At 36.6% G+C, this 105,904-nt stretch overlaps 1 protein-coding gene across 1 annotated transcript; it reads right to left on the reverse strand.

Moving 5' to 3' along the window:
* Positions 1–35,749: 35,749 nt before the first annotated feature.
* Positions 35,750–104,523, reverse strand: LOC145994171 (uncharacterized). The gene is made up of 6 exons (XM_083130267.1): positions 104,511–104,523; positions 79,388–79,517; positions 77,518–77,656; positions 41,412–41,564; positions 38,764–38,924; positions 35,750–35,909 (listed from the first exon to the last, which is right to left on the reverse strand). Exons 1-6 carry the CDS (start codon positions 104,521–104,523, stop codon positions 35,750–35,752), a joined length of 756 nt encoding a protein of 251 aa, XP_082986393.1.
* Positions 104,524–105,904: the final 1,381 nt, after the last annotated feature.

Below are 105,904 nucleotides of genomic sequence, written 5' to 3' on the forward strand. Positions count from 1 at the left end.
CAAGTAAATAGATAACGGTATTCAAGTTCAGAAGATTCAACAAATGCCTGTCTGCTGCTTGAAACGTTCCTTTGATTAGATAGCACACACCACACTACACCGCTCCAGAACGTGGTGCAAACGGTGCAGACAGCAAATGCACTACTTGACACCAAATCAACGAAGTAGACGAGTCGATGTTGCACCGTGTAACCAAGTAGACGCGTGAGTGCAGAGAGAGGCAAAAAGTGAAGCGAACTGGACGGAGCTACTACGAGTGCCACGTTCTTCGTGACAATCATATTGTGGTACAGTGCGATCCTTGAGTATTACCGTGCAAATTGTCCATGACTATTTTCATTAATTTTTCTTTTACATCCTATGTGTTTTTAAGCGATGGATATTTATGTATGCTCATGCAGAAGTTGTCAACAGTTTGTTTTGAGCTTTCTTTTAATTCGTGAAGATCTTATTGGGTGAAAGAAAGTAGACGAACATGGTGATGGACAATTTGCACGGTAATACTCATAGATCCAACTGTACCACCGTTTAACTTTGAGATAAAATACAGTTGCCATGACTTATGCCCAGTGATGTGCGTCTACGCGTAAACAACGATAGTCTACATTCTACACGTAGACTATTTTATACACGTAGATTACGTAGTCTATGTAAACAACATGGCGAAAGGTTATAACTTAGCAAAGGGCGCCGTGGAATTAAAACAAAATTATACTGCGTATCAGTTGCTGATGTGTGAGGAGAACTTTCATACTCTTTCTTCCAAATTCGAACAATTTCTCACCTAGGAAGAAACCTAATTTAGGAAATATTCTAGTGTTTCATGGGAAAAAGACCACTCTTGCCTCACGACTGCCATCTGTTGTTGTTTTTTGCATACTATTTATCTTCTTCCATAGTTGATGATAGAAGAGAAGAGAAATTTTGTTGTAAGCAGGATTCTTTTCATTTCGTTAGGAACCAATATAGTTGAAAATGTCACTTTCCTTTCATGAAACCCTTGAAAATTAATTTTAATGCACTTTTGATTGTCTACGTAGTCTATGTAAACTACAACCCAATGTAATCTACACGTAGATTACGTGTAGACAACGCATGTAGACGTAAACTTATAGTCTACCGACCCGGTGGAGGCACAAGTGGTTCGGATCCCACTTTAAACTGTAGGTCCAGTCCCGATTAGCCTTACTGTGCATAAAGTGGACTTAAAACATCAAATCAAACAATTATAGTCTACCGCACATCACTGCTTATGCCTCAACCTCGTACTTACGCATCCTACTGTACAGACTTGGATGTATCCGAAGATTTCGTTGCAAGTGCTTCTTGGATAAATCAAAAGGTGGATGTAGAATTCGTTTCGGAAGGACTAGGAGGCAATCCTACAGTTTGCAATGCCAAGCCCGCGTAATAACCAATGTCCAATATAACAGCGTAGTTTGCGTTAAGAAATTCGATGGCTCTGCTCAAAAGATAATCCTCCAAGTCTGGTTGGCTCTCGTCCGCCCACGTGACGTTACCACTGACGAGCCTGAAACGTTTTAACATGAATAGGCATTACTTTTCCAAGTACTTGAATTTTAAAAAGCAACTTACATTAACTTGCTTAGTAGTTTTAATTCAGGTAACTAATGTTACTTTCTCTGCTCATTAATATTCTTATCTAATAACAAAGAATCTGAACTACGTAGTTAAGTTTACAAAGTAATAATTGTGTCTATAGTCTTGTATGGAAGTGAAACATGACAAGAAATGAAGAGTTTTGAAAAACAATATCTTAGAGAGTGGGAATGTCTGGACGCCTTTTAATTTGTCCTCGAAAAATAAAAAAAATAGAACTACCTTAAAATAATGAATATAACACCCATGTTAAATAGTGATATTTTTTGCTTCAATCAGTAATCACGTAATAAAGAAGATGTTTTTCATTTTATAAATAGCACAGAGCACCTCCATACATCATTCTTCATGATAATGCACATCCTCATACGAGAAACAGTTGTTTCTTTGCGAAGGCTTCACTGGGAAACAGACTTACAGTCTGGATTTGGCACCGACTGATTTCCACATTTTCTTTTCTCTAAAGAGACATATGTCTACACACTAATTTCAGAGCATTCAACGTGTGAAAACATCTGCCTGCAGATGGTACCTTAATCTTGACGTAAAATTTTGATCGACCGGCATGAATAACTTCATGTCACGCTGTGATGAGTGCTTGAACAGGAATGATGATTACGTGGAGCAGTAGTGCCATAGACCCACTTTCACGCCCCACACACTCGTTTTCATATTATAAATCTGTTCTTTTACAGATTTTGTGTTCTATTTTCTGATCACCCCTCGTATAAGGTTTATGGAAGCATTTGCGTAGTGGAATTATCAAAGCAGTTCCGTTTAAAGCGGGTGTAGGACAGTTGAGAAAAGGACAAGGTCTGGCAAAATTTTATAGATGACAATTGTGACACGGGCCTCCTCAATTTATACGCGGAAGGGCGATGGGACCAAAATAAGTGGAGGAACGGCTATTTCTTAAAAACGCGGCAAGCGCTGCCCTGCAAACAGTGTTGGCGGGAGAACACTGCTTATCCCTTCCTGATTTCTGTCCCGCGCTTGGCAGAAGCAGTGTTGCTACATGAATGGAAATTCCCTAGGTGAATTCAGGTCCGATTTTAGGTAAATTTTATGAAAAGTATAGAAATGAGCGGAATATTTGTTAGACTTCTATTTTTTTTTACTTGCATGTCTGCATTGGTGTTTTATTTGTATCATATCTAATGAATCTAGATGTGGTTGAACATAATAAATAAGAATTATTACGTTAAACCAGGTCAAATTTTCAAGATACGCCACTGTTCATTACAAGGAAAACTTAGTTTATTTTAACGACGTAAAGCTTTAGCCAACTCTCAGTGAAATATCAGAATGTACCGTGGGATCCGTGAGTATTACCGTGCAAATTGTCCATCACCATGTTCGTGCATTTTATTTGACCCAATAAGAGCTTCAAGAATTCAAATAAAACTCAAAACAAGCTGTTGACAACTTCTGCACGGACATACATAAAAATCCATCGCTTAAAGACACTTAGGATGTAAGAGAAAAATTAATGAAAATAGTCATGGACAATTTGCTCATGGATCCCACTGTACGTTGGCGACACTGCACAATCTCTGATTACCAACATAAAAGCAGATATAGAAAAGTTTATGAGAGAGTACATATACGTTTTCATACTCACTTGAAAGCTATTAAGCTAGTTCCCCACGCAAACAAGCCTTGATTGTCGTAATCGATGTACAAGCTCATATTTGTGCCTTCGTTTGTCACAGTCATGTTGATGGTTCCTTCGGAAAACACCTCGTTGTCTACCGTGATGTTGAATTCGAAGTTGGCCTGAAATATGAACAGTTACCTTATTTATTTAAATACGCCTGTATGGTGACTGGTTAGATTTTCTCAGAGTATATCGTCACAGAGTGGACGAAACGGTTTCCCGGAGGAAGCAAATTGAACTTCCGTCTGGTATAAATAAGCTGGCAAAAGTCACAAGCCAATAAAAATTCGCGTCGCCAATTAGCCGGTCTAGTTCGCTGCACTTTTTGACTCTGCACTCATGCGTCTAGTTGGTTATGCCAGTGGGTGCTAACTCGGGAGAATTTCTGTCGCCAGGCAGACGGAGCTTACGTTGGCATGGTTGCCGCTGCGTCTGACGCTTATGTTTGCCGCGGTCACAAGAGAAGCAAGAAAATCTACTCCCGTGTTGCTCCAACAATGCTTGACGGAAGGTGTAACAAAACGGGTTTCATTTTAAATGTGTGAACTAACTATTGAGTTCACAAACGATGTGGTTTAATGTTGGATATTACTTCAATTAGAAGCAGCGAAGTTAGAGATAAAAGAGGAATGTCTGGCAACCCTAGATCCGACATCACTCGCAAAGCTGGGCGCGTGCATCCCAGTTGCCTGTAATGTTAAAGCATACGCGTAATACTTTGCGTTGTGATTTACAGAATTTTTTGGACTTTTTCTACGTGTGTGGTAGTTTCATATTCCCGTATTTCGTTTTCTGGCAGGCAATTCTTAATTTTTCATTACAATTTTCTGCCTTTAAATATAATTGTGTATGAATGCTTGCTGATTTTAACAGCTTTTGCAGATACTGGTACTTGCCCCCCCCCCTCCCCAGGGGCTCCGCTGGGAGAGCAAGAAAGGGTAAATTTTCCCCGTGGAATTCAAAATTTACACCAATAAGTCGGTCTGAATTATCAATTTTAATCTAGAATTTGGTAATTTGCTTTTGCTCGCTACGCTCGTGCCTTTTATGTTTTTAGGAATCACTAGAAAATGAAAAATATATATAGTTACAATTTTGTAGCTCATTTTGACCACAACAGAATTTCTACATATTACAATGAAAATATTTGTCCTCATTGAAATAATGATGTTTACCATTTTCCAAAAACAGATTAAAAAATGTGCTTACTTGCTCCGCTCGCAAAGCATGTTTTTGTGAACTAATTTTTCCTAAATAATGGTAATAAAACACAAATAACAATGTTAATAATAATAAAAGAATGTACGTGCATATAGCATCATGACGTGAAGGCACGTTTAGGGGACTTGGGGACAGGGTCTCACACATTCTCGATCTCGGCCATTTTGGAGGTGATGTCATCAGCACCAATCTCCGGCCGCCTATCCCCCCCTCCCCATGGTTGCCCCCAGGTACACATTGATTTGAGGCTGGGTGAGCCTCGGGGCCGCTTAGTGGGGGTAAAAGGCAGGGGAAATTCCGACATTAGATCACTCACCCCGGGAATCGAACCCGGGTCTCGCACGTGGCAGTCAGACACCCTACGGACTGCAATAATAATGTACATAATTTACATAATGTGCATTACTTAAATTAGTACTGACGAGCGATTATGGCCTCAAATTTATCATGGGATTAAAAAAATAATGAGGATTTTTCAAATGTACTCGTAAATAATACAAGTCTATAAAACAATTCTATGCTCATTGTCAAATATGAGATCTATATTGTGAAATAACACTATATTCATACAAATAATTACAATTCTGTAACAATAGAGTTTTACAATCACCTGAAATGGACATGTTATGGATATATAATCTTGAATATTTTTTTACGAAAATTTATTCTCGTGTCAAGTTGTAAACTAGGCGTTTCACATCATCACAGACAATAAATCACACCACGGCAACTGTTTGATAGATCTCGTTTTGTCGATTTGTGAAATATAAAATATCAATGTAGACTTCTGTATGTGATATTTATTAATTTCTTGACGGCATTATAATATGACAGTGATAAACAAGTAAGGGAAAATGATTTAAAAAACACCCCAGTGCACGGATCTTTATAATGTTAAAAGCACAGTTTTATGTTTATTGACGATCAAAAAAATTAAGCGCTGTGCGACTTTCAAAACATTCTGTTCTGTGTAAGAATATATGAAGGAAACTTTTCTTTCTGGGTCTTTTGGAAAGCGGAAGAAAATTATATATTTTCCTTGTTCATCTTGTAACGACGTCTACCTTATTTAATGTGCCTGACGACGTTCTGGCTGTACATTACATGGGTAATGCAAACCAACAAGAAACAATTAAACAAATAAACAAAAGGCAATCATTAATAACATATTTACCTTTTGTGCCAGGGTAAGTGCCATCAGTTGGAGCCCAAGAGATTGTATAGGGTAGAACAAATTACACACCTCAGGTGTGTTAACAGTTAGTTAACTATACATGATGTAATTGCTATATAAGAGCACATGCATAAAACACTTACATTAATGCCCCTTTCATTCTTACATTCACTCTCGCACTCATATCTCGGTATTGCAAAAGACATGGTTAATTAATACAAAAGTAGTTCGGCGTGATGTTTAAAGATAGCAACAATGATTAAAACTTTTCTTAATTTTACATTTACTTTTCCCTTTCCGGGAAACCTAAGTTCCGGTAGGAGCTTAAACCTGTACGAAAAACACTACTCCTTTTATGCTGTTGTAATTGAATGTTAATCTTTATATTGTTACTTTTAAGGTTAACTTGGATCACTGTTATATAATTATATTGACAATTTATAGCGTCGTACAATCTGAATGTTAAGTACTTTGGATAAATGTATAACTGAAAGATGTACGGTTTTACTTGATAAAATTATCGTTGGTACGATTTAATCACCGTAATAAGCAATGTCACTTGGTAATTTTTACGTAATATGCGAGTTCATTGGATGTTACGACGGGGCGAACGAAGCTTATCCATTTTCACGTTCCATTCACGGCTTACCTTTGTCGGCTCTGATTGTAGTAATCGTGCTGGAGATGTAGATGCTTGGCGGCGTGATGATTTAGATAGCTTCCGGGCGATAAGATTGGATCTCAGCATCTTCAAGGGAGGCAAGGGTCAGTCGAACGCCCCCCAGCAGGGCTTTCGCTGTCTCTACTCCATCGTGTTAGTAAACAATGCCGGGCGAACAACACTGATCGGTCAAACACACGAGGCGGGTACTTTCACGCGGGTGGTTCCCGAGAGGTTGTCAACAATAACTGTCAAAGAAAAAAAACTGTGTCTTCCGCTTCTCCGGTTGTCTATTTATCTGGTATTCAAAATGTTCGTTAAGGTACCCTCTCCAGCGGCTCCTCGAACGGAGGCTACCCTTCTACCGGACCCATTGTATCCTGCACGGTCGCTCCGAAGAGAGCGCCAGGGAGTCTGTAGTTATTGTTATCCACCCTCGTTGTTTAACCTTTAATATCTCCCTTAATTCACCTCCTATCATATTGTGCTTTTGGGATTTTGTCGATTAGAATCTAATACTGGGCAGTCTTAAATTTCAATCGAATCCGATCATTGGTTCCAAAGTTGTAATTTTAGGTTTTTATTACCCGAGGATCGGCCTCTTCGATCGGGGAAACCGGCTTCTCCTCCGTACTCCGCAGTCCAAATCTCGGTGAACAGCCACCATCCAATGCTTGTTATTGCTTATTACGGCGATTAATCTATTTAACTGGCAGTTAGCAAGATTTGATCGTTATAATCTTTACTTCTCCCATTGTTCTTGCAATTTATTGCAGAACAACAAGTCCACCCTCTTCTCGGCATCAGCTTCAAACAACACTTTTACCTTAGCCACTTTCAACAGTGAACGCGCCCGACATTGGGGAAACCTGAATCTGCTAGGCGCTGTCACTCAAAAGTCCCAATACGTTGCTCGGCGCGCGAGGGACACGAAGATCAAAGGAACGGACGCTTCCGTATCACTCTCTATAATCCTCTCTGGTTATGCGGTGCAACACCCACTCGTCTACTTCGTTGATTTGGTGTTTGCATTACCTTCTGGAGCGGTGTATTGTGTGGTGTATGATCACGTGGTGCGTGCTAACTAATAAAATTAATGTTTAAAGCTGCAGACAGGCATTTGTTGAATCTTCTGAACACCGCTATCCGTGTACTTGGTCGAACGTCATTTCCTTGTACAGTGGGATAATTTGTATTGCTCCGCAAATTGTCCACGACTATTTTCATGAATTTTTCTCTTGCATCTTGTGTGTTTTTAAGCGATGAATTTTATGTATGCTCGTGCAGAAGTTAGTTTTGAGTTTTATTTTAATTCTTGAAGCTCTTATTGGGTCAAATAAAGTGCACGAACATGGTGATGGACAATTTGCACGGTAATACTCATGGATCCCACTGTACCAACCTGACACCGGGATACACCTGCACTACACCTAGTGAAACCAATAAGTTGCTGACCAAGGCAGTTTATTAAGGTAAAAACACTTAACACGTAACGTTTCGACCCTGATACAGGGTCGAAACGTTACGTGTTAAGTGTTTTTACCTTAATAAACTGCCTTGGTCAGCAACTTATTGGTTTCAATATGGAAACAAGGCTTAATTATATTACACCTAGTGTCAAAAAGTGCAGCGAACTAGACGGGGCTACTGGAAGTTCAGTGTATAGAATGAACAATTGACCCTTACCTCAGCACTTGCTATCACCCCCAGGAAGTCATAATGGTACACGTTGAAGACAGAGAATTGCGAGTAAGTGACGTCACTTCCCCTGGCGATAGCAGAAGCTCCAAGAAGAACCCCATTGCTCAGTTGATACTCAACCACGAGAGGCGTATCTTCACCCTACAAAGAAAAGTCGTGTATTTATGTTAAAGAGACAAACCTGCCATCTGCTGGTGAAGTTGAAATAAAATCTTGCATCTGTAGTTCAATCAATACACTATACATGTTTTGGTTTCATATATTATAATTTCCTGAGAAGTTTCATCATTATTGTAACGATATTAGATCCTGAAAATTATATCTCTAATTTTTGTACTTGTGGACACCAACTGCGCTAAGTTTGCTTTCCAAAGTTTTAGTATTTGAATTTCTAGTTCTTGAAACGCGTTGACTAACTATTATGGACATGTGCTCGCCAAATGTATTTGTAAGCGTTCAGACCCTTGACGTAAAACAATATTATAAATGACAATCACATTCAAATAATACTTATTCCAAATTACATTATATACTGCTGGACAAAAAAACCGGACACTTGCATTTTTTGTGATAACGCAATGGGTCGATAAAAGCTCTGGTACAAGGGCTAACTAAATGTTGCAGAAACTGAATTAAGTACGAATGCATAAACAAAGTCCGAGCCTATGAATGGTGCATATGGTACTACATGATCTGCCGAACATTCTGTAATATACCTGCGAGCTGTTATTGCAATTCAGATGTCAAATATTAAAGTGTCCGGTTTTCATTGTCCAGCAGTATATAATGTACTATTTTATTCCTAATTTATAATAATACTTATTATTCGCACAGCTAATATCCTGAAATACATAGTTACAGGTATTATATTTTATTATGAATAATATATGCCCGAACCTGTGGCCGAGTGGTTAGCACATCGCGCTGCGACGCCAAGGGTCCCGGGTTCGAATCCCGGTCGGGCTTGGTTGTTTGTGAATGTCCATTGATCAATTTCATCATTTCATCACTCATCCCCATCTTCGCAAATTAGCCAAGAGGCACAAAACGCGAAGTAAAATAAACTAAATCAATCAATCAATCAATTATTATGAATATTTACATCACCTCGATCAAGAAAAAGTTTGGAATTCAGGGGGAAATTTTATCCAAAGTTTGCACATAAAAATCATTTTTGGAATTCTGAATTCTCTTGGAACCACATTCTTTGGATCACGGTGTAGAATATGAAATGAAAATCTGAAGTTTCTGTTCTGTATCATGCATTTACTTTGAGCTAACTCTTTTTTCTCCGTTTCCCGGATGGAGTTGTAACGTCGGCGCCTTGTAATCAAGAGACCCTGGGTTAGATACCAGTAGAATGACAGCATTTTGTTCCTACGCGTCAGCAAAAATTTGATGCGGCAGGTGTTATGTTACATCCGGTCGTAGCGGGCCACGAGCGGTTTTATTGTTGAGTCAGCAGAACGTGTCTGATCACATTGAAGACATCGGAAGCGGTGGGGGGAGGGGGTCAATAGATTTGTCACGTTGTTTCTTGATGTATGCTAACCTAACACGTGCGTATGTTTTTGTGTGTGTGTGTGTGTGTGTGTGTGTGTGTGTGTGTGTGTGGAGGAAATGCGCGCGCAACCATTGCGTATGATTCAAAGACATGAAGAAATGATTTAAAGATGGCGCCGAAGGTGCTTTACCCCGAAAGCTTAGCGGCTAAGGTTATTGCTCTGTAAAACAAGAGGCGTCGAGGGTTCGATTCCTGGTAGAGTCAATATTGGTTGATTGATAGATTGAGTTAGTTTTTTTAAGTCCGTTTTATGCACGGCAAAACTAATCAGGATTGGAGCTACAGTTGAAAAGTGGTAATTCGGACCACTATGTGCCTCCACCGAGTATCGAACATGGGACCCCTTGATTACAAGGCGACGATGTCAATATTGAATGGTCTCGATTAGCCTGTGTGTAAATAAAGGCAACAAAATGGTTGAGTTCGAAAATCGAGTTGGGTTAGTGGTTAAAGTTGTCACCTGGCAATGAAGAGGTCGCGGGTTCGATTCTCTAGGTAGTTAAATTAGGCCAATTGTTTAGTCCCGCCATTATAGGTCCCCGATTAGCCCATCTGTGCATAATAGTGTTTGAATAAAATCAATATGGCGGCCTTTTGTTAGTGGTTATTGTTGTCGCCTGGTAATGAAGAAGTCGCGGGGTTCGATTTTCTAGGTAGTTAAATGAGGCCAATTGTTTTGTCCCGCCATTATAGGTTCCGATTAGTCCATCTGTGCATAAATAGTATTTGAATAAAATCAATGTGGCGGCCGCGTTTTGTGTTTAGCAGCGGCGGCGGCGGCGACCGAGCGCGGCGCGGGGCGGAGCGGCGCGGGGCGGGGCGGGGGCGGCGCGGCGCGGGTGGTGTTTTTTATTCCGCGAGATGTTTTAACCAAGTGGTTGAGGGTTCGATTCCCAATGTTGGTGAAAATTGTATATTCAATTGTATTTATTTAAAAGTTCCGATTAGCTTTTTGTGCACAAAGAGAAAATGAACTAATTGGAAATAGGATGTTTATGCTGTAATGAAAAGGTCCCCGGGTTCGATTCACAATGTCAAATTGGCTGATAATGATGTTGTTTTTAAAATAAAATAAAAAAGAAGTGTGTTGAGTCCCTATTAGTATTTATGCAGGAACAGATATTAAAAATCAAAACAAAATGGCTGTGACTGGTGTTTAGTATTCGAAAGGTTCCAGGTTCGAGTTCCTAGTTATAATTTTTTTTTTAGTTTACAGAATTAGTCCCCATTTATTGCGTTTTGGCGAACACGTACTCCCCCTTTGTGGCATTTGGACATGCTGGAGATATACATAGAAATTGTTGTCAAAGTGCCTAATAATGATTTTCTGTTTAAATAAAAAAGAAGTGTGTTATCAGTCCCGATTAGCACGAACAGATATTCAAAATGCAAAACAAAATAGCTGATATTGTTGTTTAGTATTCAAAAGGTTTTGGGTTCCAATGCTGGCAAATTTGCAGAATAACATTGATTTGTTTAAAAAGTGAGTTACTATCCCCGATTATTTTTGATACACAAATAGAAAATGGGGTGATTTTGGAGTTTTGCAACCAAGGGGCTAATGTTGGCGTTTTTTTTAACGCAGTCCCGATTAACCGTAATGCATAAAGCTGTTTCAACGAATATCGAACCTGGAACCTTTTGATTACAATGCAAAGACTTTACCACTAATGTATGCTATGTTTTAAAACCAAAAATAAATAATAGTATCGAATTTTTTAAAAAAATGCGTTACCAGTCTCGATTAGCCATTATGCACAAACAGATGTGTTTTGAAACCAAAGGGGGGTCGAGGGTTCGATTACAACTGGGTATGTGTGTTGAGGAAACTAAAGGTCAACAGGCATGGAAAGTTTTTATTCGCCATCTCAAAATAAGTTTTTGGGCTTGGTACAGGTAGCTTTTTGTAGAAAGCCCCACAACGACATCAACGTGGCTACCATCTGTGGGGGCCTCTTTTTTTTTTAAGTTGGAGAGTTGCACAAAGCCGTTTGTACCATACAACGTTGCACCGAAGAACCAACTTGTCAACTAGTCACTCACTCCATCATTAAAGTGCACAACATAATATCAGATTTGCACTGATAATAAGCAAAAAATTATAGCGGCTGCATAATTATATTTCAATGACAGCAAATGGTTTCAAATGAATGGTTTTCAATTTTATTTTTTACTAAGTAACAGATTTGGTAATGACAAGCTTTAACATTTGCATATAATATGAGATTTGTTTTGGTATCCAGTTTGTATGTTGACCAAATCACAGATATACTATTACTAAGGATAGCATTAACTTAATCTAATAAAAATATATTCCACTGCATTACAAAATTAACTCATTCTGTTTTCTGTTGTTTGAATCCATATGGTAAAGTCTCGAAACTTGATGCACATCTTTTTCTTTTGGTATATACCACCTGAAAAAACCTTATTTCCGGCTTACTAACAACGGAATGTGTTTTTGTGCGTACGATTTTGTTCGAGTTGAGTAAAGTTAAAGAGGAGGTGTTGTTGAGAATAGCATTGGTGAGTGATTCGAAATTGATTGTGGTGCTGTTTTTGTGGTTTAGACATATGCCTTTCACCTTGCAAACAGTAGTAACATTAGTATTGTCTGGATTTACTACCTCAAATGCATAACTTTTCGGCCCACTGGATGAAAATGCTCTGATATAAGCATTTTTCCCATAGAGTTCTAGTTCATTTGTTAGAAAAGGCGCATTTAAGAATTCCCCGAGTCACAGGTAGTAAAGTCCAACTTTTGCCCCCATCCAGCAGAAAGTGATTATTCAGTATTTTTAAGTTCAAAAATAGTTTCAAAAACTCAGTTTGCTGTGCTCTGTAGTGAGAAAAAGTTAAGCCGATTGTTTCGCTGCTATACTTTTTTATTTCTGCTGCAACCCCACAATGCAACTGGAGGTAAGTGCGTGATATAAGTTTGTTTTTCTAGTTAACTGTTATTTCAAACTGCTTACCCTACTTCCCTAATGGTTACTAATTTTAATCTCTAGTGCGTGTGTGTCTGGTGTGTAGTTTGACCAATGTAGCTCAACCAACAGTAGAATTCACCAACGATAAGATGTGAACCAAATTGAAATGGAATAAAATTAACACTGCAATAAAAAATTCTAGGGTTCGAATCAAAGCGGTGTTATATGTATCTATATAAATTTGTTTTTAAAAACTGTGTCACCAGCACCAATCAACCGCTGTGCGCAAACAGCGAAATTGTTTAGATGCCCGCTTTATGCACAGATGGGGTAATCGGGGCTGGACCTACAGTTTGAAGCGGAGCCTTATGTATGTATTTAAATTAGTTTTTAAAACTGTGTTTGGTTTGAGTTGCTGTTTTAAGTCCACTTTATGCACAGTAAGGCTAATCGGGACTGGACCTACAGTTTAAAGTGGAATCCGAACCACTTGTGCCTCCACCGGGTATCGAACCCGGGACCCCTTGATTACAAGGCAATGACGCTACCACTGCGCCATGGGGGAGGCCCTTTTAAAACTGTGTCACTAATCCAAATCAACCGCTGTGCGCAAAATGAGAAATTGTTTAGAAGGCCGCTTTATGCACAGATGGGGTAATCGGGGCTGGATCTACAGTTTGAAGCGGTACTATATGTAACTATATAAAATCACACTTTTAAAACTGTTACCAGTCCCAATCAGCCGCAGTGCGCAAAAAAAGAAATTGTTTAGATGGCCGCTTTATGCACAGATGGGGGTAATCGGGGCTGGACCTACAGTTTGAAGCGGAGCCTTATGTATGTATTTAAATTAGTTTTTAAAACTGTGTCACTAATCCGAATCAACCGCTGTGCGCAAAATGAGAAATTGTTTAGAAGGCCGCTTTATGCACAGATGGGGTAATTGGGACTGGATCTACAGTTTGAAGCGGTGTTATATGTATGTATTTAAATTAGTTTTTAAAAACTGGCACTAGTTCCAATCAGCCGCTGTGCGCAAAATGAGAAATTGTTTAGAAGGCAGCTTTATACACAGATGGGGGGTAATCGGGGCTGGACCTACAGTTTGAAGCGGAGTGATATCTATCTATTTAAATTAGTTTTTAAAACTGTGTCACCAGTCCCAATCAGTTGCAGTGCGCAAAGAAAAAAATGTTTAGAAGGCCGCTTTATGCACAGATGGGGTAATTGGGACTGGATCTACAGTTTGAAGCGGTGTTATATGTATGAATTTAAATTAGTTTTTAAAAACTGGCACTAGTTCCAATCAGCCGCAGTGCGCAAACAGAGAAATTGTTTAGAAGCCTTTTATTCATAGATGGGGTAATCGGACCTGGACCTACAGTTTGAAGCGGTACCATATGTGTGTATATAAAATCACTCTTTTAAAACTGTTACCAATCCCAATCAGCCGTTGTGCGCAAAAATAGAAATTGTTTGGAAACCCCGTTTTATGCATAGATGGGGTAATCGGGACTCTACATATAGTTTGAAGCGGAGTCATATGTATCTATTTACATTTTTTTTTTTTGAAAACTGTGTCACCAGTCCCAATCAGCAGCTGTGCGTAAAAAAAAGAAATTGTTTAGAAAGCCAGTCCCAATCAGCTATTGTGCGCAAAAAGATGAACTGTTTAGTAGACCGTTTTATGCACAAAAAGGGGGGGGGGTAATCGGGACTGGACCCCACAGTTTGAAGCAGAGCTATATGTATCTATATAATTTTTTTAAATTGTCACCAGTTCCAATCAGCCGCTGTATGCAGAAAAAAAAAATTGTTTAGAAGGCCGCTTTATGCACAGATGGGGTAATCGGGACTGGGTCTACAGTTTGAAGCGGTGTTATATGTATGTATTTAAATTAGTTTTTAAAAACTGGCACTAGTTCCAATCAGCCGCAGTGCGCAAACAGAGAAATTGTTTAGAAGCCCGGTTTATGAATAGATGGGGGCTGGAGACAATTTTACAAACACAGTTTTATATAGATTGATGATGGAGTGAGTGACTAGTTGACAAGTTGTTAGGTAATTTTGAACTTTATAATTTTCAGATATCTTCGAAAAATGGAAACTGGAAGTACTACTAATTTTGAGAAGGTTATTGAAATAAGCACCCAAGAGGTGTTGAATAAAATCAGAAATGAAATCGGAGAATTTAGTCAAAGTAGCTGTATATCCACCCAGGGTGTGCTCAATGATTTGGATTTGGCCTTGGGTACAACTGGGGGAAATAATTCGATTGACAACATAGACAAAACCGTAAACATTGATACTCAGGATATTTTTGTTGCTGTTGCCAATGAATTGGGGGAAGACATTGCTAATAAATCAACTGGGGTTGATTATTCACAACAGCATAATAAGCACAAACAAAATGTCTCTTCTACTGTTCATAGTTATGGTAGTTATAGTGACTACATCCAATCTACGCCCTCCATCTCAATGGAAAATGCAGGCACTGCTAATTTTGAGAGGGGTATTGAAATAAGCACCCAAAAAGTTTTGAATACAATCAGAAATGAAATTGGTGAATATAGTCAGAGTAGCTGTATATCCACTCAGGGTATGCTCAATGATCTGGATTTGACCTTGGGTACAGATGGAGCAAATAAATAGATTGACAACATAGACAAATCTGTAAACATTGATACTCAGGATATTTTTGTTGCTATTGCCAATGAATTGGGGGAAATTAATGCTAATAAAACAACTGGGGTTGATTTTTCACAACAGCATAATAAGCACAAACAAAATGTTTCTACTACTGTTCATAGTTATGGTAGTTATAGTGACTACATCCAATCTACGCCCTCCATCTCAATGGAAAATGCAGGCCCTGCTAATTTTGAGAGGGGTATTGAAATAAGCACCCAACAGGTTTTGAATACAATCAGAAATGAAATTGGTGAATATAGTCAGAGTAGCTGTATATCCACTCAGGGTATGCTCAGTGATCTGGATTTGGCCTTGGGTACAGATGGAGCAAATATATCGATTGACAACATAGACAAATCTGTAAACAATGATACTCAGGATATTTTTGTTGCTATTGCCAATGAATTGGTGGAAAATAATGCTAATAAATCAACGGGGGGTGATTATTCACAACAGCATAATAAGCACAAACAAAATGTCTCTCCTACTGTTCATAGTACTGTTCATGACCTCAACCAATCTACCCCCTCTACCTCTACTGCTATTAACAGCAATCAATCCAGACCCTCTGTCTCTATTTCTAGTGAGACCAACCAACATGTTGAAATGTTTCTTAACAACTATAACAACCAGAATACAGAGATATTTGGGTGTATTGGAACAATCGATGAAAAATGTGGAGATATTTTCCATTTAGAATCTGTTTTAGACACTAGAGAATTGGAGCAATGTACAAATCATATTTCGCCAGCGTTATACCAAATGGTGCTTAGGGATTGTATTCAGGAAGCGGAAGTGTGCAGACAGGTAGGCGGTGGCGATGATGCAGTGTTACATCATGTTGAAGTTATAGAAGAGACAAAAAGGCGTTACCAAAGATTCAATATGGAAGGACGAATGGTGCGTGCTCGGTTGCGGGGGGCACCACACAATGAGAATCCGGTGATATGGGTTCAGGAGGGATTGCAAGAACTGGTCCAATATGTTCTACGTGATGTGGCCGAGCATGACCAAGTTGGTATTACTATCAGAAATGAAGATCACCCTGATCGCCCTTTTTGGTTATCTTTTCGGGAAGCACAGGCGGTAAATATGGAGATATTGTGGGCAGCATTGGAAAAAGTATTGCAGAGCAATACAACATTTCTTTCTGACAACAATTTCTATGTATATCTCCATCATGTCCAAATGCCACGAGGGGGAGGACGTGTTCGCCAAAATGCAATGAATGGGGAACAATTCTGTAAACTAAAAAAAGGAATTATAACTATTAAAAATTCCGATAGCAGGTGTTTGGCTTATGCGTTGGTTGTGGCAAGAGGTATTAATGTTTACAAAAATGAACCTAAAAAACGTTATCAATATGTTAGACAACATAAATGTGTTATGGAAGAAGAAGTGGATAAACTGTGCAGAGAAGCTGGGGAAAATTTGAATGGTGGTGGAGGAACTACCGAAATTCAAAAATTTCAGGACTATTTATCTGATTTCAAGATTACCGTATATAATGGATTTTCCGGGAGTGATGTGATATATGAAGGTCCTTTATTACCTAGGCGCGAAACTTTAAATTTGGTGTACATAAACAACCATTTTAATGTTATAACATCTCTTACAGCTGCATTCTCCGCTAATTTCTATTGTGAAACTTGCCATAAAAAATATGATCATGTTTCTAGACATCTAGGATCCTGTACAGCTGTTTGTTCACAATGCCAAGAAAAGCCCAAATGTACTGTTTCAGAAACCAAAATAAAGTGCACTGATTGTAACAGATTTTTCTATGGTCAAAAATGTTACAATAATCATAAAACATGTTACAATAGAAAAAACTATCTTTGTCAGACAGTAAAATGTTGTGAAAAATGCCTGAAAGCGTATGCTATCCGTACAAACAGAAATCCTCATATATGTGGAGAGAAATTCTGTGTCAGCTGTAAAAATATGGTACCATCTGAACATCTATGTCACATCCAAAAAATTTATAGCAAACAAATATCTTCTCTTATATCAAAAAAAGCAATGCTTGTTTTCTACGATATTGAATCGAGGCAGGACACAAAACTAGAAGGCACTGAAAACAAATTTCTGCATATTCCAAATCTTTTGGTGTGCCAAAATGTATGCTATAATTGCATTGAGAACAAATATATGTCTCAATGGTGCAGTGTATGTGGAAAAAGACAGCACATTTTTGATAGTACAGAACCTGTTTACAATTTTCTGCAATTTGTTTCAGCTCACCGCACCAAAATTAACAATATTGTGTGTATTGCACACAATAGTAGAGGGTATGATTCGCACTTTGTACTGCAAACTATGATCGAAAAAATGAAATGGACACCGTCTGTGATCATGAATGGAGCCAAAATATTATCTTTTAAGATGCACAATATCCATTTCATAGATTCTCTCAACTTTATTCCAATGGCGCTCAACAAATTACCGAAAGCATTTGATCTTCCAATGTCCAAAGGGTATTTTCCTCATTTTTTTAATACTTTGAAAAATAAAGAATATGTCGGATGTATCCCTGGTACTGAATTTCACGCTGTTGATTCTATGATGGAGAATCAGAGAACCAGTTTTTTGGAATGGCATAGTGAACAACAGAAAACAGGGGTAGTTTTCGATATGCAGAAGGAGTTGAGAAAATACTGTGTAGAAGATGTTAATGTACTACGTGCTGCCTGTTTGAAATTCATGACCACTTTTGAAAAAGAAACAACAGTGAACCCATTATTGGAAGCCATCACCATCGCTTCAGCTTGTAATAAAGTATTCCGTAAAAGATTTTTGAAAGCAGAACATATAGGAATTATTCCTAAAAACGGTTACAGATGGTGTGATATTCAGTCTATAGAGGCTATTCAATGGTTGGTATGGGAGGAAAAAAAACATAAAATCGAAATCCAACATGCAGCCAGAGGACCAGAAGTAAAAGTTGGAGGAAATTTGAAAGTAGATGGATATTTTAAAGATAAAAAGGGGCAAGAGCATGTATTTGAATATCAAGGATGCAGAACACATGGTTGTGTCAAATGTTTCCCTACTTCACGTACAGAACCTCTTCATGATGACCCATATGATACTTTGTCTTTTCGGTATGAAAGAACAGAAAATAAAATTACCAGATTAAAAGCACTTAACTACATTGTCCATGAGATGTGGGGGTGCGAATTTCACCAGCAGTTGAGAAATAACAAAACCATGAAACATTATGTTGAAAAACATCCGTTATCAATTAAAGCCCCCATAATTCCCCGGGAGGCGTTTTATGGTGGTAGAACTAATGCTACCAAACTACATTACACTGTGAAAGAAAATGAAACAATTCAATATAAGGATGTATGTAGCCTGTACCCTTATTGTTGCAAAGTTAAAAAGTTTCCAGTTGGCCATCCGGTGAAAATTTATGTGGGGGAAGAATGCCCCGATATTTATTCTTTTGAAGGACTTGTCAAAGCAACAATACTTCCACCGAGAGATCTGTACCATCCTGTGTTACCATATCGAACCAATTCAAAATTAACTTTCCCTCTATGTAGAACTTGTGCCGATGAAATAAACCAGGCGGAATGTAACCATACTGCTAGGGAAAGAGCTATAACTGGAACCTGGGTTGTGGATGAAGTTCAGAAGGCAGTTCAAAAGAAATACAAAATTTTAGAATTACATGAGGTATGGGAATATAATGTTGAACAATATGATCCTGCAAAAAAATCAGGTGGTGTTTTTGCAGAGTATATCAATACATTTCTCAAAGCAAAAGTTGAAGCAAGCGGCTGGCCATTGTGGTGTATTGATGAAGAATCCAAAAAAAAATACATAGCTGACTATTTTGAAAAGGAGGGTGTGTTGTTGGATGAAAACAGAATATGTGCTAATCCTGGATTACGAAGCTTAGCAAAACTTATGCTGAATTCATTTTGGGGTAAATTTGGACAGAGAGAAAACCCTGGTCAAGTTAGTATTATCAACAATCCTAAGGATTTTTTCGATAAACTAGAAAATCCCAATGTTGAAGTACATCAAGTTATACCTATAAATGAAGATATGTTGATTGTTCACTGGCAATATCTCGAAGAATCTGCACTTCCATTATCGACTGTAAATGTAGTTATTGCAGCATACACTACAACACATGCACGATTAGAGCTTTATGAATATTTGGATACATTAGGCGAAAATGTATTGTACTATGATACCGATAGTGTTATTTATATTCAAAGGCCAGGTGATGTTGATCTGCCTGTTGGAGACTACCTAGGGGAATTAACAAATGAACTAGAACACTATGGGAAAAATGCTTATATCAGAGCATTTTCATCCAGTGGGCCGAAAAGTTATGCATTTGAGGTAGTAAATCCAGACAATACTAATGTTACTACTGTTTGCAAGGTGAAAGGCATATGTCTAAACCACAAAAACAGCACCACAATCAATTTCGAATCACTCACCAATGCTATTCTCAACAACACCTCCTCTTTAACTTTACTCAACTCGAACAAAATCGTACGCACAAAAACACATTCCGTTGTTAGTAAGCCGGAAATAAGGTTTTTTCAGGTGGTATATACCAAAAGAAAAAGATGTGCATCAAGTTTCGAGACTTTACCATATGGATTCAAACAACAGAAAACAGAATGAGTTCATTTTGTAATGCAGTGGAATATATTTTTATTAGATTAAGTTAATGCTATCCTTAGTAATAGTATATCTGTGATTTGGTCAACATACAAACTGGATACCAAAACAAATCTCATATTATATGCAAATGTTAAAGCTTTTCATTACCAAATCTGTTACTTAGTAAAAAATAAAATTGAAAACCATTCATTTGAAACCATTTGCTGTCATTGAAATATAATTATGAAGCCGCTATAATTTTTTGCTTATTATCAGTGCAAATCTGATATTATGTTGTGCACTTTAATGATGGAGTGAGTGACTAGTTGACAAGTTGGTTCTTCGGTGCAACGTTGTATGGTACAAACGGCTTTGTGCCCCTCTCCAACTTAAAAAAAAAAGAGGCCCCCACAGATGGTAGCCACGTTGATGTCGTTGTGGGGCTTTCTACAAAAAGCTACCTGTACCAAGCCCAATGGCGAATAAAAACTTTCCATGCCTGTTGACCTTTAGTTTCCTCAACACACATACCCAGTTGTAATCGAACCCTCGACCCCCCTTTGGTTTCAAAACACATCTGTTTGTGCATAATGGCTAATCGAGACTGGTAACGCATTTTTTAAAAAATTCGATACTATTATTTATTTTTGGTTTTAAAACATAGCATACATTAGTGGTAAAGTCTTTGCATTGTAATCAAAAGGTTCCAGGTTCGATATTCGTTGAAACAGCTTTATGCATTACGGTTAATCGGGACTGCGTTAAAAAAAACGCCAACATTAGCCCCTTGGTTGCAAAACTCCAAAATCACCCCATTTTCTATTTGTGTATCAAAAATAATCGGGGATAGTAACTCACTTTTTAAACAAATCAATGTTATTCTGCAAATTTGCCAGCATTGGAACCCAAAACCTTTTGAATACTAAACAACAATATCAGCTATTTTGTTTTGCATTTTGAATATCTGTTCGTGCTAATCGGGACTGATAACACACTTCTTTTTTATTTAAACAGAAAATCATTATTAGGCACTTTGACAACAATTTCTATGTATATCTCCAACATGTCCAAATGCCACAAAGGGGGAGTACATGTTCGCCAAAACGCAATAAATGGGGACTAATTCTGTAAACTAAAAAAAAAAATTATAACTAGGAACTCGAACCTGGAACCTTTCGAATACTAAACACCAGTCACAGCCATTTTGTTTTGATTTTTAATATCTGTTCCTGCATAAATACTAATAGGGACTCAACACACTTCTTTTTTATTTTATTTTAAAAACAACATCATTATCAGCCAATTTGACATTGTGAATCGAACCCGGGGACCTTTTCATTACAGCATAAACATCCTATTTCCAATTAGTTCATTTTCTCTTTGTGCACAAAAAGCTAATCGGAACTTTTAAATAAATACAATTGAATATACAATTTTCACCAACATTGGGAATCGAACCCTCAACCACTTGGTTAAAACATCTCGCGGAATAAAAAACACCACCGCGCCGCCCCCGCCCCGCCCCGCGCCGCTCCGCCCCGCGCCGCGCTCGGTCGCCGCCGCCGCCGCTGCTAAACACAAAACGCGGCCGCCACATTGATTTTATTCAAATACTATTTATGCACAGATGGACTAATCGGAACCTATAAGGCGGGACAAAACAATTGGCCTCATTTAACTACCTAGAAAATCGAACCCGCGACCTCTTCATTGCCAGGTGACAACTTTAACCACTAACCCAACTCGATTTTCGAACTCAACCATTTTGTTGCCTTTATTTACACACAGGCTAATCGAGACCATTCAATATTGACATCGTCGCCTTGTAATCAAGGGGTCCCAGGTTCGATACTCGGTGGAGGCACATAGTGGTCCGAATTACCACTTTTCAACTGTAGCTCCAATCCTGATTAGTTTTGCCGTGCATAAAACGGACTTAAAAAAACTAACTCAATCTATCAATCAACCAATATTGACTCTACCAGGAATCGAACCCTCGACGCCTCTTGTTTTACAGAGCAATAACCTTAGCCGCTAAGCTTTCGGGGTAAAGCACCTTCGGCGCCATCTTTAAATCATTTCTTCATGTCTTTGAATCATACGCAATGGTTGCGCGCGCATTTCCTCCACACACACACACACACACACACACAAAAACATACGCACGTGTTAGGTTAGCATACATCAAGAAACAACGTGACAAATTCATTGACCCCCTCCCCCCACCGCTTCCGATGTCTTCAATGTGATCAGACACGTTCTGCTGACTCAACAATAAAACCGCTCGTGGCCCGCTACGACCGGATGTAACATAACACCTGCCGCATCAAATTTTTGCTGACGCGTAGGAACAAAATGCTGTCATTCTACTATACCCGGTGTAAGCACATGGCACAGTGATTCGGATCCCATTTAAATCTGTACGTCCAGTCCCGATTAGCCTTTCTGTGCAAAAAGTGGGCTTAAAACAACAATTCAAACAAACAAGTTGTTGTATCTTTGAAGGAGATAAATCGTTCAGTGTATTTCTATCTGTAATATTCACTTTCGGTTTTAGTACACAATATTCTCATAAGTGGATGAGAAAATAACCGTATTGCCAATCCTTTGTTAGCAAATTTACGTTCTGAATTTTGTACTTTCCGAACAGAAGTTTGAAAAAGAATCTTACAACATAAATAATTATATTATTATTAAATTGACAATAAGTATATCACCGTTGCGTTAAAGGTACCCGTGTAGTTGCCAAGGCTAATTTCATCTCCCACTGCTGTAAGTTCCTGAGAAAGTGCGTTCAGAAAGTCATCCATGTAAGAATCGTAGTCAAAATCATCTTTCTCTTCTACTGAAATCCACCTGAAATGGATTGTAAGCATTGTAAGTAAGTGTTGTTCGTTGTAACCACATAAATAATTAGTCAGAAATGGTTTAATGTATCATCGCATAGTTTAGCCTGGCCAAGCATTAAATGGGTACATTGTGCTTTTGATGAAAAAGTTTGCTGCATAACGGTGATGTGTTTCATACCGTAATGAAGCTGTAAGCCTGTACATTTTCAAGAAGCTTCAACTTGACCAAGGGTCATTCACTTGTTCTACCAGCCGCTTGCTCTTCTTAGGTATTTCAAATATGCTAAGTGGTAAACAGACTTCCTGAAGTATTGGTGTAACAAACAAGCTAACAGGTAAACAGTGAGTAATTTGCTAATAGGAAGCGATGAATTTGACGAATCGGCACAGCCTTCCCGGAATGTCCGTGAGTATCCAAGAATCGAACTCACTCACCCGGACAAACTTTATCTGCCGGAATGAAGAGATTTAGTATTACTATATTTTTTGTTAGAGTAAGTGGTAAGTGGGAAAAACTGAAAGTTTAAAGCAGAGTTGTTAAAGGTTCAGGAATTTCAAATAAATTCAATTCCGGTTCCAGCAAAGAAAATCAGAAAGCGTAAATGGCTTCTGGACAGTACAGATCCTTTGAATTATTTCAGGAACCTTTTTTTTTTAGGATGAATTTAAAAACTGTCCAGGAGCTTTTTCCGGCTGAATTATAATTCGGTCCAGGAACCTTTTTTCCGGATCAATTTAAATTCGGTCCAGGAACAGATTTTCCGGATCAATTTCAATACGGTGCAGGAACCTTTTTCACGATCAAATTAAATACTGTCCAATAACCTTTTTCCGGGTCATTTTAAATACGGTCGAGGAATCTTTCTTCAATGAAACAATACGCAACTTTGAGCGAATTTAAATTGTGCGAGAGAAAGGTTCCAATCCAGGCTTAAAGACATCTTTAGACTTATTTTTTTCCGTTTCACCCAGCTTTGCTTCATTATATACATTTATTTCGTAGCATGTTACTACCACAGAAAATGCGCAACTTCTCTCGCGCATAGCCCAAGTGCTAGAAATATGGCGGAGATGTGCATTTCAACTTCTTGCTGTTTTTTTGTTTATGAAGATACTAGCTGATTGCCCGGCGTTGCCCGGGTATTTATTTATTGTATCTTGTATTAGACCGGAAAATAATGAATTCTAACTATAGTGTAAAATGTGACTAACTTTAAATGTGATCGTAAATGTCACCAATTAGCTAAGCGACTCCCAAAACTATGGATTCGACACTAATCTAGGTCATTTGTGGCATTTTATTTTTCACACCCTCTCACCCCCCCCCCCCATTATGCCGATAGGTGATGAACTTGGAGTTGAACCGTTGGGAGTGTCACGAAAACTATGGATTCCATTGGCAACACAGCCTGAATGTTAGACAACCCGAGAAACACTATCGTTTTGCGGGATTGCATAGAGTCACGGATGTCTGTTTGCGCGGAATTTAATATCTGTTGTTCTCGATTATTTTTACGTCACCTCTTCCCACCCCACCCCTAGGGGTGCCAGGGGTGTCTTACCCCAAAATATAATTTCCAGATTGCAAGTGATACATGTACAAGTTTTGTTGAAATTGCTCCAGGCGTTCTAGAGTTATGCCGTAACAAACAAATATATACACCCACCCACACACCTACATCCATTTTATATAGATAGATAGATAGATTACTTGTACTCACCTCTAGAGAGAAAATTTCGTAAGTTTAAAACTGAATCTTTTGTATTGTAATCTTCAGAATATTTGTTACAAGTGGAAATGCGAAGGAATGCTCGACGACATGTTAGTTTCCCCCTGTATTCGCCTTTTTTTCGCTTCAAGTTGATCCATGTTACAAGGCTCACGTTTCCGGTCTGGTACCTAGAGGTCTGTGGTTACTACAGTGGGATTAAGTGCGTTTCAGTGATCGTGTTGTTTTCATGCCCAGTTTGGAGTCGCGTTAAATGAAATTATTAAGTTACTGCACGTGAAAGACGAGTGGAAAAGTTTTTTGAATTGTTTCCAGAAGTAGAGTGAGTTTGAAGCTGAATGTAGAGAATGCATAAATAACTTTATAAGGGGTTCCGGGTTCGATACTTGGTGGAGGCTCGTGGTACAGTGGTTCCTATCCCACTTTAAACTGTAGGTCCAGTCCCAATTAGCCTATATGTGCATAAAGTGGACTTTAAGCAACAATTCAAACAAACAAGTTGTTCATTTTCGTTAGTTTTATACTAAGACGACATTACTACATTTGAAACGTCACCTGTTATAGGTCTTGTCTACTATAACGAAGGCCGATTCTCATGGTGGCAAGGGTGGTGGGGCAGGTAAGCGACCAATCCAGCGCGATAAGAAAAGCAACAGCCTGTAGAACGAGGTTGGCGTAGTATTTCTTCCCTCCACGTCATAACTCTCGGCGCCACCGCTGTTGTCTGGTTCGTCTGCGGCGTAATTTACGGCTTCTATCTGCTTTCCACTTGCAGCCTTCTCCCCCATCTCGCCACTTAGACTCTCCCACTTAGCGCATGCGCAGTTACATCTATGGTCTGGACTAATGACGCTGTGAGGGACTGTGACACATTTGAAAACATTTGTAAAGATAAGTTGCATCCTCTAGTTTAGTAATACTTTGTCCTCCTCCGTTAAATGCAGTATCTTCTAACTTAACCTCACCTCACTTACCTTTCGTCATTCACGTTTATGTCCTTAATGTCTTCCTCCAAACTTGAAGCAGAGCTAACTAAAATTACCAGCAGAACAACATCCTTAAATCTCATCCTTGCAAACTTTCTTCAACCTGGAAATACAATTAAAGTGAAATACATGAATAGTGTCTATTTGGAAAGGTAAACTGCAATAAAAATATGACGTGCAAGGGCGTCCGCAGGATTTTTCTCGGGGGGGGGGGGGGGTTGAGCCATAGAAACGTTTATTATTATTATTATTATTATTGCTATTGTTATAATAATAATAATAATAATAGTAATTAGTTACTACTACTTTATAAATCATATATTTCAAATTGCATTGAAAATACTTCCTCATTTTATTAAAATTGAACCCCTGACGGAAAAAAGGGTGGTTTTAAACCTTTTCATTTTTGTACATTTACAGCCCAAACACCTGAAAATTAAAACACGAGAATACTTATATTATAAACAAAAGTTCTTAACAGATGGTGCTGTGTGTATTGTTCATCTTGATATAATTGTGTGTAAGAGAGTTCTACATAAGCGGATTAATGAACAAACATGTTATTCTTATGAATGGTAATTTCCAATACCAAGTGATATTGAAGTAAACTAATGCTTAGTAACTACTGTATTAATATGAGTGCTAATTTCTAATGCATGCTGATATTGTACTAATCTAGTTCTTCATAATTACGTGGTGTTTATTGAGCTATAAAGCGTATCTAGTTGATCTTCAAAATTAAGATGAAAATCTAATAGGCTTACCAATGGTGTATGAGTATGAAATAGTATTTGCACCAGAGTGCTGTGTCAATTTCTGTCATAGATATTAATTTCGCCCCTCAACTTTTATCGTACTTGATAAAATTGTGATAAGCCAGTGTGCGCTGCTTTTGATTGGAATGGGTGATAAACATTCGTTGAACATTATCTTTATGTGTATAAGTGTTGCTCGCACCCAACCTACAAGCCAAGTCTCGGGGACTGGAGACTTGAATTTACAGGTGCCTTCCTTACAGGCAGAGTTTCGCCCGTCCAGTTGGAGGGGGGGGGGCTAACTAGGGCTAAGATTATTCATGCTTTTATCCATTACGAAAAGCAACACGGACATTCTTCTCGGAAAAAAAGATGATCCCACATCATCACATCCAAAATAAACTGCATTGCGTTGATGTCGAGTACCACTTTCATAAAAGAAATATGTTCACAATTTCAGATAGTAGCAAAATTTATTAAACAGCACATCTTGTTTAGAATATAAATTTATAATTTCAATATGTTGTCATAGGGTAATCTTGAGTAATGAACAAATTATAATGCTGCAAGGCATTTAAAAGCACCCTCTACATAGTTAATGGAATAGCAAAGATTTAAATTTTCTAAATATCTCTACAACGACACTTTGCATTTTCCTAATTTTATTACAACTTAGAACCATTTACAATTAGATCCGTGACTAATTCATTACACCAATTTCGTAATTGACTACGCCTTGCAATCAAGGGGTTGCGGGTTCGATACCTGGCGTAGGTATATGGCACAGTGGTTCGGATCCCACTTTAAACTCTAGGTTCAGTTCCGATTTGCCTTTCCATGCATAAAATGGACTTAAAAACGACAATTCGAACAAAACGTAATTGTCTACCTTAAACTTCAATAGATGTGCTATTTGTTGCAGTTCTGTAGAGATTCTGAAGAGGGGTTTGTCGATCCACTACAATTTCCCTATGTTCAATACTGCTAAGGAAGACAATCTGTCTTGTCCTATGGTCTACCTTATAGCCATGTTTCAATACGTCTTATTATATTGCAGAAAAAGACCATTCAGTTGTGTCCGAAGACATGCACATTCTTATTAGATGAAAATATAGTTTCCCGCCACCAACATTTCATCTCTTAGAATACCCATCCTGATGTTGAAAATTTCTTAGAATACCCCACTTAATGCTGAAAATTTCTTAGAATACCCTTCTTGATGCTGAAAAGTTCTTAGAATACCCTTCTTGATGCTGAAAAGTTCTTAGAATACCCTTGTTGATGCTGAAAATTTCTTAGAATACCCTTTTTGATGCTGACAAGTTCTTAGAATACCCTTGTTCATGTTGAAAATTTCTTAGAATACCCTTCTTGATGCTGAAAAGTTCTTAGAATACCCTTCTTGATGCTGAAAAGTTCTTAGAATACCCTTGTTGATGCTGAAAATTTCTTAGAATACCCTTTTTGATGCTGACAAGTTCTTAGAATACCCTTGTTGATGTTGAAAATTTCTTAGAATACCCTTCTTGATGCTGAAAAGTTCTTAGAATACCCTTGTTGATGCTGAAAATTTCTTAGAATACCCTTTTTGATGCTGACAAGTTCTTAGAATACCCTTGTTGATGCTGAAAATTTCTTAGAATACCCTTTTTGATGCTGACAAGTTCTTAGAATACCCTTGTTGATGTTGAAAATTTCTTAGAATACCCTTCTTGATGCTGAAAAGTTCTTAGAATACCCTTGTTGATGCTGAAAATTTCTTAGAATACCCTTTTTGATGCTGACAAGTTCTTAGAATACCCTTGTTGATGTTGAAAATTTCTTAGAATACCCTTCTTGATGCTGAAAAGTTCTTAGAATACCCTTCTTGATGCTGAAAAGTTCTTAGAATACCCTTGTTGATGCTGAAAATTTCTTAGAATACCCTTTTTGATGCTGACAAGTTCTTAGAATACCCTTGTTGATGTTGAAAATTTCTTAGAATACCCTTTTTGATGCTGAAAAGTTCTTAGAATACCCTTCTTGATGCTGAAAATTTCTTAGAATACCCTTTTTGATGCTGACAAGTTCTTAGAATACCCTTGTTGATGTTGAAAATTTCTTAGAATACCCTTGTTGATGCTGAAAAGTTCTTAGAATACCCTTCTTGATGCTGAAAAGTTCTTAGAATACCCTTGTTGATGCTGAAAATTTCTTAGAATACCCTTTTTGATGCTGACAAGTTCTTAGAATACCCTTGTTGATGTTGAAAATTTCTTAGAATACCCTTCTTGATGCTGAAAAGTTCTTATACCCTTCTTGATGCTGAAAAGTTTTTAGAATATCCATCTTTATGTTGAAAAGTTTCGACTATGTCTGGATGAAATCTGTTGAACTATCGTTATCAAATTTTATGGAATGATCGACTAATTTATTTATTTATTTATTTATTTATTTGCCTTCTACAGAGAAAGGATATCTCCAATTACAGAGGCATTAATATAACATAAATAATGTGAACATGAATATAAATGAGATTAAATAACATGCATACATACTACATAGTTATTAACTATAACATAAGTACACTTATATAACGTAGAGTAATGACGTGCTCGCACACACACACACACACACACACACACACACACACACACACACACACACACACACACACACACACACATATATATATATATATATATATATATATATATATACATATATACATACACATCTACATATACACAACACACAAATTATTCATATATCCACAACCAATATTATCACCTTTCTCATGAGGTGTACAGAATAAATATGACCATAATAGGATAGAAACAACAATGAAATAAATACATACACATATTAATGGGCACATATGCTTAAGCTTATCTACATACATATATTTACATTATATATATACACACACACACATTTATGTGGATATAGGGATACATATAGAACATATTCTGCAATAATTAATAAATACAATAAATAATCAACCATTTGTGAAAGTATCTGTGTTAAGTGTGGCTTTTATAGCATTTTTATATTCCAAAATGTTAAGATTAAAGTCAATATTTGGATTTGTGGATGTTATTCTATTATACATACTACTCATTCTAATTAATGGTGATTGTTTGTACTTTTCAGTTTTAGGGATATTATATAGCAATAAATTTCTTTTTCTTAAATTACATGTGCTAGCATTGAAACATATTTGGTGAAGAAACTCTCTATTATCCAACAATCCAGTTATAATTTTATAAAGAAATATCTGTTGTCCTAATTCTCTTCTATTGCTGAGTGTCATAAATGAGAATTCCTTCAGTAAAAGGACATATGAAACTCCGTTTGCGTATGCAGACATGTTGTACCTCTTGTAATATAGGTATCTCAAAAACTTTTTTTGCACTTGTTCTATTTGTTTTATGTGGGTTTTGTAAAGTGGCGACCAAACAATAGATGTATATTCTAGTTTGCTTCTAACTAATGTGCAAGCTGTCTTCTGAAAATTACGTTCCCAGGTGATTGGTGACGGCATCTAGAAGTCTGTAATACACGGTGCATTGACAATACCCTAACACCGTCTCTTAATTTGTCTATTGAAACTCTGTTGTTAAGACAGGAAACTAATTGAATCTGGATGAGTCTTCTGATTTTTGTAGTTTCTTTATCAGCTCATAAACCGTTTAGTGGGAGGGAGGGGTAATGTCTGGTTCTGTGGTCTCATACTCTTTAGCCCCTTCCAAACTACGTTCATGGTCTTCCTCTAATGACCCAGTAAGAAGGGATTTTTCAAAATTCACGTCGTTCGCGAAGAAAATAACCCGAACGCCAAAATCGAGAAACGCTAGGTAGGCTCGGATCACAGCTAGAAAAATGTATTTTTAGAAGAGTGATTTTCAAAATCATTTAAATTGAACTGGTTCAAAACTAAAAAGTTGCTTGGTAGGATCGAAACCACAGCTACAGATATACAATTCTTCAGAACCAACAGTCGGAAAAGCATAACAAATTGTGGTAAAATCAGAAGTAAAAGAAGGAAAAAAGGACTGATTATTCAAGGTTCCTCCTTATCACTAATACAATGGAATGCCCCATATACACAATTCAGTCACTCATTACACACACGACCTGCCTCTAAATTAATTTCGCGCAGCAAGGAATGAAATTTTCTTCAAAATTCCACGACGCGATTTCCACTCGAAAAGAAACCACGCGAAACCAAACATCCAACTCTGCCCAAAGTTAAAAACAAAAGCTCTTCGTCACCATTATAACGCGTGTATTATGTTTGGCCAACGATCTCTCTCGTCCTCATGTATTCAGTGGGTCAGTGTTGTTCTTGGCCCAGATGTCAATTTTCATGCCACATGCCACCCTTGTCCTCTTTTCTGTAATAGTTTGGTTTCAAAATTTCCCGTTCGTGGGAAAATTCCACGCTGGTTAGCGAGTTTTGCAATACAATTGTTGGCAGCGCTGTGAGGTTCTTTTTCTGGGAAGACAGAAGGCAGGAGTCATCCAGCAAAGTTGTGCTAAATCTGTTGTTTGGTGGTTTAAACTATCGAGCAAGAGATAAATAAACAATCAAGTGTTAATGTAGTTTTCTAAATTTTTACTTCAAGGTTACATAAAGTGGGCCTTCCGGATGGCGCAGTGGAAGCGTCGTTGCCGATACCCGGTGGAGGAACATAGTGCTCAGATCGTACTTTAAACAGTAAGTCCAGTCCTGATTAGCCTTACTGTGCATCCTTTATGAGTGGACCTTGTACGATACAGTAGTCAGTGAGTATCTGAACATAGCCCGACCCTGTGGCCGAGCGGTTAGCACATCGCGCTGCGACGCCAAGGGTCCCGGGTTCGAATCCCGGTCGGGCTTGGTTGTTTGTGAATGTCCATTCATCAATTTCATCCTTTCATCACTCATCCTCATCTTCGCAAATTAGACAAGAGGCACAAAACGCGAAGTAAAATAAACTAATTCAATCAATCAAGTATCTGAACATAGTACATTTCTTTCCGTCTGTATCAGATTATATTTTGTAAAATACTGTTACTAATTTTACATTAAAACCACAGATGAAATCATCAATAGTGACCAACAAGGGAAACTCAAAGTAGGCTCCACCCAAAGTATTTTAAGTTTGCTGGATGAACAGTATTTACCACAATTATTTCCACAAAATCCATTGCAAAAGGTTTCAGTTGAAAATAATATTTTGCTTTTGCATTGAACATGTTTACGATTAATGGCGTACTTGCTAAACAGGACCATGTTAGAGAATTTAAATATGTAAGTTATGCTAGCAAATGCATTTAAAATTCATGCAACAATTTGGAAGGAGAAAGTAGAAACTTCAAAAATGGTGCAAAATGCAATAAAAACTACAAATCACAGAAAAATGACCCAAAACCCAAAAGGTTTAACATTGTCTTCAATGTTACCAATTACATCACGCGTTGGAAGCCCCGTCTTCTCGGACGGTGCTTGGTAAAGAATCTTCAAGCGGAAGTCTAAAGATAGTTTAAAGCAAGGTGGAGTGATTTAAATCAAGATTAAATTAGGTGATTTTTTAAAAGAAATCACTGACTTAAATCACATTCAATAAATAATTTGTAGAATAATTGTACATAAGGATTTTGTAGACACCATAATCACTTTTTGTGAAAGTACATTAATCTCATAATCATTGAATGGTGTTTATTAGGCTCTAAGAAAGAAAGCAAAATATATGTACTTATGGGGTGAAGCTTATGCGAAAGGAAACATAAACACATTTAAATTATCTTGATTTAAAATTCAATAATTTTTATAGGCAAAATATCAAACATTTTGTGTAGTAAAACATACAAAATACTAATGATGTTAAACTGAAAACAGTGTCATTATCATTAAACTATAAATATACATGGTAGCTGATATTTTGCATACTATCATTAAAAAATTGCCAAAATTAAGCTACAAAGACTTTAATAACTATTTTAAGTTACTGTTATAGAGTACATCCAGAACGTTTTATTTTCACTGGAAAAAGTTACTAAAATTATGTATTATAGTTTCATTAACACACTCAACAAACATTTCCATAGTAGGTTCATATGCGTAGTATCAGAAACAGAAAAATGTATATTTACATAAAGAATGTATTTGCTTTAATCAAACTGTTCAAATTTTTACAGAGGTTTTTACTAGAAAAAGCCTTTCTATAAGAAAGACAAACCTATATGTATGGTGCCAAAAACCACACGAGCAATTTTAAGGTTGTTTAAAAATAAATCGATTTAAATAAAAAAAAATCATATCTAAATAAAGAAAACTGAACAAATATGATTTTTTGAATAAAATCACGTTTATCCACCCTGGTTTAAAGTATAGGTGACCAGAAACTATCGTTTTTATCCTGCGGAATGAGGCATCAGTCATATTCGTTAGTCGATTATTTCCTGGATTTTAGTTTAGTCTTCGGAGGTAGCCTATAAGCTAGCCTAGAATATGCGTGAAGAAAAAAAGTAATATGCTTTTGCAGATTGATTTAATTTATTTCTGAATCAATGTCTACAATTGTAGTATCAATACAATAAAATAACAAGTACAATTATATTATGACTAAAAAATTTACAGGAGCACCGACGAACACCAGAGCAACTGACATTAGAAAATTAGAATTTCTGTTTGAGATTTTGTACGTTCACCTGTGACATTTTTTTAATGTCAGCATACTGCAACACTGGTGTATAGATTTCAATTTAATGTTGTGTGTTGAGTTGGTACGCACTGAATGAAAAATACATTAATTCAGGGTTGATGCACTTTCGGTGAATCAGTTGACACCCGAAATGTGTTCAAGATGAGAGAAAAACATTGCAGAAGTGGTGAGGTTTTTTCTGAAAATTGGATGCAAAAAGACTCGACATTTGATCGAAATCGGATCAAAACAAGAGCAAGAATTGCAGAGAAGGTGACATTGTTGCCCAAAAATGAACGATAGACCTATCTTGACAGTGATAGAACCAATACTAGTGTATGAAAGTGAAAGCTGGTCAACGAAAGGAGAACTACTTCTTAAGATAACAACAGTGGAACTGAAGTGGTACCGAAAGGTAGTAGGAATAACAAGAGACAGAATAAGGAATGAAAGGATAAGGGAAGAGTTGGAGTAAACATCAATTGTAAACCAACTCATGAAAAGACAATGAAATGGTTTGGCCACTTAACCAGAATGGAGGAGGAGAGGAGATCTAAGCAGTTCTTGGAGGCAAGGCCAGAAGGAAGAAGGCTCAGGAGCAGAGCAAAAGTCATACGAGGACATGGTTGAAGAAATGGGAAGGAAAAGACATTCCAAGAAATGGCCAAGAACAGAGGAGAATGGAAACAGTGGGTCGAGGCATCCACGACACTGTAAAAGCATAAGGGATAGAGGAAAGAGGATAAGAAGAACATGCATTCCATGCACCAAAAATGCATCATTATCAATTTATGCACTTGCAATTGTTACTGAAGTAAAGCAATTAGGCATTTGTGTCAATTGTTACATTTTTTGTCCGTGTGTAGGTTTATGTGTTCTTCAAGAACACGTATATGTTCTGTCTGTCGTAAATATTTTCGGTATCACCAATGAAAACTTCACTAACATTACCATCGGTAAAGTCACCTAAGCGCACTGTAAAATGAAATGGTATTGAAGCGTCACAGATACTGGTCCTAGTAGATCCAAAACAATTTATTCAGTGTTTACCCTCAGTGGTGTTACATTAACACCGATTAACGGTTGTAGAGGAAAGTAGGTCCGAAAATGTAAAAAAAAAAAAAAAAAAAAAAAAAAAAAAAAATCCGAAATACTGTTGGAGTATTAAATTACCACCAATTCTGTGTTAGTATGGCAGCTACAGCTGAACCTACACTTGTTAGAGTTTCAATATTATGGTCCAAAGTAATGGAAAAACTTCAACTTAGCTATGTGCTTACTGACTACATTCATTGTCCGAAGCGTTCCAATTGTATTCCGCAAATTTACAATGTTTTCAGATTTTCTTCTACCACCACCATTGAACAACCACGATAATTCTACTATGTTTAGAAAATAACATTCATAAATTATACGTATAGTTTGGTTCTCAAACTGTTGTACTTGTACCCCCAGGGGTACATAAACGACTTGAAAGGATCAGCTCGGAAGAGAGATGTCGGGAACACCCACACAACGTTTTTTCAGCAGGTGTGTAGACCAGACTTCATATCTTTAACACTCAAGAGGAAAATAAGGCTGAGTTTGTCACTGACACTTTTATCTTTGTCTCATATATTTTGAAATAAAATACTCGTTCGAAATATAAAATAGACTATATTTTGAGCAGAATCTCCTCTTGAAAGTTTCAAGTGAACAACCAAACATCACGAAACTGATTCAGGCAATGCAGGCACATCCCTCTCACTAGAAACTCAGGATTGACAATAAGAACTCCAAAATTGTGCTTGACAGTTGGTTTATGAACTTTTTTTTGTCATTTATTTATTTTCAAAAACTCTGGAAAAAAATATATGAAAATTGAAGTCTTTTATATACTTCTTAGCATGTATGTGTTTAACTTTTTGTTGTAATTAATCATAAATATTGTAAGCGTAGGAACACCAAATAAAATAATAAAAGTAGTTTTCTAATGTATATTTATTTACTATTTTTCCATATACAGCCCGAATGCCATTTAGATCCATTGCAGATACACGCCTCCAACGTTGGAAAAATACCCCACTAACCAGGCAGCCAAGAAGTCTTTAAAACCCACTTTTCGGAGAAAACTTATGGTGAGGGTACATAGACGTTTCGTTACGACTAAAGGGTGCAATGAGAAAACAATTTGAGAACCACTGATTTAGACCTTATACGTATTGGTAATGATTCTTCTAATGAAGACCATGCATGAGTCTGCTCCCATGGCGGAGTGGTTAGGAAAACGGGCTACGACGCCAGCGGTCGCGGGTTCGAATCCCAGCCTGGGCATGGATATTTGTGAGTGTCCATTCATCAATTTCATCATATCATCACTCATCCCCATCTTCGCAAAATTAGCCAAAAGTGGTACAAAAAGTTAAGTAAAATAAAGCAAATCAATTAATCAAACAAGACCATGCCTGACTATGAGTTAACAAAAAAAAGGGACATTTTCACATCGTGACTCCAGTTCGAAAATAAGTCTGGAATTGGATTTAAAAATGTACATCAAAGCTTACAAAACTGAAATTACCAAATTTTGCAGACTGCAGAGTTCTGGTGCCTGCCTCTCTTCATAAACAATCCATTCATTTATGGAAGGACGGAAATCGAAAAAATCGTCAATGTTATTTTCGTAGGTTTGTATAAAAGAATCATAGTTTGAGGGGACAATAACCCCTTTACGTCCCCTTGATTATTTTGCTGACACACTTGCAAAACCTCCGAGGCTAAACTTTGATCTAAATGTTCTGTAAGCCAGTCTCTGTGTCGCTTTTACACCAGTGTTTTCCTATTCAGTTCAGGAGAACAGTTCTCTGTTGAGGGATTATGTTCCTGTTCTTTTAGCTACTCTTTTCTTTTTTTCTTTTCAATTTCAGTCGTCCGTTGTCATGGATGAGGTGGAAATCCTATCTGATCAAAAACTTCCAGGTCACTAGTAGCAGCAAATATACTGTCTCCATCCAACATCAACGCATGTTCAACTGCGTAGTCGACCCATTTGTCTTCTCCTTCTTGATACGACCACGTCACGTTACTTTCGGTAACCCTGCAAAGACATTTTCAAAAATCTTATTAATTAATATTTGTAGGCGCCAAAACAGAACTGCTACAGATTGATACTTATCAGTAGGTACCTTACGTTTTCGGTGTTGTAATTGTTTCCCCCAAAATTGATGTATTTTTCCTACTTACATTTCTCGTGCGACAAATACCGATGCTACGGCTCCCGAGTGACGGCAAGTGCCTGCTCTTACTCCGGCAGTACTGCGCCACTTTGTTCGGTGATGCAAAATGTTCCGATAGAAGGTGAAAGAACGTGAAAAACATCTATTTACACGTGGTTTCACGTGGATGTCGTGATTGTTCCACGTGTAACATGCACCATATATTATTTTCTGCAACTGTCTTTTGTGGCTGGAAAGGTTATATTAGAAATAAGGGGTGTTTAGGTTCGAATCTGGTCTTACGTTAATTAAGCATAGATGTTCACTTACGTAAAACAGATAAATGTACCAAAAGAATTAAGACACGGGATTATTCATTGTGTCGACGGTCCAAGAGTTCGGCCAATGAATAAGGATGCACAGGTTCCTTATACATTGGTCTTCATTTACGAGCCAAGTTCATGCCAAAATTATTATTGCAAGAAGAAATCAGAACACTGAAACATGTTATGACATAGTATTTAATGCACTGCAGTCGACATACTTACAACACCTCGCCACCCTTCTACGCACGCACCATGCAAACAAGACACTATCGTTTACCCGTAAGCCTTTGGGTAAAAACAATTTAGCAGCGGTGACCGCTGATGGTCAGCGTTGCACTCAAACACTAGTCTTTACTCGAGCACCATTTCCTAACAAGTTTAAAAAGTTAAAGTTGAAATTTCAAAGCTAAGAGTCTAGACTTTGTCAAGAGAGGAGAAAATATTTTCCTCTCCGACATGTTAAGGTGCTGAAACGAGAGTCTCGATGTGAACGTTGAACTGTGTCTCTCAAGTCCTTTCTTTCTCCTTTTTCCTCGAGCTTCCTTCGTTCCCGGAAGAATTATCGCTTACTCTATTGGTCGTCGAACTTTTAACTCCTCCCACACGTGGTCATGTTTACACTGAAGGGGTGAGAATCACATACACTGAAGGGCGTGAAGGGCGATAATCGCGTAGCACAAAAACACAATAACACCTTGTTTGAGAGCTGATCTCGAGAACGAAAAGTACCTAGTTCTAATTAATTTTTATTGCTCACAACTCGGACACTTCGTTAAAGTTATGCCTTCTGTGGCTGTCTAAACTTCACTGAGGCGAAGAGATACGAAGAGATATTTTCGGGCAGGGTTGTAGTTCAAGATTCCATATTATTACCCTTGTCACTTCACTGTCACTGTGACTGGCGGGCGCGCGCTCGTAGGAATTATGTCCATCTGCGAGGCTGTTATGTGAATTATGTCCATCTGCGAGACTGTTATGTGTGAGACTATTGTCTTGATTCGAGGCCTGGCAGGCTGCGAACTCCCTTGAGAACAGAGGGTCCTTGTTCAGGACGAGGGTGAGAGTCTTCGTCGGGGGTTCTAAATTTTAAAGTGCCTGAAGTTCCGTGATTAGCTCCATCTCTAAATTTCAACCATCAGGCTGAACTTGAATTTATGGTGACGTGAGCCGAATGTGGACTGGATGGATATGAGAGTTTATTACGGGACACACTGGCTTCTTTATCTCGAAGTAGGGGCGGTGATATATGAAAGGCTTCATGGGAAAGAATGCTGGTTTCTTGAGACAGCTGTCCTTTTCTCAGAGAGCAGAAAAATGTGATCTTGGGGACAAATGCGTAGAAAAACCGATGTTAGTGGTAATTGGTACATCGGTTATAAGTTGACTTACTCATTGATTTCCTGGGATGCGGAGCAACAATCAATGCTGATGTCTATCTGTCTATATGTCTTTATCTGTCAAACGCTACAAAGGCTCCGTCGTGCCATACATAACAAACGGCGCGGTTAAATACATTGGCGGAAACCGAGAACAATGACGGTATAAACAAACTGGTTTCACGCTATGGTAAGTGCTTGAATATATATGGCAAAGATGTGGAAAAGTAGATTAAGGCATGCAGTTTCTCTCCCATAATTTTTTGCACACACCATTTGTCGTTTGTGTTTTACAAGTAAACGTTCATTATTTTCTTGATGACCCTCGTATATATGTAAAAGTTTGCATATTGGTCACAGCGAATCCTCTGTCTTCCTTTTCCGCTAGCACTTTAGTTTGGTACCCAGCGCATTGGCTGAACTCATGTTCCTTCTAAAGGCGTATAGAGTATAGTTCTATCTGAGGATCATGATGGAATTTGCACAAAGGGAAACATAGTCAAGAGAATGACTGGACTGTCCCACCGGAGAATGTCCAAAGGCCCAGTGGCGTAGTTGTGCTAGTGAGCCGCTCTGGTATTTTTTATGTAACCACAGCCGGCCCTTCCTTACAAAATGACATTATAAATACCTTAGTTTATATTTTAAAACGCATGGTTATGTTATTTGGTTATTAACCTTTATGCACTTCGTTCAAAGGAAACCTTTGGAAGTTAGGTTGAAATGTTATTAAGTTCACGTTTTGCGGCCTGTCACATAAAAATCTCATTTTTGAACTTTTCAAAACTCACATAACGATTTAATCTTTGGATTAATAGGCAAACATGAAAACTGGGAGTTTTGATCCTGGCTCTGCATATTACATTCAATTCTACGAATTATATCATGTGTTTTGAATATTCAGCTAGAATCCTAATTATCAATTTAAAGAGTTTTATTGTTTTTGTGTAATTTAAAACTTACAATAAACAATTCCAGGAGGATGTCGACCGACCATTTCAATCCCCTTCCCGACGCCCATGATAGTTGCTTACCTGAATGAAGATTGCATAGCGTTACCCATTCCGTAACTTGGGATGGCATAGGCAACTTCGTACCACAGGTCGAACGTGTTGTCGCCTACCAAGGCTGATGTGGTTCCTTCCCATATGTCGTCAATGCCATCATTTTGACGCATGAAGAAGTTGGATGTAGCCTGAAAACGAGACAGGTTAACATCATATCATTCTTATAATAATTTACTCTGTGCCAGTGTTTGGAAGTAACATTCCCCCCCACAAAGTTCTTTAATAAAGGCAGCATTTAGATGTTACTGTAATGTACTAAATTATGTACAGGGTGTTTCAGCTGATTTGCCCTGATTTCAATCTTGATTTTAAAAAGTACTACAACAGATACAAACTTACACAAGGTACCATTGGGAAGAGGAAGGTTGAAATATATTTTTGTATGTTTTCAATCTGGCCACCATGCAGTTCGGTGACACAACAAAGACGAACAGATATGTTGCCGAATACACGTTTCAATGTCTCCTTCGAAATGGTTGCAGTTGTCCTGATTTCATCTAGCACTTCATGAATATTCCTCCGGCCAGATTAAATAAAAATCTTGATTCAGGCATCCCCAGAAGTAAAACTCCCCTGGCTTTAAGTCCGGACTTGTGGGAGGCCACGACATGCCACAGTTTGACATTTCAGGATATTGATTCGAAATAACACGATGTCAGAAATGCTTGTTTAGGAATTCAAGAACTTCTTATGTGGTGTGCGGTCTGGCCCCATCTTGTTGAAACTGCTGCTTCATATTGGAATAAGTTTGCATCACAGTTCTGGGATGTAAAAGGTATTGAGCATTTCCAGGTAATTTCCAGATGTGATGTACTCCTCGAAAAAAAAAAAGTGGGGCAGTGAGAGCATTTCGCGAAATTGCACACTAGACAAGAATTTTCTCTGGATTGTCCGACGACTCTTGAAACTCGTGTGGCTTCTCTGCAGCTCAAATATGAATGTTTTATTTATTCACTTCCCTGGCGAGATGAAAATAAATCTCGTCAGTTGCCCATAACTTTTCCAGGACAATCATCGTCGTCCACAAGATCCGATTGAATTGCTTTATTTTACTTCGCCCTTTGTGCCACTTTTGGCTAATTAGCGAAGATGAGGATGAGTAATGACATGATGAAATTGATGAATGGACACTCGCAGACATTCATGCCCAGGCCGGAATTCAAACCCGGGACCCCTGGCGTCGTAGCGCGATGTGCTAACCACTCCGCCGCGGGGGCCGGCGTCTACAAGATCCGAGAATTCATGTGCAAAATCCACGAGTAATTTCGACAATATGTGTTTTTGCCTTCACTGCGTTGCCAAACTGCATGGCGGCCATATTGAAAACATATAAAAATAAATTTGAACCTTCCTCCTCCCAATGGTTCCTGCGTAAGTTTGTATCTGTTGTAGTAATATTTTTTTAATGAATCTTGAAATCAGGGCAAAAACGCTGAAACACCATGTACATTAAAAGCAACTGAATTTGACTATTTGAGTTTTTGTATCTGGAGAATGGTTAGAATACAAAAATAAAATATTGTTTAGTTTCCCCTCGGACTGTTCACTTGAATATATTGATTGTACAATACAGGATTAGCTTTTATTACTTTTTTGTAGGACTTGGATGACAATATCATTTTTTGTTGTAATTGACAAATTTTCTACAGTTTGGTATGAATCAAATTCGGTACGATCGGCGGCCAACAGTAGGAAGATTTGTTCATAGCTCTTTTCAATATGTTCTGATTCTACACTCTGTGTTCTTTAATAAATAGAATTGTGGTGAGTCTCACTCAGAGAAACCTAAATGTCACCTTGGAAACAGGCTGGAGCTAGTAACAGCAAAACTATTGCCAGATTCATGACACAGGTAAGCTGATTTCCACTTGAATCACGTTGATTGGATTAATTCAAAAAATCTGCTTGTCAATTACCAATAGACAAAGAGCACACGGCATAAAACTATTGCAAGCTTTTGACAACTATGACAAAGACATTTCTGGAAACCTATAAAAATTCTGATAATTTTTTTACGGGTCGTTACGAACATTGCTTTCGAGGTGAAAAAAACAAAAACATTTCTACATCAGAGATCCTTGTTTTGTTTTTGTTCGTATTCAAAGTTAATCCTCGATTTTGTTGCTAATGCCTGAGAGAGTGTTCTAATACAAATACCCAGGGGTCCCGGGTTCGAATCCATGCCTGGGCATGGATGTTAGCAAATGTGCATTCATCAATTTCATCATATCATCACTCATCCCCATCTTGGCAAATAGCCAAAAGTGGCACAAGAAGGAAGTAAAATATACTAAATCAATCAATAATACAAACTCTAAGTAAATGTACCTAGTTTTCACATCAAAATGGAAATTATTTATCAATTTATACATTACATACGTTGTTAATTGGACATTGCACATTATCTAAATACAACGTTTCGAGAGGGCATTTTTTTCTCGTTTCAAAATGAGCAATTTGTTGGTTAGTGCATCAGGTGTATAGTAAAATTGCAGGTTTCTTTCGAAAAAAGTGTTAGAATATGTAGAATCACCACACGATTGATATGTCCAATTAACATTGCATGCTAACATAGAAACATTGTGAGTAACATTCAAAGAACAATTTGTACATACCTTAGCGTCAGGGAATTGGACCGAAAACCGGAAAAAATACATATCATACTCGTCGCCGAGGGATTCCACGCTTACGTTGGTTATTCTCTGGATGCTGGAAATGTTGTGCAATACCGTGCTCGTCATCATAAAATCCACATAGTAAGTTCCCTCCTGTGAAGAAATCATATCGTTCTGAAAAGTTAATTCATAAACCGTGGTTCTCATTAATCTATAAGTAAGGTGTTTGATGCAATATCTTAAATCATGCTAACTCATTTACAATCATTCACGATTTTCTTCTGTCTTTTTTATCAACAGTCATCCTTATACTGAACGCCACCTAGGAAGGCAGTTGAGATTTCTGCCATGAGATTCGTGAACGAGCGCGCTGTTGCCAAGCCGAATGTCACTGCAACATTCTGCGTAGTTTATTGGCCATGAACACTCACATCACTTAATAATGCGGCAATTTTCTTTCTTGTACAGCTCATTTGCAGATAATGGAATTATATCTATATTATTCAGTTACTTTTAAGCCGATTTCTCTTTTCTTTTACCCAGTGTGTCTTTATATATTTCATTGTGAAAGTGAAATATATATATATATATATATATATATATATATATATATATATATATATATATATATATATATATTCAGTTCACTAAGAGAAAAAATGAGCGCACCAATAGCGCATTATATCAATGGTAATGCACTACTAAATTTGTTGGCCCTGTACGGGCTGTCAGGCTGCAGCCTGGTCAAGCTGCAAACTGGCTCAGGAACTGTGGAGGTCTTCCTCCTTCCCCTCCTACCTTGTTTAAAATAAGCAAGGACTTGACCTCGTTGGATTTTTGCGCTTTGCCAGAACTTCCTACTAACTGTTTTCATAGTTGGAGTTCCTCAAAGACTGTGGACCGAACAAGACATCTCGATTGTCTAATATACCAGTAAACATTTGACACCAGCCACTCAAAGAATGACGATAACGAGAGAGAGAGAGCGATAAAAGAGGGGACTATAGAGAGATAGAGAGAATAAAGACAGTGAGAGATCATAGATGATGAACAGGAGAAAAAGAGAAGTGGAGAGTGAGAGATCATAGGTGAGGAACAGGAAAAGAGAATGAGAAATGAGAAAGAGAGAGAGAGAGAGAGAGAGAGAGAGAGAGAGAGAGTGTGTGTGTGTGTGTGTGTGTGTGAGAGAGAGAGAGAGAGAGAGAGAGCGAGTTGAATAAGTGCTAGTTGATAGGAGAATATTCACACGACACAGAGAGAGAGAGATAATAAGAAAAAGGGATAGAGAGAAAGAAAGAGAAAAATGAGAAAGAGGGAGAGAGAGGGAGAGTTGAGTAAATGGTAATTGATGGAAGAATACTCACACAAAACATGTTTTTTTGGGAGTCGAGCCCGGTGGTCAGTTTGAAGGCGAGAACGAAACCAAAGATGATTATTGAGAATATAGGAAGAATCAGCAAGAAAGTTGATCCCCCGTGGAACTGTTGTTGTGTCCTGAATTTTTCCAAACAAGGAAATGCCCGATGTTTTCAAAATGCTAGAATAGGACTGTGACACCCTTTCTCCAGTACATTAACTGGTTTCTAACAGGAAGGTTTTTCAAAGATACCGTAATGGCACACTTTCTTGGATCTATGACCGTTCATTGACAAGAAGTGTATTTTCTATTTTGATGTTGATTGTCTGTTAATATCCTTAAGTGTTAACGGGAGACGCACTATTTCGGAAGATTGATTTCCCCAAATTTGGTGTCGTCTGATTAATAATGGGGACAAACAAGGACAATGTGTTTGCGGAAAATTTTGTGCACTGATGACGTTGAAGTAGCCACTGTATCGACAACAGTATAAAATTAGATGATTGTTACCAGCTTTCACATTTCCGAAAGAAGCTCGAGAAGACGCAAGCTGTATTTGCCGACTTGTATCTCTAAATTAATAACAGTTAAGACTGCAGTAAATTGTTACAATGTTTACTGATTAATATTGAATTGTGTATTTGAGATAAAAGTTTAATGCGAATTTTGTGCATTTTGTTAACTTTTTATTAGACTAATCGCGATGATGATGATGATGATTATGACAATTTTAATTTTAAAAATAATTTTATGTTCGGATAGCTTAATCAGGACTGTGTCTATATTTTAAATTAAGATCCGAACCAGTGCTGTTTCTAGACCGATATTTTAATATAAGACATCGGTCGCAGTGAGGGTCCACGAGTGGGAAACGCCACAAAGATGCGAACTTGGAACTTTTTGGCACTGTATTATGTTAACCAACCGCTACGATTCGGAGAATGGTAGCAAGACATCTGAATGTCTTTCAAAATAAAATTTGTTGTGATTTTATTGATTGATTGATTGATTTGTTGTTTTAAGTCCACTTTATGTACAGGAAGGCTAATCGGGATTGGACCTACAGTTTAAAGTGGGATCCGAACCACTGTGCCATGTGCCTCCACATCGAACCCGGGACCCCTTGATTACAAGGCGACGACGTTACCACTACGCCATCGGGGAGGCCTGTTGTGATTTTAGTTTAGAGCAAAGATGAATTGAAAAATTTACCGAAAACACTAATATTATTTTTTTCTTTTCAGATTAGCACTGCAGAATCGCCCTTCTATTTTGTGTGAAGCATATTTGAAAATAAAAAATCGGTAAGTAAATTTTAAAAGAACACTATTTTATTTTAATTAATGATTCAGTGAACATTGCAATGAATATATTTATATTATTTCTATGCATTCATTACTGCTAAGTTGAAAAAACGAGTCAGTATGCAATATTTTTCTACACAGAGAATTCCTTGAATACATCGCGACGATGAGGCTGAATGTTGACAAGATTAAAACTGTTTTATTAAGTTTATTTTATGCTCGCATAGGATAATTGTGACTGGATCTATATATATATTAAATGTAGATTGTATATAGTGTGTGCAATGTTTCTACACCAAGACACACAGCACAACTATCACTGTATCATCGAGTATCAAGAGTCAAACATAGAATAGGATTTAAACTTAGATTCTTTTGGCATTGTAGCACACAAACTATTTTTAACGATTTTCATTTTCATTGGTTGATTGATTTGCTTTATTTTACTTTGTGTTTTGTGCTTTTTGGCTAATTTATGATGATGGGGATGAGTGATGATGGGATGAAAAATTGATGAATGGACATTCACAAACATTTATGCCCGAGCGGGACTCCTAGCGTCGGAGCGCGATGTGTTAACCACTCGACCACGGGGTCCGACATTTTTAACGATCTTGAATTCTATGCTTTGTAGCTAACTTCCCCGCCTGGAAGAATGTTGGCAATGCATGTAAATAATTTTCAAATACAATTTGTTGCATACGATAATCTGTTTAAATTTATTAGAGTTTTGATTAATTGAACAATGTGCCGAAAACACTAATATTATTTTTTCTTTTCAGATTACTCGTGCGGATCCTGTTTTCTATTTTGTTTGAGGTGCATTTGATAATACGAAGCGGTAAGTAATTTTTAAACAAGAACAATATTTTTTGTTTTATTTTTAATAGTTTCAGTTACAGCGTAGTGCGTATAATTATTTTATTACTATGAAAACTAGTGATGTTGCTTCGGAGGTTACTGCTGAGCGTATTGAGGGGCGGTGGAAAATGAAATGTGTTAATTACATTCACAATAGAACAGTTTGTATTACAGTGAGGATTTTTTCTTTACTACCCAAGAAGCTAGCGTTATTTGAAAGATATAGATATTTGTAATTAGCAAAACAGAGAAATTTGAAGAAAATTGCACATTTACGATTCGAACCTAAGATTATTTATTTTGATGTGTACCAAGATTTTTTTTTTAATTTCATGTTAGTTTTCTGCCACCTTTGGCTAAACGCGACGATGAGTGATGATGTGATGAAGGGACATTTACAATTATTATTTTTACCCAATTCGGGATTCGAACAAGGGACCCCTTTTGCGCGCCAGCGTTGTTAAAAAATAACTTTTGTAATCTAATGTCGTTTCTTTCTACCGTTGGGTAACCGCGACGGTGAGGATAAGTGATGATATGATGCAATTGATGAAAGAACAAAAATACAAAAACCGGGAATTGAACCCAGGATCCCTGTGCTAATCATTTCACCAAACGGCAAGATATTTGGGAATCTTGTCTTCTGGCACAAGGTTATGTGCATCGGAATATAATATTGTGTCAACCATGTAAATGTATGTACCTTCACGGAAATTTCGAAGAGGGCGCCCCCTTGCGGAAATTTTCGTGAGTATTTCTAAGCGTGTGTGGCGCTGTGGTTTCAATTTGCTTGCAAATTGAAACCATATCACCACACACGCATCGGGCACGGATTTAATATTGCGTGGATAAATATTTTTTTTGGGGGGGAGGGGGTAGTTGACTAAATGCAAATTACAGTGGGGGAAAAATATTGATAGCAATTCTATTATATATAGTAAATTTATAAAATAAGAAAAAAAATTACTTTGAGACTTATCCAGATTTCATTTTTCAGGGAAATGACCACCAATGCAAACAATGTAATTGAGAATCCCGAGCAGGCAAGCGAGAGGCAACTTTTGGAAGCTCTGTTTCTTCGATCCAGGGCCGTGCGCGAAGAGGAGCGTGTGGGGGTCTCCCAGGAAGCGGTGAGTAACTTTTTGAAATTTATTGCCCGGAAATTCCATTCAAGACCACGTCAAGTTTTAGATCATTGTAGTTCGTCCTTGTTTATTTTAGATTTGTATATGGCTGGAATGTTTCGTGATGAGAAATATCACTTTGAAGCATTCTGGAAATATATGGAACTAAATATTGAACGTGATGAAACTAGAGACCGCCGCCGCGAAGAGGATATAGAGAAATTTAGGAACATCGGACACAATGATGATGATGATGAAAGGAATGGAAATGGTAACAACATGGCAGCAGCAGAGTTGTTTAACTTGGATCGCGAGTTCCCAAATTTACCACCCCCACGCTCTGCTGTTGGTGCTGTGGAAAATCGAACACCAGATGCATCAGGATTTGAACTCAGGTCACCAATCTATGACATACCCTCTGACGATGAAATGTTAGAGTGGTTAAAACAAGCTGTTGTGCCACCATCTCCCATTCTGTCCGATGAAGACGATGTTTTAATCGAAGCGATGGAACTGTACGAAGGTCAATCCAACCAACGGTCGGATGCTAGATCACCTTCTCCACAGCCTGGCCCCTCCAATGTCTGTTTCAAAGTCCCGCAACACGGTTCTGGTGCCCAAACCGAGGGTGGCGAAACAGACAGTGGTAGCTTTGAAATTGTAGGTGAAGAGGCGCACTACTTTCCAAAGTTTTCTACGGAAGGTAGGATAGTAGTGGTAAAGCCGAGGAACTATCGTTTTGATGATCCTCTGGAATATGTCAATTCCCTTTTCCAATTTGTGCTCGGGGAGGTCTTAAGTGGCGTAGTCCCTGAGTCACATGTCGGTCTGCAAATTGAGTCGTCCGCCAGCATAATTCAAAGACCTCTTTTCATTCCTATGCGGAGGCTCAAGAATCTCAACACCGAGATTATGTTCAGGCACATTGAAAAAGTTCTCAATTCTAACGAGAACTTTCTTGTAGCCGACAGGGTCACCTTTAATATTTGTATTGTTGATCCTCAGTTAGGAAAAGGGAGAGCCCGTGCCTTAATAAAGTATGCGCCTTTGAATCAAATATTCTATGGTATGAAACACCAAAAGTGCTTGTTTAAGATTAAAGAGGAAGATGTATACTGTCTTCCAAGAGCTCTGGTCATAGCAAAGGCGCAGGCAGATAAAGATTTGAATTTACTTAAAAACCTTAAAAACCCAGGCAGAAAAACACAAAAGAACAGGGCCATCGAATTAAGCAGGCTTGCAGGTGTAGAGGTTGATGCGCAAAACGGTTGTACTCTGGAGGATGTGGCGAAATTTCAGACTTACTTTGCTCCAGAGTACCAAATTGTAGTGTACAAACAAAGCGAACACACAAGAAATTTTGAGATTATTTTTCAGGGAAACTATGCTCCAAAACAGTTGTTTATTCTTTTCGAGAGTAAACATTATTCTCCGATCCTGGCTATAAAGTCATTTTTAAATTTTAGATATTATTGTCCAATGTGCTTGGATGGTTACAATTCCAAAGAATCGCACAAGTGTAAGTATAATTGTACTTATTGCGAACAAATTCACGAACCATCCGTCGAAACCACAGAAAACCACTGTAGCGAGTGCAATAGAAATTTTCCTTTGTTGAAATGTTACAATCAACATAAGACTGCTTCTTCGCGTGGGAAATCTGTATGTGAGCAACTGAAACTTTGCACCGATTGTTTTGTTCTGGTAGACAAAAGAAAACGCAAGAATGTTCAACACCGATGTGATGAGCATTTTTGCAAAATGTGTTGTGTGCATGTTGGTCCAGAGCACGAATGTTTTGTCCAAAAGGGAAACTTAAAACACATTGAGAGATATCTTTATATTGTATATGATGTGGAGACAATGCTTCAACCTCCCAATGAAAAAGGAGAACGTGAGCATGTTGTCAACATGGTCATAGCGATGCAAAGATGTCATGCTTGTAAGGATTCCGATGACATTACATTCTGTACAGAATGCAAGCAACGTACCCATGAATTTAATAGTATGGAGGGATTTATTGAATATGTTTTACAGCCGAGAGGGGTTTCAGGAAATTATTGTTCTCTCTCACAACGGGTCGAAATTCGACAATATATTTGCGGCTAGGGCGTTGCTCGAGAAACAAAAAATAATTCCCTCAGTTATAACACAGGGACATCAGATTGTTGAGATGAAAGCTACACCAAAAATTACTTTTAGAGATACTTATTTATTTTTAGGGGTCAAATTATCCAAACTCCCAAAAACTCTAGGCCTGAAAAACTGCATGAAGAAGGGCGAGTTTCCGTATCTCTTTAATACGCCCGACCATAAAGACTATGTAGGTGCGTTCCCGGATCTTGAATATTTTGATCCTGACAGTCGAAACCCCGTTGATCGGGAAGAGCTTATTAAATGGCACCAAGAGTGTGTCTCACAAAACAAAGAGTTCGATTTTCAAAAAGAACTGAGGGAATATTGCAAAAACGATGTGGAAATTTTGACAGCCGCAGTTATTAAGTTTTCCAATTTGATTGAAGAGGAAACTAGCGGATTGCAACCTTTCATTGTAGCCCCCACAATTGCAAGTCTTGCAATTAGAGTTTACAGAACTCATTATTTACAGGAAAACAAAATCGCCATCATACCTCCATATGGCTACAGGGAACGTGACAATCAAAGTATTAAAGCTCTTCGTTGGCTTAGCTATATGGAAAAAGTGTGTGGGCGCAATGTTTCTCATAGTGCTAATGGTGGTGAAAAATGGGTCGGGCGTAAGAAGGTTGACGGGTTTGAAAAAGGTACACAAAATTTGTTATCGTTTAATGGCTGCTACTTTCACGGTTGTCCGAAATGTTACAGAGAGCAACGCCATCGTTCCTTGGATGATAGTGGTGATTCCATGGAACGAAGATATGAGTGTACCATGGCCCGCAAAAAGTACTTGGAATTACGCGGGTATACCGTCAACGAGAAATGGGAATGTGATTGGGACAGAGAAGTAAAAGAGAATAAACAAATTCAGCAATTCATCAGAGACCACTGTCTAAATTTAAAAACACCTCTGATCCCAAAAGATTGTTATCGAGGTGGCAGAACTGAAGTTTTCAAATCCCTCCAAGAATGTGACAGCCATGACACTTTTATATCTTATTTGGATGTAACAAGCTTGTACCCATATGTTATGAGTACCAAACCGCTGCCTGTCAAAACCCCCAAGATACATATGGGTCCATTTCCTGATGTGGAAAACACACATGGAATTGTCAAATGCAAAGTTTTGCCTCCAACCAATCTGCATATTCCCATTCTACCACACTCAAGTAATGGGCGGCTTATGTTCGGTTTATGTCGAACCTGCATGGATGAACTGAGTGAAAACGATTGCTCGCATTCTGAGGACCAACGCGCATTGCACGGAACATTCTGCACCCCAGAGCTACATTTGGCATTGCAATTTGGGTATAAAATTATAAAAATTGAGGAATTTTGGGAATTTGAAATTCTAAAACCTGAACCTGGAGTCTGAGGGTCTTTTTGAAAAATATGTTAGAAATTTTCTTAGAATAAAACAAGAGAATTCAGGTTTTCCGTCTTCGTGTCAAACTGATGCGGAACGCCTAAATCACATTGCGGAACATAAGCGTCATGAACTTATCGAGCTGAGAGAAGACAAAATTCAACATAACCCTGGTTTAAGATTTATTGCAAAATTATTCTTGAATTCTTTGTATGGAAAATTTGGGCAGAGAACAGACTTAGCAAAAAGTGTTATTGTTAAAGACAGTAAAACATTTTTCAGTTACCTTTACTCTACTCAGTTCGAAGTTCAAACGGTTATACCTATCGGGCAGAGTGCACTTTTACTCACATACAAAGATATTCAAAACGAAAACACCCCAAACCAGTTTTCAAACATAATTCTAGCAGCATTTATAACATCCTGGGCTCGTGTAAAATTATGGACGCTGCTAAAGAAAATAGAGCCCGACCGCTTACTGTACACCGACACTGACAGTTTGCTTATGACGGTGGACAGAAATAGGGAGCCCCCTTTGCAATGTGGTCCCTTCCTTGGCGATCTAACCGACGAAGTTGATGCGGGTGGGAAATTGTAAGTTTTATAGGACTAGGTCCCAAGAACTATGCCTACAAATTGCGGAATCTTACCAGCGGGGAATTGCGATATGTTTACAAAATTAGGGGGGTCTCACTAAATCACAGAGCAAGATTAATTGTCAATTATGAGCATTTTTATAATTTAGTAAAAGGCACATTGTCTAAGGAAGTCTTGGAGGAACCAAGGAAGATAGCATGACTCGATGGGTTCCGCATAGTAAGTCGCGCCGAGAAAAAAACACATCAAGTTGTGAAAAGTAAGCGGCGAAAAATGGACCCGATCGCGGAGAAGGAGTCTTGGATGACCGTGCCCTATGGATATGTGAAACAGTGAGAGAACATACAGAGGGCGTTTGTGTGTGTGTGTGTGTGTGTGTGTGTGTGTGTGTGTGTGTGTGTGTGTGTGTGTGTGTGTGTGAGATATATATATATATATATATATATATATAGAGAGAGAGAGAGAGAGAGAGAGAGGTATTTGATTGGCTTGCATGAACAATTTTTGGTCGTCAGTTGTATAAAAAGGCAATGATTTTTGTTGTATTTGCTCAGTGGTTAATAATGCTTCCGTTCAATCACCCGTGTACCATTATTATCAGTGGTCCGTCCAGAGCCGGAAAAACACAATTCACACATAAGTTGTTATCAAATTGTAATTCAATGTTCACCCAAAAATTTAACGAAATTATATGGTGCTATGGTGCTGTGATTCCGATATTAACAAACAGTCAAAATATACGGTTCCATCCAGGAATTCCCAATATGGATAGCTTTGAAATTCAAAACAATAGTCTAATTATTGTTGACGACCTCATGGGTGAAACGAACGATGATGTGGCTAATCTCTTCACAAAATACGCTCATCATAAAAGTTTAACTGTTATTTTTATTTTGCAAAATTTGTTCCCAAAAAGTAAGCGAGCAAGAGATATTAGTCTAAATGCACATTATGTTATTTGCTTCAAAAATCCCATTGATAAATTACAAATTCAATATCTTGCCCGTCAGATTATGCCACATCTTAGCAAATCTGTGGTTCAAGCATTTGAAGATGCTACGCGTGATCCTCACACATATTTACTATTCGATATGACGCAATCTACCCCTGATGCCTTGCGAATACGCAAAAATATTTTCCCGGGAGAAACTATGCATGTATATGCCCAACAAAAAGACATGTTCAAAGCCTTTAATATTCAGTTCTAGTAAAAATGCAGAAGTTGAAACATCACTTCCATGTGCTTCGCGCACTTTGTAAATGTAAACCCAAAAAACGTAAAGTTATGCTACAACAGGCATCTGGAGATGTCATACGTACTATCTCTCAAGTTGCTAACAACACTATAAAAGGAAATGTTAAATTATCGGATCGTCAGAAACATAGATTGCGAAGACATAAAAACATCTTGCGTGCTTTAGCCCAAAAACGTGTGTCTCTGAAAAAGAAACGTAATCTATTACTGCGTAAAGGTGCTGGTTTTTTACCTTTCTTGCTTGGACCTATTATTAGCGCTATTGCAAGTGCCGTCGCCGGTGGTGGTGGTGGATCATGAGTTCGCAATTAAGGAAACTTATACTTGTACCAGAAGATGTAGTCGGTCAAGTTCAAGCTTCTGTCCAATCAGTACAAAATTTTCAATCACTTCTCGATTCTGAAATGCACCATGTATTATCTAGAAACGATATAAATATTCATGAAAAATGGAAATTGTACCAACAAGCACTGGACAAATATTTAATATCTGTACCTCATGCACAAAAACCTTTAGAAATACCTATTGTTGAACACGAAGCGGTTGAAACAAAGGAATACCAACCTATAAAAAGCAATCCCGGTACATTACCAATTTCTGAAATTATTGAAACAGTTCCAATAATGCTTCGAAAAAATACAGAGCTATTGCTAAAAAAAGTTTTAAGTTCACACAATATATCTTGGGATACAACGGGCACCGTAACTATGTACGGTAAAATATATCCCAATTCCAATATTGTAGATTTAGTGAATGATGTGGTTAGGCAACGAAGAAAAAGTCAAAAGCCTGTTGGACTTGATCAGTTTGTCAGAATCCTTCGTTCAATGAACATTCCACACCAGTTTCTTGGACCTGCAGCACTATCGAAACTATCACCAAAAAGAAGGGAAGCTTTGTCACCATTATCTTTTTTTGAAAAGTGGAAAGAATATAAATATTAGTAGTAAACATGAAATTACATCAACTCTATTATGTGTATACAAATCCAGCTTCATTATCAAATGCGTCTAAATTGTATAAAGCAGCCAAAGAAAAAATTTCCAAAGCTAAAATAAAACATTGGTTACAATCTCAAGATGCTTATACCTTGCATGCTCCTGCATATAAAAAGTTTCCCAGAAAACAATATTATGCTAGTGGTCCTTTCGAAACTGTGCAAATGGATTTAGCCGATATGCAGAATGTTGCAAAATTCAATCGTGGTTATAGATATATTTTGTGTGCTATAGACATATTTTCCAGACTAGCATTTTGCATTCCGGTAAAGAACAAAACTGGTCCCGTTATAGCAAAAGCAGTGGAGAAAGCTTTGCACATGTACAAAAATGTTCCGTTAAATTGTCAGACAGATTTCGGCAAAGAGTTTTACAATAAACATGTTAAAACTATATTTAAAAAATACAATGTAAATCACTACAGTGTTTATTCGGAAATGAAAGCTGCGATATGCGAACGGTTTATTCGTACAATAAAAGAAAAAATTTATAAGTATTTTACAGCAAGTCATAGTTACAAATATATTCATATTTTGCAAGATTTAGTTCAAAGTTACAATAATTCTAAACATTCAACTATCAAAGTTGCACCAGCACAAGTTAGCGATGAAAATATGAATCAAGTATGGTATACATTATACGGATCAAAGAAAAACTTTCGAAAAAGTAGCAAATTTAAGCCGGGCGATTATGTGCGAATATCAAAAACAAAAATGAAATTTGAGAAGGTTATTTAGCAAAATGGTCTCGGGAAATTTTTATTGTAGACAAATGCATAAAATCAAATCCGGTAACATATCACATTAAAGATTGGAACGGTGAAATGGTGAAAGGTATTTTTTACGAACAAGAGTTACAGAAAATTAACGTAAATAAAAATACTGTCCATAGAATCGAGAAAATTTTACGTAGAAAAGGTAATTGGCTCTATGTAAAATGGTTCGGTTACTCAAATATCTTCAATTCTTGGGTTAAAAAGAGTGACACATTGTGTTTGTAGTTCATTAGCTTTGTGATGGAGCGTGTGAATGAATTTTATCTCTCGCTCCCGTCTAATGCAAGCTCCGATATTTTCCAAAATAACACCACGACCTGTTATACAACAAAATTAGCTCACCCTATTGATCTCACTGATTCTAAATGGGTGGTCGGTCTTGCCGAATGTAGTTGTACATGGAGTTTTTATAATGTGCCAACAGATCAACAGATTATTATCAAAGCGGTGCGCACAGACAACTTGGAAGTTATTCAAGAAAGAGTTGAAATTCCTGCTGGTTTTTATGCATCTATTCAACATATTCTGAATTGTGTTCCAGAAAAAATGAAACAATTCATACATTATGACGAGTACATAAACCGTGTATTTGTTAAAACTGACACGTCCATTCAGCAAATCATGATAGGTGTAACACCTGCTTTAATGTGTATTTTCGGATATGCTCAAAATATACCAAAAACAGAAGAACCTGTGGTGGTTGCGGTGAATCACGAACCCTTATTTTACAAAGAAGCACCTTATGTTTGTAATTTGAATTATTTTCTCCCCCAAGAGATTAATGTTTGCGTAGACATTGTAAAACCTCAACTGCATGGTCATATATTACGAAAAATCGGAATCAATCATTATACCTATGGTCGAAATAAGAACTTTGCATTCGATATACCACGATATATCAAAGTCGAAAAACACTACTTTGACACAATCGAGATAGACTTAAAGGGACATACATGGGAAAATCTACCATTTCGGTTCGGTTCATCGTACATTAAGCTACATTTCAAGCAAACAGGAAAATGATCAGTGAAGGCACAGAAAATGATTTTTACATTACTCTTACTTCGAATGGCTCGCACAAACATTTCTCTCACAACACAACATCACATTTCGTGAATATGGTGGAAAGCGAAGTTCGTCTCAAACAGTCTGATTGGAAAATTGCATTAGCCGAAATTCAAATACCCAATACATGTTATAATATTACCGAAGATCAAAATATCATCTGGTATAATTTGCGTCTCGAAGAAAATCTCTATGAGGCCCACAAATTCAAAATTCCGTCTGGGTATTATCACACTGTAGATAGTGTGCTGGAACAAATCAATAAAAAAAACAGATCTTTTTCGATTCACATATCGCAAATTATCAAACAATATACACTGTAGTCACGATTTCCGTGTAGAATCAATTAAATTTTCACCAGTTTTGAGTCTACAGTTGGGATATGAACCGTACACTAACATCACAAAATACATCAATGGATCGCGGAGTCCATACTTGAATATTGGATATCCTCAGCAGGTGTTTGTGTACACCGATATTATACAGTATCAACTGGTTGGAGACAGTAAAGTTCCATTATTGCGTATAACCAGCATAGAAAATGTTAACTATGGTCGAACATACTCTGTTTGTTTCAATCCTATGCATTATTTACCATTGTCAAAATTTTGTTTCAATACAATAGAAATCCTTTTAAAGGACCATGCAGGTCGATATTTATCATTTCAATCTGGTACAGTGAACATAACACTTCATTTTCAACGGTCATGAAACATCGACAAACAGGTCGTGGAATACCCTATTTTGCTGGTCCTGTGTACCAACAGGGTCATGGTCTTGGGGGATTTTTTCGCGGTCTTTTTAGATATGCTCTACCTATATTAAAACCTGTTGCTAAAACTGTGGGACGTCAGGTATTGCGTACCGGAATGCAAGTTGCTGGTGACATGTTGGAAAATAAACCTATCAAGGAATCAGTTCGTGTAAGAATAAAACAGGCCAAAGAAAATTTACGTGACAAAGCAGAACAAAAAATTAACCAGTTGTTATCAGGTAATGGAAAAACAAAAAAAAAAAAAAAAACAGTCAAAAGAAAAGCTATAAAAATAGGGCCTCCTTCGCTACAGTCACACTCGGCTAAACGTCGTAGACATAGAAAGGACATATTTGATTGAGCGACCATGTCCAACATTCATCCTTGCAGTCAACCATGTTGCACAAGCGATTTTGATTTGTTTTCAGTTCCTATGACACAAACCATAATTGAGCATACATATAATGTAGAGTATCGACCTATATCTACTTTAACTTCAGGGGGACCTATAGAATTTCATATTCTAGGTGAAACTGGTGAATTTATTCATCCTGGATACCTTTATCTTTACGTAAAGTGTAAAATTACAAAATCTGATGGTGAGGATCTTGACGATTCAGACAATGTTGCACCTGTCAATAATTTTTTGCATTCTCTTTTCAATCAAGTTGATATTTCACTTAATGACAAACTGATCACATCGTCTTCAGGTTCATACCCCTACAGAGCATATTTTGAAACTTTATTGAATTTTTCTAATGACGCCAAAAAAACACATTTAACATCTTCGCTCTGGTTCAAAGATACACCTGGACAGTTTAACACTCTGGGAAATGGAAATACCGGATATACATCTCGTGCCCAGTTCGCTAAAAACAGTGCTACTTTTGACATGTATGGAAGAATACATGCAGATATTGTAGGACTGCACCGTGTTTTGCCCAATAAAGTGGGAATGCGCGTGAAACTTCATAGAAGTAAAGATTCCTTTTGTTTAATGAATGCTGAAAATTCGTCTTATCTTGTGCATTTAGAAGATGTGACTTTATGGGTTCGGAGAATAACTGTTTCTCCCGATATTGGAATGCAACTCAGTACTAGAATGGAGCGTGAAACAGCTAAATTACCTATCACAAGAGTAGAAACTCTTACTCCCACCATTCCTCAAAATATAACTTCTTGTAACATAGATAATCTATTTTTGGGTAATGTTCCAAAAGCTCTTGTTGTTGGCTTTGTTTCGAATGCTGCATACAATGGAAAAAACAACTTGAATCCATTTCATTTTGAACATTTCAACATTAACCGGCTACAGCTACAAGTCGGCTCCAAATTTTATCCCTCCACCCCTCTAACACCAAATTTTTCAAAAAATAACTACATTCAAAGCTACTATACATTGTTTTCTGGAACTGGAATGTATTATTGTAATAGTGGAAATTGTATTGCTAGAAAAGATTATCCTCTAGGCTATACCCTCTTCGCGTTTATTCTTTCGCCTACAAACTCTTTGAATGACAATACATGGGACATGGTACGTGACTCGCCTGTTACTCTCAAAATACAATTTGCAAATTCTTTGACGTCATCTGTCACATGTGTTATTTACGCACAATTTGATTCGCTATTTCAGGTGGACAAAAACAGAAATATATATCCCGACTTTACAAAATAGATTTTAGTATCTTTGTGAGTGTTTGCCGGGATGAGATTTGTTATTCATTTCACTGCCTTCCAGGGCAATCAAAGTGAAATTATAGTCAAGGAGCTTGCACTTGTCAATATTGATAACTTTAGTTCGGACTCCTGGATATTTTTACCACCATTTCCGTACGGTGAATTAGAATCGACCTCTACCCAGTTAAACAATTATGCATCTCAAAATTCACATGGTCTTGAATGGAATCATGGGTATATAAAATACAATCAAATAGCCAACATACTGACATCCTACACAGAACATGCTACGGCGTTGTATGCTCATGGCATCGAGCGCTGTACCTTCCTGGGAGACCTTCTACATCGCACCATCATCAATTTAGAAGACTTGCTTTGTCCGAAGGCTTGCCTGCTTGGATTTCCAGCTGAAAATTGTTGTCATCCATCGCATAGATTCGTCGAATTTCGCTGTGCAGCAAAAGAGTGCAAAGTGTATGCCAAGTACATTCGTTGCTACGAACTAAGAGGGTACCAGTCAGGTGTCATTTCACCATATATACCAACGCCTAGTTTGAATAATATTTATTCAGATATACATACAGTTTGTTCCAGCGAAAAAACGCGAGAGCAAAAATATGTGGACTGACGACATAATTTATATTATACTTCAAGATTGTAAAACTGCTGTTCAATTCGTTGGTGTGTATGCTGATAACCAGTTACCGGTATCAGTAAAATTTCCAGCAGGTTTAATTATTAATACAAGCACAAGTGAAAATATTGATGGTCATTGGGTTGCTGTGTACATTAACAAAAATGGAATTGGTATATATTTCGACTCCTTTGGAGAAGCACCCTCCGAAAATGTAAAACGTTTTCTCAACAGAAATACTTACCTTTGGATTTGGAACAATCAACAGATTCAACATTCAGAATCAGTGTTTTGTGGTGTATTTTGTATAATGTTTCTTTACTACTCTACCAATAATTACACAATATTGGATTTTGTCAATTTGTTCAGTAAAACAAACTTTGTAATCAACGACAACATTGTTTTAAATCAACTGAAAATATTGTTATCTTAAAATATCTACATTTTTGTATATATTATTTTGGTGTTGTATGTACAATTGTAAATATATATATATATATATATATATATATATAGTAGAATAATAAAAATTATACTTTATATTTTGTCTTTGTTTTCATTTCCATATGGTGCAAATATATATACAAAAATAATAAAAATTATATTTCACATATTTGTTTTTGATTTTATACTTTAAAATATTCTTGGAATGAAACAACAAAATTCACAATTAAACTTTATTTTGCATTCATTAATATATACATAAAATTCATTTGCATAAAATCTCAACATATCTGATATTTGTTATTTCATATTGAACCAAGTAACAAGTCTTTGAACATTTCTAAAAGCACAGCCTGATTGAGAAAATGGTTTGTTTGATGTATGGTAACTACAACATCCACCCTGATACATAACAAGATTTTTTAATGATGGACAGCGCCTTGTATCGAGATCGACAATATTGTCAATATTAAATACATTTTGAATCAACTTTGATTTTTCCAACCCTTTACAGTAAAATATTGTATTTTCCCTCTTTAGCTCACTAAAAAACACCTTCACATGTTTGATGTCATAACCTTTCGGTTCTGCAAATAACAAACCATGGTGGTTATATGTTAACCACTTACATTGTTTGTAATCTAAGTCAAACTTTCCAATATCAACAAAAGCATGATATACAATTGTTAAATCTGTTGAGCAAACACAAATTCCACGAATTAGAAAACTATTGTCTTTACTTCTAAAACCTTGCACATCAATTATAAAAGCCATTTTTTTTTCTTTAATGCAACTACTCACAGCAGAAATTGTCCCCGTGATGTATCTCGTTTTGATGTATACACCGAACTAAATTGTGCATCAAATCTCTCTCATCACTTAAAGTCCAAAGCAGCAAATAAGCGTCCGACTCTGTTTCAAGATCGTATTCAATCTCAGGGTGAGTATCCATAAAATGGTAGAAAATGTGATAAAAATTATCCGGCTCCCTAAGATACGTTTTTAGGTTGGAAATCTTCCATGTAAAACAGCGTTCGCATTCGTCAGCACTTTCAGCACTATCACACTCCAAATAATGCTTACTCAAGCACTGGTGAGCCAGTTGATTTGGTGCATTCGTAAAACAACCATCACAAATAACAGCATACTTAGGTACATAAGTATGTAGTCTTTTTAACAGACAATACTTGTCAATGAAGCCAGAAAAGCATCCACAACTTTCGAAAATAATATGTTCGATATCTTCTGTGTCAGCCAGAGCTGAAGTGTTCTGTATATTCTGACTTGCCATAGTGATATAGTGGACATCTCACATCTTTTATATATATATACACACTAGGAACTTTCCACATAACTGTCTGTCACAAATAACTTTCCAAGAAGAGAAAATTTTCAGGTCAATAAGCTCCCAACACCGTTACAAGTTGTCACAAATAACCTCCCAACACCATTACAACCTGAACTTTACCAAAAGTTCTCATCACTTGCTCAGTTTAGAAGTGATAACCTCCACACATACATCGCGAAAAAATAGTCCCAACTCACATTTCACTCTTTCACTTAAAAATTCAACACAATTATCAAATATCGGCAGTTCATGTCGCTCTACTTGATCTTTTATATTGGTAATATCCTGACAATTATGATCATTTGAATTATTAGTACAACCATAACAAGTATCTTTAATTGATCCAACACATAATGAAATATAAGACTCGTAATATTCACGTATTTGGGTCTGATATTCACAATACATTTTAGTTATCTTAGATATGCAATCAGACAATCGTAAAAGCTCTGTCCAGGTAGTTAACATCATTGTCATTGGTATTTCCGAATCAAAAATATCCACAAACTGAATAACTTTCTTATTGTACAATTTGCCAAAAGAAAGCATGTATTTTTCACCTAGCAACGCAGGCGACAAAACCAACTCTTCTTCACTAGATAAATAATTAGATATATTTCCCCCCAACTCCATCAGTGTACACCATTCTTCCATACACAACACAATTCCTTGGCTGTTGTGGCGAGCAATACGCACACACACAGAAAAATCGTTCTCCACATCAAATCCAACAGTCGCACTCTTGAATGCAGTTTTACTCAAAGGGTAACATACCTCCAACAGGTATTGCTTCCGTGGTTTCCATGTGGAAGAGGACTGGGCACCATTTTCCTCCATGCTGGTTCCAGAGAGCTGTTTTAGCATATTTAACTGCTGCTGCACATAACTATTCCCTTGAAAATTAAGTTTTCTTTTCGCATTCCAAACCTTTCCTCCCTGTAGAGATGCATGTGCTACAGCTGACGTTGCAGTAACTCCTCCTGAACGTGTTGTTGCAGATTTGGACACTACAGATACTTCGGCACCACCAGATCTTTGCACTCTTCTTGACTTGGCAGAACCGCTTTTCTCCATCTTGCTCTTCTCTTTCCTGCTACTTCACGATGAACACACTAACTGTACAGAACATGTGGTACTTTATATACACCAACCCACATAACTCCCATCAACGTCATAGATTTTTAAATAGCACATAACGGAACATCTTGAGCAGAAAATCTCTCTCGCTCTCTCTCTCTCTCGCTCTCTCTCTCTCTCTCTCTGTTCTCTCTTTCGTATGTCCTCTTTCTCCCTCTCTCTCTCTCTTCCTATCTCTGTCTATCTCCGTCTGTTTCTCTCTCTCTTTGCCTCTCCCTCTTCCTCTTTCTCTCTCTCTCTCTCTCTCTCTCTGTGTGTGTGTGTGTTCTCTCTTTCTCATATCCTCTTTCTCTCTCTCTCTCTCTCTTCCCATCTCTATCTCCGTCTATTTCCCTCTCTTCCTCTTTCTCATTTTTCTCTTTCTCTCTCTCTCTCTCTTCTCTTTCTTTGAGTGGCTGGTGTCAAATATCTACTTATACCATTTATCAAAACGTATAACATGTGCAGTGCTTCCAACTCTGCTCATGCGCGAGACTACTTCCAATCAGTACGCGGAAGGATGGTTCTGATTGCCTCCAACGTACGTTTGTTGTTCTTCAAATCTGTTTCGAAACAGTTCGAAATAAATGTCTTACAATAACAGAACTTCGAGCGGGAGGATAACTTATTTGAACCTAATTTTGCATTTATCAGGAATTTTAGATATAATCGAACTATTACGTTACATGATTAAGCCATACTTGATTTATTAATATTTATCAATTTATTTCAAGTTGTGGTGTGTTTGGATGGAATGAGGAACGAGAAAGTGTAAGCGTCAGAATGAACTGGAATGCAGAGTGGTGCGGGGGTAAGATGTGGTATGGGTGTAGATGTTGAGTGAATGGTCAAAGTTTTCAAGGAAATGAGAGACCAGAGTGAAGGAGTTCGATTAGAGACAGGAATGAGAGAGCATCGAGGAGATGAGAAGGTCCTCTCGAAACCCAGGTAAATCCTAGCCAACCTATCACCTAAGGCCGCGTCTGTCTGTGCTTGTAGTACGTTATTATTATTATGGGAATCAAGAGGTGTTTTATAATTTATTTGCATGAATTCATCGGAGTTTATTCATTCCCTTTGCCAAGGATGAAAGGCTGCCGAACACATTCCCATTGAGTTAACGTAAATTAATGCGGATTTTTCCTTTAATCTTTCCCTGAATTGTATCAGAAATGCAGAAGCATGAATATTTTTTACACCACTAGTTACTTATTAGGTAGAAGAAATGAAGAATAATGATCCAACTTATTTGGTTTATAATTAAATGAATGGTTGTACCTGGAAGTACCCCCAGGACATTGTGCAATTTTTATTCGTCGTAATTTGATTCCCATACATTTTTCTATTGGTGTTAGCTTAAGTATTACAATTTTATGTCATCTAATGGCAGTGATGAACTGGATTGATTCCTAAATGTAATAAGAAACTTTGTAGAAAGGGTTGTTCCACAGGAAGAGGCTATACCTTTCCATGTAGCTACTCCCATCACCGTGCACAGGGTGGTAACGCGCGGCCAGGATAGATTAGCCCAGACTCGATAACAGGACGACTCAGCTGATTCGCAAACAATGGCACAGCTACGTTTTATATATCCGTCATTGCTTTACACAATTCAGTTCGTCAATAATATAAGGGGCAATAGTCATAGCATAAGAGCTAATTTCAGGTCATTTTCCAGAGGAAATAGGTACGGTGGAAATGGCAGCATTTACCGCGGAGGCTATGCTAACAGTTCGTGTGTGGGAAGGGGGTGCCTCACGCTCTGGACATTTTAATCGTAGTCAACAAAATTATGCTCCACGATATGTTCAGAATTGTACTAGTAATCAGCACACGGATAATTCACAGACGCAACTTTCAAGTAATAATAGTTGGAACTGAGGTAAAGTGATCGTTCTACGGTTTTCCAAACCACACAGACGAGCGCTATTCTGAGCGACAGAAACTTTTAATCTGACAATAGCTAGGAGTAAAAGCACGCTTTGGAGTCATTCTAAGTTTTTGCCATGAGACCATGCTGGGAAACGATTTCTTGAAGTCTCAGCGAGCACAATCAGACTACAAAAAAGCCGACTAGTAATTCATAGATTTGCAGCGCCTCCCAGAAACAAGATTGAAGAACAATCCAAATAAGCCTTTGATGTTTCCATTAGATTAGCAATTCTTATACAGGGTGTCCGGCATAGACCTTTAACATTACAAAACATTATAACTTTAGTTATATTCAATTTCAAATGAAACTTATTGTTTGTATCGGACTGGTAACTGTGTGTATTTGCTAGAATCGCCAGTACTTCGATTTGACGTGACGCGCATGCGCGTGTAACGCATAAATTCCAAGATGGCGTAGTTTAAGGTTTAGCAGAAAGTATACTGCGTTCTTTCACTAGCAGAAAACAAATCTGTGAAGCGTGTTTAACGTGCTTTTCGGCGTGAATTCAATCTTCAACGTATCGACGATGCTCCTTCCTATGTGAGTATTGTTAAGTGGGATAAACAACTAAGAGAAACTGGAAGTGTTGTGTCGGTGCGCGAGAAGTCCGCGAAGTGGAAGGTATCAGAGGAAAACATTGACGTGATTCGCACTACATCCACAAGAAGTTCAAGAAAATCAATAACATGTGCAAGGTTTGTACTCAACATTCCTCAGTCTACTATCCATGACGTTGTGCACGTTCCATCCAACGAATTTATCCTGATGATAAACCTAAGACAGACATTTTCGGCAAAATGTTAACAGAAATTGACAACAACAATGCTTTTCTGGAGAAGTTGCATTCCACACGTGTGGCAAAGTTAGCAAGCATATTTGCCGTTTTGGGGAAGTGACAATCCTCATGGGTTTTGTGAAATTATGAGAGACTCGCCAAAAGTTAATGTGTGGTGTGGGTTAATGAAAGATAGATAATAGTCCCGTTCCTCTTTGCTGAAGAAACAGTGAGAGGAACAAATTATTTAGACATGCTTTAGCATTACCCTGTGCCTCAAATGCTTCCAGAAACCATTTTCCAAAAAGACGGAGCCCCGGCACATTTTGCTATCATTGTACGAGAACTTCTCGATGAGCATTTTCCTAAGAGATGGATAGGAAGGGGATCTAAACCATTTGCTTGGCCTCTGCGCTCTCGGGATCTTTCCCCCTAGACTTTATCTTTTGGAAGTTCATCAAGGACCAAGTCTACAGTATGCCTGTCGAGAACTTGGAAGATCTGCGTAAAATAAATCGTCAGGCGATTAACAATGTGACCCCTCAAATGCTAGTGAATACCTGGACGGAATTAGAATATCGGTTCGAGATCTGCCTTGAGTAGTGTAAACTGGTTGTTTCTAAGTCACACTTGGTACGAACCCTATTTTTTTTTTATGGATTTAACCTCAGTGGTAGCATATTTTGACGATTTTTTTGTTGATTTTATAGCGTTTGACGACTTTTCAGTGCAATTTTCACCGCATCTAATTTTTTTCCCACTCACACTTGGTACGAATGCCACGATCTTACGTGATATAACTTAACCTATCTTAAGATTTTTTTTAACGATCTTCAGTGACCTATCATTTTTTTTTATTTACGCACCGAACTAACTTACATTGGACTCCGCGTTTGTTTTAATATTTCAGTATTTTAAAGTTTTCTCTTATTTTATATAACCCAAAAAATGTGTTGATTTTTTTTTTAGTATGTGGCAATTTTTTTATTTTTTTTATGAATTTTAAAACTGTTCCGTCACCCTCTCGTTCTTCACGTCGTACCCGAAGGACTTCTCTGCGACCAGGATGACGCTGCACACGGTATCCCCGGGCAGCGCGTCGTGGAACTCGCAAACGATCTTGATGTTGGTTCGATCGTTGACTACCACCTGCTTCCTTTTTGTGGTATTGATGACGAACATGGGTCTTTGTGCTTTGAATTCGCTGGGCGTGTAGTACATGTCGACGTTTCCCTCGGTCACGCGCCTGTAAGCTGTGTAAGCTTCGTAAAGTTTGAGGTAATCATCTTTGGTCATGTCGATGTTGTAATTCTCGCGCGGGAACACTTCGTTCTTGATCTTGCAGTCGTCGAACTTGCTGGAATCTTTTTCCTGATTGTTATCGCGTCCGGTCTGAAAGAGTACAATGACGAAATCTGGCATGTCGAACTGTATGTTGTTGAACTGCGTCGTGACGTCGAATTCCATGTGACTTCCTGACGCTATTTTTTACACGCACTGGTAACCGTGAAAGTGAATGGGCACCTGTGGACTTTTCAAGATCTCCGCTTTGTACTTGAGGGCGTAGTTCGTTTCGTATTCCACGATCGGCATTCTCAACTCCATGCTCCGGATGACGTATTTGGCTGCTTCTGATAAAGTGTTGGGCAGCGGCGTGATACCGTCTGCGTTCAAGTTGTTGTATCGCATCAGTGCGTCGTTTTCGTTGGCCGCTCTTCGAAATGTGATTCTCAGTCTTAGGGTGAGTTGTTGTATTTTATTGCCCGAAATGTAGCTCGGTGGCCCCCAAACAGATTTTTCCTAAGTCTTACCGTTTCCAAGATAATCCCACTTCCGGTCGCCATTTTGGATTTCCGAACATAGGTTCTATTCATACTTTTTCTCACGTATAGGCGTACGTGATGAATCCGCAAACAGATTTTTCCTAAGTCTTACCGTTTCCAAGATAACCCCACTTCCGGTCGCCATTTTGGATTTCCGAACATAGGTTCTATTCATACTTTTTCTCACGTATAGGCGTACGTGATGAATCAGCAAACAGATTTTTCCTAAGTCTTACCGTTTCCAAGATAACCCCACTTCCGGTCGCCATTTTGGATTTCCGAGCATAGGTTCTTTTCATATTTTTTCTCACGTATAGGTGTACGTGATGAATCAGCAAACAGATGTTTTGTTAAGTCATGAATTGGAGGGTTCTATGACAACCTATATTAATTCTCGTAAGAGAACAGAAAACACCAAAAAAAAAAAAAAACAATACTGTGGTCACTACAACAAATAGTCTTCTTCAACCCCAATCGAACAACCCAAAAATCATCATCCTAACTAGAACCATGTAACTATCTACCATCTGTTAGATGTTTTGTGAACTAAGTGGTGCTTTGTTTGTGTGTAAAAAAAATACAATGCTTTTTGCACTTGGTTATCATCACCTAACATGTTATTAATTGTTTTTTAAAATTAATTACAATTGAAAACTAATAATTAATATTATCTAAAGTTACTAATTAATATTATACAAGTAATTGATATAATTTTTTTGTTCTTGTTGCTAGTGTTGGGTAATTATAGTTGTTGAAAAATATAAGCTCTCGCGTATGACAGTTTCTGAGTTTTGTTGGAATAAAAGAACAATTATTACACGACCTCTCTCGGTCCTCCTCCGTAGCCGTGCGTGTTAAGGCGTTCACTCGTTCTTGACATCATGCGCGTGCTATATGTTCGAACCTGGTTACGGTCGGTAGATTTTCAGTGTGAATAATTGCCCCTTACTTTAGCTCGTGTTCCTGGTCTGCAGGCTGAGATTCAAGGAAACTCATGAGTCCTGAGTGAGCGAGTTTGACGGGTTTGTTGTTTCACTGTCTAAATATCGATCATCGCTACGGAGGAGTGACCCCCTGTCCCTGGACCCCTGTGCCCGGGCTCGTGTTCCCGGGAGTCCTACCCCTGTCCCCGGGGTCCTATCCCTGTCCCCGGGCTCGTGTTCCCGGGAGTCCTACCCCTGTCCCTGGACCCCTGTCCCCGGGGTCCTATCCCTGTTCCAGGTTAAGTTAGGTTACCATGGTCCTATCCCTGTCCCCGGGCTCGTGTTCCCGGTTAAGTTAGGTTAAGTTGTCTAATGTCTATGTGTAATGTCTATGTATATGTCCATGTCTCTGTCTTTGTAGGTTTTTTTTTGTCCTAGGGACACCTCTGTTTGTCAAAAATTCGAGATATTTGCAATTTAAGATTTTTTTAACGCTGTGGACTTAGAAAATTTTCGATTGATGAAAAAAAAAATTGGTTCCATGACGACCTATGTTTATTTTGGTATGGGAGGACAGAGGACACCGAGACTCGACCAACGCACTAAACCCGACCTTTCTACGACTATTCGTTCAAAAGTTACGAGTGATCAAAGTTTTGGGGGGTGGGTTAACTTCTTACCCCTTGACCCCAGGACCACCAAAACTTAGTATACGTATTCTACACCTCAAAAATCTACAGGGGGTATCTAACGATACCGGATGAGGGTGTTTTTCGATATATTTTTTCGATAACTCTTAAAATTTTCGAGATATTTGCAATTTAAGATTTTTTTTAACGCTGGACTTAGAAAATTTTCGATTCATGAAAAATTTGGTTCCATAACAACCTATGTCTATTTTGGTATGGGAGGACAGAGGACACCGAGACTCGACCGACACACTAAACCCGACCTCTCTACGCCTACTCTACGTCACCAAAAAAAAATCGACAAGGGGAGATTTTTCGATAACTCTCACTGTTTCCAAGGTACTTAGGTTTTTTTTGATAGACGACAACAACGGAGTCATCAATGAGTAAACATCTGAACTCGGTGAACAAGTCAACTTTTTTCAGTACGTCAATATTTTTTTCTTATTTCTTAGTGAATGGGTTAGGAGACTTGCAACGACGAAGGCCTTCTAGCAACACGTATTTAGCTTATGCCGGCGTAATTCGCTAAAATATGTATTTAACTATTGTCATTTAGGAACCGCCTCAGTCCTGTTGTTAATTTGGAAAAGGTAATTGATCCAAAAATAACAAGGGGGGGGGCAATTAAAGGTTCCAACATTGCATCAATAATACTGTCTCGGGAATGTTATGCTCTTCCTTTTCCTCTATAAAAAAGAGAAATTTGTGTTGATTGTTTGGTTAAAAAGAATTTCCTAATTATTTGTTTTGTCACAAGAATTGTTTGTATTCCAAACATTCCTAAGTGTTTGCGTAAAGATTGATACACTTACAGCTATATATGTGCATTAACTTGTTAAGAATGTCACATCAATAATACCGGCTCGGAAATGTCATGTCCTCTCCCTCTATAGAAGGTCATATAAATGTGCTAATTGGTTGGCTAAGGGGGATTTCCTGATTAGTAAATTGAGGTTATAAATACTACGTATAAAGGTTTTGCTAATATGGAATGCTAAAGCTCAGTACTTGGCTCTCTCTGGGATTCGAATTCTATTAGGTTAAACAGCATAGAAATTTCACAGCAAGAATTCTCATATTTACTGACGATATTCTTAACAACCTAAATAATAAGTTATAACCTGTGTTGTGATTCTACTATAAACTGTATACAAAATATGCAGTCCCTAGAATGAGATGGACGAGGCTTATGAGCCTCGACCTATACAGTTGTACAATCTGGCAATGAATGAATGTTTTCTTTTTATTAAGCATAGCAGAGTGTTTCCGCTAATTTTAATATCAGGCAACAATGTTAGAAAGTTGCCCCCAAGAATACAATTTAAAATCACTAATGCGATATGAATCTTTTTACTTGAGTGTATTTGAATATGAAAGTGAGGTACTTTGAATAATTGAGGAGAACAATCACAAATAAGCTTGCAACGGTATTGGGAGGGGTTACGAGTTCAAACTTCAGACGATTTCTGTTAATCTGCTAAGGCGATATCAGTACAAAAATTTGTAAAAAAAGAAGAGGCAATTTTGGCTAATGGCAACGATGAGGATGAATAATTATAATTATGATGAAATTGATAAGTGGCACTTAGAAAACAAAACTTCAAAGTGTATTGCACCAACAGCTACCCCCTCCCCAAATACAAGGCAGTTAAGAGAGGTGTATATTTGTTGGTTTACGACTCTGAGGGCTTAAGTTAGTATGTTCACTATAGCTATACATATTAAAAAATGAAATGTCCTGAGCAATAAAATATAACAATACCGATTCTGGCTTTTTGTCGGATGACGTAGTGGTAACGTTGTTGCAATCCCACTTCTGATGGTGTATAAACTTAAATGTTTTGCATAACATGAAATATTGTTAATGGGAATGTGTTGTTTCTAATGTTAAATATAGAAAGCAGATAACAAGAAAAAGAAGAAAAGAAATGTTGCAGGTAGATACGGAGCCTCAGCCCAAACACATATATGATCAGACAGGATGTCAACAATGCATTCATAACTAACATGTGATTATTCAAAAATTGAAATAGTGCAGTGGGAAACAACCAACTAACTAACTCTCTAGGCTTTTTTTAAACCCGAAGAGAGCAAATACAAGCACAAGCGTAAATAATTAAATAAGTTACAAGGGGTTCGAATTTTTTGATCTAGGTATGGATGCAGACAGGTACTAAGTTTTGTGTGTGGACACAATTGATAACGGAAAAATCCCCTTCAACATAATAACATAGTGGTAATGTTGGTTTTGCCTTGTTCCCATCGATAACATAGTGGTTACACGAAAGAAAAAAAGAAAAAAAATTAAAACACTGTCCCCTATTTGGAAATACTTCTCGAAATTATTCAACCACTTTTTTGCTCTTCCTATCTTCGTAACTAAAAAAAATGTTTTGTCAAACGTTTGGATGACTATGAAAATATTGAAATATATGACGTAATAATAAAATGTTGTTGCATTGTAATCAAATGAATTCGTTGAATATGTAGAATATGGTAGGATATATCTTAAAATGTTAGAAGCTATTTGTTATGGTATTCTTTCTCTTTCTCTCTCTCTCTATACTCTTTCTTAAATTTTCATCATCATAGTTAAAATTAATCCAAGAGAAAATATATATTTTGTGTTGACATGGGAAACATGCAATAAAAATGCATGATCAATAGTTAAGGTCAAGAGCTGAATAAACAGTGAGGGTGATACACGCAAGCTTCCAGCTGTGTGATTAGTACAAAATTGAGAGATGGAAAGGCTTTTGTTGCTAAACCTTCGGGTTTAAGAAGGCAAAAGAATTAGTTGGTTAATACGGAGCTAATTAGGAACTGGCATCCTCGAAGCTTCATGCTGCAAGCCTCGCTCTTTACAAGTTTATTTCCGACATGATCCTCATGCTTTTTTTTTGTTACAGATAACATCAAATGCCGTGACATGCAATTTGTGACGTTTTTCCTACGCTTTTGTATTTTCGCGTGGAAAAGCATCACAATTCCTCATTTCTTCGTACGCCTTGCGTCTTGTTTGTTTTGGTTAATTATAATAGTCTCCGCTAGAGGTCTCCACTGACCTCTCGCCCCGTGCTCGCTTCTCCAGCGGAAGGCGATATCAGTTCCGATTCTTCAAGCTTCGCGATAACAACGACGTGACTTCGGTCACGGGTGAGAGAGAGCCTTCCAGTGTGTTGCATGGTTAAGCGTGCAAGTTTGCCTCGCGAGCGAGACTTAACCTCCTTTCTGACTTCATTTTTAGCACACACTTTTACGATATATTCTCTCTCCGATTTTGCACGATTCAACGCGAGGCAGAACTCGTTTTTTCCTGATTAACTTTATACGTGTAAATGGAAGGTTGCATTTGACGAATGTGTGAACTTTACCGTCGTCCAGTTTGATTTGGGAGTTTTTCCCGCAACTTGTAATAGGATCCAGATTTGTGACTGAGGATGGATCTATGGACTTTTCTAGACGCGAAGCCAATGTTCTGATGACGGAACGTGAAGGAAGGCAGGACTTCTTTTGACCAGTTGCTCTTAGCAGTGTTGAAATTGACGTCTGGTACTTCATGTGCTACTGATGGAGGTATGTACAGTGTCGTCTTTTCCCTCCTCTATATTTCTGCAAAAGATCCAAAGATCGTGAACTGTGAAAGAGTGGCGTATCTTTAACTTAATTGAGTCACTGGTTTAAACGAGTATAAAAGGACAAAAAAAAGAGGAACCGTCGAAAACACTAGTTGTTCTAAATTGCTATTAACGTACCTTATCTAATTAAGAATCAACGATTAGGCTTATTGATTGTGTATCTACAATAACGCGAATGAACTTGCGGCATTTTGCCTGAACTATTAACGTTTACCAAGGCGTGCGCGAGATACTTGACATGCACCATTGCGACTCCTTAAAATGTTGTAATATCAAATACACGAGGTTGGCACAAGTTAAATTGGGATACTGCGAGCATCAAATAGGAGTAGGGAGTATAGTATTACTTATTGTCAAAAGTGACGATATGTGGCAAAACTAGTCTGTTTATTGATAAATGGTAAATGTTTGAATTTCTTGGCATGTTAAGTTTTAAAATGGGCAATAAATGGGGTTCACTTGGAACTCGTGAGTGTTCTAGTAGTTGTTAGAATTTTGTAATATCCATAAATGTTTGTATGTGTCCCGTCATGTCAAAAGGCAAATGAAAGAACGACAGTAACAATTGTTAGTATTGCAAGTGAGATAAGTTCTCAAAGGATACGTAGAACTAGATTGATACACGATAAGATTATTCTTCATGTTGTTGTTATTTGAGAAGTTAATTGTTCTTGTTCAAGATTGAGTATAATAAATTTGTAACTCAAAGGGATCTTCGATATTTGTATACTATTTTGTGCCTCACCCTTTTTGTTTATAAAATTTCGCGTGAAGGAAAAAAGACAAAGAACAAAATTTATTGTTGGTAAGATAAAACTAGCGACAAAGGTATTGAGTGACGTAGATTACGTACATGTGTTTATATTAAATTATTGTGTATATTTTTTCTGAAATTGAAAGATCTTTTAACAACTGGTCAAGCCTGAGCGAAATTTTCCACGATGTTTTGTGATCTCTCTTTTTTTTTATGTAATTTCTTGATCGTGTGAATAATGGACGATAACTATTTTCCTTCTCTTTGAGTTCGCACAATAGCAATTATTGGTTCTCTTTTGAGACTGAGGGGACAGCGCTAAACGCAGGCCGTAATCCTCAACAATTCGAATTTGTAACTGTTGGTTGTAGCTTAATTTTTAAGCGCGTACTTTAAATTGATCCCGGACCTTTTCACGCTTTCCACGAGTCCGTTTTGCCCCCCTTTTTCCATGTACTCAACCAGCAGGTCACAAATTTTCTGGCTTTTCTATTCACAACACAAATACTTATGTTTTTTTTTTTTATATCGCAACGATGAAGATAAGTACTATATGGGGGTTCGGTGAATTTCAGACTTCCAAGAAAAATAAAATTCCTGTAGGATTTTCCGTGTAGCAGCGAGACACACTAACTAACTAACTAACTAACTCCCTAGCCTTCTTAAACCCGAAGGTTCATGGCTGCAGCAGCACAGGCATTCCATCTGTCCCTCTCTTGAGCAAGTTCTATATACTCTTTTCCATCCCTACCGATTTTCTTTAGGTCCATCTCAACGTTGTCCCTCCATCTTCGTCTTGGTCTTCCTACAGGTCTCTTAAGTAGGATTAATTCAGGAAATGCATGTTACTTCTCTCTTCATAAACTTTTGTCTTCTCGTTTAATATCTAAGAAACTAAAAGTTAAAATATACAAAACAGTAATTTTGCCTCTAGTATTATATGGGTGTGAAACTTGGTCTCTTATATTGAAAGAGGATCATAAATTGAGAGTATTTGAAAATAAGATCCTTAGGAAAATATTTCAGCCTAAAAGGGATAAAGAAACAAGTGAATGGTGAAGTTTACATAATTTAGAAGTACATAATTTATGTTAGTTTCCAAGTATTATTAGATTGATGATTAAATCACGAATACTTAAGTAGGCACGAATGAGAAAGGAATAAAGGAGATTTTACAGGAGTCTTGTTGGGAAAACCTGATGGTAAGAGACCAAAACGAAGATGGAGGCGAACCTAAAAAGAAATCGGTAAAGATGGAATGGAATATATAAATCTTGCTCAGGATAAGGACAAATGGAAAAACTATATTGCTGCAGCCATGAATTTTCGGATTCAAGAAGGCTAGAGAGTTAGTTAGTTAATTGATATTCAATGTAATATAATTTAACATATTTCAGAAACCAAAAGGCAGCAACATGGTATTCATATTGACAAGGGAATTCCTACAAAACTTTTTTTTTTTTTTTTTTTTGCAGTATTCGTCCAGAATTGCGTCTATCTCTCTCGTTCCTATATAAACGTTTTAACGTTCTATTGGATGCATCAACATCGTTTACCGAAACGTTTCAACGTTGAATAGATAGTTACATGGTTCTAGTTAGGATGATGATTTTTGGGTTGTTGGATTGGGGTTGAAGAAGACTATTTGTTGTAGTGACCACAGTATTGTTTTTTTTTTTTTTTGGTGTTTTCTGTTCTCTTACGAGAATTAATATAGGTTGTCATAGAACCCTCCAATTCATGACTTAACAAAAAATCTGTTTGCTGATACATCACGTACACCTATACGTGAGAAAAAATATGAATAGAACCTATGCTCGGAAATCCAAAATGGCGACCGGAAGTGGGATTATCTTGGAAACGGTAAGACTTAGGAAAAATCTGTTTGCTGATTCATCACGTACGCCTATACGTGAGAAAAAGTATGAATAGAACCTATGTTCGGAAATCCAAAATGGCGACCGGAAGTGAGGTTATCTTGGAAACGGTAAGACTTAGGAAAAATCTGTTTGCGGATTCATCACGTACGCCTATACGTGAGAAAAAGTATGAATAGAACCTATGTTCGGAAATCCAAAATGGCGACCGGAAGTGGGGTTATCTTGGAAACGGTAAGACTTAGGAAAAATCTGTTTGGGGGGCCACCGAGCTATATTTCGGGCAATAAAACACAACAACTCACCCTAAGACTGAGAATCACATTTCGAAGAGCGGCCAACGAAAACGACGCACTGATGCGATACAACAACTTGAACGCAGACGGTATCACGCCGCTGTCCAACACTTTATCAGAAGCAGCCAAATACGTCATCCGGAGCATGGAGTTGAGAATGCCGATCTTGGAATACGAAACGAACTACGCCCTCAAGTACAAAGCGGAGATCTTGTAAACTCCACAGGTGCCCATTCACTTTCACGGTTACCAGTGCGTGTAAAAATAGCGTCAGGAAGTCACATGGAATTCGACGTTACGACGCAGTTCAACAACATACAGTTCGACATGCCAGATTTCGTCATTGTACTCTTTCAGACCGGACGCGATAACAATCAGGAAAAAGATTCCAGCAAGTTCGACGACTGGAAGATCAAGAATGTTTATCTGAAGAACGGCAGGAACGAAGTGTCCCCGCGCGAGAATTACAACCTCGACATGACCAAAGATGATTACCTCAAACTTTACGAAGCTTACACCGCTTACAAGCGCGTGACCGAGGGAACGTCGACATGTACTACACGCCCAGCGAATTCAAAGCACAAAGACCCATGTTCGTCAGCAATACCACAAAAAGGAAGCAGGTGGTAGTCAACGATCGAACCAACATCAAGATCGTTTGCGAGCTCCACGACGCGCTGCCCGAGGATACCGTGTGCAGCGTCATCCTAGTCGCAGAGAAGTCCTTCGCGTACGACGTGAAGAACGAGAGGGTGACGGAACAGTTTTAAAATTCGTAAAAAAAAATAAAAAAAATTGCCACATACTAAAAAAAAATCAACACATTTTTTTAGGTTATATAAAATATGAGAAAACTTTAAAATACTGAAATATTAAAAGAAACGCGGAGTCCAATGTAAGTTAGTTCGGTGCGTAAATAAAAAAATGATAGGTCACTGAAGATCGTTAAAAAAAATCGTAAGATAGGTTAAGTTATATCACGTAAGATCGTGGCATTCGTACCAAGTGTGAGTGGGAAAAAAATTAGATGCGGTGAAAATTGCACTGAAAAGTCGTCAAACGCTATAAAATCAACAAAAAATCGTCAAAATATGCTACCACTGAGGTTAAATCCATAAAAAAAGGGCTCGTACCAAGTGTGACTTAGAAACAACCAGTTTACACTACTGCCGTGCCACAGGAAGGGGCTCATATCGATGTTGTGTGAGGTTGTGTGAACTGCTGGTGCTGGGACAAAAATGCGAGTTTTCTACCAAAATGCAAATTTTGGAAATGAAATTGTGCTTCTCTACAAAATTATGCTCTTTTGTAATGTTAAAGATCTAAGCCGGACATCCTGTACAGTGTTCAGCAAGTGCAGGATTTGTTGCAGCAAGAAACGTAAGGTTAAATAAAATCTATGACGAATGTATGTGTACCGTTAAAAGTTAATTTACAACCTTACAATTTGTTAGAACCAGATAGCTAATTCCAGCAGGAAACCAGTCTGTTAGTATCCAGAACTCCAGTCAATACAGAAACGGACTTGGTATGGATCTCGAATCTATTTAAATACCGAATTGCTATTCCCAGTATACAAAAATAGGTTCAGGTAAAACTTATGAAATTTTAGAAAATAACAACAAAACCAAGTGTAGAGTTTAATGTTGCAAAGGAAATGTTCAAAGAAGTGAAGAGAAAGTTGATATGTCACAATTTACCATCAATCCTGAACTAGATCCTAACGAAAAAAAAATCAGCTCGTATATCTGCTATATAGATTCAGGCATGTTATCGTTTGGTCGGCAAAGTATTCAAGTAGAGCAACAAATAACGAACATCAAATTAAGCTATCTGAAGATACACCTTTCCACAGACCTCAATTTCTGATCACCGTTCATCTTAAACCAGATGTTGAGACACAAACCTCAAACTTTATTAATTATATGCGAGTATAAGAGGCCATACAATTCTCCCATAATCCTGATTAGGAAAAAAAGATCAGAGTTGGAGAATGGTGCTTGATAGCCGGACTCTGAACTCGTTAGGCGTGTTCGACGCTTCTTCTATGAATAATATAAATGATATATTGCATACTATGGGCGGTAGAAAGTATTACTCAGTAGCTGATTTAAAGCATTTTTTTTTTCAAATTCCGCTGAGGACAGTAAGCCATACAGAGCACATTCTATTCCTGGCATCGGCTCATATGAGTATAATGTTTTACCACAGCGACACGTAACTTCTATGAATAGTATCATTAAGCTAGCGTGTGCAGGACTAGATAATCAAAATCTTTCTTACTACATCGACGATTTGTTCTAGAGCGCCTAATAAATTTTGGCGTTAGGGCACTGTGTTTATCGTTTTGGTGGCAAATTAGCGATCGTATAGTTTCCTCAATTCAGGATTATAAGCTTCCAAAAATCACTAAGCAAGTAAAGAGGTTCTTAGGATTACTTCCTGCTTTAATCCTTCAAATCTCTTCTTTCACCTCACCCTGGGTGCCAAGCGAGCAGATTATATTTGTGCCGGAGTTAAGAAAGGGGCGTTTCACATAACAATTTATATTTTTTAGTCCCTGGTTCCTTACACATGTACAGCAACTGAATAAACAACTGGTTTAAAATGGACAGTACCGTAATTCTTGGAATCATAACATTTCTAGTAGGATTATATTGGTTTATTATACGTTGTTATATATATACATATTTACATAGCGTTTCCATGTCTGTCTTGCATAGACCAAATTAACAAATCTCTAAATCAACATAATTGCGCACCTATGGCTTACACCACCGGCACTTTTTTTTTAGCGCTGAGTTAGCATAACTATCTCTGCGAGCCTACCCTCAGCTTAAATGATATTCCGTTCATTACAAATGCGTTTCCTTGCGCCTTAACTCTTTCTTTTGGGCATCAATTATTCAATACGAAAATATCCAAATATTCAAAGCTTCTCTAAAAGGGGACTTGGGGACAGCTTACACGAAATGCTACATTCTTATATCAGTCTAGCCACCAAAAGTGGATTAACTCGAGGAGACGTTCCTCGTCGTCGAAAAGATGGAGAAACACTGTTTTTTGCTAAAGTCCACTGGCCTTTTTTATAGTCGGGGTAAACGTCCGTGGACGTGGACCCCGTAGCGTTGGAAAAATTCCACGGTCTTTGGTAAGACAGCTAGCTCCCCCAACCGGGGAGATAAAAAACAGGGGAATCTAATATCCAGTAAAGCATAATCAAATAAGCACATACTTACATACAGTAATGACATAAAAGTACACTCATGGAAACATATTACTTAACCCTACAACTTGTAGCTGGCCAGCAATTTATTAATACAATATACCAAAACCAGTAATGGTCAATCCGACCATTACAGCTTGATGGGATTTTGTACAATACCCAAAAACTGGCATTCGGCGTTATGAAATTACTATGTATCCCCAAGTCGCTAAGAGAACTGGTACTTGAAAACCTTTATAGTCATCCAATAGGTGGTGGTCATTTGGGCTTTACCAAAATTGACTACCGGTCTTGAAACGTATTTGCTATCCCCACATGAAGAACTTTCTTAGAAATAGGTGTAAGTAATGTCTCTCATGTCAATGAAATAAAGGACCTACAGGTCTCCCTCCTCGAGTTTTCCAAACTTTCCTGGATATCGTTCCTCCCAGAGGATAAACATTGATTTTAGTGGACCATATGCAGTTAGCGGAACGCTTCGGCAGAAGTATCTACTCTCGTGTGTTGACTTTTACACGTCCACTGGTGACAGAGTAACTTCAACAGTAGCAAATTTTGTTTATGAGAAGACAATTTTGCGATTTGTGGTACCGAAAGAAATTTAGTCGATTAAGGTTGGGCATTTACATTAAAGATGATCGAAGAACTGAATGAAAAAACTAGGCGTAAATTTAAAATTTGCTCTTGCCTTCTACCCCCAACGCGATAGGAGTCGTAGAGCCTTCATATGGAATCATTCAGCGAAAGTTAAGTATTATATAAATAACTCGCATTCTAATTGGACAACCTATTTCCAACCAGCTTTCTTTACGTATAATACATCTATTAACGAGACGATGAGATTTAGTTCCTTCTATCTTTTGAACGCCTCTGAGGCAAGACTCCTGGGGAAGCAATGGAGGTGACGAAGTGCCCATATTAATTAATGTATAAAGTCTTATTTTAAAAAAAAATAAAAAAAAAAAATAGAAATTTATCTCTGAGTACAGTTGTCGCTATTGGGGCATTTACTTTACAAGATGAATTTACCGGACCGTGGTTTTACCAAGATTGAGAATTACTGCCGCAATGGAAGGTTATCTCAAAGAATTACAAACATTCTGTTTTCAAGCACGAAATTAAATTTCTGTTATATGAAACCATGTAAATTCAAAACGAATTCGTATATTTTCTTCCAATAGAATCTTACAAGAATGTAATACGTTCACAAATGTTTACGAATGTCTTCTTTAGTTTTTGAAAATATATAAATTTAGTTTTCACACTTCAACCGCTTGCGCACAAATGTCAAACTAGTAAGCGTTAATAAGAAAAACTTTGAGCTTCATTCATGTCTCATGAGTGCTTAGGATACTTACTGGATCTGTGTAATGACCTGTATCGTCGCGCATATTTACTGAATCTCCATTTTCTTTAAGTTTTCTTCCCAGAATATCCAGAAAATAATCAAAATAATGATTGTATATATCGTCGCCCGTTTTGTCAAGCTGGGAAATCCTGAAATTTGAAAATACAATTGTTACATACGTAATTATTTATGCTTACACTTATTCGCGTTTAAAAGAAATACAAGATATTTCAAATTGGACATCCCTATGACAAAAATGTATAATTAATTACAACTACAGTTGGCGATAGAAGAAGGTTCTTGTTTACACAATATATTCCAAGTATCCGCCATTTCTGATCAACACTTCCATGTTCAATTGAACATGTTGCCTTGACCTCGATTCAGAGTTTCACAGGCGAAAGTTGTAGCATATCGTTCAATCTTCAGTCTCAGTTCGCTTAATGGACTTTGTGCTTGTTTAAGGATTTCTTTCCTTAGAAAGTGTCCATTGAAAATAAGCTTTGTCACTACCAACAGTTGAACAGCACATCGGGTTGCTTTTCGATCGAGTTTGAAGATTCGTTTAAGAAGAGCATAACCGTATTTATTTTGCATTGTTTGCCAATGCCTGACGCACCTGAATTTTATAGGGAAATATGTGTTTCTTGTTGCAAAGTACACCACACTATTGTTATGGACATGTTAGTCTCACCTAATAGTTCTCATAAAGTTTATTTCGCCGGCTGTTGTTTGAATGATTTAATGATTTGTTCGGTTTTCTGTCAGTTTCACTTAAAACGAAGATGAGGATGAATGATGATGAAATGAAATGGATGAAAGGGCAATCACACACAAGTATGGACGACACAGCACGAGCTCCACTGAGGATTTTACTGGCCGTGAGTCAAACTCCAGTCTCTATAGTCTGCAAAGTGCAGTCCAGGGTGGAAGGGAGTTTGCCATTTCGGTGTCACCACTTGCACACTTTTCATAGACTGTTGACGACAGCTTCATGCACTTCTGCAACACGAGGTGTTCTGACTATTGTTGGCACACATTGATTAGGATGACCGGTTCGCATATCGCCTAATTGATTTTGGATCTGGTGCCCACGTACATTGGTACTCTGGTAGGAGCTTTCGTTGGACTCTGATTACTGATTTGGCCTAATATATACCAGATTAAGATACTCTCTTTTGTTCAACAAACAACTTATGGTTCGCCATTGTTGCGTTTTCCTGGTGGCGTCAGATAAATAGAAAAGTGTAACAAAAAACATTGTTAAAATTTTTTGAACTATGTTCTTTCGACAGTTGTAGTTGTTTTGCCTTTGGGATGAAAGTAAAATTAATTGTGAATTTTTGTTATAAGGGCGTTTCATTTTAAATATCCTGTAATACATATATGGAGAGAATATTCAGAAACCTATTTACTGTGATTTCATTTTTTTTTTTTTTGCTTAACATCAGTCTGTATTACCCCTGGAAAATTGACATTTTTCTCTAAAATAGTTTGTACACCTTTACTCAAGTGATTAATTAGATTAATCTTCCTTTATTAGTCTCTTTTTACAAACAGTTTTCATAAAGTAGCATAAATTACTGTGGATTAAACGTTGGCTGTCATTTTTATAACAGCGATACACACGTTCCACTAGTTTGGAACTGATTTTTTTCTTATCATTTTACATTCTTAACCAAAGTTTTCCTTTTCTTCCAACTTAGTGAGCTATTACTTCGAGTGAACATTTCTGTCCTAGCCCATCCTGAAGCCAAACCAGCGCCTTAGTTAACAAATATGTGGACAATATAATTAGTGTGTAGAGATTAATTCTTGGAAGTAAAACTATGTATATCTTCTCAGCACGTACATAACAAATTGCGGATGCAAACACTTACTTGAAATCTGTGCTCTCTCTGAATCGGTATTTTATCATACCATCATTTGAACGTATGGCATGCGCAAAGGATACTAGCAGAGCTGCAACAACGATCGTGACGTCAAACATCTTCTTTTCGAGGGAGGACACTGTGGATGAGAAAAATAGAAATTACATTTGATACCCAGAATTTTCAAGAAAATTTGAATATTTTTATTTCTAATCTTGTAATATAATTAAGCCATGTTTTAATATTAAAAGCACTAAGTTGCTGACCAAGGCAGTTTATTAAGATATAAAATTTCTTATATCATAATGAACTGCCTTGGTCAGCAACTTAGCGTTTCTAGTCTTGTATCTCTGTCTGGAAATAGATTGTGATAATACAAGGTTATTCACGTTCATTCCCCGCTGATACAAGAAAAGGAATCACTCAGTGAACAGTCAGAGACTATGAAATATTATGCAGTATATAGTAAAGACAATAAATAAAGGTGAAGTCATGGAAGACAAGAACTCGCCCCTGTACTTTGAAGCCACTTAATTGGGAGGGGATATGGAGGTATGGCTCCATGCATTATCAATGTCAATCATACTGGTAGTTTCTAAGTACTGAATATGTAATAAGTACATACGAAACGGTATATACTTATTATTTCTTCAGTGCATGGCAACAAAATTCAACTAGGTAGAAGATAGCCCCCTAATAGCGCAGTGGTAGCGTCGTCGCCTTGTAATCAAGGGGTCTTGGGTTCGATACCCGGTGGAGGCACATACTGGTTCGGATCCCACTTTAAACTGTAGGTCCAGTCCTAATTAGCCTTACTGTGCATAAAGTGGACTTAAGACTAACTCAACAACTCAAGTAGGTAAAAAAATCAGTACGAAAATCGAAACAAGATTAATACTAAATATTGAAGTAGGATCATGTATAAATACCTAAGAATTACTTACTTGGCTTAGTTTCCAAAAAATCCAATTGTTCTCCTGACTAGTTAGTCTATAACTGAGATAGCTTTATTTGTTAAATTTTAAAATGACAATTGAATTGCTCAATAGAGATAAGATAATGAACTTGACAGCGATAGGCAAAGATTATGAACATTTTTCGTAACTAAACTGTAGATAAGTGGTAATTGTTAGCCTTTATTATTTTTACATTATCTCCTTGTTACATAGAAAGTATTATCTTCGAAAGTATCGAAAGGCCATAACTCATTATTCTAAGAATAATAAGAATAAATTAATTGCTCAATGCTTTTGAAAGTTTTATTTGTGCACAGTTATGCTCTTGTTGCGTGCCACAAGTAAGGCCTTGAACTGGACAGTTCCTTACGATTTGTCTGAAATGTTGATTCTATGCCTTTTCCGGGTCCTCGAGACAAAAAAGTGAAACTCAAATTCCCGAACATTAATGAGGCTGCAACACCTGCCTGTTACATCACACGTTCCTGTTTCATTCGTACCATATTTTTCTGAGGCTTAGCACAACGAACATCGCATACCGTCGAAAGAAATGCGCACATCCAAAGTGGCGTGCCCAGAATTTTTGAAACAGGGTGATGTCTGGTTTATTAAAGGTCCTGGAACTAAAAAATCCTGATGGGTTCCGTAACAGAACCAGATTCATTTTTCTCACACAATTAGAATTCGGCCCAAGTTTGCTAGTGTTTGAATTCAGTAACGAACATGGACAGTATTTAAATTGACCCGGAAAAAAAGTTTCCTGGAGCGAATTGAAAAGGTTCTTAATGGTTCAGAACCGATTTACATTTCCTGATTTTCTTTCCTGGTCAGAAATTGAATGTATTTACCATTCATGGACCTTTATAAATCATTGGTGGTGGGATGTATTTTATCTTTTGTAGTCAATCCTATATTTTCCATCTTTTGTTTTTTTTATATATTTTTGGGATGGCGTCCCAAGAGAGGAGTGGTAAGAAAATACGTATATTGTACTTTAGAAGTTACTGTAAAATGTAAAATATTTTATCGTTAATTTACAAAAACTGGACACGAACGTTTTGTTGTTAATATTTTAATATCTCATGATTCATAGAGATAGTTAATTATTATAAATTATTGTTATGTGCACCATAAATATATTTTTAAAAACTAATCATAAATATTACATTAATGATAGTTTTTGTATAATGGCCGTCAATGGCGTCAATTGAGTTCGTAACGTACATAACGTTTAACATGGTGCGGGAGGAAAAGTTGCAAAAAGGGGGGGCAACTGCCCAACCTAATCTTAGCCACTGATGGTGTTTAAGAAACAGCTATCCTATTGCTTGACGTTCTGTGTTAGTTGAACAATAAATTCATTTTTAAGGTAACACAAGGAGTTACAAACCAAAGCCGGTCAAATTACCAGGCAGAGTTATTAGTGTAAAAATGAAGAGAGTGGAAACCAATAGTAATGCAAGTTTTAAGTCAGGTTTATAAATAGCAAAATATAAGGGCTAATTTTTAGTGTAATGTTTATTTGACAATAAACCCTGAATGGATTTAGAATAGGAAGACAGTATACACCTCAATAAGGCTGTAACACTTATATCCAAGAATATTGTGAAACAGTTTTTACAACACCTTAAAGCTCTTTACCTTAAAAAGAAGAAGTGACTGTTCGATGTCATCATCTCCCAAAATATTTCAAGTTCAAATTTTATGTGTCCTAACAAGATTACCCATTACTTCAGATTTAGACCACTTTAATAATTGAAAAATGACAATGTATCTACATTTAAATTGAGCAAGGGCTGCAGCGAGGAACAAAAATACTATCCAAACTACTTAAGTAAATACTTAAAGTTTCTACAAACATAATAAAACTACTACTCCCTTGTCTTTGTTCTATTTAGCCCGACATCTAGAGGGGAGAGACTCGACGTAATATAAAAGTGGACACAAAGGGAGCGTACCCCCTTTATTTTCGATAATACGATGGTTATGGCTGAATGCTTGATATGTACACATATCTGATGGTTTAAGAATCCAAAGCATTGCTATGGATACCGTCATTTTCGTAGCACAGCCGAATTCTGTGTCATGTTCTGGCAGATGTTTTTAGGAGATAATCCTGGTCACGTGCGTGAAGGAATCTTCGTAACTCTTCAGTTGTGCGATACCGGTTATTTCTGACCCTGTCATTGATGAACTCCCAGAGATTGAGACTTCTAGGAATTTGGCTAAGTGAGCTGGGTAATCTCAGAACCTCTTGCCCAGCAAAGGTCTTATTCAAGTAATGACAGTTGCAACGCGAAATGTGCCAGAACATGGCGCAGAATTCGGCTGTGCTTCTAAAATGATGGTCTCCATAAGGGTTCCGGACTTTAGTGTATCAGGTACGTGTCCATCTCATGCATTCAACCAGAGCTATGGTAATGTCGAAAATAAAGATGGCGGACGGGGGTGTAACATGCATCAAGGATGGAGTACTTGGTCTGCTACATATTAAATATGTTTTCATTCATGGCCAGTAACATCTATAGAAATGATAAGATTGGATCAAAAATTTTGAAACACCCTGTGTTTTAGGACATGAGTAGTAAAAGAATACGATAAGCTCAATCGCTATTTAATATTCGCAATTCATTTGCACGTACTTAGAACTAATTTGCACGGGTTTTAATTAATTTGCACGTACTTAGAATTTATTTGCATGTACTTAGAATACTTTACATTTATGTATTTGCATGTTTATAACTTTTTATGAATATATAATTATTTATTTTATGAAAAATATGTATATAGAAGGTAATTAGAGGTACTAAACGCTATGCATATGGTTTTATATTCATTACTGCAAAGTATGTAATGTATAAATCGATAATAATTAATGTTTATAGTATTGAAAATAAGTTTTCTATGGTTTATGAACCGCTATGAACGGTGGTAATGGCTGTAGGTACAGGTTCAATTACGAAAGAAGACGGTCCCGGTACTCGAACCCGCGATATGTAATATTGTTAATTAGTACTATGTAATAATGTATGTTATTATGTTATAAAAGACGGTGGTCTCAGACGCTAGACAGAATACTGTCTCAGAATCTCGACTCGGCGGTGATGCCAGACAGAGAGAATGAATTAATATTCAGCGCAGGTAGCCGAGAAAGGAATTTTGGGGAAGCGCGCTCAAGGTCAAATGACGTCACAACGTCAGGACAAAGAAGGAATCTGATTGACCAATCAGAGAACGCGTCGGTAGATTTTCAGAACCAGTTTTCCCAAGGTTAACCAGTACGCAAGAACAGGGGAAAGCTATGCAATACTGTAGGGCAGGGGAGGGATTCAACCAGACAACAAAGAATGTCTGAGAATGCGCAGCAAGGGTCAAATCTCTGAAGCTATGCGTCGTTTGTAGAACCGGTTTCCGCCGCCAATTAATATTCCGCTCAGGTTTGCCTCCAAGGCACAGGACGCTTTAGCGCAGGTTTTTTTTATCTGTACTATGAAGAAGGGAGAGCTATTAGAGACGGGACCTACAGTTTTCACCATTTGCTTTTATCACGGGGTAACGAACCTAGGACCCTTTGATTATTGATTTAGGTAGTAAATGTATGTTACTGTGTGCTATTTAACTTAATTTTGAGTTTATTTTTTACCAAACTTTGACTTTATGTCAAACATTTTCACAGCTTATCCTTATTTTTACAAAAATAACACTATTTGTACTATTCAGGCAACATTTTTTATTAAATTTTGGACTCGCAAAGATATTTTTACAACTTTTTAACTTATTATTTTACAATTTTATGTTAATTTTTTACCAAAATAACACTATTTGTACTATTCAGGCAACACTTTTATTAAATTTTGGACTCAAAGACATTTTTTTCTACGTTTAACTTATTGTTTTACAACTTTATATTAATTTTTTACCAAAATAACACTATTTGTACTAATCAGGCAACATTTTTTATTAAATTTTGGACTCACAAAGACATTTTTTCAACTTTTAACTTATTATTTTACAACTTTATGTTAATTTTTTACCAAAATAACACTATTTGTACTATTCAGGCAACATTTTTTATTAAATTTTGTATTTACAAAGAGATTTTTTCAACTTTTAATTTATTATTTACAAGTTTATGCCTATTTTTTTACTCAGATAACACAATTCTATGTGTTCAGGAAAGACTTTTAGTTACATTTTCGACACACAAAGTGTGTGTTCTCAACTTCTATCTGTTTATTTCACAAGTTTAGGCTTATTATTACCAAAATAATACAATTCAATCTGTTCAGGAAAGACTTTTAGTCGCATTTTCGACACACAGAGTGTGTGATCTCAACTTCTATCTGTTTATTTCACAAGTTTAGGCTTATTATTACTCAAATAACTCAATTCTATCTGTTCAGGAAAGATTTTTAGTTACATTTTCGACACACAAAGTGTGTGTTTTCAACTTTTATCTGTTTATTTTACAAGTTTAGGCTTAATATTACTCAAATAACACAATTTAATTTAGTCAGGAAGGATTTGTTATTATATTTTGGATGCACAAAGAGATGTTTTCAACTTTTATTTGTTTATTTCACAAGTTTAGCCTAATATTTACTCAAATAACACGATTTGAACGTGTTTTTATTACATTTTGGACACACACACACACATTTACACACACACACACACACACACACACTTACACATACACACACACACACACACACTTACACATACACATACACACACACATACACACACACACACACACACACACAGTTTTGTCAAGTTTTACCCTTTTATTTTCAAGTTTAGGCTTAATATTACTCAAATAACACAATTTAATCCAGTCAGGAAGGATTTGTTATTATATTTTGGATGCACAAAGAGATGTTTTCAACTTTTTTTACTGATTTTTTGCAGGGTATGTATTAATTTTTATTTATTTTGTTTTGTATTATATATACATTTACAAATTTTTAACTTAGAGTTTAGTATTTATTTAAATTTTTTTCAAAAACACTAAAGAAAAAGTACTTTTAGCTAAAATGTAATCTACAGAATAGATTATTATTATTATTATTATTATTATTATTATTATTATTATGGTTTAGTGATTTCCACTATGCCTTCTTTGTTTTGTATTTCTATATTGATTTAGGGCAGGTTACGCCTGCTACGTAGGAAAGTTTGTTTATTTTAGAGTTTACTGAGTATTTTGTTACTTTTATACTAAGTAAAGTTTTCTAAATATATCAGGTAGGGCTCCATCCATATACTTTTGTTTTTGCTGTTTGGAGATGATGCGTTCAGCATCACTCTCCATCTGCTTTTTATTTTATGTACCCAATATTATTTTGAGGCTTAGTGAATTCTAGAGCCTATTTATGCAGGAGAGAGGGCTTGAAAATGTTGATCTCAGATAACCCACAACTATTTGTCAGAGTATTTTAAAGGATATTTTATATTTATTATGTGCCACTAGAATATTAAAGCTTGCTTAATTTTTATGTCTGTAACGCTGTTATTGTATTTCTAGCTAAGGCTTACTGGATAAAGTACACGAAATGTTTATCATTTCGACTATTTACCTTTATACGAGGCCAAATTTTTAGTGTAACGAAAATTATTGTGTGTCTATAAAGACTGAAATTTCTTTACCGATGGGTCCATAACTGGACGCTTACCAACATTGTTCCTTTTTTTTTTTAAAAAAAAAATATATATAACCATTTATCAATATATTGACAATACACAGGACAAGACGAAGTTCACAGACAACTGACTATATAGACCATAGATCCACTTGCTAAACTTTTCTCTATGCTAGAAGAATAATTTAGCCTCATAGCGTTTTTCAAGGTATTTTTTAAGTATTACTGGTTTTTTGGGTGCATCAACATTTGGGTTATTTCTATTTTCTTTATTATACGAGGCCACAATCACTATCTGAACACTGAAATTCTCTGATTGAAACTAAAACCTTAGGCTGTAACTAGGGATTTATTATGTATATCGACAATTTATAGGACAACACGAACCTTACAAAGGATTGTAGGTGATGTAGGCCCACACGCCAGAGCTTTGTTAATCTGCAAGAAGCATTTACAGCTAATGCTACGAGGAAATGAGGTTAATTTTTTACTGTTTCACAAGAATGCTATGTTTTATACACCCAATATTTGCTTTTCAAGTAACTACATGTACCAGAAGCACTTACAGGCCAACTCTAACTAGACTTCGACTTATTCTATATCAGGTGCTAAATTTATAAAGAACTATTTGTATATTTCTGAGGAAGTACGCAAAAGCAGATTACCCGATTAAAGTATCTGAAAAACATATTTTTCTATGCAAGTATATTTTTATTGACTGGATTATTTAACAGATCAAACAGGAAGACTGCAAAATTCATTAAATGTAGTTCTATAGTATAGGTGGTTTCAGAGATATAAAAAGAACAAATATAAGATTTCGCTTTTTTTTTGCTTCTGAGGCTAATCGCGACGCTAAGGGTAAATGGCCAGGAAATGTAACGGAGGAGAAACAATCCCAAAAGTTATGAGCTGCATGTAAGTTAATACCACAGAGATATTACAGTAGGTGTAGGTTCTTCCACCAGAACATTTCTATCATAATAATACTGGTTATGCTGTACTGTTAGCTAAAGATGCTGATATTTGTGAAACTTAAAAGCTTACTCACGACTTACTGTTGCAAAAGATCCGATGACAAAATTTAAAAATTGTTATCGTCCAGACAGGGACTCGAACCCTGGACAGATAGGTTAAAAGCCTAACGCTATACCAACTAAGCTATCTGGGCACAAGGTATTCTTTTTTTGAAAAGTTAGTTATTTTAAGAAATATATTGAAACACTTGAGAACACTTTTGGTCTGGTTCGACAGACAAGGAGACAACATTTCTAAATTTTTACAGACTGGGTGTATTTTTCCACTATAGAGGCCTTCACTATATGTAATTCGAAACGCTAAAGTTCAGCTAGCTTCCAAAATTGAGGTAAAGATTGTGTTTGGCGAGATTAACAAGTTACAATTATATCCAGTTACGGACAAATAAAGCTAAAACTCTTAGATTTACTGTACTAGCCAAGTTTTAGTAATATTTTCTTCACTTTAGTACAAATACCAAAGAAATAGGTATATTTTATTTATAATTTGACAAAATGTACTAGTATTTAATTTACAAAGTTAGGTAAAAAGCAGTATTTTTTAAAAATATTGTTACTGCCTTCAAATTTTATGTTATTTAGCCACTAACAACTGATTTACACTATTTGGCATTTTTAAATAGGAAAGGAAGGAATTATTTGTTTATTATTTTTACTTTATATTTATATTTATTTAAGAAAACAATTCTACAGTTTAACTTAATTTTAACAAATTGTTACTAATTTATATATCAAAGTTATGTTATTTAGAGTGTATCAAGGCGTATAAAGTTAATATTTGTACTTATCAGTTCAACTAACAATTATATTTTACACACAAAAGATGATGTTTACAGTTAAATTACTTGAATCAGAGAATAATATTTTACAGTAATTGATTCATTCAGCACTAGTCAGTACTTTTATGCTTCAGAAAGTTTTCTTAATTTTCTATTACGCATGCTATTTTTGGGCTATTTTTAAAATGTATTTCTAAGGCAAACTGGTTTAATTTTCTGCTTATAATGCAAAGTTGACATAGTTTTCGCACAATGCATTGTACATTTGTTATATTCTCTACTTACAATTCAAATATTATGCTTATTTAATGTATAACTAACTAACTCTCTAGCCTTCTTAAACCCGAAGGTTCATGGCTGCAGCAACACATGCCTTTCATCTGTCCCTGTTCTGAGCAAGATCTATATACTCCTTTCCTTCCCTACCAATTTCCTTTTGGTCCATCTCTACACTATCCCTCCATCTTTGTTTTGGTCTTTCTATTGGTCTTTTACCATCAGGTTTCCCAACAAGAATCCTGTATACTCTTCTTTCCTCTCCCATTTGTACCACAGGATCTACACACCTAAGTCTTTTTGATTTAATCATTCTAATAATATCTGGACATGAATACAAATTATGTACTTCCAAATTATGTAACCTTCTCCACTCATCTGTCTCCTCATCTGTTTTAGGTCCAAATATTTTCCTAAGGATTTTATTTTCAAATACTCTCAATTTATGTTCCTTTTTCAATGTAAGGGACCAAGTTTATTTACTGTATTTAACTTTTATTTTTTGTAATTAACAAAAATTAAAAGCTTATACTGTAGTTATTATATCTTTTTCTATCAGCTTATTTTGAAATTAATATTATTAGGTATAGTCTTTGATTTATAACTATATTGCTTTTTTTATCAATTTATCTAAGAGTACACGCAGACAAACACATGTGTTCACACTTTTATGTAAATAGATATGCCATTTTTCAATATTTTAGTATGAAGATTGCACTTTAGCTATTTAAGCAAGGGTAGGAAAGGTAGGATTTCTGAGAATTTGTTGCAGGATTTTGTTGTCCAAGTATAGATGAGAACTGAGCTGGGAGACTGTTTTGAACCTTTTCATGAGAGTTTGCATGTGAACTGTATGCAAATTGAGCACTATTGACTGTGCATGCTTCTAAGTTTTGCTGTTATTTTACATCAAGTCTGTGAGACTGTAGTCAGTTTTCCCATTTCAAGTAGTTTTTATTGATTGTATTTGTATATGTTGTGGGGACTTAGCAGTTTTATGTTATGAGTCAGTTTGTTGTAGAATATTTTTACATGATTGTTTTGAGATATTGAGTGTCTGTTGTTTTACTTGTAATTATTTTCCTTCTTGTGTTGTGTATTTGACTATATTTTGTCCAAGTTCGTAGTATTTAGAATAATTGTTATTGACTTGTAGATGTAGGGAGTAATAATCCTTTGCAAGATGCCCTATACTTTAGTCTGAATATTATTCTTAGTGTTCACTTTTGAAGCCTTAGTATTGTGGTAGTATTATTAATGTAGAGGTAAATTAGGCTGAAACGTAGGCATTTTTTCTGATAAATTATACTCACTTAGTTGTTTCAGCAGGTAGAAGTTGCATGATGGTTTACTGCTGATGATGTTCATTTGCTCTTCTTATGTACTACGTATGATGTAGCTTACTTGAGTAACTGGAATTTTCTACTGAAAAAAGGATTGCTTGTCTATTTTATTCCTATGTTGTTGAGTTTGTCCATAAGCAAGCCATGTTTTTTACTCTATCCTATGCCTTGGAAGAATCTAGATATATTGTGTTTGCAGTTTTATGCTTCTCTAAGGTTTCAGCTATGTAGTTTTAAACTGTGCTATGGCCTAACTATTGATTTCTTTTTCTGGATGCCATGTTGGTTCTGTGTATTCCTTTTGCTGCTTGAATTTGACTTAGGTTGTTTGCTTTTTTCTTAGATCTTTATTTGTTTATTTGTTCAGTATTTTTTATTTTTTTGAATTTTAATTACTTTAATTTTACATTAACTAACATATTTAACTTTAACAACAAAAGAATTTACTCTAGTATAAAAACTTCTTCTAACAAAAATGTACTATTATAACTTTTAATTTTAGAAAATTGTATTTTTAAAACTTTAACTTTGAAAAATTGATTTTTAATTACTTTAATTTTACATTAACTAACAAATTTTAAATTAACAACAAAATAATTTGCTATAGTATAAAAACTTCTACTAACAAAAATATACTATTATAACTTTTAATTTTAGAAAATTGTATTTTTAAAACTTTAACTTTGAAAAATTAAATTTTAACACACTTTGACTTTAACAATGTACTTTGAATTTTTTATGTAAAAAAAATATTAAAAAATACTGAACAAATAAACAAATAAAGATCTAAGAAAAAAGCAAACAACCTAAGTCAAATTCAAGCAGCAAAAGGAATACACAGAACCAACATGGCATCCAGAAAAAGAAATCAATAGTTAGGCCATAGCACAGTTTAAAACTACATAGCTGAAACCTTAGAGAAGCATAAAACTGCAAACACAATATATCTAGATTCTTCCAAGGCATAGGATAGAGTAAAAAACATGGCTTGCTTATGGACAAACTCAACAACATAGGAATAAAATAGACAAGCAATCCTTTTTTCAGTAGAAAATTCCAGTTACTCAAGTAAGCTACATCATACGTAGTACATAAGAAGAGCAAATGAACATCATCAGCAGTAAACCATCATGCAACTTCTACCTGCTGAAACAACTAAGTGAGTATAATTTATCAGAAAAAATGCCTACGTTTCAGCCTAATTTACCTCTACATTAATAATACTACCACAATACTAAGGCTTCAAAAGTGAACACTAAGAATAATATTCAGACTAAAGTATAGGGCATCTTGCAAAGGATTATTACTCCCTACATCTACAAGTCAATAACAATTATTCTAAATACTACGAACTTGGACAAAATATAGTCAAATACACAACACAAGAAGGAAAATAATTACAAGTAAAACAACAGACACTCAATATCTCAAAACAATCGTGTAAAAATATTCTACAACAAACTGACTCATAACATAAAACTGCTAAGTCCCCACAACATATATAAATACAATCAATAAAAACTACTTGAAATGGGAAAACTGACTACAGTCTCACAGACTTGATGTAAAATAACAGCAAAACTTAGAAGCATGCACAGTCAATAGTGCTCAATTTGCATACAGTTCACATGCAAACTCTCATGAAAAGGTTCAAAACAGTCTCCCAGCTCAGTTCTCATCTATACTTGGACAACAAAATCCTGCAACAAATTCTCAGAAATCCTACCTTTCCTACCCTTGCTTAAATAGCTAAAGTGCAATCTTCATACTAAAATATTGAAAAATGGCATATCTATTTACATAAAAGTGTGAACACATGTGTTTGTCTGCGTGTACTCTTAGATAAATTGATAAAAAAAGCAATATAGTTATAAATCAAAGACTATACCTAATAATATTAATTTCAAAATAAGCTGATAGAAAAAGATATAATAACTACAGTATAAGCTTTTAATTTTTGTTAATTACAAAAAATAAAAGTTAAATACAGTAAATAAACTTGGTCCCTTACATTGAAAAAGGAACATAAATTGAGAGTATTTGAAAATAAAATCCTTAGGAAAATATTTGGACCTAAAACAGATGAGGAGACAGATGAGTGGAGAAGGTTACATAATTTGGAAGTACATAATTTGTATTCATGTCCAGATATTATTAGAATGATTAAATCAAAAAGACTTAGGTGTGTAGATCCTGTGGTACAAATGGGAGAGGAAAGAAGAGTATACAGGATTCTTGTTGGGAAACCTGATGGTAAAAGACCAATAGAAAGACCAAAACAAAGATGGAGGGATAGTGTAGAGATGGACCAAAAGGAAATTGGTAGGGAAGGAAAGGAGTATATAGATCTTGCTCAGAACAGGGACAGATGAAAGGCATGTGTTGCTGCAGCCATGAACCTTCGGGTTTAAGAAGGCTAGAGAGTTAGTTAGTTATACATTAAATAAGCATAATATTTGAATTGTAAGTAGAGAATATAACAAATGTACAATGCATTGTGCGAAAACTATGTCAACTTTGCATTATAAGCAGAAAATTAAACCAGTTTGCCTTAGAAATACATTTTAAAAATAGCCCAAAAATAGCATGCGTAATAGAAAATTAAGAAAACTTTCTGAAGCATAAAAGTACTGACTAGTGCTGAATGAATCAATTACTGTAAAATATTATTCTCTGATTCAAGTAATTTAACTGTAAACATCATCTTTTGTGTGTAAAATATAATTGTTAGTTGAACTGATAAGTACAAATATTAACTTTATACGCCTTGATACACTCTAAATAACATAACTTTGATATATAAATTAGTAACAATTTGTTAAAATTAAGTTAAACTGTAGAATTGTTTTCTTAAATAAATATAAATATAAAGTAAAAATAATAAACAAATAATTCCTTCTTTTCCTATTTAAAAATGCCAAATAGTGTAAATCAGTTGTTAGTGGCTAAATAACATAAAATTTGAAGGCAGTAACAATATTTTTAAAAAATACTGCTTTTTACCTAACTTTGTAAATTAAATACTAGTACATTTTGTCAAATTATAAATAAAATATACCTATTTCTTTGGTATTTGTACTAAAGTGAAGAAAATATTACTAAAACTTGGCTAGTACAGTAAATCTAAGAGTTTTAGCTTTATTTGTCCGTAACTGGATATAATTGTAACTTGTTAATCTCGCCAAACACAATCTTTACCTCAATTTTGGAAGCTAGCTGAACTTTAGCGTTTCGAATTACATATAGTGAAGGCCTCTATAGTGGAAAAATACACCCAGTCTGTAAAAATTTAGAAATGTTGTCTCCTTGTCTGTCGAACCAGACCAAAAGTGTTCTCAAGTGTTTCAATATATTTCTTAAAATAACTAACTTTTCAAAAAAAGAATACCTTGTGCCCAGATAGCTTAGTTGGTATAGCGTTAGGCTTTTAACCTATCTGTCCAGGGTTCGAGTCCCTGTCTGGACGATAACAATTTTTAAATTTTGTCATCGGATCTTTTGCAACAGTAAGTCGTGAGTAAGCTTTTAAGTTTCTCAAATATCAGCATCTTTAGCTAACAGTACAGCATAACCAGTATTATTATGATAGAAATGTTCTGGTGGAAGAACCTACACCTACTGTAATATCTCTGTGGTATTAACTTACATGCAGCCCATAACTTTTGGGATTGTTTCTCCTCCGTTACATTTCCTGGCCATTTACCCTTAGCGTCGCGATTAGCTTCAGAAGCAAAAAAAAAAAGCGAAATCTTATATTTGTTCTTTTTATATCTCTGAAACCACCTATACTATAGAACTACATTTAATGAATTTTGCAGTCTTCCTGTTTGATCTGTTAAATAATCCAGTCAATAAAAATATACTTGCATAGAAAAATATGTTTTTCAGATACTTTAATCGGGTAATCTGCTTTTGCGTACTTCCTCAGAAATATACAAATAGTTCTTTATAAATTTAGCACCTGATATAGAATAAGTCGAAGTCTAGTTAGAGTTGGCCTGTAAGTGCTTCTGGTACATGTAGTTACTTGAAAAGCAAATATTGGGTGTATAAAAAATAGCATTCTTGTGAAACAGTAAAAAATTAACCTCATTTCCTCGTAGCATTAGCTGTAAATGCTTCTTGCAGATTAACAAAGCTCTGGCGTGTGGGCCTACATCACCTACAATCCTTTGTAAGGTTCGTGTTGTCCTATAAATTGTCGATATACATAATAAATCCCTAGTTACAGCCTAAGGTTTTAGTTTCAATCAGAGAATTTCAGTGTTCAGATAGTGATTGTGGCCTCGTATAATAAAGAAAATAGAAATAACCCAAATGTTGATGCACCCAAAAAACCAGTAATACTTAAAAAATACCTTGAAAAACGCTATGAGGCTAAATTATTCTTCTAGCATAGAGAAAAGTTTAGCAAGTGGATCTATGGTCTATATAGTCAGTTGTCTGTGAACTTCGTCTTGTCCTGTGTATTGTCAATATATTGATAAATGGTTATATATATTTTTTTTTTTAAAAAAAAAAAAAGGAACAATGTTGGTAAGCGTCCAGTTATGGACCCATCGGTAAAGAAATTTCAGTCTTTATAGACACACAATAATTTTCGTTACACTAAAAATTTGGCCTCGTATAAAGGTAAATAGTCGAAATGATAAACATTTCGTGTACTTTATCCAGTAAGCCTTAGCTAGAAATACAATAACAGCGTTACAGACATAAAAATTAAGCAAGCTTTAATATTCTAGTGGCACATAATAAATATAAAATATCCTTTAAAATACTCTGACAAATAGTTGTGGGTTATCTGAGATCAACATTTTCAAGCCCTCTCTCCTGCATAAATAGGCTCTAGAATTCACTAAGCCTCAAAATAATATTGGGTACATAAAATAAAAAGCAGATGGAGAGTGATGCTGAACGCATCATCTCCAAACAGCAAAAACAAAAGTATATGGATGGAGCCCTACCTGATATATTTAGAAAACTTTACTTAGTATAAAAGTAACAAAATACTCAGTAAACTCTAAAATAAACAAACTTTCCTACGTAGCAGGCGTAACCTGCCCTAAATCAATATAGAAATACAAAACAAAGAAGGCATAGTGGAAATCACTAAACCATAATAATAATAATAATAATAATAATAATAATAATAATCTATTCTGTAGATTACATTTTAGCTAAAAGTACTTTTTCTTTAGTGTTTTTGAAAAAAATTTAAATAAATACTAAACTCTAAGTTAAAAATTTGTAAATGTATATATAATACAAAACAAAATAAATAAAAATTAATACATACCCTGCAAAAAATCAGTAAAAAAAGTTGAAAACATCTCTTTGTGCATCCAAAATATAATAACAAATCCTTCCTGACTGGATTAAATTGTGTTATTTGAGTAATATTAAGCCTAAACTTGAAAATAAAAGGGTAAAACTTGACAAAACTGTGTGTGTGTGTGTGTGTGTGTATGTGTGTGTGTATGTGTATGTGTAAGTGTGTGTGTGTGTGTGTGTATGTGTAAGTGTGTGTGTGTGTGTGTGTGTGTGTAAATGTGTGTGTGTGTGTCCAAAATGTAATAAAAACACGTTCAAATCGTGTTATTTGAGTAAATATTAGGCTAAACTTGTGAAATAAACAAATAAAAGTTGAAAACATCTCTTTGTGCATCCAAAATATAATAACAAATCCTTCCTGACTAAATTAAATTGTGTTATTTGAGTAATATTAAGCCTAAACTTGTAAAATAAACAGATAAAAGTTGAAAACACACACTTTGTGTGTCGAAAATGTAACTAAAAATCTTTCCTGAACAGATAGAATTGAGTTATTTGAGTAATAATAAGCCTAAACTTGTGAAATAAACAGATAGAAGTTGAGATCACACACTCTGTGTGTCGAAAATGCGACTAAAAGTCTTTCCTGAACAGATTGAATTGTATTATTTTGGTAATAATAAGCCTAAACTTGTGAAATAAACAGATAGAAGTTGAGAACACACACTTTGTGTGTCGAAAATGTAACTAAAAGTCTTTCCTGAACAGATAGAATTGTGTTATCTGAGTAAAAAAATAGGCATAAACTTGTAAATAATAAATTAAAAGTTGAAAAAATCTCTTTGTAAATACAAAATTTAATAAAAAATGTTGCCTGAATAGTACAAATAGTGTTATTTTGGTAAAAAATTAACATAAAGTTGTAAAATAATAAGTTAAAAGTTGAAAAAATGTCTTTGTGAGTCCAAAATTTAATAAAAAATGTTGCCTGATTAGTACAAATAGTGTTATTTTGGTAAAAAATTAATATAAAGTTGTAAAACAATAAGTTAAACGTAGAAAAAAATGTCTTTGAGTCCAAAATTTAATAAAAGTGTTGCCTGAATAGTACAAATAGTGTTATTTTGGTAAAAAATTAACATAAAATTGTAAAATAATAAGTTAAAAAGTTGTAAAAATATCTTTGCGAGTCCAAAATTTAATAAAAAATGTTGCCTGAATAGTACAAATAGTGTTATTTTTGTAAAAATAAGGATAAGCTGTGAAAATGTTTGACATAAAGTCAAAGTTTGGTAAAAAATAAACTCAAAATTAAGTTAAATAGCACACAGTAACATACATTTACTACCTAAATCAATAATCAAAGGGTCCTAGGTTCGTTACCCCGTGATAAAAGCAAATGGTGAAAACTGTAGGCCCCGTCTCTAATAGCTCTCCCTTCTTCATAGTACAGATAAAAAAAACCTGCGCTAAAGCGTCCTGTGCCTTGGAGGCAAACCTGAGCGGAATATTAATTGGCGGCGGAAACCGGTTCTACAAACGACGCATAGCTTCAGAGATTTGACCCTTGCTGCGCATTCTCAGACATTCTTTGTTGTCTGGTTGAATCCCTCCCCTGCCCTACAGTATTGCATAGCTTTCCCCTGTTCTTGCGTACTGGTTAACCTTGGGAAAACTGGTTCTGAAAATCTACCGACGCGTTCTCTGATTGGTCAATCAGATTCCTTCTTTGTCCTGACGTTGTGACGTCATTTGACCTTGAGCGCGCTTCCCCAAAATTCCTTTCTCGGCTACCTGCGCTGAATATTAATTCATTCTCTCTGTCTGGCATCACCGCCGAGTCGAGATTCTGAGACAGTATTCTGTCTAGCGTCTGAGACCACCGTCTTTTATAACATAATAACATACATTATTACATAGTACTAATTAACAATATTACATATCGCGGGTTCGAGTACCGGGACCGTCTTCTTTCGTAATTGAACCTGTACCTACAGCCATTACCACCGTTCATAGCGGTTCATAAACCATAGAAAACTTATTTTCAATACTATAAACATTAATTATTATCGATTTATACATTACATACTTTGCAGTAATGAATATAAAACCATATGCATAGCGTTTAGTACCTCTAATTACCTTCTATATACATATTTTTCATAAAATAAATAATTATATATTCATAAAAAGTTATAAACATGCAAATACATAAATGTAAAGTATTCTAAGTACATGCAAATAAATTCTAAGTACGTGCAAATTAATTAAAACCCGTGCAAATTAGTTCTAAGTACGTGCAAATGAATTGCGAATATTAAATAGCGATTGAGCTTATCGTATTCTTTTACTACTGACATGGATGGGTTGGTATGGTTTGGGACGAATTTAGATGCAGAGGGATGGAGTGTCAGGGAAATAGAATCCAAGGGAAGGGAGGTTCCCTCCCCCCGTCAATTGGAACACTGAATAATAGAACAAGTATAAGTTACACAGCATCATATTTATTGTTAATCTCAGTTAGTACAGGGTGAAATTAACAAGTCACACATAAATTATAATAACAATATAATACATTTTCAGCCTCTGTATAACATTACAGAAAAGTTACTATAGTAAGACACATTCGGACATGACATAAACAGACACCGTTGGTATTTCGTTGTCCAAATGGCGTATTGTGAGTGTAAAATCAATATGTGAACTTATCAACAAATAGTGTGAGAACAGTGTTCCAATTTCCAGAGTTAAACGTCTAAATATATGAGAAACAACTGTTACAGCTTAACCAAGATAAGAACGCTTCTAGCAAACTCAAGAACTAAAGTGCACAGTCATTTGTTTGCTAGTCTCGCTCCCCCTTTTCTCAAGCTGCATTCCGAATACTAAAATCCATACACAACAATAAACTGCAAGTATTGTCACAATTAGAACAATGAGAAGAACAATTATGAATTATTTAATTCCATTTAAAAATGATAGAACCTGACTTCAAATAATAAGAATAAGTATATATTTTTTTGTGTGTTAAGCTGCGACACTTTTTAATGTCAGCATAGTGCAACAGTGCCGCACAGATTTCCGTGTCAGGTTTCATGGATAAGTTAACGTTCAGCCTGTTTACGTCATCAAAATACAACAAACGTGTGTCCAAATCTCTGTAATTCCTATAACCGTGTAGAGTTGCAAGTGCGATGGTGTCGTAAAGAAACATCCTGAAAAAAATATGTGAAGAAGTAAAAGTGCATATTTCACGTGTCGTTAGCGAAAGTGGTGTTGGTGAAAACGACTTATTTTTGTAATACTAGCGAATACGATGAGGATACGTTTGGTATACAAGTAATTGAATACACGCGGGTTAAACATTTTTAGATTTGATGCTGTTCCTAATTTTACGTTTTTGTTGTGTTTCATGCTGTTCCTAATCCTACGTTTTTGTTGTGTTTGAGGATGTTCCTAATTTTACGTTTTTGTAATGTTTGATGCTGTTCCTAATCTTACGTTTTTGTTGTGTTTAATGCTGTTGCTAATTTTACAGGGTGGCGACAGACCTGGAAAACCTGGAAAACCGGGAAATGTCAGGGAATTTGAGGTGTCAAAAAAAGTCAGGGAAATGTCAGGGTATTTCGTCTTCATTGACCTTTTTATTTATTTATTTATTTAAAGATATCGTTATGGAAATCTGCACGGGAACAGGAAGTCTCGTTCGTAAGTTTTAGCGTCAACTTTTATGCCCCTTTTATGCGTAACACAACCACAGCGCCAGAAACCAGTGATGGCAGGAGGAGAGAGAGAGATTTCTCTCGCACAAGCTTCTCGGCGGGAATTTTAAATTCGCGCACTCTTTGGAGGAAAATGGGCACTATGGGAGCAATCTACTTCGGATAAGTTTTGTTTGGTAGCTAAAATATCATAGCATGCAACCGTGTACAATTCAGAACGTCGAACCGAGGAAGGGGGCTTGGGGGCACAACCCCCAAATTTTAATGGAAAAAACAAAAATCTGGAGTTTGCCCCTTCTTCCACCCGCTATTTTGCGGTGAGGGCGCGAACTTGAGAAATTTCCATTCTTTGAAGAGAATACTAAAGAGAATGAAACATGTTTCATGTTCTTGGGTGCCATACAAGTTAAATAATAAGCCAAAATGTGATTTATTTTCTTTTACGAAAAATAGGTAATTTGCATTTTTGGAGGAAAATTGTTATAACTATTGGAGCAATCTACTTCGGATAAGTTTTGTCTTGCAGCTAAAACATCAGAGCATGCCGTGTACAATTCAGAACGCCGGACCGAGGAAGGGGGCTTGTGGGTACAACCCCCGAATTTCAATGGAAAAAACAAAAATCTGGAGTTTGCCCCTTCTTCCCCCGCTATTTTGGGGAGAAGGCGCAAACCTTAGTATTCTCTTCAAAGAATTGACATTTCTCAATAGAACGTAACATGTTTCATGTTCTTGGGTGCCATAGAAGTTGAATAATAATCCAAAATGTGATTATTATTTTTTTACCAAAAATAGGTAATTTGCATATTGCTCAGAAAATTGTTATAACTCTGGCAGTATGGGAGCAATCTACTTCGGATAAGTTTTGGTTTTCAGCTAAAACATCATAGCATGCAACCGTGTACAATTGAGAACGCCGAATCAAGGAAAGGGGGTTTTGGGGGCGCGACCCCCGAATTTCGATGAAAAAAACAAAAATCTGGAGTTTGCCCCCACTTCTCCCCACTATTTTGGAAGAAGCCTCGAACTTTAGTATTCTTGTCAAAGAATTGACGTTTCCAAAGAGAATGAAACATGTTTTATGTTCTTGGGTGCCATACAAGTTGCATAATAAGCCAAAATGTGAAACTTTTTGTTTTTACGAAAAATAGGTAATTTTCATATTGCTCAGAAAATTGTTATAACTGGGGCACTATGGGAGCAATCTACTTCGGATAAGTTTTGTTTTGCAGCTAAAACATCATAGCATGCAACTGTTTACAATCCAGAACGCCGAACTGAGGAAGGGGGTTTGGGGGGCGCGACCCCCGAATTTCAATGAAAATACCATAAAAATCTGGAGTTTGCCCCCACTTCTCCCGCCATTTTGGAAGAAGGCGCGAACTTTAGTATTCTTTTAAAATAATGGACATTTCTCAAGAGAACGTAACATGTTTCATGTTCTTGGGTAAAATACAAGTTGAATAATAAGCCAAAATGTGATTTTTAAAATATATTTTTTCTTACGAAAAATAGGTAATTTGCATTTTTGGAGGAAAATTATTATAACTCTGGCACTATGGGAGCAATCTACTTCGGATAAGTTTTGTTTTTGCAGCTAAAACATCATAGCATGCAACCATCTACAATTCAGGACGCCAAACCAAGAAAGGGGGTTTGGGTGCGCGACCACCGAATTTCAATGAAAAAGCAAACAAAAAAATGAAAGTTACCCCCTTCTTCTCCCGCTATTTTGGGGAGAAGGCGCAAACCTTAGTATTCTCTTCAAAGAATGGACGTTTCCCAAGAGATTTAAACATGTTTCATGTTTCTGGGTACCATGCAAGTTGAATAATCAGCCAAAATGTGAAACACTGTTCGGAAATGTAGCATGGATATGTTGCGGCGAGGGGGGAGGGGAGGTGGTTGGTCATCAATATGAATTTTCCAGGCTTGCTCCAGACCTGTGTCAGAGTTTCCACCCAAACATAAGATTATGAAGGTCCAAAAAGCACATTCATTTCGTATGGTACGGGCGAGTACGACCTTACTCTGATGATACCATATGGTATCATCATAGGGGGAGTAAAGGTTAAGGCTCTAAATATTACGTGGGGGAGTAGTAAGGGACTTGTCAACAGATGGAGGAAATAAGAGCGGGTGTCGCCGTCCGATAGTTGTCGGACGTCGTAGTAAGGCATTTTGTTGGGCAAACTGAAGGAACATGGAAACAAATTGCTTCCATTGATACATACGATTTTTGTCGAATATCGCCACCCGACAAAGTATCTCACTACAACATGAAAACAGAAATTGCATAGACTGCAACATCCAACAAAAATCGCATGCATAAATATGAAGAGCTTTAGACTGCAAATATGCTGCTGGAATTTTATTACTCTTCAGGCTCACTTCACCTTATTGAATGTAGCAGTGCTTACGAAGGTTTTCTTTCATCATCCTGACGTATTACTGGTTTCGCACAAGTTAACATACGTTTACAATGACATTGTTCTATTCTTAGATATCAAGAAGAATCCAACCAAACGGGATATATATTGAATATTATCACGAAAAAGTGAAACATAAATCTGCATTGGTGAACGTTATAAAAATTGGCAAGTGCATGCTCCGAACCTCAAATTTACTGCAACACTAGAAATGCAATGAAATTAACGCCACTCTCTGTCCTGTCTGTTTAAACTGATGAGAGATGGTCATTGATCTTTCAATGAGTAAGGTAAATGTTCAATAATATTAAATGAAATACTAATAATAAATACGTAAATATTTTAAATCATATTTACTCGAATCATTCAATCATAAAAGCAAATCACTTTCTTCAAGAATTAACTTTTCTCTACCAGCCCTGCTAAATTTTCGCTTTCCATCTACTGATTTATACGAGGGGTGGCCAGAAAGTAATTTCCAATTAGTAGGGACATTGATTTTTCGCAAACGCCAAAACAGTGAAAAATGGTAATTCCTGCAAACTTATGTTTAGGAATGTGCAGTGATGTCTGGACACATTTTTCGCCTGTTCGAAATATCGAAATAATGCGAATTTGGCATAAAATGCGAATTGTTGGCGTTTTTAGCGATTTTTTAAAAAAGAAATGTCTTAAAACAACGAAAAATTCCATGAAATCCAACATTTTTGTCTTTTCTAGGCCATGTTTGTGTACATAGAGCATGCAAGTTTTCCAACATTTTACTCAAGAGTAAACTATAGAGTTATACCTACACGGAATAATTCAGACAGCCACATTAAATCATGTATTTCCCATGATTTTTTCAACTTCTATCAAAACAATTTGCATCACAGAGCAAAGTGGCAGGGTTCTAACAGGAGATCGAGTGTGTATCTACTGTCACACGGGAGCCACATCTTCGTATTTGTCGCACGAGATATGTTTTGAATCACCAAGCTAAGTGCGCACCATCGGCATTTGTCGAGCGAGTAATAATGGAGCTCAGTCGTTAGGGCGTCTGACTACTATGCGAGAGACCCGGGGTCGATATCCTGCAGGGGAGAACCGGGATGTTTTCCACCTATTGAAACTGCTCCGGCGCCCACCCAGCATCATATGAAGCTATTGCCTTGAGGAAAGTTTGAGGGATAAAGGTAGCCATCAGCATGGTGCTGATCACATCACTCCTACCTTCAGCCGTGATCAGGAAAGTGTGGAGCCCTAACTCCACACCCCTACTATAAACCTTCATAGAAAAGTGCAGGGGAGCACTTTACCTGTACTTCCTCAAAAATCTGTTCCAACATATCAAACTGTCACAAAAATACGTAGACCATGTGACCTACAATTTAAAATAATAGTTTGAAAGCAGTATTACGTTTCGGTATATTTGGCAGATAAATGTTCTAATACAAAAACGCGAATTTTGGGAAACGTAACACTAACAAGTAAAAAAAAAAACATAATGCCATTTTTTAGTGCCATAATATATCTGTATCTGTCACGTGAGATTGCTTGATTTAAATTTTTTGGGTGCGTCGCCACTTATGGTCATTATGCAGCCTTCAGTATATCCCGGGAAAATTCCATTATCTAAAACCTTATCTTAAAATTAAAATGGGGGTATGGAAAATAACTTCCCAAAATAACTTTCAAGATATCAAACTCTCACGAAGAGGTGTAAGCCATGTGACTTACAATTTGAAACAGTAGTTTAAAAACACCATGAAGGTATAATTTCAGATATTTGCCAGAAAATGTGCTAAAATTAAAATGTGAATTTTGGGAAAAAAAATAGCACCGAATAGTTAAAAATAAAAAATAAAAATATACACCAATTTGAAAAAAAAATAACAAGATATCAAGGTCCCTACCGATTAGGCATAATAGAACAAGAATATCAGTTGTAATTTATTGCATTAGTAACAGTGAGTCCTATCCTAATTTTCGGCATAATCACCACTGTTGTTCTGACATTTGTCGTAGCATGGCACTCTATTTTGTATGGCATGGTATATGTGTCTGACAGCACAGTCGATGGGAGACTGTATGAGAGCTGCAATCTATAACCTAGAACTGTCCTAAAACGGCTACATTGCAACTGTACCAGATTACAGCTACATGTCACTTCTTCCTGCCTGCATGTGTGTGTGTCGCTCTCCGATCACTAGTGCTGCGTATAGGCACCATTGGAGCTTTTTTCAGGATGCCCCTCGTATATGAACTTTCAGAATTTTTATTATTATTGTGTTCCTGTTTTAATGTGTGGTTAGCTAAATCAGGTACCTATACAATGCAATTCTATAAATTCCTTACATTAAATTTCTAATACCTACATACCCTTTTCCTCAGCATTAATGGAATAACTGCATGTTGTCTGTTTCACAGTACTTCACTTGGATATACTGTACTGAAGCAGAAATCCCATTGATAATGTAAGGAAATATGACACTTTACTTTGTTCGATTCAATTGTTTCACTTATATGCAAGAGTTAAGTTGTTTGCTTTACAGAGAAGAGAGAAGTAGCTTTATGCATTGAAAAATGAGTCCGCACTCATGGTTCTTGCAAGCAGAGGGTTCCAAACCTCAGTGGAAATATCAACATATAATACCGAGAATGTATATGGAGACTGATAAATTACAAATTGTATTTCTTAATCATTCACTCTTCACTCTTATCTCATTTAGATTTAACTTTAAAAATAATCAAGTATTTTATTTTAAACTTACTGCGTATGACAAAATTCTGTAATCCTTCCCTAGCTTGTGAATTGTAATAATTTTCCAAATTCAATATTTTGCATTTTGAATTCAAATCATAGAGAATAGAGAAATTAAGTCAATTTCACAGAAAATAATATTTGTACCTGGATCTGTGTGAGTTTATTATTTCTATTTGCAAAAACATCGATTTAGTTTAGTTTGTAATTGTCAGGGAAAAATGTAAATTTTGTCCTGGAAAACCTGTAAAAGTCAGGGAATTTCATTTCTGCTTGTTTGTAGCCACCCTGTTTTACGTTTTTGTTGTGTTTAATGCTGTTCCTAATTTTACGTTTTTCTTGTGTTTGATTCTGTTTCTGGGTCGAGGCATCCACGACACTGTAAAGGCATGAGGGATAGAGGAAAGAGGAAAAGAAGAACATGCATTGCATGCACCAAAAATGCATCATTATCAATTTATGCACTTTTAGTCGTTACTGAAGTAAAGAAATTAGGCATTTGTGTCAATTGTTACATTTTTTGTTCGTGTGTAGGTTTATGTGTTCTTCAAGAACACGTATGTGCAACAACACGTATATGCTCTGTCTGTCGTAAATATTTTCGGTATCACCAATGAAAACTTCACTAACATTACCATCGGTAAAGTCACCTAAGCGCACTGTAAAATGAAATGGTATTGAAGCGTCACAGATACTGGTCCTAGTAGATCCAAAACAATTTCTTCTGTGTTTAGCCTCAGTGGTGTTACATTAACACCGATTAACGGTTGTAGAGGGACGTAGGTCCGAATAAAAAAAAGATCCGAAATACTGTTAGAGAATTAAATTACCACCAACTCTGTGTTAGTATGGCAGCTACAGCTGAACCTACACTTGTAGAGTTGCAATATTATGGTCCAAAGTAATGAAAAAACTTCAACCTAGCTGTGCTTACTGACTGCATTCATTGTCCGAAGTGTTCGGATTGTATTCCGCAAATTTACAATGTTTTCAGATTTTCTTCTACCAGCACCATTGAACAACCACGATAATTCTACAATGTTTAGAAAATAACATTCATAAATTATACGTATAGTTTGGTTCTCAAACTGTTGTACTTCTACCCCCAGGGGTACATGAACGACTTGAAAGGATCAGCTCGGAAGAGAGATGTCGGGAATACCCACACAACGTTTTTTTCTGCAGGTGTGTAGACCAGACTTCATAGCTATAACACTCAAGAGGAAAATAAGGCTGATTCCGTCACTGACACTTTTTATCTTTGTCTTATATATTTTGAAATAAAATACTCGTTCGAAATCTAAAATAGACTAGATTTTGAGCAGAATCTGCTCTTGAAAGTTTCAAGTGAACAACCAAACATCACAAAAACTGTGTCAGGCTATGCAGGCACATCCCTCTCACTAGAAACTCAGGATAGACAATAAGAACTCCAAAATTATGCTTGACAGTTGGTTTATGAACTTTTGTTTTGTCATTTACTTATTTTCAACAACTCTGGAAAAAAATATATGAAAATTGAAGTCTTTTATATACTTCTTAGCATGTATGTGTTTAACTTTTTGTTGTAATTAATCATAAATATTGTAAGCGTAGGAACACCAAATAAAATAATAAAAGTAGTTTTCTAATGTATATTTATTTACTATTTTTCCATATACAGCCCGAATGCCATTTAGATCCATTGCAGATACACGCCTCCAACGTTTGAAAAATACCCCACTAACCAGGCAGCCAAGAAGTCTTTAAAACCCACTTTTCGGAGAAAACTTATGGTGAGGGTACATAGACGTTTGTTTACGACTAAAGGGTGCAATGAGAAAACAATTTGAGAACCACTGATTTAGACCTTACACGTATTGGTAATGATTCTTCTAATGAAGACCATGCATGAGCCTGCTCCCGTGGCGGAGTGGTTAGCACAACCGGCTACGACGCCAGCGGTCGCGGGTTCGAATCCCAGCCTGGGCATGGATATTTGTGAGTGTCCATTCATCAATTTCATCATATCATCACTCATTCCCATCTTCGCAAAATTAGCCAAAAGTGGTACAAAAAGTTAAGTAAAATAATGTAAATTTATTAATGAAACAAGAGCATGCCTGACTATGAGTTAACAAAAAAATGAGACATTTTCACATGGTGACTGCAGTTCGAAAATAAGTCTGGAATTGGATTTAAAAATGTACATCAAAGCTTACAAAACTGAAATTACCAAATGTTGCAGACTGCAGAGTTCTGGTGCCTGCCTCTCTTCATAAACAATCCATTCATTTATGGAAGGACGGAAATCGAAAAAGTCGTTAATGTTATTTTCGTAGGTTTGTA

Source organism: Lepisma saccharinum, chromosome 10 (assembly GCF_977018435.1).
Source record: "Lepisma saccharinum chromosome 10, izLepSacc3.1, whole genome shotgun sequence".
Lineage (NCBI taxonomy): Eukaryota > Metazoa > Arthropoda > Insecta > Zygentoma > Lepismatidae > Lepisma > Lepisma saccharinum.

Bases quoted from the DNA above. Each gene is read 5' to 3' on its own strand.
- LOC145994171 (XM_083130267.1), bottom strand. The intron at 77,657-79,387 runs GTAAGTGTTTGC...TTCAAATTTCAG, and splicing joins AGAGAGAGCACAGATTTCAA to GATTTCCCAGCTTGACAAAA. The intron at 35,910-38,763 runs GTAAGCAACTAT...ATGTCTTTGCAG, and splicing joins GCTATGCAATCTTCATTCAG to GGTTACCGAAAGTAACGTGA.